The following is a 121896-nucleotide window of genomic DNA, read 5'->3' as shown; positions in this document are numbered from 1 at the left end:
GAGAGGATTTTCCAAGTGAGCTTCTTGCTTGCTCAAGTTTGCCCGGGGAAGCGGCGTGGGCAGTTTAAGAGTTCTGAATTATTCTGGGAAGCCGTTTTTTTTTTTTAACACAAAAACCACTTTTTGTAAGCGGTTCACTTGGCTTCTTAGCCCCAGTCACAATTTTCTTGATTCAACTTCGAAGGCGCCTTTTCTTTCCCGTCAAAATGTCAAGAGCGGCTAAAGCTGTGGCTTTCACGCCTTGGGAAAGAGCCTCAGTAGGAGCTGCAGCAGCTCTGAAGCTTTGAAGCCTGTCAGTTAAGTAGGTGTTTGCAAGTGCTTGAGAAAAAAGAGAACTCTCTAGTGCTTGGTCTAGGCAAGCAGGAGAGGTAGCAAGGGGAGTGCGTCCCGTTGAGCCATGCCCCTCCCAATGCACATAAGCAGCGTACGAGCCTAAGCGACAGTAACTTTTGCTTCAATGACCCCAGTCCTTTGCTGCCTCAGGTGAGAAGGAAACTCGTACTGTTGTTCACCATGCTGTGCCTCTGGCTTTATATGTTCTACTCTTGCTCAGACTCCTGTACGTCAGTGCGGGGCCTAGTGCTGCCAGGCACAGCAATCCGCTTGCCAGCAGAGTCCCAAGCCTCTATAACATCTGCTTTGGCTCCAGACGCTATAAACCCCAAGATACTGTTTGGGTTGACACAGGCTCCTTCAACTGTAGTCGAGGTTGAGAGACAGGAGGAAACAGGTCGGGTACTTGCTGATTCCGCCAATCCACTCTCTAGCTTCTTCAGTGGTTCTGCCAACAAGAAACTGCCGCAGGCAATCATCATAGGGGTGAAAAAGGGTGGCACCAGGGCGCTGCTGGAGTTCCTACGGGTGCACCCTGACGTGTGTGCAGTGGGTGCCGAACCCCACTTCTTTGACCGCAGCTACGACAAGGGGCTCACCTGGTACAGGTAACTCAGACTTCCAAACTTAAAGGGGGAGGAGGGCAGTAAGTAGAGTGGTATCGGATTGGGGTGGGAAAAGGGGGATTGACTTCCCAAGGGCAATGCTGACCCTTCTTTGCTCCAAACGGAACGATTGGGCTCGATAGGTGACCAGGGAGGTGCAGTTCTGGGTCGAAGAACACTGTTCAGACAGCGCTAACTGGAGATCTGTTGGAGGTGTGTTCTCCAGGAACACACTCCTCCCCCTTCCCTTCCCTCCCTCCTTATGCCAGAAAGAAACCTTTTAGTGTAGCTGATAACCCTCTGTATTTCTGTGTGGACCTTTCAAGAAGCCAGAGAAAGGTGTCTTGCTGGTAAATTGGTAGAGTGAGAATTTCAAACTGGGACAACGTTTAATAGAGCATTCTCTCCGCCTAGAGACACTTTTGCAGGAAAACTTTACCGAACGCTGCAGAGTTTGTCCCTTTTCACAATATTAATTTCAAACGTAAATCCATTAGAAAAAAAAAAGCCTTTAATTGAAGGAGAGAAGGAAGGATATTTCTGCAATCGCACAGTTGGAATGAGCAGCAAGCTCTCGGACTTGGAGCCTCATACATTTTATAGCTGGAGTAGTGGAGTAATTGTTCCAACTGTTCGTTAAAATCGTTATTCATGGCTGACGTGGGAGTTTCGGAGATCCCCCTGGAGTCTAATGGGATGTACCTGCCCCAGACCAGATTTCGGGATTCGTCCCTGGCTCAACAGATGCCTTGGAACCTGCAAAAGGCGTCTGTTTAATAATTTGGGTTTTGTTTTGTTTTAAGATAGTTCTTCTGACAGCCTTTGAGGGGGTTTTGAACCCGCTTTTCTTCAGCCGGGAATCCTGGGTGTTGTTTGGCTCTGACTGTCGGTGGACAGCTGCCACTTCTTGCAGTCTGGAGCTGACTGTTCGAAGCAGCTCAGAATATTCCTGTGTGGAGCTGTGCTGGTCTCTGTTGGAGAAATCGGCTCATTGCAGCCGAGGGCTCTTCACATAAGAAAAATGAATTTAATCCTCTGTGAGCTGCTTTGAATTAGTTCACAAAACCACGAAGCTGACGAATATAAACTCACTGGTAAGCAACTTATGAGCTTTCTTTTCTAAGCATTTTGTGGGAACTCAATAACTTCTTGGTTGTTGGTGGATTAAGAAACATGTTTGTCTGGGTGGTGCACAACCATTTTCAGGCTCCTGAGGCAGAAGAAACCTGGGTGAACTTTGCGTGATTTAGCCGACAGACAGCCTGGTTCACTTGAAATGACGCTTCCCTGTCTCGTCTCCCCGGTCCTCTCCTCCACTGGCTTCGCTGACCTGTGTTTCGGGGCTCCTGGAGTAGGTGCTAGATTAGTAGAGGAGTCCCAGATGGCTTAAGGATCCCACCAAACTGCACTCAGCCTTTTCGTGAGGACTTGATTTGCAGAATAAGGAGATGGATAGTGGGAGAAATGGAGCCATCGGTCTGACAACACGCAGATTCCACAACTTGAATCTTGTAACTTGAATTTCGCCACTCTGTCCAATTGCCTCGCCACCCTTCCATTCACCCTGATTCTAGCAGAAAAGAGGGCCCCATTTCTAGAGACTGCGTTGTCTGCTTCTCTGGTCGAATACTGCGCTGCATCCAAATTCTCCCACTGTGGCAACTTGCCCCCAGTTTTCACTTCTAGACACTTCCAGAAGCAAGAGAAAGGCGCAATTTAAACCCGTTGCCTCTCCGATCCTTTCCCCTATGACTCCTCTCTGTTTCTCTGAAGCCCTGTGAAGGCGGAGTGGGGGTGGGGGTTGGGTTCGGAGGAGAGGGAAAGATGAGAAAGAAAGGGTCATAAATGTAGAGATTTTGGGGCTGACCCTGAGGATTAAAACCCCCTTCTCCTGCTCTCCCGCTTTACCTCCCTCTCTTTGTTACTTTCATCTTTAAAACAAACAAACAATGTAGACACTATAAAATATTTGGGAGTCTATTTGCCAAGACAAACCCAGGGCCTATATGAACATAACTATGACACACTTTTCACATGAATAAAATCAGATCTAAATAAATGGAAAAATATCAGTTGCTCATGGTTAGGTCAAAGTAATATAATAAAAAAGACAATTTTACCTAAATTAATCTATCTATTCAGTGCCATACCAATCAAACTACCAAAAAATTATTTTACTGAGCTGGACAAAATAATAACAAAATTCATCTGGAAAAACAAGAGGTCTAGAATATCTAGGGTATTAATGAAAAGAAATGCTAGAGAAGGTGGCCTAGCCATACCAGATATTAAACTGTACTACAGAGCAGCAGTCATCAAAACTGCCTGGTACTGGTTAAGAAACAGGAGTGTGGATCAATGGAATAGGATAGGTACACAAGTAGGAGAAATCGACAAGTTTAGCAATAAACCCAAAGAGGCCAGCTTCTGGGCTAATAATTCACTATTTCACAAAAACTGTTGGGAAAATTGGAAAATGGTAGGGCAGAAACTGGGCATAGACCAATATCTTACGCCATATACCTAAATAACGTCAAAATGGGTTCATGCTTTAGGAGTAAAATCTGATACTATAAGTAATTTGGGAAAGCAAGGAATAGTTTACTTATCAGATTTATGGAAAAGTAGAGAATTCATGACCCAACAAGAGATAGAGAGCATTACAAAATGCAAAATGGATAATTTTGATTATGTCAAATTGAAATGTTTTTGTACAAAAAAAGCCAATGCAACAAAAATTAGGAGGGAAGCAGAAAACTGGGAGAAAATCTTTGCAACTTGTATCTGTGATAAAGGCCTCATTTCTAAAATATACAGAGAACTGAGCCAAATATATAGGAATACAAGCCATTCCCCAATTGAGAATTGGTCAAAGGATATGAATAGGCAGTTTTCAGAGGAAGAAATTAAAGCTATCTATAGGCATATGAAAAAATGCTCTGGATCACTACTGATTAGAGAAATGCAAATCAAAACAACTCTTAGATACCACATTTCTCCTGTCAGATTGGCTAAAATAACAAAGCAGGAAAATGATAAATGCTGGAAAGGATGTGGGGAAATTGGAACATTGTTACATTGTTGGTGGAGTTGTGAGCTGATCCAGCCATTCTGGAGAGCAATTTGGAACTATGCCCAAAGGGGTATAAAAATGTTCATACCCTTTGACCCAGAAATACCACTTCTAGGGTTGTATCCCAAAGAAATCACACAAGTGGGAAAAGGACCCATATGTAGAAGGATATTTATAGTGGCTCTTTTTGTGGTAGCCAAGAATTGGAAATCAAAGGGATGCCCATCAATTGGGGAATGGCTGAACAAGCTGTGGTATATGAAGGTAATGGAATACTATTGCACCATAAGAAATGGGGATGATACGGACTTCGTAACAACCTGGAAAAACCTACACAACATAATGCTGAGTGAGCGGAGCAGAGCCAGGAGAACATTGTACACAACCACAGATATATGGATTCCGTGAGGACCAACCCTGACATACTTCGCTCTTCTCAGCAATGTAGGGTGCAAGGACAACTCCAGGGGACTCATGATGGAGAATGCTATCTTCATCCAGAGAAAGAACTGTGAAGTTTAAATGCAGATTAAGGCGCACTTCATGCTTGCCTTTTTTCTTCTCTTTTGTTTTTGTTTTTGGGTTTTTTTTTTTTTTGTTCTGTCTCTTCTTTCTCATGATTCATTCCATTGGTCATAATTTATCTCCACAACTTGACTAGTGTGTAAATTAATTCAATGCGAAGTTATACATGGTAGTTATATGAGATTCCATGCCATCTTGGGGAGGGAGGGGGGAGGGAGGGGAGAAAATCTGAATCTCAAAATTATGTAGAACCATGTGTTGTAACCTAAAATTAAAAAAAATTAAAATTAAAAAAAACAAAAACAAACAAACAAACAAACAATTGTTGAATGTCTCCAGAGTTTCACGTTTCTTAAGGAAATAAGAGAAAAGAACCCTTCCAACAAACTTCCTCGGCAGCAATTGCTAGCCTTGTGTGGGATTAGCATTACTAGCCAGCCAAGAAGATTCTTTGAAATCTAAAGTTTAGATTTTGTGTGCGAGAATTAGCAGAACAGCGACCAAAAGCTTGGTAGTTCAGAGGTTTTAGAGACCACTGAAGGAATTCCCTGGATGAACATTCATGAAATTTCTAAAAGTGCGGTTGCAAAATTTGCCAGTCTGAGTAATTCCTTTGAGTCTGGTCTGAAAAATAATAAATAATTAATGTAATCATAGAAAGAAAGAAAAAAAACTTTCACCCATCTGTGCAGTCCTGAGCAAAATTTAATTCTGGTTTGCAAAAGATTTTTATTCAGAGCCACAAGTAATCATCTCATGTCTTTATTCACATTCTCTGAAACCTTAGTTTAATCCCTTGTCAAGAAGCATGCCCACCGGTATCTGTTTGTACAAGTATACGCTTGTGTGTTTGTAATTGTTGGTTTCTCTCATCAGCTACTTTTACCGGGTGGCTGGTAGTGGTCAACAATCTATCTGTTGGCCTACACCTCTTTCCTTTACCTTACTTCTCCAACCCTAGAATCTCACCGAATTTCCACCTCCCCAGCCCTAACCTGAAGTTAAACTCTTAGCCTTAGGAAATCACATCGGAAGTAAAGCTGCCAGCATCTTTTTATGGATTGTTAACTGTAATATATTGAAGTTTGGGTAAATACATAATCTGTTTGTATTCATGAAGATCTGATTCAGGAAGCAAAACTTTAGGGGAAGTCTGCCTCTCAACTTTTAGGGTAGAAATATGTACACATGCAAAGTTTTCAAACTTCAGCACGGCTCTCAAACTTTGTGTGAAAGGGGGGAAATGCTAGTACTGCTTCTTTGCTCCTTACTGGATAACCCCATCACAGCAATTTTACTTCTAACTGTTCAGTAAGTTCATCAGTTCAACAAACTTCATCTAACGATTGTTTTTTAGCCTTGAGAGTAATGCGTGGAAAGGCATACAAGAAAATTTTTTTTATTTATTTTAAGAAAATTTTAACATTCTTCTGAAACTACTACACAAAACTAATGAGTAATGTTATACCAAAAGCGAGTGAGACATGCCACAGAGTATAAGTTTTAAATGGAGAATTTATTAGCCGACGACCATTCGGGGTCTTTTACCCAAGTCAAAATGGCCCCGAGTTGGGGTGGATGAGTAGCTTAAATAGAAAATACAGGGTACAGTGGTGAATCATCTCTTGGAATTTTTACAGACCAGGTCACAAGGTGGTCCAGGGGCACAGGGACAGATCAAGGATTTTGACAGGTTATCGTTCAGTGGGATGATCTTATCTATTGACATTCCTTGGAGGAGTCACAGGGCCCCAGGGACATTTGCTATATGCTGAAGAGGTCTGAGTCTTTCTGGGGGTATTGTCAGAGGCTAGGGGTTTTCTCAGGGGTCTCCTTAGCAGTAACTGATTTTCCAGTACCACAGTAAAAATGCCAAAGTGGTGAGGAACACAAACTGCAGGGTGATTTCTGCTGAAAGTATAGCATTAGAAAAAAACAAATTGCTTTTTGCACTGTATTATTGAGCCCAAAATGTAAACGAAAATGGAACTTTTTCAATTCCAGACCTGCAGCCTTACTACATTTTCCACACAACTTTTAGTTGATTTTTAAAGTAAAAATTACACCTATGATAGTCTATTTTTGTTTGAGATCAATTGGCACTTGAATACACAAAAGTTTTTGTTGACTACATTCCTGTATTGTTATCTTTGCCCAGATTGCAGTGGGAAGATAACATCTTTTAAAGAAAAGTAAATAGTGCCCAATGGGAATAGGAATTTTGCTTATAGGCAAGCAATGATACCATTAGCCACTTCCAGCTGTTCCTTTGATAGTTGTAGTCTTAGGTTCTACCTCCTACCCTGATCCTTTTGCTTGAAGTTTTGCCACAGTTCTGAATCATCTAATTATATTTATAGAAACCCACCAGATTAAAGGAAATTAAAAAAATATATATGTACACGTGTGGGTTAACCAATTCAGAAAAGTCACTGTTTGAAAATGTTGTTATAAAAAGACATCAAAACTTAAAAAAAAGAGGGTGGGGGAAGGACGTCAATTTGATTAAAATGTGGAATAAATTATGGAAGGGGCAGTCTTTCCATGGCCAAAAAAAAAAAGCTAAGCCTTGATTTACATAACGTTTGTGGTGTGTGCGGTGAGTGACTAGAATAGCTAGGTAAGTAGATTTCATAGTTTATAACAATCGCAATTGTAGAACTAGAAAAGTAGAGGTGTGCATTGTGTTGAGTTTAATAATGGTTCCACATGTCATAATGCAGCACCATTAACTTAAACAAAGCTGATTAAGATGTTTGTTTGGAGGCTTCCCCCCTTTATTTGGCTTGGGTTTATGACCTTATCTGTTGGTACAGGACCATTGAAAAACAAACAAACAAACAAACAGAAAAACATAGTCCATCTGCCACAGAAGTAAAATTTCTTTTAGATTCCTCTGTATTTACTTACTAAGTTGATTATCTTCAGCTTTAAAAAGTAGCTAATTATGATGTCTTTTTTTGGAAATGCATTTTAATTTTCAAATACAATCATATACTCTGAGGAGTTTGACCTCTTTCAATAGCCTTTATAATGTGCAAATGTGGAGAAAGGAAGAATTCTCACATCATTCATTGAATATTTTAATCATTAATTAGATAAGTACATGTTGAATTGTTTTCAATTAACCACATAAAGTCCTTAGTACTTTTTCTTTGATCTTTCTTCTAGCCTTGAATCAGTTTAGCATTTTCTTTGTGACTTTCACAATTAGAATTTACATAATGGCATGTTTTAAGATAATAGCTTCTAATGAATGTTAATGATTTTGAGCGCTGTTTGAGAATCAAATTGTCCAAATATACTCTGAAAATTTTTGATACCACTCAGGACCATATTTCAATCTCCCTTCTTTCCTAATTTTTTAGCAGTTAAAAAAAAATAGTGAGGCTGAAGTTTTATAACAGTATGGGTGAAGTAATTGAAACCTGTTATTATTTCTATATGTTAAAAACTGGTTTTATTTTTTTAATAGTTCTCTATTTTTATGTGGTTGAAATAGTGGCTATTTCAACATGTTTATCTCTTCCTTTTATTCATTTTCTTTGAATAGGAATCTCTAGAATCTGTTTGCAACTAGAATGAGGATTAAATCACTCTTTAGTTTCATTTCTGTCCATAAAATGATTAAAATCAGACAAGTCATAAAATGACAAAATTTATTCCTCCAGCATAAAGACTGTGAAAGCACAGAAAATTTACATATAAGCATATTTGTATTTTCAATTTTCTCTTTTTAAGGTCAGGATGTGTATGTAAAGTTAAGATTAAGTGACCAATTTTTAAACTTCTTAGAATTAAATCAATCATCAGTTAATATCAATCTTGCCCTAAATTTAAAATCCACACTCAATATGCTCAGTAGAAAAACTTTAACTCTATAAGTAATATTTTAACAGATTTCTTTAAAATTAGTTTTTAAAGAGTAATATACAAAGAATTTCACCTGAAAATGTAATAGCTAAAAATTGCAAGCTGTCTTCTACATCTTAATATCATTACGCATTGATAAAACTGTTTTCCTTTTCTTCCTTGATGACTTCCAAAATCCAGTTTGCAAACTATCCTACTTTATACATTAAGGGAAATGCAAGATTTAATTTGAAGTAATTAGCACTTTACCAAGTTTGGAATTTAAACTAAGTATGCAACTCACTTCCCAGCTTCTGAGAGAAGACCAAAAAAACACTACATTTATTTATATGTAGCCATTTGAAATAAAAAGCAGTATGTGACAAAGCAGAAGAGCTGTCAAGATTTATTAGGAAGATAGGCTAGCATGTGTTGAACTTTGTTTTTCGTAAAATGATTGATCAATCTTTTATAAGTTCAGGGGGAAATAGTACATAAATTAATCTAATCATATATTTTCCTACATATAATTACTATATCCTTATTTTCTTACATATTTTTCATACATTTCCTACTTTGAATTAGACAACACTTAATAGCAACTTATTTGTTTTAGGAGAGGAAAATCCTGAAGTGCATGCTTTAAGTGATACATAGTAACTGCTGTGAAATCATAAGTTATTGTACAATACTTTAAAAATTGAATTCAAAGCCTACATTTATCTGAATACATTTTTAAAAGACATCTGTTCATATTTTTTTTCTGGAGTTCTTTGTTTTTTGAGGAGGGAGGTGAGGCAATGGGCTTAAGTGTCTGAGGCTGGATTTGAACTCAGGCTATCCTGGCTCCAGGGCCGGTGCTCTATTCACTGTGCCACCTAGCTGCCCCAAAATATGCATTAATCATTTTTTATGATTAGCTACACATGCATTTTTGTTGTTGTTTAGTCATTTTCAGGCATGTCTGATTCTTCATGAACCCATTTGGAGTTTTCTTGGCAAAGATACTAGAATGGTTTGCCATTTACTTCTCCAACTCATTTTACAGATGAGGAAATGAGGCAAACAGGGTTAAGTGACTTGCCCAGGGTCACACAGCTACTAAGTGTCTGAGGTCAGATTTGAACTCAGGTCTTCCTCACTCCAGGCCCAGAACTTTATCCTCTGCACCACCTAGCTGCCCTTCAAGAGTTCTTTCTATATAGTGAATGAGAAGATTCTCTCTGAAACTGTTTTTATCCTTAATAGCGGAAGTGGCATTTACTAAAAGTCTTGTAACCAAAATATCAGCAGCTGTGGATCACTTCAGTATATTAATTTTTTTTGTAGACTAGTTGTGTCTTTGCTTTACTAAGGGGAAGCTCAAATTAATATTCCCATTAGAGGTAGTATAATGCACTATTCTTCCATTCTGAAGAGAGAAAATATGCTTAAAGCAGATAAAATTGTAACAGAGGTAAAATATGGGGGGAGGCAGGTGAAATATTTGAGGATCCTGCTAAAACAAACTTCACAAAAGCATAATGCATGAATTTAAAAAATTAAATTTATTTTTGGATTCTCATAAAAACACATTTCTTGCTGATTCTTAAATTGCTTTTGCTTTTCAAAAGAAAGTTTACTTGGATTGGAGTAGGATAGGGGAGGCATTCCTACAATGTGAATCTGCATGTATTTCATTTTGGATTAGGGTGGAAAAGAAGGGCTAAGTTATGAGCATCAGTAAATATTGATGATTATATTTTAGGGAAATTTTCACCTTGTGAGGACTGGTCATAATAATAATACCAGGATAATAAAAATATACTTTATTGCATCCAAAACTTGGGTGGTTGCATGTCACTAAATAGATGATCAATAAATTCTATCATTTACTTTTCTTTACAGACTTTTCTTTTGTATTTGCCTCCTACTTAGAATAGCTATATTAATTTATTTTGCTGATATCTTAAATCTCTTTTTTGTAACTTGAGAGAAATAATAAATATGATGAATAGGCTATAAAAAGTTGCTTCAGTGTTTCTGAGTCAATAGTTTCAGCAGTATCACTATATTATTCAGGCTTATAAAAATAGGTTTATTATCTGGGACTGTATTTAGAGCTTGGTAACAATAAGTATTTTAAGAGATATAATCTCCCTTCTCTCATGGTGACTTTAAGCTGATAAAAATCTGTTATTGCCACAAACACTTTATTCTGATAAATTCTTCTCATTATTTTAATATCGTTTTGTTAGATCAAGCAACTTTAAAAAAGATTAACCTTTATCCTAAAATTGAATGTATGTCAAAGTGAGAAAAGTCTTTCTTGGTAAGGAGGCGTACTTTTTAAAAAGAAAATCAGTTGACTAACAGTTTGGTGGGCATGACCCATACTGAAACTTCATTGCTTCTAAAGGGTTTTTAAAAAATTATTATTTACCATCATTAAACTTGCGCAGAAACCTGATTATTATTATTAGTAACTCTTCCCCCCCCCGTGTGTGTGTGTGTGTGTGTGTGTGCGTGTGTGTGTGTGTATGTAAAACAACTAAGAAATGTATTATATAGGATAAGGACTCGGGAAAACAACATAGGAAAGAGTAGACAAAAGAATAAATAAGGAGGTGAATTAGAAGATTTCTCTCACACATAGAGAACATGACATGCTTTCATGTGTTGGAGAAAACACCTTTTTTATTTTCCTACTCACAAAGTTCTAGATGCAAAAGTATCCAGCATGGTTCAAAACAATGCCCATACATGTTCATTTTTAGTAGCTCTTGAATATATTCAGGTTTCAATAGACCTGAATCATAATAATGTGGAGTTGTGAAGGAAATGGTTTCCCAAGTTAGACTGGGACCTTGTAATCAGTCAGCAACATCCTTGTATTTGAATGAAATTATTTCATTCAATCTGGGGAGAGTTGAGCAGTTCAGACAGATGGCTAAGATTATTTCTCTTTGGGGAATGGGGGACTGTCTTAGTTTTTGACTCTGTTCCAAGAATGTTATGATATGACTAACACATGAACTCCACACTTTTCTTAAAGGTACTACATTGTTTGCCATGATCAGATTTCACAGCCTCACCTGTTAAGCTAAACTTTCCAAAGTTACCATGACTTGGGACTGATTTACTTGAGTTCTGGTATTATTTAGAGTGATATTTTCTTTTTGATATCAACAGTTTGGTTGTCTCCTTGTTCTTATTGTTTTTCCATCAGAGTAGCTGTTTATTCTATTATTTTAAGAAGAAACTCACCTCCTAGTTGTATTTATCACTTTATTTCGTAAATTTTCACTTAACCAATAACTTGTTTGATTTTTCAGAACTTCAAATTTGGTGTTTAGAATTTTTTTCTTTGCTGCTTTTTAAATTGCATGCCAAATTCATTATCTGTTCTTTCTATCTTTTGTGGATGAAGGAATGTAGACATACAAAATTTCCCTTAAAGATTGTTTTGGCTACATCTAAAAAAATTGGTATCTTGTCTCATTGTTGTCATTTTCTTTAAAGAAATTAGTTTTGTTTCTATGATATGTTCTTTGACTTATGAATTGTTTAGAATTAAATTAGTTTCTAATTGATTTTTTATCCTAAAGGCCCCTTATTGAATGTAATTTTTATTCCTTTGTTGTCAGTAAAGGATGTGTATAGTAGTTCTCTGTATTTGTCTGTAACATTTTATGCCCTAGTAAATGGTTATTTTTGTAAAGGCGCCATATTCAGTGGAGGAATTTTTATATCCTTTCTCTTCCAGGCCCAATAAGTCAGCCTCACAAGAGTAACCAGGAGGCCACAGAGAAGCATGATGGTGTAAAGCAAAATCATATACATGCTTCCCCTCTATGGTAAAAAGATTACCCACTGGCCTCAAGTCCTTGTTCAGCACTCCTCAGTCCTCACGTAAGTCAGCTCTGCTACTGGCAGCTCCTGCTTCAGCTTCGGCTGTGGCTGTGGCTGTAGCTGTACCAGCCTCTGGCTCCAACAGAAGCTGTTTTTAACCATCCGGCTTCTGCGGGGGTGTAAGGTACGCCGGGAAAGCACAGGTTCTTTCGATCAACTTAAGCAAGGGAAGCAAGGTGAAGGGGCCGACAAGCTTACTCCAGTCCAACATACAAACAGCATTTAATTCAGGGGAAAAAGCCAAACTAGTCAAGGGCACTTGTTGACTAAGTGCTAAGGAGCCCATTTTTGGTTACCAACACAGAGCTGTTGCTGGGAGCATTGGTAGCAGTTTAGGGGCAGAGTGGAGTACCTGAGGTCAAGCCCCAAGATGGAGCTCAGAAAACAACAGCACAAAAAAAAAACCCCTGAAAACATCATGACTCACACCCCTGGACTAGAGCCAGAAATAGCTGCTTAAAAAAAAAAACGAGTAAGTAAAATAGAAAGAACCAAACCAAAGATAGTTACTATGGTGATAGAGATTTGCATTCAAATTCAGAAGACAGTGAAGTCAAAACAGCAATTTCTTTTTCAAAGAAAAATGTAAAATGGTCACAAGCCCAAGAAGAGTTCTTGGGAGAGCTTTAAAAGGACTTTAAAAATCAAATAAGAGAGGTTGAGGAAAAATTAGGAGGGAAAAACGAGTAAAGCAAGAAAACCAAGAAAATTATCAAAATAAAGTCAACCAATTGAAAGAAAAGATCTAAAAGCTTGTGGAAGAAAACAATTCCTTAACAATTAGCATTGTGTAAGGGCAAGCTAATGACTTCATAAGACACTGAGAAATAATAAAACAAAAAAGAAAGAAAAAATAAAAAAGAATTGGAAACATCTCAGAAAAACAACTGACCTAGAAAACAGAGAAGAGACAGTATAAGAATTGTTGGATTACCTGAAAGTAATGATCATAAAAATTAGTCTAGACACTACACTTCAAGAAATTATTAAGGAAAAAAAAATTATTAAGGAAAATTGCCCTGAAGTTTTAGAATTAGAGGGCAAAATAGAAATTGAAAAAAAAAATCCACCGATTACTACCTGAAAGACATCCCAAGATGAAAACTCAACTTCATTTTGAAACTTCCAGGTCAAGGAAAAAATAGTACAAGCAACTAGAAAGAAACAATTTAATTACTGTGGAGCTACAGTCAGGATAACACAAGATTTAGAAGCTTTTCATTAAAAGACCAAAGAGAATGGAACATGATATTCTGAAGAGCAAAGGAGCTTGGTTTCCAATCAAGAATAACCTACCCAGCGAAGCTGACTGTAATCTGGCATGGAAAAATGGATGTTTAACAAATTAAAGGATTTTTGGTATTTATGAAGAAAAGACCAGTATTGAATGAAAAATTTTACCTACAAGAATTGGGAGAAACATTAAAAGATAACGATGAAAGACCAATGATAAGGGATTAAATAAGGTTTTGCTTTTTTCTTTTGCAATTTTTACAATACTTTTTACAGTTTGCTGTTTACTTATATGGTAAAATATTATCTGTAACTCTTAAGAATATTACCATTATGTAAAAACAATAAGTAAGTGAAAAGATCTTTCCCACCCATTGAACAGGCTTCAGCTGGGGCTCCATATGGGGCCAACCAATGGAGGTCATGGTCTTCTTTGAGGTCATGAATTTTGCCTTAATGCTACACATTATTAGGGTAGTTTGAAAGAGCATTCATAGATAGAAGGCTTGTGGTTGAGTCAAGTATGATGGGATGATCCTAAAAAATAAAATTGGGTAGGGAGAGATAAAATAGAGCAATTATCTCATATAATTGAGGCATGAATGCTCCAGTGGAGGGCAGGAGGGGTTGGATGGCTGGTAGTAATAGACCCTTATTTTCATAGGCATATACATCTAGAAGAGTTTGAAGTCTTCTTAACTTACAGAGAAATAGGAGTCCCTTAATGGAAGAACTCTTAGAAGGGGGTTCAGGTTAAGAAATAAGAGGACAAGGGGATAAGACAAGAGAAAGAATCATAAAAAGGTGTGCAGATCAAGAAATAGGAAGGTAAAGGGAAAGGATTAGGGAAGGATTCTTACAAGGGTGGGGATTAAGAATCGAGTGGTCAGAAGTAAGTTACACAATTGAGGAGGAATAGAGTAAAAAAGAGGGAGAGATGGATAAACAGTGAGGGAAAATGTAATGGAGGAAAATGCACAAATAATAATTATAACTTTGAAAATGAATGGGATGAATTCACCCATAAAATGGAAATGGATAGCAGAATAGATTAAAAATCAGAATCTGAAAATAATAGTATTTACAAGAAACACATTTTAAAATGAGAGGTACACATAAAGTAAAAATAAAAGGCTGGAGTAGAATTTTTAAAAAGGTGGGGTGGCAATCATGATCTCAGATGAAGTTAAATCTAGAATAGATTTAATTAAGAGAGATAAACAGGGAAACTACATTATGAGAAAAGATATCATAAATAGTGAAGTAATATCTATAGTAAACCTATATGCACAAAATGCCATAGTATTGAAAGTTTTAAAGGAAAAACTAAATGAGTTACAGGTGGAAATAGATAGTAACACTATAACAGTGAGGTACTTCAACCTTCCCCTCTCAGAACTAGATAAATCTAACAGCAAAAAAATAAGAAAGAAGTCAAGGAGATAAACAGAATATTAGCTAAGCTAAATATAAGAGAACTGAGAACTAAAGGGGACCAGAAAAGAATATGCCTTTTCTCAGTGGTACATGATATCTTACAAAAACGATCATATATTAGGGCATACAAATTTTACAGTTAAATGCAAAAAAGCAGAAATATTAAATGCGTCCTTTTCAGATCATAATGCAATAAATTTTATTTAGTAAGGGACCATAAAAACCCAGATTCAAAATTAATTGGAAACTAAATAACTTAAATTTAAAGCATAAATGGATTAAAGAGCAAGTCATAGAAACAATAAATCATTTTATTAAAGAGAACGATAATGAGACAACATGCCAAAACCTATGGGATACAGTAAAGCCAGTGATAAGAGGACAATTTATATCTCTAAATACTTACATTAATAAAATACAAAACAGTAGACCAATGAATTGGGTATGCAATTAAAAAAAACTAGGAAAAGAACAAATTAAAAATCCTCAATTAAACACTAAGTTGGAAATCGTAAGAACTTAAAGGTGAGATTAATAAAATTGAATATAAGAAAACCATTGAATTAATAAATAAAACTAGGTATTTCTTTTATTAACAATAAAACCAATAAAATAGACAAATAATTGGTTAATATGATTTAAAAAGAGAAAGAAGAAAACCAAATTACTACTATCAAAAATGAAAAGGGTGAATACACCACCAGTGAAGATAAAATTAAAGCAATTATTAGGAGTTATTTTGCCCAATTATATGCCAATAAATTTAGCAATTAAGTGAAATGGAAGAATACTTACACAAATACAAACTGCCCAGATTAACAGAGGACATAGAATATCTAAATAAACCTATATTAGGAAAAAGAATTGAATAGGCCATAAATGAGCTCCCTAAGAAAAAAGCATCAAGACCAGATGGATTTACAAGTGAATTCTACCAAACATTTAAAGATCAACTAATTCTAATATTAAATAAATTATTTGGAATAACAGGCAAAGAAGGAGTCCTACCAAACTTCTTTTATGAAACAAATATGGTGCTAATATCTAAACAAGGAAGAGCAAAAACAGAGAAGAAAATTATAGACCAATTTCACTAATGAATATGTGTGCAAAAATGCTAAACAAAATACTAGCTAGGAGGCTACAGCAATATGTCACAAAGATTATTGTAACCAAGTGGGATTTATATCAAGAATGCAGGGCTGGTTTAACAGATTGCATCAATAACAAAAGTAACAAAATCGCATGATTGTTTCAATAGATGCAGAAAAAGTTTTTGACAAAATACAATACTCATTCCTATTAAAAACATCTGAAAGGATAGGTATAAATGGATAAAAAGCATCTAAAACCATCAGCAAGCATTATTTGTAATGGGGAGAAGCTGGAAGCCTTCCCAATAAGATCAAGAGTGAAATAAAGACGCCCATTATCACTAATACTATTCAATATTTTATTAGAAATTCTAACAATAACAATAAAAGAAGAAAAAGAAATTGAAGGAATTAAAATGGGCAATGAGAAAATAAAACTATCTCTTTTGTAGATGATATGATGATATACTTGGAAAATCCTAGATATTCAACTAAAAAGTTAGCTGAAACAATTAACAATTTTAGCAAAATAACAGGATATAAAACAAACCTACATAAATCATCAACATTTTTATGTATGCCAACAAAACCCTGCAAGAAGAGATAGTAAGAGATGCCCCATTTAAAATAACCACAGACAGCATAAAATATTTGAGAGTATACTTGCCAAGACAAACCCAGGAACTACGTGAACCGAACTATAAAACACCTTTTATACAAATAAAGTCAGACTTAATTACTTGGAGAAATGTTAATTGTTCATGGATAAGCAGAGCCAATATAATAAAAATGACAATTCTACCATAGCTAATCTACTTATTCAGTGTCATCCCAATTAAATTAACAAAAAATTATTTCATAGCTCTAGAAAAATATTAACAAAATTCACTTGGGAGAACAAAAGGTCAAGAATATCAAAGGAATTAATGGGAAAACTGTAATAGAAGAAGGTTTAGCAGTACCAGATCTTAAATTAAATTGAAAGGCATTAATTATCAAAACTATCTGGTATTGACTAAGAAACAGAAAGGTGGATCAGTGGAAGAGAGTAGACATACAATACACAGTAGTAAATGATTCTAGTAACTTTGTGTTTGACAAATGTAAATATTTAAATTTGGGGGATAAAGAAATCACTATTTGGTAAAAACAAAATCATTGGGAAAAGTGGAAAGCAGTCTGGCAGAAATTGGGTATAGACCAATATCTTACACCATTTACCAAGAAAAGGTCAAAATAAATACCTGACCTAGATATAAAGGGAGATAGCATAAGTACATTAGAAGAACATGAAACATATGATCTATCAGACTTATGGATAGCAGAAGAATTTGTGAATAAACAAAAGAGAGATAGCACTGTGACATGTAAAATGGATAATTTTTTTTATTATATTGAATTAAAAAGTATGAGTAAAAGCAATGTAGCCAAGATGAGAAGGAATGCAGAAAATCATGTGTATGTGTGGGGGGAAGATTTATACACACTTTCTCAGAAAATAGTCTCATATCTCAAATATACTGGGAACTCTGTCAAACTTATAAGAATGTGAGTTGTTTCCCTATTGGTAAGTGGTCAAAGGATATTTGGAAGAAAAAAATCAAATCCATATATAGTTTTGTGAGAAAATGCTCTAAATCATTATTGATTAGAGAAATGAAAATTAAAACAACTTTAAGGTATCATCTCACACCTATCAGATTGGCTAAAATGATAGAAGGGGAAATGATGAATGTTGGAGCAGATGTGGAAAGATTGGGACACATATACTATTGCTGGAACTGTGAACTGATTCAATCATTTTGGAGAGCAATCTGGAATTATGCCCAAAGAGTTATAAAATTGTGTATACCCTTTGCTGTAGCAGTACCACTATTATGTGTGTTTCCCAAAGTGATCAGCAAAAAAGGAAAAGAACCTATATGTTCTAAAATATTTATGACAGTTCTCTTTGTGGTGGCAAAGAACTGCAAAGCAAGGGAATGCCCATCAATTGGGGAATGACTACTGTGCTGTAAGAAAAGATGAGCAGGTTGATTTTAGAAAAAACATGGAAAGACTTGCATGAAATAAAGCAGTGAAATGAGCAGAACCAAGAGAACATTTTATACAGTAATAGCAATATTGTTCAAAGAGTGACTGTGAATGACTAAGTTATTCTGAATATTATAAATACTCAAATCAACTGGAAAGTACCTATGAAGGAAGATGCTATCCACCTCCAGAGGAGGGAAAAAAACTGCTATGGTTTTATATATGTGTGTGTCAAATGGTAGCCTTCTCTAATGTGGGGAGGAGAGAGAGGAAGAGATACAGTTTGGAAGTTAAATTGTAAAAAAAAAAAAGTGAATTTAACTTAATTTTTAAAAAAATTAATGATCAGCTTTTGAAATCCAGCTTTGAACTACATCCAAAATACCTATAGATTGGTGCCAATTAACTTTTATTTTTTCAACTTTTTTCTGGATTTCATAAGGGATCAAGAAATAGGAAAGTATAACTTATACAACAAATCACAGAAACAAAGGATTATGTTAGTCTGTGCAAACATTTTATTATTTGTGCATCTTTGGCTGAGTGATGACCTTGTCAGCTCTGGATTTAGATGTCTAGGCACAGATATTTGCTTCCTACTTTCACCCATACTGAAAATTCTTCACAATTAAAGAATCACAGAATTGGAGATTTGGAAGGTTTGTTTGTCAGTGGCCATCCTATACATGAAAGGAATACTTACTACAAAAAACAAAGTAGTTGTCCTGCCTCTAAATGAAGACCTCCAAGGAAGGGTATCTCTACTCCACTAAAAACTCTAACTCTCAACATTACTTCAAGACAACCCATTTCATTTTAAATTTTACTGTGATTACTGTGTAGTGTTTGAAAGAAGTTAGAAACTGTGTTTAGCATGGCTAGGCTCTAGGTATCCGAAATGGTAAAAGAAGGGCAGCTAGGTGGTGCAGTGAGTAGAGCACTGGCCCTGGAGTCAGGAGGACCTGAGTTCAAATCCAACCTCAGACGCTTAACACATGTATTAGCTGTGTGACCTTGGGCAAGTCACTTAACTCTAATTGCCCTGCCTTCTCCCCTCAAAAAAAAAATGGTAAAAGAAAACATTAACCGGGGATGAGAAAATTGGATTGAAGGTGGTATAATACAGGTTTAATGGATTTCCCTGGGCAGAAAAATAATAGTAGCAGGTCACATTCATTTGTTGTATGATAGGTTATAAAAACACACCATTTCTCATTTTAAAATGACCATAATAATCTGGTGTTTGACAAAACCAAAAATTTAAGTTTTGGGGACAAGAACTCACTATTTGATAAAAACTGCTGGGACAACTAGAAAACAGACCAACATCTCACACTGCATACCAAGATAAAGTAAAAATTGGTACATGATTTAGACATAAAGGGTGATGCCATAAGCAAATTAGGAGAGGAAGAAATAGTTTTACCTGTCAGATCTATGGATATGGAAAGAATTTACGATCAAACAAGAGGTAGCATTATGGAATGTAGAATAAATAACCTTGATTACATTAAATTAAAAAGATTTTGCATAGACAATGCCAATGCACCCAAGATTAGAAGGAAAGCAGAAAACTGGGGAAAAATTTATAGCGAGTGTCTCTGACGAAGGCCTTATTTCTCAAATATGTAGAGAACTGAATCAAATCTATAGGAATACAAAGCATTCCCCAATTGATGAATGATCAAATACAGGTAGTTTTCACAGGAAAAATCATTTATCTATACCCATACGAAAAAATTCTCTTAATAATTATTGATTAAAGAAATACAAATTAAAACTTCGAGATACCACCTGTCAAATTGGTTAATATGACAGAAAAGGAAAATGACAAATATTGGAGAAGATGTGGGAAAATTGGGACACTAATGCACTATTGGTGGAGTTGTGAACTGATCCAACTATTCTGGAGAGCAATTTGGTACTATGCCCAAAAGGCTATAAAACTATTCATACCTTTTGACCCAGCAGTATCACTAATAGATCTTTATCCCAAAAAGACCTAAAAAAATAAAAAAAGGAAAGGGACCTTTATGCACAAGAAGATTTATAGCAGCTTTTTTGTTGGTGGCAAAGAATTGGAAATTGAAGGGATGTCCATCAATTGGGGAATGACTAACAAGTTGTGGTATGTGATTGTGATGGAATATTATTGCGCTATAAGAGTATGCTTTCAGAAAAACTTGGAAAGACTTACATGAACTGATACAAAGTAAAGTGAGCAGAAGTGTGCGTAGTAACAGCAATATTGTATGATGATCCATTATGAATGACTTAGCTATTCTCAGCAATACGATTGATCTAAGACAGTTTTGAAGAACTCATGACAAAAAATGTTACCCACCTACAGAGAAAGAACTGATGGAGTCTGAATGCAGATCAAAGCATACATTTTTAAATTTTATTTTTCTTGGTGGGGAGGTTGGTCTGTGTTTTCTTTCACACGACTAATATATGTTTTGCATGACTGCACATGTATAAACTATATCAAATTGTTTGCTTTCTCAATGAGGGGGGAGGGGGAGAGAAAGAGGCCGATAATTTGGAACTTAAAACAAAAAAACCAAATGTTGATAATCTCTACATGTAATTGGAAAAAATAAAATATTTAAAGTGGGAAAGAAAGAGAAAGAAAGAAAGAAGGAAGGAAAGAAAGAAAAAAGAAAGAAAGAGAAAGAAGGAAAAGAAAAGAAGGAAGGAAGGAAGGAAAGAATGAAGGAAGGAAATAAAGGTCAAGATAGACTCTTTTTCTTAGCATAGTGGTGACAGGAACCTTGAGCCAAGGTCTCTTGCCATAGCAGTGGCAGGAAGCTTGGGTTTTTTTCCCTCTTCCTATCAAAATGAGGGCAGGGAACTGTTTACTTTTACATTTGTATCCCCAGAACCTAGCACAAACTCCTAATAAGTGTTGTTCATTTTATTTTGTCTGTAAAACAAGAATAATAGCTCTCTTATCTGTCTCATCAGGGGCTAATGTAAAAATCACACAAATAATATTAATTGACATTCTACTTATCCAGTTATTTAGGCTCATATGTTTAGAACTAAAAAGGTTATTTAGCCCAATTCCCCTATTTTATAGGTGAGGAATGGAGATTCAGAGAAGTTAAGTGACTTGCCTAAGGTTATAGAAGTGGCAGAGCCAAGATTTGAAACCAGGTCTTCCTATTTTCAAATTCAACATTTTGCATGTCATAATCTAGGCAACCTGCATTAACTTTTAAAACACAACTTTAGTAACCATTAATAAAAATAAATAAATCAGCATACGTGTCATGGTTATCTCACCAGGCTGATTATACATGCTTTGGTTATCATCCTCATATCCCTCTGACCACAACCTTACTACACTTGAACAAAAAACAGTAATTTATTGCTTCTATTATTGAGAAAACTGCATAGGATTATTTAACAGATATTTCACCTTAGATGTTTACTATTTAGATCTAGGCATGTCAACAAACAGCATGGCTTGGAATGTAGCATACTCTTAGCAGTAGTCATCTTTTCCTCAAAGACATTGAGGAAATCTGCTGAGCAACCACTACCTGACCAAAGACATCCTTGCCTCTTGAACTTATGATGTAGCCATAAAGAAATATCCATCTCAGGATAGCTATTCATTTACCCATACTCAGAGAAAGAAAGATAAAGCAGGAAAGGCAGCTGAGGACATCAGTCCAACCTCAAGCTCACCTAAACAAGCACATGTTCTCACTGAGGTAGCCATAAAAGCTAGAAATATCTATCACAGGATGGCTCCTCATTTACCTGTGCACAAAAAAAGAATTGTAAAACAGAAAAAGCATCCTGGGACTTGAGGCCCAATCTCAAGCTCACCTAGGCAAATACATGTTCTCACTATCATTGTGCTAGGGTTAGAAGGAATGGAAACTCCCTCTTTCCCTTGCTTTTGCTGGAAATCCAAGAGAGAATACATACACACACACACACACACACACACACACACACACACACACACACACACAGAATCCTTTATATTTGTTCTTAAAAACTACTGAGGGGGCATCTCTTAATCTATCAGTCCTCAATATTTTCTTTCTTTCTTTCTTTCTTTTTTTTTGCAAGGGGGAAGGCAGGGCAATTGGGGTTAAGTGACTTGCCGATGTCACACAGCTAGTAAGTGTGTCAAGTGTCTGAAGCCAGATTTGAACTCAGGTTCTCCTGACTCCAGGGCTGGTGCTCTGCTCACTGTGCCACCTAGCTGCCCCAATCCTCAATATTTTTGACAGCCCCCATTCACAGAACTAGAACTCAAACGGTTTAGGGTAAATTCTTTGTCCCATTATCTATGTTAAACAAGCAATGAGGATACGCTTGGTGAAGTTATGAGAAGTGAACAGACAAAAATGTTATTTTATAGCCAAACGTAGCTTTACAATCACACAGTTGACTAAAATGAGTATCACAGCTTGGTACAGTGAAGAGTTGTTCTATACTTAGAGAAACTGAGTTCAAATCCCATCCATGGCATTTGATACTCATGTGGCCTTGGGAAATCATTTTACTTCCTTGGGCCTCAGTTAGCCCATCTGTAAAATAAAAGACTTAGATTAAATGACTTTTAAGCTCCCTTTGAACTCTGAATCTGTGATCCTGTGATATTTTTTTCTTTCTTTTTAAAATTTTTTAATAATAATGATAATAAATGTTTATTGATACATTAAGAAGTAAAATATACATAATATTTCTAATAATAGTTTTTATTCTAACATCATACAAACTTTTAGTGGAAAAATTAGCTGGAAACAGCAGCCTTCAAATTTTTCATATTAATCATGTTTTTCATATACTTCAAATTTATACTGAATGCCTTTTTCTTCTTGGACATCAGTAAGAACACCTGGATACTCTGGGAGAAGTTTATATCTCTTTAGATCAATTTCTGGAAAAAACGTGTCACTCTCAAATTCTTGCAAAATTCTTGTCACAAACAGTCGATCACGACCACGTTTGTTCATCGCTTCCTTATAAACAGAGCTGCCTCCAACGACCCAAATCATGGCCACTTTATTTGCTAGTTCTGGGAGTTCAAGAAGGTCTAATCCAGACTTTTGGCGAGATAATGAGCTCCAGGAGGAGGTTCCTTCAATTCTCTGCTGAGAACTACATCACTCCTGTCTTTTAAAGGTCGACTCTTCTCAGGAATGGAGAACCAGGTCTTCTTCCCCATTATCAACAAATTTTGTTTACCTTCTACTGAAGGCATTGTAGTCATTTTCTGGAAGTGCTCGAAATCATTCCCGTTCTTGCCTATGCCCATGTTCTGGGACACAGCGACGATGCAGTTGATCGTAGGGACCATTTCTGCAAGCAGTAGGTTTCTAGAAGGTCGGCGGAGCAGCTGCTGCCTCCCGGGCACCTAGAGAAGAGGCAAGGTGTCGGTGCGGAGCGCTGATAGGGGCAGACAGGCGCGGGCTTTTCTCCTTAATTTATTTTTTTATTTTTGTTTTGCAGCATTTAGTTTCACAAGTTTTTGAGTTCCAAATTTTCTCTCCCACCCTTCCCTTCTGCCTCCTGCCCCAAGACAGCATGGAATTCAATATGTGTTCTGCATATACCTTCAGTAGTGGTAATCAGGGTGGGGCTTTTTGCTGTTCTTCTCTTCATTGCCTTTAATGATTCTGGCCTTTGTTTGAATGGGGCTGGTAAAGTGGGCTCTTGTCTTGGAATGTTTCTCAGCACTAAGACAATTGGGAGTCATTGACTGGAAACCCTGCACACCGTGGTACTAGGGATTGACTAACTTTCCCACACCCTAAATGGGGCTTTTCACTGTTCTTTGTTTGAGTGCTTCTCAACACTGAGGTAATCAACTGCTCCAGGGTCCTGAGAGGGGTATATAAGATTTGAGGATGGTGTTTGATTTTCGGGGATACACTCATTGAAAGAGTATGGGTGATGAGACTCTGGGCAAGCCATTGAACCCACCCTCCTGGCTTGTACCCAGACAGATGTTGGTGCTTCTCTGGTAACTATGAATTGTGATTTGAATCAGACAAGGTCTGCTGTTGATGTTTGTAATTTCTGTTTGTATTTGCCCTGAAGTTCAGGGGGCTGATCTTTCCCCCTGAACTGAGTGAATGACATATACATGTTTGATTAAAGTGAGATTGTTAACACCTTAAAGTTGCTTTCCTTAGCAAAGCAGATCAAAGAACCCGTGCTGGCAGCTCTTCTGTGGGCTGGTTGTTGTCGGTCTTATACAGCCACAGTAGCTGCTAGCCACATCATTGTTTCACCTTCGAATTAAACTTATTTACCCAATAGTCCAGTTGCAAAGAATTATGACCAATGGAATGACTCATGAGAAAGCAGAAACAAAACCAAAAAAGAAGGTGTAAGAAATGGGAGGAGGAGTTTTGTTTCCACAGAACTAAAGGTGTGCTTCCCCACCCTCCCCCACCCCAGCTTTAGCAGAGACCAGGCCTCAAGGTCAGTCAGGTGGGAGGTCAGAGGCTTCTAAGCATGTGCATACTTTTTGAGAAGGCAGTCTGGGGAATTAGAGAGGCCAAACCCACTTGAACCAGTTCAAGCTTATCTAGGGTCTGGTCCTGGGCAAGAATCCAGGCCTAATGTGCATATGTTAAAGAGGGAAAGTAGGGGAAGTAAAAGAATATAGTTTAATCCTAAACTAAGACAAGGAAAATCTAATTAACTTCACTTTTGCTTCTGTATCCTTATTATCCTATTTATATAAACTGTATAACCTAGGAAAACTATGTAAAAAACAAAGATTGTAAACTAACCATGACTCTAGCAGGAGTGGAGGGAATGGTTACCCCTGCTCCTGCAGCTGTATCAGTGTGTGAGTGTTCCCTCAAGCACTACACCCGCTCTCCCGGGGAGCGTAATAAAATGCCTTCCTCTGCCCACTCTGGTACTGAATTCTTTGGGTGTGAATGGGCAAATCACATGGATTTTCCTAAGGTCAAGTGAAGGGAAGCAACAGGCAGCGGAAGCTCACCAGGCTTTCTCCTGGATCTTGTCTTGGGGTGTCCTGTGATCCCCACTGCGGTGTTAAGAGGGCTACCACTCTGGATTCCCTTGGGGAACCCTGTGGTCTGCACAGCCTTCTTAAGGGGACATCACGTGGGACTTCTGGCCCTGTCTCGGGAGCCTTGTGATCTTACTGCCATCCTAAGGGGCCATCACTTGGGTCTTCCTTAGGGTCTGACCCCTAGGAGGCCCTGTGATCCCCACAGATTAAGGGATGGCTACCACTTGGTCTTCCTCTGGGAGTCCTGTGGTCTGTACAGCCTTCCCTAGGGATTATCACAGGGTTCTTCTTCAGGACTTTGGCCCTGCCTAGGAAGTCCAGTGATTGCCAAAACCACGTTTCTCACAAAGGCAAACAGTTGGCCTCAATCTGCATTCAGACTCCATAGTCCTTTCTCTGAATTTGGATAGCTCTTTCCATCATGAGTCTTTTGGAACTATCTTTGAACCTTGTGTTGCTTAGAAGAGTCAAGTCTACCAAACTTAGTCATCAAAGATACTGTGTGTCTGTAATTGTTGTGTGGGATGAAAGACCCTCACCAATTAAAAGTTAACAAGGAGCCATCTCAGGGTGGGAAGAGAAATAAATTTTACTCAGTTCTCTAGAATTGGGTGTCCTCTGCTAGCACAGAGCAGAACCAGCAAAGGAGGCACTTTACAAGGGGCAAAGCACCAATAATTATACCTAACACAAGAGAATTTCCACCCACCTCTGACCCTTCTCACCATTAGCTGGGAGGCAGGGTTACAATCTGAGCACAAAAGCTAGACAAAGAACCGGGAAATCGAGGCACAGAAACTCCAATTCCCATTCCCTTAGTTAGTGATTACAACTGAGGTGACATCTATAAATCTAAAAAAGGAGAATAGGATAAGGGGAGGGGGAGACCCTCTCCATTCTTCTACAGTACTTTTACAGTAAAGGAAAGCAGGTCACAGTGACCCTATCCTTACTGAGCAAATCTTTAAACCAGAACCAGAAGAAAGAACAAAAAGTTTCAGGGTAAACTTTCCCAGAATCAGACTCTCATGGCCTCAGAATTTTTCCACTTCCCTATTTCTTGATCTTTAAACATTTCTCAGTATAGATATAGATATATATTTATACATATCTTCCCTGTGAAGTCTTCACATTTTATTTACCTCACACATTGTGTGTAATGTTCTCCTGGTTCTCCCCTCACTCAGCATCAGATCATGTAGGTCTTTCCAGGTTATTATGAAGTCCATTTGTTCCCCATTTCTTATAGCACAATAGTATTCCAATACACTCATCTACCAGAACTTGTTTAACCATTCCCCAGTTGATGGACATCCCCTTGATTTCCAATTCTCTGCCCCCACAAAAAGAGCTGCTACAAATATTTTTTGTACATACGAGTCCCTTTTCCACTTCTTTGCTCTCTTTGAGATATAGCCCTAGAAGCAGGATTGGTAGGTCAAAGGGTATGCATAGTTTTATAGCCCTTTGGGCACAGTTCCAAATTGCTCTTCAGAATGGCTGAATCAGTTCACAACTCCACCAACAATATAACTGTGTTCCAATTTTCCCACATCCTCTCCAGCATTTATGATTTTCTTGTTTCATCATGTTGGCCAATCTGACAGGAGAGATGTGGTGCCTTAGAGTTGTTTTGATTTGCATTTCTCTAATCAACAGTGATTTAGAGCATTTTTTCATATGACTATAGATAGCTTTAATTTCTTCCTCTGAAAACTGCCTGTCCATATCCTTTGACCATTTCTTCTTTGGGGAAGGATTTGTATTCCCATAAATTTGACTCAGTTCCCTCTAAAATATGAGGCCTTTGCCAGAGATACTAGTTGTAAAAACTCTTTCCCAATTTTCTGCTTCCCTCCTAATCTTTGTTGCATTGGCTTTGTTTATACAAAACTTTTCAATTTAACATAATCAAAATTATCCATTTTGCATTTTGTAACACTCTCTCTATCTCTTGTTTGGTCATAAATCCTTCCCTTCTCCATTAATCTGACAGGAAACTATTCCTTGCTCTCCCGAATTGCTTATAGAATTAGCCTTTATACCTAGATCATGGACCCATTTTGACTTTATTATGGTACATGGTGTCAGATATTGGTCTATGAATCCTGTGATATTCTTAACAATCTATTTTTTTTTTTGCAGGGGGGAAGGCAGGGCAATTGGGGTTAAGTGACTTGCTCAAGGTCACACAGCTAGTATATGCATCAAGTGTCTGAGGCCAGATTTGAACTCAGGTACTTCTGACTCCAGGGCTGGTGCTCTACTCACTGTACCACCTAGCTGCCCCCAACAGTCTATTTTTTTCCATATGAATTTTTGACTATGTCTAAGTCTATGAAGTTTTGCATCAAATTGCTAAGATAGTGTAATTAATCATTCAACAATAATATAGAATATTTAGAATCCTTTATCCTGATAATTTTATTAAAGTAATTTATCACACCCATTGATTTTTATTGCTTACTTTCTGGGCTAACTAGTGGGAAATTAATATACACAGATATTTTAGTATTTTGTTGTCTATTCATATTCATTTTAATGCCTAAATATGAGTGTAAAAATATATTAAATTTGAGTAGGAATAATGGTTTAATTCAGTTTAATGCCCTAATGTCATAATTTGACATTAGCATGATAAATTTCAATCACCTTTTCATTTTGAAATATATTTAGATTTTTCCAGAAGAAATGTGGTTTTTTGAGCAGTGTTTTTGTTATATTCTGTATTTAATCCATTAGTAACTCTTCATTTTATTGGAAATTTAGGCCATACTTATTAATAATAAAAACATTAGAATAGAAATCAGAAACTTAGAAAATTTTCTGATTTGAAATTTCTAATGAGAAAAATTAGAATAGAAATTTGCTAATAATAAAAATATTATTGACCCAAATTTAACAGATCCATTCCAAAATTTCTCTGTCTTGTATAATATCAGTAGCCATATAGGGTTTTTTTTTTAACTTGGACATCTTGATAAAAGATGGAAACTTTGAATAGGGATTACCTTGGCTCCCTTCTGTTTTCCCTTCCTTTTTTCTCCCCCACTGTTTCTATGAAAAAACCTTCTGAAACTTTTAGTGGTTTTATTTGTACAGGGTCCTGAGAGGTCTTGTGTTTTGTTACTAACATTTTATCTTGATTTGAGAAGCATGACTTGCTTTAAATACTTATATTTAAAGATTTGCTTGAATTGGATTTTCTTTCTTTTTTTTTTTTTGGAAGGGGGAAGGCAGGGCAATTGTGGTTAAGTGACTTGCCCAATGTCACACAGCTAGTAAGTGTCAAATGTCTAAGGCCAAATTTGAACTCAGGTCCTCCCAACTCCAGGGCTGATGCTTTACTCACTGAGCCACCTAGCTGCCCCTGAATTGGATTTTCAAAGCCATTTCTCAACTATCCATCTGCTTTTTTGGAAACTTCTGAATTTTGCTGGATAGATAATTCTGGATTTATGTCCCATATCTCCATTATATATAAGGATAAGGTACAGTTCTACTACCATCTCAATTAACCAAAGAAGTATAATGGTAATTTAAATTTGAAGATCTTTCCCATCCATTAATAGGCCCATGTGACCTGCTTATGTCACAGGAAGCCTAAGTCACATGTGGTGGGAGGAGCTTACTGAATGAGAGGAATAGGAAGCATGGAGCAGGAAATGCTCAGAGCAATTAGAGGTGAGGGAGAGAGCAGATGTGTGCTGGCTGTGCTGTGAGTGATTGTTGGTAGCAAGGCCCCAGAAGGGGGTGGGAAGGTTATGGGATGGCTTGGATCCCTGCTGTGATGGTGTGTTTTAGGTTCTTTGCTGTTATTATAAAGTGGACTTACTGGTTTTGGAATTTGCTTGCTGGGTCAGACTTTTTGAGATCTGGTTTTTTGGTGTCTGAATAAATGGTTTACTTCTTCTACCTTCTATATGGAAAGTCTCTTATATTTTGCAATACAGAACTACATAAGCATATTTACAATTATCATCTATTATGATTATCGCCTTGCTAATACAAGAAGGCACAGACAACTCAAGCAAATCAGTCACCAGAATAAACTAGTTTTTAAGGAAATTTTGTGCAACTTCATCACAGTGTGGGGATCCTAATCAATTTTAAAAAATAATGTAGCTTTTGACAATAAGATGAAAAAGAGATGTCACAAGGAAAAGTCTTAGCTTGTAATTGACTAAGAATTAGATATAACTTTAGGAGTGTGTGTGTGTGTGTGTGTGTGTGTGTGTGTGTGTGTGTGTAGGTGTAGGCGTAGGTGTAGGGTAGCTAGGTGGCACAGTGGATAGAGTACTGGGCCTAGAGTCAGGAAGACTTATCTTCCTGGGTTCAAATCTGGTCCCAGACACTTATTAGCTGTGTAACCCTGGGCAACTCACTCAACCCTGTTTGCCTCAGTTTCCTCATCTGTAAAATGAGCCATAGAAGGAAATGACAAACCACTAAAGTATCTTTGCCAAGACAACCCCAAATGGGGTCATGAAGAGTTGGACATGACTGAAAATAACTAAACAACAAATATGAGAAGAGTAGCAAGTTGAGTGGCAGAGGATTCCAAGTGCAGGAACACTTTGAGAAGACATACCTTTGCACTTGTCCTTGAGATAATCAAGAGGTAGTGAGTGATGTCAGAAAGAACATTATCTTCCCCTCCAATCCCCCTCCCTCATTGGAGGGAGAGGTTAGAGATATTAGAAGGAGAGATATTGAAGAAATTTGACCAGTAAGAGATAACACATCTAGCTGGTAGCAGAAAGAAACACTGAAGACAAATTGCAAAGATGGATACAAAAAGAGAGCCACCCAAAAGAAGCAGCCTGAAAGAGCTAATGTAGAGGTGTCACCTATGACTCTTGGAGTCAGAAGAGGTCCCCTAAAGGGAATCTAATGAAGACTCTACAAAAAGAGAAAAGAATATCCAGTAATTCAAACCTGTGAAGTAGGATCTACTCATGTGCTTCACTAGCATTTTACAATAAATTAGAGCCCACTCACCAAAGGGCCTTGTGTATACTGGGCTTTGTGAGGGAAAGAATTTGATGTCAAATATTCTTACTATACCTGCTTAGTACATTCTCTTTGCTAAAAATTAATTAAAGCTACTTATTATAAATAGGAAGCACAATAAGATGAATAGAAATCAAAATAATCCAATATCCTATTACCCTGTATATTGGCAAAAGTGACAAAAATATGATAAGAGTCAATGCTGGAGGAGTTGAGGTATAATAGGAACACTAATACATTGTTGGTGGAGCTATGAAATGGTACAACTATTTTGGAAAATAATTTGAAATTATGCAAATAAATTGAATAAAATGCCCATACTCTTTGAACCAGAGACTCCATTACTACCCTCACCCCCAGAAGCAATTAATAAAAAGTCCCTATTTATTCCAAAATATTTATAGGAATACTTTTTGTGATAACTAAAAATTGGAAAGAAAGCAGATGCCCAGCAATTGGGGAATGGCTAAAGAAGTTGTGGTACATGAATCTAATGGAATATTGCTGTGCTTTAAGAAATATGTACAATGCTTCTAGGGCTGTATCCCAAAGAGATCACAGAAGTGGAAAAGGGACCCATATGTACAAAAATATTTATAGCAGCTCTTTGTGTGGTGGCAAAGAATTAGAAATCAAGGGGATGCCCACCAACTGGAGAATGGCTAAACAACTTGTGGTATATGAATGTAATGGAATACTATTTTGCTATAAGAAATGGAGAACAGATGGACTTCATAATAACCTGGAAAGACCTAAATGATCTGATGCTGAATGAGGGGGGGGAGAACCAGGAAAACATTATACACAATTACAGACACACAGTATCTGTGATGACTAACTGTGATAGATTTGGCTCTTCTCAGCAATACAAGGTTCTAAGACAGCTCCAAAAGACTCATGATGGGAAAAAACTATCCTCATCTATAGAAATAATTATGGATTCTGAATGCAGATTAAGGGAAACTATTTGCTCTCTTTTTTCTTGTTTTTTGGTTTTGTTTCTCCTTTCTCAGGGTTCATTCCATTGCTTATGATTCTTCTTTACAACTGGACTATTATGTAAATAAGTTTAATGTGAAGGTATATGTAGAACCTATAGCAGATTACATGCTGTCTTGCGGGGGAGGAGGGAGGAAAAGGTGGGGGAGAAAATTTGGGGACCTCAAAAACTTGTGGAAGTGAGTGTTGTAAACTAAAAATAAAAAAGAAATAAAAAATATGCACAATGATATATGTAAGCCTTCTCAGCAACATCAGGTGTGAAACAAGAATCCTCACTGTCACCAGTATTATTTAGTATTGTATTGGAAATCCTAGCAATAGCAGTAAGAGAAGAAACAGAAATTGAAGGAATACAAATAGGCAATGAGGTGATAAAAGTATCTCTTTTTGAAAACAATATGATGCTATTCTTGAAAAATCCCAAAAACTCAACTAAAAAGTTAGTTGAAATAATAATTTTAGCAAGGTAGCAGGATATAAACTAAATCTACATAAATCATCCTTATTCTTACCCATCACAATCACAACTCTACAAGAAGAGATAATTAAAAGGACCCCATTTAAAATAACGCTAGACAGTATAAACTACCTGGGAATACAACTGCCAAGACAAACCTAGGAACCATATAAACAAAGTTATAAAAAATTTATACAAATAAAATGAGATTTAAATAATTGCAGAAGTATTAATTGTTCATGGGTAGGTAAGATCAATATGACAATTTTACTCAAACTAATTTATATATTCATTGCCATCCCAATTAAATTACTGAGCAATTATTTTATAGAATTATGAAAAATAATTTAAAAATTCATTTGGAAAAACTAAAAGTCAAGAATATCAAAGGAAATAATGAAAAAAAAATGTAAAGGAATGAGGTTTAGCAGCACCAGACCTTAAAATATATTACAATATATTACAGTAAGTATCAAAATTATCTGGTAATGACTAGCAAATTGAAAGGTAGATCAATGGAATAGATCCTTGAATTCAACAAGAGTTAAGACTTAAGATTTTGGGATAAGAATTCATTATATGGTAAAAATTGTTGGGAAAACTAAAAAGCAGTAAGGTAGAAAATGGGCATGGACCAATATCTTACACAATTTAACAAGATAAGGTCAAAATGGATACATGACCTAGATGTAAGAAGAGATTTTACAAGAAAATTAGAAGACTATGGAACATATTACTTATCAAATATATGGATAGGTGAACAATTTATTGGCATATAGTTAGGCAAAATAACTCCTAAATATTATTTTAATTTTCTCTTCATTTGGTGGTGACTTCATCTTTTTTCATTTTTGATACCGGTAATTCAGTTTTCTTTCTTTTTTTAAATCAAATTAACCAAAAGTTTATCTATTTTATTGTTTTTTTTTATAAAACCAGTTCTTAGTTTTATTTATTACTTCAATAGTTTTCTTAATTTCAATTTTATTAATCCCCTTTCATTTTCAAAATGTCTAATTTGGTATTTAATTGGGGATTTTTAATTTGTTCTTTTTCTAGTTTTTTTAGTTGCTTGCCCAATTCATTGATCTCCTGTTTCTCTATTTTATTCATTTAAGCATTTAGAGTTATAAAATTTCCCCTAAGAACTGCTCTTATTGCATCCCATATGTTTTGGTATATTGTCTCATTATTGTCATTCTCTTGGGTGAAGTTATTGATTGTTTCTATGATTTGTTGTTTGACCCACTTGTTCTTTAGGATTAGATTACTTAGTTTCCAATTAAATTTTAGTCTATGTTTCTCTGGCCCTTTATAACATGTAATTTTTATTGCATCATGACTATTTCTGGCTCTCTGCATTAGATTGTGAGGTTTTTATGCCCTAAGATACACTTAGTTTTTTTGTGTAGGTGCCATGTACTGCTAAGAAAATGGTATATTCCTTTCTATTTCCATTTAATTTTCTCCAGAGATCTACCATATCCAACTTTTCTAAAATTCTATTCACCTCCTTAACTTCTTTCTTGTTTGCTTTGAGGTTGGATTCATCAAGTTCAGAGAGGGGGAGGTTGAGGTCCACCTCTAGAATAGTTTTGCTGTCTATATCTTCCTAAAACTCCCTTAATTTCTCCTCTAAGAATCTGGATGCTACACTTGGTGCATATATGTTTAGTAATATTACTTCATTGTCTATGGTACCTTTTAGCAGGATGTAGTTTCCTTCCTTACCTCTTTAAATTAGATCTATTTTTGCTTCTGCTTTGTCTGAGATCAGGAATGCTACCCCTGCTTGTATTTTTTTACTTCAGCTGAAGTATAATATACTCTGCTCCAGCCTTTTACCTTCATTCTGTATGAATCCTTCTGCTTCAAATTTGTTTCTTGTAAACAATATATTGTAGGATTATGATTTTTAATCCACTCTGCTATCTGCTTCTGTTTTACAGAAGAGTTCATCCCATTCCCATTCACAGTTATGATTACTCCTTGTGCCTTTCTCTCCGTCCAATTTTCCCCTCTGCTTATGCTTTTCCCCCTCCTTTCTTCCTGTCCTTCCTCATCAGAGTTTTGCCTTTGACCATTAATCTGTCCTCCTTTCATCAGACCCCTTTCTTTTCTTTCCCTTTTCCCCTACTACTTCTTCCCTCTCTTCTAACCACCCTATCCCTTTTCTTTCCACTTTCTTTTCCTACTTCCTATAGGGTAAGTTAGATTTCTATACCTAACTGAGTTTGCTATTCCCTCTTTGAGCCAAATCTGATGAGAGGAAGTTTCAAATAATTCTCATCTCCCTCCCTTCTTTCCCTCTACTGTAATGTTTTTGTGCCTCTTCATGTGATGTAATTTACCCTTGTCTGCCTCTTCCTTTCCTCTTCTCCCAGTACAATCCTTTTTCATCACTTAATTGGATTATTTATCATCACATCAAAGTCAACTTAAACCACCCCTCTGTCTATGTATTTCCCTTCTAAATGTCATAATAAAGACACACTTCTCAAGTTACAAGTATCAGCTTCCAGGAGCTGAGATGGCAGAGTAAGGAGTAAGTCACTCTCACCATCCTGTACTGACATCTGAAAGCCCAGAAAATATCATCCCTGGAAAAACTTTGGAACAGCTGAGCCAGCAGAAAGATGGGGTACAGCAGTCTTGTAGACCAGGAAGCTTGGGGGATTAACAGGAAAGGCCCCTCTCACTCTTGGGGAGGAAACGCAGTACAGGACAGGAAGTATCCCAGCAAGCCAGTGGCAAGCCCCACCTCAGCAAACCAGGGGGAGATCCTAAGCCCCAGGGTGATGGAGCAGGCAAGCACCAACACCATGCCCCTCAAGTGCCTCAGCACTGGCAGAGGAACCAGTAGACACCAGCTCTGAAAACCACCACATGCACTGGTGTTCTCCAGCAGCTAAATCTCCTGGCATTTCAGCACAACTCCAGGAATCTGGAGCATAGCTCCAGGAGGCACAGCTCCAGGCTGACAAAAATCCTCCAGCAGCCAAACATTCCAGTGCTTTAAAGAAGCCCAAGTGACCAGGCATCTCTCAGTGGCCAGACTCCCCACCCTCACCCCAAGAGTTCCAGGGTTGCTGACCCCAGCTCAGCACCAGCTAAGCTGCCAGACCACTACAACCTCCAGCTGCCAGCACGTGAAGCCCCAGCACACAAAGCCAGTGACCAGGTCCTGGGCACCTAGCACAAGAAGCTTGGGTCAATGCCCCCTATGCTCCAGCAGGAGACTTAATTTTAAAAGCCAGGAAATAGGCAAACACCATGAGCAAAAAGCAGAAATGGATAATGACCATAGATTCTTATTATAGAGATAGGGAAGATTAAGGCAAAAATTCAGAAGAGGACAACAGTGTCAATATGCCCACATCCAAAACTTCAAAGGGGAATATGAACTAGTTTCAAGTCCAAAAAGGCTTCTTGGAAGAGCTCAAGAAGGATTTGGGAAAATAAATGAGAGATATGCAAGAGAGAGTCAGTAGCTTGGAAAAGGAAGGACAAAAATTGATGGTAGAGCTCATTTTATGAAAAAGCTAATAAACCTTTGGTTAATTTTGGCTAATTTGATTTAAAAAAAGAAGAAAACCAAATTACCAGCATCAAAAATGAAAAGGGTAAATTCACCACCCATGAAGAGGAAATCAAAACAAATAGGAGCTATTTGCCCAACTATATGCCAATACATTTGACAATCTTAGTGAAATGGATGAAGAATTACAAAAATACAAATTGCCCACAGTAACAGAAGAAGAAATAAAATACTTAAATAACCCCATTTCAGAAAAATAAATTGAGCAAGCCATCAGTGAAATCCCTAAGAAAAAACCTCCAGGACCAGATGGATTTGCAAGTGAATTCTATTAAACATTTAAAGAACAATTAATTCAATACTGTAAACACTATTTGGGAAAATAGGCAGAGTCCTCCAAAATTCTTTTTATGATTCAAATATGGTGCTGATATCTGAACCAGGAAGAGCCAAAACCAAGAAAGAAGATTATAGACCAATTTCCCTAATGAATATAGATGCAGAAATTTTAAATAAAATATTAGCAAAGAGATTATAGAAACTTATCTTGAGGATTATACACTATGACCAGGTGGGATTTATACCAGGTATGCAGGGCTGGTTCAATATTAGGAAAACTATCAGAATAATTGACTATATCATCAGCATACCCTTTGATTTAGCAATACCACTTTTAGGTCTGTATCCCAAAGAGATCATAAAAATGGGAAAAGGACCCACATATACAAAAATATTTATAGCAGCTCTTTTTTGTGGTGGCAAAGAATTGGAAATTGAGGGGATGCTCATCAATTGAGGAATGGCTGAACAAGTTGTGATATATGAAGATAATGGAATACTATTGTGCTATAAGAAATGATGAACAGGTATACTTCAGAAAAACCAGGAAAGACTTATAGGAACCGATGCTGAGTGAAATGAGCAGAAGCAGGAGACCATTGTCCGCAGTAATAGCCACATTGTGGGATGACTGACTTTGATAGGCTTAGCTCTTCTCAGCAATGCAAGGATCTAAGAGAGCTCCAAAAGACTGATGATAGAAAGTGCTGTCCACATCCAGAGAAAGAATTTTGGAGTTTGAATTCAGATGGAAGAATACTATTTATTCTCCTTTTCTTTTGTGGTTTTGTTTTGTTTCTTATTTCTTGTGGTTCCTCCCATTGGTTCTGGTAGTTTTGGTGTAGAGTGTGTTCAGGGAGGACTGGTACCTCTGGTGTGATGGCTGCCAAGCCCTTTTCAGGGCTGCTTTCCACCTTTGGTGTCCACCTGTTCCACCCAACTCTTACCTGTGGTTCCAAGAAGCTGTGGCATGCACAGTGGCCACACCCCAGTAAACTGTTTCTGCAGATGGGCTGAACTAGGTTGAGGGTAACCAAGGGGTCTCAAACTGATTGGTGAGTTAGGGGGGGTGTCTACCCCAAGCATGTGAAAACTTCACCTGGTTCAATGGGTAGATGAGAACGATTTGTTCCAATGGCTGTGAAGGCAGCTGAAGCAGGCGCTGTGGAGTGCTTAGAGCTTGGTTAGACATCAAAGACGCCAAGGTCATCCACTGCACCTTGAGCAATCACCAGTTGTCTTGATTCTGTCCTGCCACTGGTCTGTGGTGACTCTGGAGGATAGAGTAAGGCCAATTACTTTGTGCAACTCTGCCTCACTTAAATCCAATATATGCATGAATCAAAAGACATCACCCATATCATTTTACCACTATACTTCAAAGTCCTGTGGTGACAGGCAAGTGACAAAGTAGCAGGTGTGGATACACTGGGAGAGATGGTTACAATCCTGCACACAGGCAGCCCAGGCCATAGGGTCATTTCTCACTGAAAGCAGCAGTGGGATTTGGCAGCTCCCTGGGTGTCTGAGCAGCCTTTTAAGGATCGCAATATTCACCTCCTGGTGTGAGGGAGGGGCTAGAAAAGGTGCCCTAAAAATTGTCCACTTACCCAACCCTGGCCTGATTACCAGGGCAGGTAGGAAATCCTTCTCTGTGGTCAAAACACAAAGAAATGTACAAAAACATCTGCAAAGACTATTCCACTCACCATTGGCACATGGAATGTGCGCATACTTATAGACAGCACAAAATCCAGTAGACTGAAAAGCAGAACAGCTCTTGTTCTCAGTAGGTATCACATCCAAATAGCAGCCCTGAGTGAAACAAGGCTGTCAAATGAAGGCCAGCTTACTGAAGTCAGAGCAGGATACACGTTTTTCTGGAGTGACCACAGTGAAGGGGAGTGCTGTGAAGCTGATGTAGGTTTTGCAATCAAAACTAATCTAATCAACAAGCTTGTATGCCTGCTAAAAGGAGTGAATGACAGACTTATGGCAATGCAATTGCCACTTGCAGGAAAATGTCATGCCACCATCATCAGTGCCTATGCTTCCACCATGATGAACCTTGATGAGGTCAAAGAAAAATTTTATGAAGACCTGGTGACACTTATCATCAATGTGCCAACAGAGGGCAAGCTTATAATTCTGGATGACTTTAATGCTAGAGTAGGCTCAGGCTACCAGACTTGGCAGGGAATCCTAGGGAGGAATGGAATTGGAAACAGCAACAGCAATAGTGACTTACTACTGAAGACTTATGCATCTCATGACCTTCTCATCACCAACACTGTTTTCCATTTACCTAAATACAATAAAACTTAATTGACATGCCTTTAAAGCAAACATTGGCATTTGATAGACTATGTGATTGTAAGGAGAAGAGACAGATAGGATGTGGGAGTGATGAAGGCAACATGTGGTGCAAAGTGCAAGACTGGTCATAGACTTATCCTTTCCAAGCTAAATATTCGCATTCAGCAAAAGTGGCACCCCCAAGGCAAAATGACTACCAGAAGAATTAAGGTTAACAAATTAGAGCTCTTCTCTAAGCGGGAACAATGTGTTGCTGACTTGAAGGAAAATTGAGCCAGCACACAGTTGGCAACAGTGGAGCAGAAAAGGAGCGGGAAGCTTTCAGGGATTTGGTGTAGAGCATTTGCTCATCTGGGTCAGAACACTCGCAAACACCAAGACTGGTTTGATGAAAATGACGGGGAAATTCAGAAGCTGCTAAATGAAAAACAGGAACTCCACAGGGTTTACCAGCAGGATAGCTCATCCATCTCTAAGAAGGCAGCATTTAATTCCATCAAAAGTACAAGCAAAGCTTAGAGAGATGCAGGATTCTTGGCTCAGTAAGAAGGCAGATGAAATTCAGTTTAATCCAAAGTGCTTTTATGATGCCCTGAAGGCTATTTATGGGCCAAAGACCTATGGTGCATCTCAACTACTCAGTGCTGACAGAGTCACATTGATTAGTGATGAGGACATGATCCTGGACAGATGGGCTGAACACTTCCATAGTGTTTTCAACAGACCATCATCAATCAATATGGAATCCATTGACTGTTTACCTTAAGTCAAAGTCAGTCCCTCCCTAGCTGAAGCTCCCACTGAAGAAGAGGTTTTGAATGCCATTGGCTCCTCTCATGTGGCAAAGCACCTGGTGATGATTTTCTTCCAGCTGAGATTTATAAGGTAGGAGGTCAATTGCTCATACAAAAGGTGACTTTCCAAGTTATATGGCAAAAGGAGGTTATCCCCCAGGAGTTCAAGGATGCCTCCATTGTGCATCTGTATAAAGGTAAAGGAGATAGATTTCCTGTGACAATCACAGGGGGGGTCTCTCTGTTAATCATTGCTGGCAAGATTCTAGGCAGAGTCCTCCTTAATAGGCTAATCCTTCACCTGGAAGATGGTTGTCTACCTGAGAGCCAGTGTGGCTTTAGAAAGGGCCGAGGAACAGTCAATATGGTATTTGCTGCCTGACGACTCCAGGAGAAATGCCAGGAGAAGAACAAAGGACTGTATATAACATTTGGAGATCTGACCAAGGCTTTTAATACTGTTAGTTATGAGGGCTTATGGAAAATTATGTCAAAATTTGGTTGCCTAGAAAAGTTCATCAGCATTGTACATCAATTTCATGACAGCATGCTTGTCCAGGTTCTAGATAATGGACAATGCTCTCGTGCCTTCCCAGTCACCAACGGAGTGAAACAAGGCTGTGTGCTTGCTTGCATGGTTTTTACCATGATGTTTTCAGTCATGTTGTCAAATGCTTTCATTGAGGATGAACACAGCATCAAGGTCAGCTACCACACTGATTGTAGATTCTTCAACTTGAAAAGGTTACAAGCCAAGACCAAAGTGGAAGGAGTGTTGGTGCATCATTTTCTGTTTGCAGATGATTGTGTACTCAACGAAGCCTCTGAAGTTGAGACACAACAAAATATGGATCAATTCTCTGCTGCTTGTGCTAATTTTGGTCTAAATTAACACCAAGAAAACACAGGTGCTCCATCAGCCAGCACCACGCCATCCATATGGGGAACCACCAATTACAGCAAATGGAGAAGTTTCGAATGCTGTGGATAAGTTCACTTACCTTGGTAGTATACTTTTCAGGGATGTACACATTGATAATGAGGTTGATTCATGCAATCCCAGAGCTAGGTCAGTGTTTGGGAGGCTCTGAAGGAAAGTATAAGATAGAAGAGGTATTAGACTGATTACCAAACTGAAGGTCTATAGAACTGTGTTATATGCCTGTGAAACCTGGACAGTCTACCAGTGCCATGCCAGGGAACTGAATCACTTCCATTTGAATTGTCTTAGGAAGATTCTGAAGATCACCTGGCAGGATAAGGTACCAGACACTGAGGTCCTTACTCAAACTAAACTGCCAAGCATTCAAATTCTGCTTCAGAGAGTTGTTTGAATGCTAAACACACACTTGCCAAAGACTATTTTATGGAGAACTTACACAGGGCAAGCATTCACATGGTGGTCAGAAGAAGTGATACAAGGACACTCTCAAGGTCTCTCTCAAGAACTTTGGAATTGATTGTGTGATATGGGAGACGTGTTCCCACATCAGAGAAGGTGCTGTGCTCTATGAGCAAAGCAGAATTGAAACAGCTCAAAGGAAATGCAGGATGCACAAGTTTGGAGTATCCACCTCAAATGTTCACATGGACTATTTGTGCCCCATCTGTGGTAGAGCATTGAGCTTGTATTGGCCTAATCAGCCACAGTCAGACATATTGAATCTTGCCTCAAGCATAGTGTTGTCATTTTGTTCCTGTTTGAGAATGAAGGATGAGATCCCATTAGTTCTAATCCTTCTTTACATCATGACTAATGTGAAAATGTTTAATATGAATGTATAAGTAGAGCCTATATCAGATTGCACACCATCTTGGGGAGGGAAGAGGAGAGGGAGGTAGAGAAAATTTAAAACTCAAAATTTTATGAAAATGAATGTTGAAAACAAAAAATAAATAAATTATTTTTAAAAAGAGTTACAAGTATCATCTTCCCATGTAGGAATATAAAGAGTTTGCCCTTATTGAATGACATGTTTTTTTTTTCTTTTCTCTTTACCTCTTTATGCCTCTCTTAAGTTTTATATTTGAAGATCAAATTTTCTGTTGAGCTCTGGTCTTTTCATCAGGAAGGTTTGGAAGTCCTCTATTTCATTGAAATTCAAGGGACTCCTCCCTTGAAAATTTATGCTCAATTTTTCTGGGTAGTTGATCCTTGGTTTTAATCCAAGCCCTCTGTTTTATAGAATATCATTCCAAGCCCTCTGATCTTTTAATGTAGAAGCTGCAAGGTCCTGCATAATTCTGACTATGGTTCCACAATATTTAAATTGTTTCTTTCTGGCTTCTTGCAGTATTTTCACTTTGACCTGATAATTCTGGAATTTGGCTACCATATTCCTTTCCATTTTCAATTTGGGATCTCTTTCAGTGATCAGTGGGTTCTTTCAGTGACTGTTTTACCTTCTGGTTCTAGAACCTCAAGTCAGTTTTCCTTGATGATTTCTTGAAAGATGCTATTCAGGCTCTTTTTGTGATGATGGCTTTCAGGTAGACCAGTAATTCCTAAACTATCTCTCCTGGATCTATTTTCTAGGTAAGTTCTTTTTACAATGAGGTAGTTTACATTTTCTTCTATTTTTTTAATTCTTTTGATTTTGTTTGACTGATTCTTGATGTCTCATTGAGTCATTAGTTTCCACTTGCCCATTTCTAATTTTTAATGAATTGTTTTCTTCAGTTAGATTTTGTACCTCCTTTTCCATTTGGCTCATTTTACTTTTTAAGGAGTTCTCTTAAGTGAATTTTTGTGCTTCATTTTCCATTTGGTGAATTCTACTTTTTAAGAAGTTGTTTTCTTCAGTGTACTTTTTTCCCATTTGGCCAATTTTGTTTTTGAAGGATTTTTTTCCTACAGTCAATCTTTGTCCTTCCTTTTCCAAGCTGTTGACTCTCTCTTACATACCTCTCATTTCTTTTCCCAATTTTTCTTCTACCTTTCTTATTTGAGTTTTAAAATCATTCTTGAGCTCTTCCAAGAAGGCTTTTTGGGCTTGAGAACAGTTCATATTCCACTTTGAGATTTTGGATATGGGTATATTGAGAAGGAGGTTTTGATGCTGGAGGTTACCTGCCTGCTCAGAATTGCACTGAAGCACAAGGAGTTTAAGTACTATGATCCTTTCTCATACTTCTTTTTAATTTATATTTTATTTATTTTTTGTTACATTTTGAATTGTGAGTTCTCTCCCTCCTAACCCTGCATTAGAGAAGACCAACATTTGATAGATAGCTAGATAGAGATATGTGGAACCACATTATGCATACTTCTGTCCATCAGTTCTTTATCAATTTACCAGGTATCACAAAATTCTCTGAAGGTAGACCACATGTTCCTTCATAGGTCCTTTGTAATTGATTTGAATATTTATAATACTCTGAACAACTTAGTCCTTCACAGCTACTCTTCAAATAATATAGCCATTACTATATATAATGTTCTCTTGGTTCTGCTTATTTCACTCTGTGGTTTTTTTTTTTTTTTGGTATTCATTTAGTATTTAATTTTTCCCCAGTTACATGTAAAAAACAATTTTTAACATTCAGTTTTCAAACGTTGAGTTCCAAATTCTCACCCTTCCTCCCTCTCCCCTGCCATTGAGAGGCAAGCAATTCTATACAGGCAAACAATTCCATCCAGGTTATATATGTGTAGTCATGAAAAACATGTCTGTAATAGTCATGTAATGAAAGAAAACATAGACAAAAATAAAACTCCAGAAAAATAAAAAGTGGGAAAAAAAAACAAAAAACACTTCAATCTGTGTTCAGACACCATCAGTTCTTTCTCTCGGGATGGACAGCATTTTTCTTCCTAAGTCCTTCAGAGTTGTCATGAATCATTGTATTGCTGAGAATAGCTAAGTCATTCATAGCTCATCATTGTACAATATTGCTGTTACTTTGCATTGACTCATATAAGTCTTTCTAGGTTTTTTCTGAGAGCATCCTGTTCATTATTTCTTATAGTATGGTAGTGTTCCAACATAATTACATACCACAACTTGTTCAACTATTCCCCAACTGATGTGCATCCCTTCAATTTCTAATTATTTTCTGCTGGAAAAGAGCTGCTTTAAATATTTTTGTACATATAAGTCCTTTTCTTTTTTTGATTTTTAACCTTTTTTGGGATACAAACCTAGTAGTGGTATTGCTATGTCAAAGGGTGTGCATGGTTTTATAGCATAGTTCCAAATTTCTCTATACAAGGGTTTAATCAACTCACAACTCAGACAACAGTATATTAATATCTCATTTTTGCCACATCCCCTCCAACATTTGCCATTTATCTTTTCTGTGCTATTATCTAATCTAATATGTATGAGTTAGTACCTCAGAATAGTTTTAACTTGCATTTCTCCAATCAATTGTGAGTCAGAATATTTTTTTCATCTGGCTATAAACAGCTTTAATTAGTTTATCTGAAAACTGATTATATCTTTTGATCATTTACTAAGTGAGGAATGCCACTTATTTTTATAAATTTGACACAGTTCTCTGTGTGTTAGAGAAATGAGGACTTTATCAGAGATACTTGCTTCAAAATATTTTTTCACAGTTACTATTGCTAACTGTATTTCCCTCCACCCTATTCCCCCTACCCCTGTTTATTCTATTCTCTTTCACCTTTCATCCTGTCCATCTTTGTACTGACAATTAAGTTGGGACTTTCTTACTGTTTTAAAATGATAAATTAATTAATCTCTTTGATTGAGTCTTACTAGGTGTTAAACCCCAGACCCAAACCCCTAATTACTAGGTGCTAAGCCTATGTGGGTGTGAAGCCCTCAGGGTCTTAAGGGGAGTTGCTAAGACCAGAGCCAATAGTAAGCGCCTAAGTTCTGGACGCTCAGATGACATTTGATGAAGGTCAAAGACTGTATAAAAAGAGAGAACAGAGCTATTTGCTAGAGGCTCTCACTCCTGGAGGTGCGGGACTCTGGGCAACTGCTCTAAAAGCCTCCCAGCTCACCCAGATGTTGATGGTAACTATGAATTGTATTTGGTCTGTTTATAATGTATGTTTGTAATTTGTTTGTATTTGCTCTGAAGTGTAGGGTGCAGGCTTTTTCCCCTGAAGTAAGTGAATGATATTTATGTATTGTACTGAAATAAGATTGTTAACCCCCTAACATTACTTTCCTTAGTAAAGCAGATCAAAAGAACCTGTGCTGGCAGCATTCTTGTTGTCAGGCTCATGTTGATCTTTCATTCCCACAGCAGCTGCTAGCCAAATTGTTGCAACACTCCTCAAAAGTGTTTTGCTTCTAATTACCTCTTCCCTCAAACTGCCTTCCCTTCTATCACCCCACCTTCTTGTATCCCATTCCCCTTCTATTTTCCTGTAGGGCAAGACAGATTTGTATACTTCATTACTTGTGTATCTTATTACCCAGTTACATGAAAACAATTTTTAACATTCATTTTTAAAACTCTGAGTTCCAAATTCTCTCCCTTCCTCCCTCCCCCCCTCCCCCCACCATTGAGAATGCAAGCAATTCAATATAGTTTATACATGTGTAGTCATGCAAAACACTTACATAATAGTCATGCTGTGAAAGACTAACTATATGTTCCTCTATCCTATCCTGCCCCCCCCATTTATTCTTTTGTCTCCTTTCACCCTCTGCCTCCTTAAATGTGTTTGCTTCTAATTACCCCTTCCCCCAGTCTGCCCACCCTTCTATCACACCTCCACCATCCTCTTCTTCCATACTTTCCTGTAGGGTAAGATAGATTTCCATACCCAATTTAGTGTGTATGTTATTCTCTCCTTAAGTCAATTCCAATGAAAATAAAGTTGACTTATTCTCTCTCACCTCCTCCTCTTCCCCTCCAGTGTAAAAGCTTTTTTTTTGTCTCTTTTATTTGAGATAATTTACCACATTCTATGTCTTCCTTTCTCCTTCTCTCAGTTCCTTCCTCTCTTACCCCTTAATTTTATTTTTTTGATATCATCCCTTCATATTCAACTCATCCTTTGCTCTCTTTCTCTCTCACTCACTCTCACTCTCTGTGTATGTATGTGTGTGTGTGTATATATTCCCATCAGTTACCTTAATAATGCGAAAGGTCTCATAGTTACAAATATCATCTTTTCATGTAGGAATATAAACAATTCAACTTTAATAAGTCTCTCATGATTTCTCTTTCCTGTTTACCTTTTCATGCTTCTCTTGTGTCTTCTTTTTGAAAGTCAAATTTTCAATTCAGTTCTGGTCTTTTCATCAATAATACATGAAATTCCTCTATGTCATTGAATGTTAATTTTTCCCTCATGGATAACCCTCTGTTTGGCTGGGTAGGTGATTCTTGGTTTTAATCCTAGCTCTTTTGACCTCCAGAATAATATCATATTCCAAGCCCTACAATCCCTCAATGTAGAAGCTGTTTAATCTTATGTTATCCTGATTGTGGTTCCATGATATTGGAATATTTTTCTTTCTGGCTGCTTGCAATATTTTCTTTTTGACCTTGGAACTCAGGAATTTGTCTACAGTATTCCTAGGAGTTTGCCTTTTGGGATCTCTTTCGGGGGTGAGAGGTAGATTCTTTCAATTTCTATTTTATTCTGTGGTTCTAGAATATCAGGCGGTTTTCCTTATTAATTTCTTGAAAGATGGTATCTAGGCCCTTTTTTTGATCATGGTCTTCAATTAGTTCAATAATTTTTAAATTCTCTCCCCTGCACCTATTTTCCAGGTCAGTTGTTTTTCCAATGAGATATTTCACATTGTCTTCTATTTCTTTTATTAATTTGGTTTTGTTTTATAATTTCTTGATTTCTCATAGAATCATTAGCTTCAATTTCCTCCATTCTAATTTTTAAGGAATTGTTTTCTTCAGTGACCTTTTGGATGTCCTTTTCCATTTGGCCAATTCTGCTTTTTAAGGCATTCTTCTCCTCTTTGGCTTTTTGGACTTCTTTTGTCATTTGGTCTAGTCCATTTTGATGGTGTTATTTTCTTCAGCATTGTTTGGGTCTTCTTTACAAAGCTGGTGACTCATTTTTCATGATTTTCTTGCATCGTTTTCATTTGTCTTCCCAATTTTTCCTCTACTTCTCTTACTTGATTTTCAAAATCCTTTTTTGAGCTCTTCCTTGGCCTGAGACCAATTCATATTTTTCTTGGAGGCTTTGGATATAGGAGCTTTGACTTTATTGTCTTCTTCTGAGTATGTTTTGATCTTCCTTCTCACCAAAGTTAGTTTCTATAGTTTGAGGTTTTTTTCTGTTATTTGCTCATTTTTACTTGACTTTTTAATTCTATGTTAAGGTAGGGCTCTGCTTCCAGTGTGAAGGGCATACTGTCCTAAGTTTCAGGGATTTTGTGCAGCTGTTTTCAAAGATACTTCTAGGGATCTATAAGTTTTCAGTTTTCCAGCATGGTATGATCTAAGGAGAAGTGTTTACTCCTCTCCTGGCCTGTATTTTGGTCTGTGAATAACCACAAGCACTCTTTTCTGCCCTGCAAATGTGAGGAGGGTTCCCTCTCCACTGCTGTCACAAGCTCTGCTATGTCCATGCTCCTCCTCACCCTGGGACTGCCACTCAGGACTGTGACCAAGTGTTTCAACAATTGGGCTAGCAGCTGCTGTGGTGTAAAACCAACAACAACTAGCTCACTGAAAACTGCAATCCCAGGTTCTTTTGATCTGTTTTACTATGGAAAGGAACATTAAGGGGTTAACATTCTCAATTTAATCCAGCATACAAATATCATTCACTTAGTTCAGGGGAAAAAGCCAGCACCCTGAACTTCAGAGCAAATACAAACAAATTACAAACATCAACAGACCAAATACAATTCATAGTTACCAAGAAAACCATCAACATCTGAGTTCAGCTGGAAGGCCCTTACAGTGGTTGCCCAGAGTCCTGTGCCTCCAGGAGTGAGAGGCTTAAGCAAATAGCTCTGTTCTACCTTTTTATACAGTTTCAGACATCATCAAATGTCATCTGAGCAACCAGAATTTAGGCTCCTATGATTGGCTCTGGTGTTAGCACCTCCCTTCATTGGCCCCACCTGGAGCCCCACCTTAGTTACCAATTCACACCCACATAGGCTTAGCATCTAATAGATAGGGTTTTGGGCCAGAGGCTTATCACCTAGTAAGACTCAATCAAAGACACTGAATTAATCAAAGGAAACAAAGGCCAAACTCTTCAAGGATCCCCAATACACCAAGATCCAAGTATGGGCAAAGCAATAGAGTCCTGTCTCAGTGCCAGCAAAGAGACCCCTGTAATCTCCTTTTGACAAGTTGTTCAATCCCCTTATTGACTGTGGGCTGAGAGATCCAGAAACAGCTGCTGCCACTGCTGATTCAGTCACTCTCACAGCCTGCTCCTGGTTTGCCAGAGCCGATGTTATGCTGGGGCCAGTACTGGACTGTGCTCCTCTCTCACCCAGGTCTGACAGACCTTTCTTACTGACCTTCTAAGTTACCTTTAGTGTTTGTGGGTTTAGAAGTCTGGAAACTGCCTTAGCTGCCAGTGATTCAGTCTCCTGATGCCGGGGGATTTGCTCCAGATTTGCTGGGGCCCAGTCTGTGCTGGTAGGGCCTGGGCTGGGCTGTGCTCTTCTCTCAGCCTGGTGCAACAGACCTTTCCTGTCAACCTTCCAGGTTGTCTTGGGCTGGAAATTTATTTCACTCTCTATTTTTTGGGTTCTGCTGCTCTAGAAATTGTTTAGAGTAATTTTTTACAGGTACTTGGAGGGGTTTGGTGAAAAACTCAGGTAAGTCCCTGCTTTTACTCCATCATCTTGGCTCCCCCACTCCGCATTATTTTTTACAATTCTTTCCATGTTTTTTTTTCTAAAATCAACGTGCTCATTTATTTCTTACAGCACAGTAGTATTACATCACAATCATATACCCCAATTTGTTTAGCTGTTTTCCAATTGATGGCCATTCCCTTATTTCCAGTTCTTTGCTACCATAAAAATTGCTGTTATAAATATTTTAGATCATATAGGTTCTTTTCCTTTTTCACTAACTACCTTAGGAAATAGACATAATACAGTTCTTCCACATTGCAGGAATTAGGGGCATAGCATCCCCACAATACCCATAAAAGTTTTTGAACCTCCTTTTGTACCAGAGAAGAAGTCTGGATTTTTTCTTTTTCTTTTATAGGGTGTTTACTACTTTATTGTAAAATTTGGGTTGATATTGTATAATACCACACATATATTTTATGTATTTCTGAGGTTTTAAACTTTTTCTGTGTCAGCTGTTAGCCTTCATGTATTATCTGCAGCTTCCACAAAACTCCCCCCAAATTCCCAATTAATTTCTTATGCCAATGCTAGATATAATGAAACCCGTGATGGGGTAAATTTCACTGTGGAAGAGATAACTTCAATGATATTGCTGGGTCAATTGCTGGGTATATATGGCTTTATAAACTATTTCGGCATAATTCCAAATTGCCTTCCCAAATGGTTGGATCAGTTCACAATTCCACCAACAGTGTCACAATTAATGTCCCAATTTTTTCACATCTTCTCTAACACTTGTCATTTTCCTCTTTTATCATTTTAGTCAATCTGATAGGTGTGAGATGGTACCTCAAAGTTTTTTTTTAATTTGCATTTCTCTAATCAATAATTATTTTAGACCATTTTTACATTACTGTAAATATACCTTTCATTTTTTTCCTCCCAAAAGCTGCCCATTCATATTATTTTACCGCTTATCAATTGGAGAATGACTCACATCCTTTTAAAATTGAACCCTTTCTCTGTATATTTGAAAAACCAGGGCCTTTATCTGAGAAACTGGCTATAAAATTTCCCCCCTGTTTTCTGCTTTCCCTCTAATCTTGGCTATATTTTTATTTGTATCAAAAACAATTTAATTTAATGTAATCTAAGTCATCCATTTTACATCTCACAATACTCTGTATCTCTTATCTATAAATCTGATAGGTAGTATGTTCCAAGTTCTTCTAATTTACTTGTGATATCTCCCTTTATGTCTGGGTCATGTATGCATTTTGACCATGTCTTGCTAAATGATGTAATATATTACTTATACCTAAGTTTCTGCCAAACTGCTTTCTAATTTCCCCACAATTTTTTTTTTACAAAATAATAAGTTTTTGTCTGAAAATCTTATATCTTTGCATTTATTAAACATGAGAGCACTATAATAATTTACTATGGTGTATTGTATACCTACTCTATTCCACTGATCAACCATTCTATTTGTTAGCCAGTACCAGATAGCTTTGACAATTACCACCTTATAATACAGTTTAAGATCTGGTGTTGCTAGACCTCCTTCCTTTACATTTTCTTACATTAATTCCCTTGCTATTTTTGGCCTATTGTCTTTTTAAATGAATTTTATTATTTTTTTCTATCTCAATAAACTAATTCTTGGTTGTTTAATTGGGGTGGCACTGAATAAGTAAATTAGTTTAAACAGAATTGTCTTTTTTATTATGTTGGCTCTGCCCACCCATGAACAATGAATTTAAATTATTTAAACCTGACTTTATTTGTATCAAAAGTGTTTTATAATTATGTTCATGTAGTTTCTGGGTTTGTCTTAGCAGGTATATTCCCTGGTATTTTATGCTGTCTATGGTTATTTTAAATGAGATATCTCTTACTATCTCTTCTTGCAGGGTTTTGTTGGTGATATATAGAAATGCTGATGATTTATTTGTATGGGTTTATTTTTACATCCTACTACTTTGCCAATATAATTGTTTTAGCTAATTTTTTTAGTTGAATCTCTAGGATTTTTTAAGTATGCCATTATATCATTTGAAAAAAGAGATGGTTTTATTTTCTCATTGCCCATTCTAAGTCCATCAATTTCTTTTTCTTCTCTTATTGCTATTGCCAGCATTTCTTTTTTTTAAATAAATTTATTTTTTATTTTTAGTTTACAACACTCGGTTCCACAAATTTTTGGGTTCCAGATTTCTCTACCTCCTTCTCCTCCCTCCTTCCCCTCAAGATAGCATGTAATCCAATGTAGGTCCCACGTATACCTTCACACTGAACTTATTTACATAATAGTCCAGTTGTAAAGAAGAATTATAACCAATGGAATGAATCATGAGAAAGAAGAAACAAAACCAAATAAGTAGGAAAAAAAGAGCAAATAATTTGCCTCAATCTGAATTCAGACTGCATAATTCTTTCTATGGATGTGCATAGCTTTTTCCATCATGAGTGTTCTGGAGCTGTCTTTGAACCTCGCAAAATTAGTCTATCAAAATTAGTCCTTACAGATACCATGTGTCTGTAATCATGTATAATCATCTTCTGATTCTGCTCCTCTCATTCAGCATCAGTTCATAAAAATCTTTCCACATTGAAATGAAGTCTGTCTGCTCCTCATTTCTTATAGCACAATAGTATTTCATTATATTCATACACCACAATTTGTTTAGCCATCCCCCAATTGATGGGCATCCCCTTGATTTCCAATTCTTTGCCACCACAAAAAGAGCTGCTATAAATATTTTTGTATATATGAGTCTTTTTCCCACTTGTATGATCTCTTTGGAATACATCCCTAGAGGTGGTATTGCTGGGTCAAAGGCTATACACAGTTTTAAAACCCTTTGGGCATAGTTTCCAAATTGCTCTCCAGAATGGCTGAATCAGTTGACAACTCCACCAATGATGTAACAATGCTCCAATTTTCCCACATCCTCTCCAGCATTTATCATTTTCCTGTTTTGTCATGTTGGTCAATCTGACAGGAGAGACGTGGTATCTAAGAGTTGTTTTGATTTGCATTTCTCTAATCGGTAGTGATTTGGAGCATTTTTTCATATGCTTATAGATAGCTTTAATTTCTTCCTCTGAAAACTTCCTGTTCATATCCTTTGACCATTTCTCAATTGGGGAATGATTTGTATTCCTATAAATTTGACTCAGTTCCCTGTATACTTTAGAGATAGCGTTTATCAGTTCTGGTCTTTTCATCAAGAGTACTTGAAAATCCTCTATTTCACTGAAAATTCATTTCTTGCCCTGAAGTATTATGCTCATTTTTGCTGGTTAGGTGATTCTTGGTTTTAATCCTTTCTCCTTTGGCCTCTGAAATATCATATTCCAAGCCCTCTGGTCCCTTAATGTAAAAGCTGCTATATTTTGTGTTATACTGATTGTGTTTCCACAATACTAGAATTGTTTCTTTCTGGCTGCTTGCAATATTTTCTCCTTGACCTGGGAACTCTGGAATTGAATGACAATATTCCTAGTAGTTTTCTTTTGGGGATCTTTTTTCAGGAGGCAATTGGTGGATTCTTTCAATTTCTATTTTACCCTCTGGCTCTAGAATATCAGGGCAGTTCTCCTTGATAATTTCTTAAAAAATGATGTCTAGGCTCTTTTTTTGATAATGGCTTTCAGGTAATCCAATAATTTTTTAAATGATCTCTCCTGGATCTATTTTCCAGGTCAGGGGTTTTTCCAATGAGATATTTCACGATGTCTTCTGTTGTTTCATTCTTTTGGTTCTGTTTTATTATTTCTTGATTTCTCATAAAGTCATCCGCTTCCATTTACTCCATTCTAATTTTTAAGAAATTATTTTCTTCACTGATCTTTTGGACCTCTTTTTCCATTTGGACAATTTTGCTTTTTAAGGCGTTCTTCTCCTCATTAGCCTTTTGAAACTCTTTTTGCCATTTTGTTTTAGTCTATTTTTAAGGTGTTATTTTCTTCAGTATTTTTGAGTCTCCTTTAACAAGCTGTTGACTCATTTTTAATGATTTTCTTGCATCACTCTCATTTCTCTTCCCATTTTTTTCTTCTACTTCTCCTACCTGATTTTCCAAATCCTTTTTGAGCTCTTCCTTGGCCTGAGACCAATTCATATTTTTCTTGGAAGTTTTAGATTAGGATCTTTGACTTTGTTGTCTTCTGGCTGTATGTTTGGATCTTCTTTGCCACCAAAGTAAGATTCTATCATCTGAGGTTTTTTACACTGCCTGCTAATTTCCCCAGCCAATTACTTGACTTTTTAGCTCTTTGCCAAGGTAGAACTCTGCTTCCAGAGCTCTGTCCCAAGCTAGAGGGGTTTTGTGTTGCTGTTTTCAGAGCTACTTCTTGGCACCTGTAAATTTTCAGTTCTTCTGAGGTGGCATGATCCAATGAGAGGTGTTTACTCTTCTCCTGCCCTGTGCTCTGTTCTGTGAGTGACCTCAAGCACTCTTCTCTGCTGCCTAACTACCAGGGGGACTTCCTCTCCACAGCCAGCACAAGTTCTGCCACACCAGTGCTCCTTCTCACCCCAGGACTGCCAACCAGGACTGCAACCCAGATCCAAGCAGGGCAAAGCAAGAGAGTCCTGCCTCAGCACCAGCAAAAAGATCCCTGCACTCCCACTCTGATCAGCAGCTTGGTTCCCCCCACTATCTAGGGTCCTGTGGTCCTGGAGCTCTGGAAGCAGCTGCCTCTGCTGCAGCCACCTCTGCTGCCCTGGGGCTGGGGCCAGACTACACCCTTCTCTCACCCAGGTCCAAAAGAGTTTTCCCACTGACCTGCAAGTTGTCTTTGGTGTTTGCGGTTTGAGAAGTCTAGAAATCACCACAACTCAGTGATTCAGGGCCCTGAGGCCTGCTCCACCTGGTGTTCTCCAGCCTGGTCTGTCTTGCTGCAGCCCATGCTGGGCTGTATTCTGTTCCCAACACGGTGTGATAGTCCCTTTCCAGCGACCATATAGGCCATCTTGGGCTGGAGACTTGTTTCACTCTGTTATTTCATGGGTTCTATAGCTGTAGAATTTGTTTAAGGTCATTTTTACAGGTGTTTAGAGAGAATTTGGGGAAAGCTCAAGGAAATCCCTCTTTTCACACCACCGTCTTGGCTCAGTCCCCCTGCTATAACCATATTTTTCTTTTGTAAAAGGAGTTTTGTAGAAGTCCTATTTAATAGTGGAATTAGTTGACCATTAAGTGTTTGGTAGAATTCACTTGTAAATCCATCTAGTCCTGATGATTTTTTCTTAGGAAGCTTATTTATGGGCTGATCAATTTCTAAAATAGGTTTATTTAGATATCTTATGTCCTCTTCTGGGCAGTTTATATTTTTATAAGTATTTTTCCATTTCACTTAAATTGTTGCATTTATTGGAATAAAATTGGGCAAAATAACTCCTAATAATTACTTTAATTCATCTTCATTAGTGGTGTATTACCCTTCTCGTTTTTGATACTAGTGATTTAAGAAAATCATATTAACCAATGACTTATCAATTTTATTGCTTTTTTCATAAAACCAACTCTTAATTTTATTTATTAATTCAATGGTTTTCTTACATTCAATTTTATTAATGGTACCTTTACTTTTTACAATTTCAAATTTGGTGTTTAATTTTGTTGTTGTTTAGTTGTGTCAGTTGTGTCTGTCTATTCATGAGCCCATTTGGGTTTTTCTTGGCAAAGATACTGGAATAGCTTGTCATTTCCTTCTGTAGTTCATTTGACAGATGAGGAAACTGAGACAAATAAGGTTAAATGACTTGCCTTAGGTCACACAGCTAGTAAGTATCTGAGGATAAATTTGAACTCACAGGTAGGAGTCATCCTGACTCTAGAGTCAGTGCCTAGGCCTGGAACTACACCACTTATTTGCCCTTATGTTTAACTGAGGATTTTTAATTTGTTTTCTTTCTAGTTTTTCTTAATTATACACCCAATTCATGGATCTGCTCTTTCTCTGTTTTTTTGATGTTTTTTTTAAAGATATAAATTTTCCTCTTATTACCACTTTTGCTACACTCCATAAATTTTGGTGTGTTGTCTCATTATTATCATTCTTTTTAATAAAATTGTTGTTTCTGTGATTAATTCTTTTACCCACTCATTCTTTAAAATTATATTATTTAGTATGTATTCAGTTTTCTCCAGATATCGATCATATCTAGCTTATCGAAGATTCTGTTCATCTCCTTGACTTTTTTCTTCTTTATTTTTTGGTTATATGAATCTTGTTCTGAGAGAAGGAAGTTGAAGTCCCTACTATTATAGTTTTGCTATGTATTTCCACCTATAATTCATTCACCTTTTCCCTCATAAATCTGGATGCTATAGAATTTAGTCCACATATGTTTGGTGTTGATATTACTTCATTATGTATGGTAACTTTTTAACATAATGTATTTTTCCTGTTTATGTCTTTTTTTACAATAGTTGAAGCATAATAAATTCTATTCTAGCCCTTTATTTTTACTCTATGTGTGTCTCTCATTTTCAAATGTGTTTCTTGTAAACAACTTATTGTAGAGTTCTAGAGTTTGATCCATTTCAATTTTATGGGTGAGTTCATTCCATTCACATTCAAAGTTATAATTACTAGTTTTGTATTTCCCTCTATCCTATTTTCCACATTATTGCCCCCCCCATGTATACACAATATGTTATTCCTTCTTAACCCAGTTCCAATGAGAATTAAGTTCCCTACACTGCCCACCCTCCACCCAATCCTCCGTTCCACTGTAAAAAATTCTTCCACTCACAAACCTTTTTTATGAGATAATTTCTATTTTACCTCTCCCTACCCAATTTTATTTTTTAGGATAATAAATTATAATCAATTCAAACCCAAGCCCTCTATGAATACTCTTTCTAACTACCATAATAGTAATAAAATTCTTGAGAGCTGCAAATACCATTTTCCCATATGAGACAGTAAACAGTAAATCCCTTATGATCACACTTTCATATGTACCTTCTTATGTTTCTCCTGATTCTTGTATTTGAAAGTCACATTTTCTATTCAGTTCTGGTCTTTTCCTCAAGAATGTCTGAAAGTCCTTTAATTCATTAAATATCCATTTTTCCCCTTGCAATCTGCTTTGCTGGGTAGGTTATTCTTGTTTGCAAACCCAGCTTGCATTATTCTTATTTTTCCCTAATTTTTTTTCTCTGCCTCTCTTATTTGATTTTTAAAGTCCTTTTTAAGCTCTTCCAAGAACTCTTTTTGGATTTGTGACCTTTTTAAATTTTTCTTTGAAGTTTTACAAGTAAGTCTTTTGACTTCATTGTCTTTTTCTGAGTTTGAACCTGTTCTTCTGTATCACCAAAATAACTATCTGTGGTCAGATTGTTTTTCTGTTGTTTACTCATTTTTATGGCCTATTTCTTGGCTGTTAACTTTGCGTTAGGGTCAGGATCTGCTTCTTGGGCATTGGTGTTGTTTTTGGAGTGTTGTTTTCAGAGCTCAATCTGGGAATCTTTAACCTTTTAGTTCTTTCAATGTGCTATGTCACTTCCCTTCTCACATATACTTTGATTTGTGAATAACCTCAAGTACTTCTTTCCACCCTGGGTGCCAAGATAAGGGTCCCTACACTGCTGACACAGCAAATACTCATTCCCTACCATCACAGAAATGTACCACCAACCTGCAGCTAGAAGAATCAGTTTGTCTCTCTGCCATGGAATTAAAACCAGAGACTCTGCTCTCCTGAGAGTGACCACAACCAGTCCTTTCCATCCAGGAACATGGAACTGGGCCCCTGTCCCTCTGTGACTGCATTCACCAGATTGTGCTTGACCTTTCTCACTAATAGCCCCAGGCTGAGGCTCCTTCCTGTCAACAGGCCTGGGCACTTTTTCAGTGCCAGCAGGGGGCCCCCACAATCTTCTCCTGATCAGCCACCCCCAACTCCCAAACATCCCAAAGCCTTGGCCATCACTGACAGCTGCCCCCAAAGCTTGCTATTTGTTGATCCAATATGTCTGTACTTTGCTCTCAGTCAGACCATTAGTCTGGTAGATCAGATCTTTCCTAATGTCCTCCTAAATTGTCTTTGAATGGATGACTGCTTTATCATGATTTTTTATTATTTATGCTGCTCTAAAATTCAATTTGAGGTGTTGTTTTAGCTTATTTGAAGGGGAATTTTGGAGAGTCAGGTAATTTTCTACCTTACTTAGTCATTTTCCCACAATCCTCCTCTTATTCTTCTCATAAAATTTATTGCACCTCTGCTTATTTCATCTTTGTAAGTGATTTTTGGAAATCTTTAAACAGTCTGTATTTTTTCTTAATGTTTTTGTGTTGGAATTTATGCTAGGTACATGCATATATCTTGATTTCCTTCTTATTTGGGGGTTTTGTGGATGATTTTGACTTGTACTTCATAAGTTGTTTTAGCCAATTCCCAGAAATTTTCTTTAATGGATTCATTATTATTTCATATCCCTTATACTAAATTGTTTTTTCTTGTTTTAAGCAACACACAATTGAAGTAATCCAGAGATTGTTTGATGTATCATGATCTATACTCCAGGGTTGTCACTTAAGTTTTGTAATAGGTTGGATAATTTCCACTCACTGTGTATTATATTTTTTGCAACATTATTTTCCACTGGAGTAAGTCTATTGATTGCATTTACGAATTTTTCTGAGTTTTTTTATATTTTATTATTCATGTTGATTGTTTTCTTTATTATAACTTCTCTTAAAAATGGCTTTTAGTCTCAGTTTCCTCATGGAATGTTTACTTTCTTCAAAATCTTTGTATACAGTCTAGTAGTTCCCTCTCACTTTTACTTTTTTTTTTAAAAATTTATGCACTTGAGAACATCTTTTAAGATGTCTTGCATATTTTATTTTTCATTCTCCATTGATTCTGGGTACTTCAGCCAATTCAGTTGTCGTATAGTATTTGAGAATTATGCCATTACTCTTTGTTTTGTCATTTTAAATTTTGGATTGTGTGTGGTTTTTTTAAAGTTATTTTCCCCTTTCCTTTGTGTTTCTTTTTATTTTTTTCCCATGAGGTAGTGGGATGAAAAGCCTTCATCCTTTTAAACCTTTCATTCCAACATTTTTGCTCAATTTGGCAACATAATTTTTTCATATGCTTTGCAGTGTGAATAGTTAAACCAGTCTCTTTTCATACTTCTGTGGATTTCACTGACAAGACTTTATAGGAGAAGACTCAGAGAGACATGACACTTTTTGAAGGGTTAATCATGTAGAGAAGGAATTACACATGTTTTATTTAACTCTTGAGGACAAAACCAGTCAGTCAATAAACATTTGTTAAGTGCCTACCATATGCTATCACAGCCCTGGGGGTAGAAAGATTGTCCCTGTAGTCAAAGAACTCACTATCTAATGGAGGAGACAATAAGCAAACAACTATGTACAAACATATATACAAGATAAATTTGAAACAATCAATGGAGGAGAGTCACTACATTTAAAAGGAATCCAGAGAGGTTTCCTGTAGAAGGTAGAATTTTAGTTGGGACTTGAAGGAATCCAGGAAACAGACAATTGGTAGAAGTTGCAAAGAAGTAAATTTAGGCTTGATGTTGGGAAAAACCTCCTAACAATGAGTTGTCCAAAAGTGGAATGGGCTGCCTCAAGAAGTGGAACTCCTTGGAGGTCTTCAAGCAGAGACTAGATCCATTATGTCACAGTGAATATTCAGACATTCAGCACTGAATTGGATAATTTGTCCCCAGGTATTTTAGTATAATACTTTCCTACCATTACTATATTTATACTCATAATGTAGTATAGCCATAAATTGGTACTTATTTGAATAACTGAGGGCAGTAAAGTCCCTTCATTCTTCAGTAACATCAGTTGCAACTTTTTTTTGGATATTAATCTCTAGCATCTACCTCTTTTTCTCCTCAAATGACATGATATGCTTCTATCATGAATTAGTTGTCTTTATCTGCATGGTGTTTGTTATGCTGATTATGTGATGGATACCATATGCATCTTTACCTGTTGTACCTGAAGTTTTGTGGAATAACTCATAAAGGTTTCTGATATATTCTTCTTGTAGTAAATATATAGTGGTTTTGTTTATACCATTGTGACATCTATGCACATATATTTTTCTACACACTGTCATCAAGGTGAATTCATTTTATCAGTGTTTATCATGGTAAAGCCAACTGAATGTAGGGTAACATACTTCTAGCTAGAAGAAAGGACAGTTTAGATATTTCACTCTTTATTACTTTCTATTTCTATAGAAAGCATAGAAAAATGCCTGGAAAGTATTTTAAAGATGATTCAGTGCAATATCCTTATTTTACAGATGTAGAAATAGGCTTATAGAAATTAAGTAACTTGTCTAACATCATAGAAAAAATTGATTGGCAGGGCAGTAATCCCACTTCTGGGTTCTTTTCAAAACCACTGTATTACACTGCTTTTTGGGTGTTTTATGTTCTCTGAAATGGAGGAAATATTGAGAAAGTATAAGTAAGAAAATAAATTCCTAGCTTGACTTGGTAGATCTCTATCAGATTATTTCTCTCATTATCTACAAGATGCCTATAGATTTATATCAAGTAAAGATGGTTTTTATGTGTTTAAAAACCACCTTTTCCTGCTTGAAATCCCTAAAAGCTATATTTAACTGCTCAGAAAAATAGGGAAGAAATGATATATAATGGGTACTTTTTCTTGACTTCTTTTGTATTAGAGACAATTTTCATTACAAAAATGAGAATACAGTAGAACAATCTAATCACAGGAAGAGAGATATCATACATGACAGTGGCATGAATCTTTGAAATCCAGCCCTGAGACAATCTCATAGGGTCCCTAAAAATCTGTCATACTACTTTTCATATTCTTAAACCTTAACTGTGAAAAAGGAGTTTGGACTCTGGAAATTTTAGCACACATTTTTTTCTTACCTGTGTATCATTTGTTTGTTTTCAGAGACCTGATGCCAAGATCCTCAGATGGACAAATCACAATGGAGAAAATCCCCAGTTACTTCATCATCAAAGAGGCTCCTGCTCGCCTCTCAGCTATGTCCAAGGATACCAAGCTCATTGTTGTGGTCCGAGACCCAGTGACCAGAGCCATCTCAGACTATACTCAGACGCTCTCCAAATGCCCTGATATCCCCACTTTTGAAAGTTTAACTTTCAAAAACAGAACTACAGGTCTCATTGACACATCCTGGAGTGCCATACAGATTGGTATCTATGCCAAGCACTTAGAGAACTGGCTCCTCTACTTCCCTATCAACCAAATACTGTTTGTGAGTGGGGAGAGGCTGATTAATGACCCAGCTGAAGAACTTGGAAGGGTCCAGGACTTCCTGGGCCTTGAAAAGGTCATCACAAAAAACAACTTTTATTTTAACAAGACCAAGGGCTTCCCCTGCCTGAAAACTTCTGAGGGCAGCAGCAGATCCCACTGCCTTGGTAAAAACAAAGGTAGAACACATCCCAACATCAGCCAGGAGGTTGTCAAGAGACTCCCTGAATTTTACAGGCCTTTTAACATGAAGTTCTACCAGATGACTGGACATGACTTTGGCTGGGATTGAACAAAAAAAGTGCTATCTAGATAACCATGTGAAGCAGGGGCATATATACATGTAAAATGTATAGATATCTATTTTATAACAATTTATTTTCAATTCATCAGTAATCAATTTACTAAATTATCTAGTCACATTTTTTAGAGAGTTAACATCAGAGCCTATTAACATTACAACACCTTTAACTCAAATATTTTGTTTTTCTTCTCACAATTGCTCCATTTTCTAATCATACTATTTAAAAAGAATAGAAGAAAAGCACAAGTTTTGTATTTTTGTGTTACTACGGTTAGTAAACCTTTGCCAACTTTTAAGTCTGCCACATGCTTTTTTGAAGAGACTTCCATATCTCTTCCCTCCTAAAGGGTTATATATTATCAGAGATATGCTTTAGAATGATTGGGAATTTAATTCCTCATGCTGCTAATCTTTCAAATAATGTAAGGCCATTTCAAATAGTACTAAATAGCTTATTCTTAAACGGGCTCTGGAGACTCTGCTCAGCCCCAAATCACTTGGTTTTCTGGGAATCAGTACTAGAAGATTATATCCTCTTCAGGGATATCAGCACCCCTTTGAAACTTGAATTCTGATATTTGATTCCTTTTGGTTTTGACTTTGAAGGATAGTCCCATACTTTGTTACCTCATACCTAATTTTCCTCCTCTATTCTACCCTCTCACATATCAGGATGATTTTCTGACTTGGAATTCTACATATATTTTAGCTTCCTCTTCTCTCTTTTACTTACATGAAATGCTTGGTATCTGGTACAAATATTCAGTGAAACTGAACTTTTCCTCATTTGAGAAAAAGCATTGGCATTTCATCTTCAGGAAGGTAGTGCTCTGTTTTAAGAAACCAAAGAACTCTATAGAATGGCGGCAAGAACCTCCAACAGAAAACTGGCATTCGTAGGTAGATATAATTTGAAATGTTTAGGTGCCAGTTTAACTTCTCCCTGGTCTTCAGTAAAAGACCTACAACATACAGAAAGCCTGTACTAAGTGGTGAAGACAAGGGTGGAAGGGTGTAGTGGGATGGGGACAAAAGAGATTGAAGTTAAACTTATATGTTAAAGAAACTGATGGGGATAAAAGAACCTTCTCAGGCTTCTCCCTTCTACATTGTAAGTTTTCCACCCTTGTTCATCTAGCCCAGTCAGAGAAATCTATCTAGAAAAATGAGTGAAATTTAGAAATAGTAAGGGCTTCTTTAGGGGTAGCTTGGGAAATCTTGTCCCATACTTACTTGCAATCACTTCTGCAAGATATGAGTCCTAATGTGCAATATTTTCATACAGAAAATTTATCAAGATCTTGATGGGAGAACCCATGTTGTTGACAAGGTAGAATTTTCAGAATTCTCATCAGCCTAACCTATTTAGGGAGTAATTGTTGCTTATTTAATTAGAATAGGTCCTCTGTACTCTGTCTCACAGACACATAGTTAATATATTTGTCTTCTATCTTAATCAAAATGATTAAATCATGCAGTAATTATGTTTTAAATCATTAAACATATTTATAAAAGAATCTGTGGAAACTTTATTTAAAAAAGCTAGTTTAGTGTTTATGGCTTGCATTTACAAAATAAACTCTATAATGTTAAGTAATGATGTTCATGTTCTACTGTAGTGTAATGAAGAACCAACTGAAAGAAAACTAGATCCTGGTTTTAGGGGTGTTGGTTTTAGTTTGTTTTGTTTTGTTTTAGTTTTGTGATGTGTTAATAATTTGACATATATTTAGCCATATGTGACTTAGCACAGATTTCAGCAACCTATCTTTGCTAGCAAAACCTATATTAGGGCATTGTTTTGGAGCAGGGTAACCAAATTGCATCTTCCTCTTAGTATTGATATTAATGATGAAGTTTCTTTACTGGTTTCTAGACAGCTATTTTAAGACAATCACAGCATGTCTGGGTTGCTTTGTTTACATTCCTATGTTTACATGCAGATTAAGGTGCTAATTAGTCTGAAATAAGGCATTAATTGGTCTAAAATATTCCTTTCTAAATAAAAGGCTCATTTTAAATAAAACTGGCAACTTTAGATGGTTATTGAGGTTCATGAGATTCAGTGAACTTAGTTTACTTTAGTAGAAAGTAAAAATCAACAACACAATCATATGCCCTACCCAGCCATCTCTCTTCCTCTGTCTCTTGTACATTAAGCAATATTACCTATCCCAAGCTGTAGAAGCTCAGAAAAAAATGTAGAATGGTACTAGACAAAGAACGGTAGTAAAAAAAAAACCACACACACACACACACAAAACCACACAAGAAGCCTGGAATAATATGTGAAAAGTAGCTTTTCATACAATCCTAAACCTGGAAGTGGGCTTAGAAGTCATCCAATTAAATTCCCTCATCTTATAGCTGAGGAAACAGAGTAAGGGGGGTGATTTGCCTGAAATCATGCAGCGAACTTTAATGGAAGATTGGGTAGAAGCTCTTTTTGTGAATTTGATTTTTGTTTGGTTTTCCTTTTTTTTTAATTTCACCATATTTTCTCTCAAATTCTTGCTGTTCTTTGTCTTAAAGATAAAGACAAAACAGGTATTATTTTTGTCAAGCTAGGGGTGGGGGAGGGTGGTTTCCAGGCAGAAGGAAGGTCATTCTGTCATTAACACTGAAATGTATTTAGATTCTATTTAGGGCCAAGCCCTGAATCTAAAGAATAGCCATTGCTATATTAAATACTGCACTGTGTAATGTGAATAGGCAAAATACTGTATGCAGCTCTTCACAGGAGCTTCATAGGAGGATTTTTTTTACTTAGACAAATCACTTGTTTTATAGTAAAAGCATCACCATTTGAAAGTTATTGTTATAGAATTTGAATCCATGTATCTTCATACTGGAGAAGCAATGCAATATTTGGAATTCAACCTTGGGTTTTTTTTCTTCATATGTAAGGTGACCAGACTAACTTCTTAGCTACTAGTAAACATCTACATCTGTGCTCCAGAATTGTTCAGTATTTTGACAACTCTATCTTGGTGCAATTTATATTTCTTTCCATTTTAAGTATTTACTGAATTATTCTTAATCCTCTTATTTCTATGTCAATCATCATTTTTAAATACCCAGAAGTTTGTTCCAGATCTTTCATTCCATTTCCTCTGAATTATTAGATTATATGATAGTCGACTTGGTAAGCAATAACTATTAAAATGCCAGTAGTTGCTCAATATATGTACTATTGATGATTTGATGATAATGATCAAGTTTAAGTCTTCCTGGTTTGACTTTGTATGTCAGCCATTTTGGGTGATAGAAATTGATTACTATTTACTCTATATAGCAAAACAAAATTTCAAGTCTTACTTAAACATATTTTAGAAAGGAGAAAATTAAAGACTGATTAAGGCAAAAGGCTGGTCCTAATAAATATTTGAGATATATTTGAAAGTCATTGTTCAGTCCTTTCATTTCCTTGAGAGATGTGCTCATGAAATTTAGAGATGTGTTTTTTCATTTTGCAATATTAATTTATGACTGAGTTTCATTCAGTCAGCTATACAGAAATACTGAGCAAATAGCAATCAGTCCTTTGTAACATAGTACATTAACTAGCTAATTTGTATCACAAAATGTAAATCAAGTATTTTGTGGTATGAACACTACAAACTAATTTTATATAGAAACATGTTTTCTCTAGGGAAATGCAAGTCTGATGATTCATACCATTTCTTTCTATGGACAAATAAAGTATATTTGCCAACTTGTGGATAGTTTCATCTTTAAAAATAAAATTGTCATATTTAAAAAGGTAAGGCCATCACATTTCATGCTCATTTAACTACTGAACCAAATATGAATATCATACTGAATAGCCAAAATGAACCTTTCAAAATTGAAGAAATCTAATCCTAAAAGTGTATGTTTGTGTATATGTGTGTATACACACACACACACACACACACACACACACACACACACACACACACATATATGTAGTCATTAAATTAACAAGTATTTCATTAGCGTTAGGAGGGATACAAAACAATATAAAATACAGGATGTGTCCTCAAGAAGATTGGAATCTCTTTGAGGAAAAAATAAACACTTGATATAATCAAGTATTAAATTAAGTACAAGGGAGAAGTCCTGATGAGAGACATTGCTATGAACTGTATTCCAGTTAGGTGAAGCTTCTTGGACAAAATGAGACTTAGACCAGGTCCTAAAAATATATATATATACCACTTATGCAAATAGAAAAGAGGGAAAATGCCATTATGAACTGAAGGGACTGCATCCTGTTTGCAAAGTCATGAAGAGTAGACTGATCATCCCGTTTGCAGAGGATAGTGGAAACCTGTCTAAGTGGAGAAGAAGAAGTGAGTTGGAAAATAATGGAAAAAGTTGAATAGGTAGGTTATAGACAGAATATAGAGGAATGAAGTGTTAGGCATCCTTTTGAGATTTGAGTTTACAAATCCAGTGAAAGACATGACATTTGGGTAGCTGCCATGACTGTTCCTTGATGTATGAAAGAAACCATAGGCTCTCCTCAGACTCTAATAGCTGACATGATCTAAGAAATCTATAGATCTCAGAATCTATATAAAGATATAACTTTTCAAAAAGAAATAGTATTTACTCTCTCTAGTTAATCATTACAATTTTTGTAGTTGAGTCAAAATTCAGTTTACTACAAACAAAACAGTTTTATTTGTATTATAGATTTCTATTGAGATACATATTTGATTTAACCACTCAAAACCAGATGCTCAAAATTTCTTCCCTGACTCTAAGCCTAAAGTATTACTCCCTCTCCCTTACAAAGGCCTTGATTAATTCAAAGAAGTATACAAGCCAAATTTGTACTGAGTTTTAATTTTTTGTTTCAAGTACTTGCACTCAGTGAAGACACCATAGCAAAATGGAGTGTGTGGTAGGAAGAATATCCTAACCCATTTCATGCATGTTAGGCTATTTTTCTCAAAAGGTATTAAGACAATCCTTAGCTAACACTGGGGACTGAAGGTTCAGGCTATTGACATCACCTCAGTATCTTCATGGGCAATCTTGGCTGGCAGATCACAACGAATAACCACAGGAGAGAGTAAAAGAGTTAGAATGGATCTTTGAGGCAGCAGATTATTACAGATAATTCATGTTCCTGGTCTCAACAAAGGAAGTCTGTATAAAAAGCTCACAGACCTTTGACAATGTTTGCTAGAGAGACAAACATGGAATATACATCTAGTGGAGCCTGAAAACAAAGGTGGGGGGGGGGAAGTCACACCTAAGTAGGGGTTGACGTCTCTCCCTACTCTCTGAACATAAGACTTATCTCCCTATCATTTCTCTTTCTTTCTCCCATAAACACACCCCTGTGATCCAACATCTTTGAACCTTTTGTTTGTACCTCCTCAATGTTTTCATGACAGATGTGTTAGAATCTAAAGTTCTGTGAGGGCAAGGGCAATCTTGTTCAATCAGCATGGCTCTTGGCAGTACATATACTAAAATTGGAATGATACAGAGAAGATTAGCATGGCCCCTGTGCAAGGATGACACTCAAATTTGTGAAGTGTTCCATATTTTTGAGCCCTACGCTGGAACCACAGATAAAGAGTTTGATGAACTGTGCTTTGAATTTGGTCTGGAGCTTGATGAAATCACTTCTGAAAAGGAGATTATAAGTAAAGAACAAGGAGATGAAAGGGAAGAGAGTGCCTCAGACTGTCATTCTCTACAAAACTGTCATCCTTACTAACAGATATGATCTCCTTCTTTCTGGAAGGATTGGTTTGAAGGTTCCAGGTTTTTAAAGAGAGGACAAAATCTCCTAAGATACAAATGGATAAAATCTAATAATGGACAGACCCAGAAGCTGATTATGACAGAAGAGACTGCCAATGTCTGTCCTTATGCTGTAGCAACAGTTCTTCAGAACTATGATAGCTTCATTCATAAGCAGAAATTACATCAGAACATCTGTAGAAAAAAGCCTTGGTCTCTATTGGTACTCATGATCTGGATATTGTTCCAGGACCATTTACATATACAGCTAGACCTCTTTTAGATATTAAATTCAAGGCACTAAATCAGATGAAGGAGCGTACAACTTGTGAACCAATGGATTTATATAAAACTGACAACCACCTGAAAAATAGAATCCCAGAGATTGCAATGATTGACATGGAGCACATATGCAAAGGATAAAGACAGAAGAGAGCAACCACTTCTGACATGTTTCTTTATAAGCAACTCTTCAATTCTTACCATTTTCTTTGCATGCTAAATATATCCAGAGACCTCCTAAACTCCCACTCCCCATTCCCACCTAAATCCTACATAGTACTAAGTTTAAAACACATACTGGAGAATTGCAACTAAAACTATAATGCCTTGTAAGATGTGAAGGTGGGGATGGTCTCTTAACAAAGATTAATAATCTCTGTTGTGGACAGAGACATATTTCCACAAGGTCTGAACTCCTCCTTGGCATATTTTTTGGATTATTGTTTATTTTCTTCTTGTCTTAATTTCTCCCAGTGACTCAAATGGTCTTTAGACCTGTGGGCCATTTTCCTACAACCAATCTATATAGGGCAGAGAGGTAATCCCACCTTTTGCTAATCTCAGACAATACAGGATGATAGAAGGAAAATAGTGAGACAGAAAAGTGAATACTAGAATTAGTCCAACACTTCAAGAATTAGACTTAATGAGAAGCCACAGACTTTAGAGAATAAGAGTTTAATTACAAATGTAGGCATGCCAACGTATGGCACTAACATTAGTGCTGATAAGGATTCTGCTCCCATCACCCCAACTGGTCAGAATCACTGGCATACCAAAGGATCATTGACATGACACTTCTCACATTTGACTAGACATTTGACTAGACCACACTGTGTTCATGAATAAATCAACTGGCTTCAAACTCATCATCTTTAAAATGATGAGAAAGAATTTTAGGACAAAGAACATATGCTGGATGAATTCAAAGTATTTGACAGCATTATGCTTTACCAAAGAACACTTCCATAGAATAGATACAGAATCTTTCATATGATATGGAACAGGAATTCTGAACCTGGAGGGTCTTAAAGTTGGATGTGGGTGGGGGGGGAAGAATCACATTTTTATTTCAATGTAATTTATTTCCTTTATAATTCTACACATTTTATTTTATGCATTTAAAAGTTATTCTGAAAAAGGGTCTATGACACAGAAAATTGAAGAATTTCCTTGAAGACATCTATTATTACTCAAGAAAGTGAATGAAGAGAACCTATTGCCCAAAATTCAACATATATTCACATAGAGCTTATCCAATGATATGCATACTTGGAAGAGAAGGAAAATGAATTGGGTCCAGAGATGAATGGGAAGAGGAGAATGCTTTTTGGAAGCAGCAAAACTTTAAAAAAAATTTTTCTATTTCTTTCATATGTCAGCATTTATTCTTTAAGTTCAAGAACAGGTTATGAAGGGGTCAGGGTGGGGGCCTAGGGGAGAGGGAAGAAGTGAGGAGATGGGAAGACAAGAGCCTCTCATCTGTGTCTGCTCTAGACAGGGCTGGTCCTGATTTCTGAGCCTTGATCCAGGACACACAAGGAAGCATATGATAAGATGAAGTTCCAGGGGGTACAGGTTTAGAAAAACATTGAGGGGTGGGGTGGCCAGTTACACATCCAACCAGAGGTGGGGGCTGGGATTCTCCACTTCTTTTTAGGAATTGAAGCATAATGATAAGTTCCATCCCACTTATTTCCGCTCTCATAAAACATTTTTGTAGTTAAAAGGTCTTTGTGCTAAAGAATTCTTTCATTGCCTCTCTAACTTCTTGTACTTTCCTTCTAGTTTCTTTGAATATGCATCCAATTTGTAAGCTGCTTGTTCAAGAGCTGCTACTTGCTCCTCAGTTAAACTGATCTGATCCAGATAAGACTGAAGTGCTGCATATTTCTGGTTTAAGTCCTTTAGGTTTCTACTTATGTTTACTGCAATATCTTTCATTTCTAGATATTTCAAGCTTTCAGTTTGTTCATATTTCCCAGAAGTTTATAGTCTTCACTGGCGGCTTTCAGGTATTTGGCCATTTTGGAGAACATGTCCTGGCATAGCTCCTTGATGTCTGCCTCAGTGGGTTGGCCTCCTTGGCTGTCTCCACCATGGCATCTTCTAGGCTGGGAAAGGGAGAAAGGAGAAAGGATAGGGGGAAGGATGGGCATGGGGGAGGAGGGAGAGAGGAGGAGGAGAAGGAGGAGAAGTGAGGGGGAAGGGGAGGGGGAGGGAGAGGAGGAGAGAAAAGGGGAGAAAAGGGTCAATAGCAAAACTTTTTAACTGACCCTAAGCTTTTCATGAAGCTTTGGGGGTGGGGAAGAGGGGACAGAAGCTGGGTCTTGATATTGCACACAGGCTTGTAATGGTAATTAGGGTGGGACTTTTTTGTTGTCTTCTCTTTTGGAATGCTGAAGTAATGGAGCACCTTTGATGAGTCTTGCATTTCAAATGTACTGGCAAGGAGAATGGGACTTTTCACTGTTCTTTGTTTGAGTGCTTCTCAGCACCGAGGTAATCAAGTGCCCCAAGGGTCCTGAGATGTGTATATAAGATCTGAGGATAGCATTTGACTTTTGGGGGTACACTCATTGAAAGAGTGTTGGTGACAAGACTCTAGGCAACAGCCCCCTCCCTTTGATAACCCAGATGTTGGTGCTTCTCTGGTAACTGTGATTTGATCAGATAAGGTCTTGTCTGTTGATTTGTTTATAATGATTGTAAGAAATGGGAGGAGGAGTTTTGTTTCCACAGAACTAAAAGTGTGCTTCCCTGCCCTCCCCCACCCCAGCTTTAGCAGAGACCAGGCCTCAAGGTCGGTCAGGTGAGAGGTCAGAGGCTTGTACGCATGTGCATACTTTTTGAGAAGGCAGTCTGGGGAATTAGAGAGGCCAAACCCACTTGAACCTGTTCAAGCTTATCTAGGGTCTGGTCTTGGTCAAGAATCCAGGCCTACTGATTTGCGTAATTTGCATATGTTAAAGAGGGAAAGTAGGGGAAGTGAAAGAATATAGTTTAATCCTAAACTAAGACAAGGAAAATCTAATTAACTTCACTTTTGCTTCTGTATCCTTATTATCCTATTTATATAAACTATATAACCTAGGAAAACTATGTAAAAAACAAAGATTGTAAACTAACCATGACTCTAGCAGGAGCAGAGGGAATGGTTACCCCTGCTCCTGCAACTGTTTCAGTGTGAGTGTTCCCGCGAGCACTACACCCGCTCTCCTGGGGAGCGTAATAAAATGCCTTCCTCTGCCCACTCTGGTCCTGAATTCTTTGGGTGTGAATGGGCAAATCACATGGATTTTCCTAAGGTCAAGTGAAGGGAAGCAACAGGCAGCGGAAGCTCGCCAGGCTTACTCCTGGATCTTGTCTTGGGGTGTCCTGTGATCCCCACTGCGGTGTTAAGAGGGCTACCACTCTGGATTCCCTTGGGGAACCCTGTGGTCTGCATGGCCTTCTTAAGGGGACATCACATGGGACTTCCGGCCCTGTCTCGGGAGCCTTGTGATCTTACTGCCGTCCTAAGGGGGCCATCACTTGGGTCTTCCTTAGGGTCTGACCCCTAGGAGGCCCTGTGATCCCCACAGATTAAGGATGGCTACCACTTGGTCTTCTTCTGGGAGTCCTGTGGTCTGTACAGCCTTCCCTAGGGATTATCACAGGGTTCTTCTTCAGGACTTTGGCCCTGCCTAGGAAGTCCAGTGATCGCCAAAACCATGTTTCTCACAATTTGGGGGCTCGTCGTGGGATTCTGAAGACCCCAGGAAGGGTGAGTAAGATAGGGCAGAGGGAAGAGCGCTCCCGCTCACTGTTAGAGCGGTCCCACTGTCTTAAGCTGAAAATCCCCTGGAGGCTCTGAAGGACCCGAGACCTTGTTTGAACAAGAAGAGTGTGCAGAGGAACGCAAAGGGAACGGCTGGAGACTGCGCAAGTCAGGTCACCTGAGCAAGGTAGGAACAAACGGGTAGTAGTACTGCCTTGTCAAGTCTGGGGGTTCTAGGTTGAGAAGTAAGGTTTGCCTAGAACGGGAAATAAGAGCTCTAAGAAAAGGTACCTGGGGAGGATGGAAAGGATCCTCCTAACATTCCTCCTCCCGTTAGGAAGAATGTTGGCTAGCTGGGAAGACAATAAGTCGACCCAGGGAAAGTACAACTAAGTGGGGAGAATGGATTTCTCCTAGTGCTTGGAAGAAAAGCACTCGTGGGTCGACCCAAGGAAAAGTGATTTGGTTTAATATTGGAAGTGAGTCTGAATTCAAATTCTAAATTGTTCAAGTGAAATGTCTGTCTAATGTTTTGTCTGTGCCTTTTTGTTCTATGTTCAGGTAAAAATGTTTAACTCTAGGAGACCTTTGGTATTAAAATAGTTAGATAAGGAATCAGCTGAAACTGCCAGTCGGCAGGGCTGGGGGCTCTGAATTAAGGGTTGGTTAGATTCTAGAGGAAAAATCTGTGTATTTTGTATTGAGTTAGCCTATCTAACATCAGGCAAGTGTTTAAACTGTAGAGGAGAAGTAAAGGGGTCTGTATGAAAAATTGGAAGACCACTTTAAAGAGGCTCAGTGGTCTGCTTAGAATGTGATTAAAAATTGTTGGTCATTTTTAAGTTTTAAGGTAAAAAGAAAGCAGCTGGGAAAAAGGAAAGCTGGGTGAGTATGTAATTTATTTATTTGAAATTTGGGTCAAGATTGAGGAAAGAAAGATTGAAATTGGAAATCTGGAGAGTAAAGTTTCAGTAAAGATTGGGAAAATAAGAGAGATAGAAGGTAGAGATAAAAGGGGGGGTTGTAGAATGGCGGCTTGAGACCACCTGGTATTCAGTCCACGTGCTCCTCTTGGCCACCCCCTCCCCCCTACTCCATCTTAGAAGACTGGGTGCCCTCAAGGGGCTGCCTGGCCCCACCTAGGGAGGAGCCCTTAGAAAACTGAAAGGGATTTTTCCCTTTTATCAGAAGTAGCAGGCTGAAGGGGAAACTGAGAAATATTTTAGCTTGGTATAAAGAATGAGTGGGGGAATATGCAAGCCCATGTGGTCCTTAAGAGTCCAAAAAGTTTTTTTTTTCTTTTTTTTAAGAGAAGTGCCCCACCTCTTCCCCCTCAAATCCTTAGAATCCTTAGGCATTTTGTTAATTGCCAGTATGCATAATGTAATACAAGGAAAATTAGGAACCCCTGAGTAACCCCTAGCTACTGACAAGCCCCCCCAGAAAGAATGGATTCAGATATCTTTGGTATTTAGCAAACCCCTGGGACTCCATGGCTCCTTCCTGAAATGTCAATAGATAGGACCATCCCACTGAGAGATAACTTGATAGACCCTTCCTGGGAGATATCCCTGGGACTCTGTGACTCCACCAAGGAATGTAAATGAGATTATCCCACTAGTACAATAACCTGACTGAATCTTTTGATCAGCCAGGACCTTTGTTCCTCTTCCCCCCTACTCTGTACCCCCATATCCTGTATAAGCCAAGCCATCACCCCAACACATTGGCCATTGATTTGTGGTGCCGTACCCCGATGGCCGCCGGCTAATAAATTCTCCACTTAAAACTTATACTCTGTGGTGTGTCTCGCTCTCTTCTGGTACAACATAAGATGAATTTTGTAGAAAGCAGGGTGCCAAATTCAAAACTGGATGGTTCTTAAAGCAAATAATGATATGAAATAATTTTCTTTTTTATATAAGTTTGGCCAGGCAAATATTCCTAATACTAGGCAGAATTAATGTCCATACTCAACCTCCTGTTTATGGGCAAAGAAAAGGGTATGATTAGAAAGGCAGCCATGGAGGGATGAGAAAGGAGACACCCTCCAGGACCAGGAGTGGTAGCTGTGGATAGAAAATTCCCAAATGAAGATCCAAGCTGGGATAACAATATTAAAGAACATCATAGGAATATGCAGGATCTTAGACAATTAGTAATAGAAGGGATAAGGGAAGCTGTGCCAAAATCACAGAATATAAGGCTTTTGAAATCAGGAAAAATAATAAAAAAATGAATCTCCTTCTCAGCTCCTAGAAAGAATTAGGAGATATTCAGGATCCTGTTAATGAGGTGAAATCAAAATGAAGGTCGTTAGTGAACCATTGGTTTCTGGGGGTGCTCAAGACGCCAAGGTGCCCACACGCCGAAGGAATTCGGCTTGGGCCTTCCTGGCCAAGGGAGGCGATGGGGTTTGTTGGAGGTTCACCATGACAGGTTGTCTTAGGTGGTCCCACCCCTTTGTGACGCCTGTTAGGCGGGCCAGATTTAGTCTGGGCTGAGCTAGATTGAATCTGAGCACCTTCAAGGAGGCAAGATGGAGATTATATACACAAAGATTGTAGGAGGCATTGAGGGGTGGTCTGGGGTCACTAGAGGAGGGCTTTAGGAAAGATCTTGGGGAGGAGTCTAAGGAGGATCAGATGAGGTCAGACTCCAGCAACCAAAAGAATGGAATTAAGGGTTGGAAGTAGCTGAAGGCATGGATATTGATAGTATCCAGGGTGGGAAGTAGCTGGACAATAAAGAGCAAGGCTAGGTAGAGATTTGGGCCTAATGATAATGTAAGGCTTGTGGCCTTAGGGGAAGGCCAGATCTAGCTGGAGGATTCAAGGACAGTTCACGGGGGCTCCAGAGACTGTATTCCAGATTGAAGGGGGTTCCCAGAGACTGTGCCCTCATCACTGTGGCCCAAGAGATGCTAAAAGTAAACTTTGTCACTAGGGTATGGCCAGATATAAATAAGAAATTGAGAGAGATGGAGTGAGAAATCAATAGGCGAATTATTGAGAGAGGCTCAGAAAGTATATGTAAGGCGGGAGGATGAAAGACAGAAACAGAAAGCTCAGGTCGTGGCCAATACTATGAGGGAAATTATGAGGAAGCAAGAAGGAAGAGGTGATCATAAACAATCCTTAAGGGAGAATCTCAAAGGGCACAGGGCTTCAGGATATAGGAGAGATGTGGGTAAATGGGCAGGTAGGACAGTCTGTTACTATTGTAATAAAGGATGTTTTTAGAGAGAGTGTCCTGACTTAAGAAAGGAAGAACAGGGAGCTCCCCTCCTCACTTTTGAGGAAGAAGACTATAGGGGTCTGGGGTTCTTTCTCTCTAGACCCAGCTGAGAACCCCTAGTAAACCTAAAGTTTGGGGATCATAAAGAAGACATAATATTCTTGGTAGACAGGGACAGAGAGAACTTCCCTTTGTACACTACCCATTGGGGTAAAAATTGGGAGAAAAATCCTAAAGGTTATGGGAGTTAAGGGTGAGGATGGGCCCCTATCTATTGGAAGGGTCAACAGGTTTTTGCTCAATATTTATATATATCAGAAGTAATAGGACCAACAATTCCTATAGGTGGTGACCTGGAAATGCAATTGATGTCATCTGAAATTTATTGTTTCTGTATTTCTAAAATTCTCTTAGATTGTGAAGTTTGAGAAGAGCTTTGTGATTTTAATCCGAGTTTAATATATGTGAATTGGGTGCTTTTAAAGGATGTGATGAAAATTTGATAATTCTAAACTGTCATATTTGGTTTAGAAATGTATTTACCTAGACTGAAATGGGTACTTCAAATTTTACATACATCATAATGTTTAGGGCATTATTACATTATGTTAGGGCCACATTAGGTTAAGAAGTTGGACAGATGCTATAACCTAAGAAATTATAACTTCCAAGCTTTGTCTGGAAGTTCAATTGAAATTGTTTTTGCTATAAATCAAGTATTTATACAAAGGCCTTGTTGGGTCCGCCTGTCAATTCAGGATACATTGTGAACGGTTAAAAATGTGGTTTTATAAACTTTCTTACAATGCTAAGAGCATTGGGCCTTAGAAATGAAAATGTTACCACTAGCGATTAAAATAATTTCTCTTGTAGTCTAGAGGTTAGATTAAGAATTGTACTTAGTTAAGAAATTGTTAAGTGGACCAAGGATTTCTAGATATTCAATCTTGTGTAAAGTTTTCAGGGTAGGGGGATTCCTATGGACAAAGGGTATGTAATGTATAGAAACTAGGTGTTCTCCCCATTACAACACCTTTTTGGCTAAAGAATTTTGTGATATCTGGAAATTGTGTAATAACAAAGAATTGAGTTGTTATAATACTTTGAAAAATACAGGGGTGTGATTTTCAAGCCTGTATCATCTAAAGATATTTATGTATGTTAATCTGGAGGTTTATGGACTAATTGGTGATGGCACTTTGGGAATTTGAATTAATTCCAATGTTTAAAGGCTATTTTGCTTTAAGAAGGAGACACATCTCATTTTAGAGCTGTCCAAATAATTGTTCTTATAATTTTTAGAAGGCCTGCTGAATTTCTACCTGTAAGCTAATTGGTTGCAGTTCAAACCTATTGAGACTGGGTGCTGATTAAATCCTGGAAAGAAACTAAGCTTCAGCCCATCTGGGAGGGACCGTTCCAGGTACTTCTCACTACAGAGACCGCTATACGAACTGCTGAGAAAGGGTGGACTCATTACACCAAGGTAAAAGGACCTGTGGGGGAATCCCAAGACTGGACTATTAAGGACAATTCTGATCCCTTGAAGATTATTCTACACCAGAAGGGAGAGGGACACCAGGAGAGAATGGACTAATAACCGTTGTATTAATGTTGTTTCCATTATCTTGTTAATCATTCAGTATATACCAGCTTCAATGAAGGATGGAGGGATTATTCCACTAGTTGAAAATTAGGAATAGTGGGGATAACAGGGAGTGGCATTTTTTTTCCTTCCATCAGAATAAGGCGGGAGGCATAAGGAAAAGAAGTCATTGCCAGAACTTTTAATGTAACCAATTGTTGGATCTGTGGGGGTCTACAACAATTTGAAAATTGGCCCTGGGTACCTGTACCTCTGAGTCTGGCCTGGATCCTTAGTAATTGGTCTCTTCCATACCAGACCTAATGACCTCTTGTGGTATAAGGCTTATGAGTAAGGGTAATATAGGTCCCAATTTCTGGCACTCAGTAGCTATAGCAAGGTGTCAAGCAGAAAGAAAAACTAGTGGAATACTCCTGGATCCTTATAGACAGTGGGGATGGGATAATGGTTTTTGTTTTGGACATTTTGATACTTTTTGAAGTAAAAGTAACAAAACAAGTAGCCCCCAGGTAGAAAAGTGTGAGTGGAGAAGGACAGAGTAGCTGTGGAGGTGCCAATATTGAAGGAATGGAACCCGGTCTTACCAAGGAGGGCCCTTGGGGTTCCAAGATAAGCAATATTATCCCTTTCTTTGGAATGCTTCCTTTTTAGCAGGACAAGAAGGGAACAAATTGGGAATACAGCTATATGATGATCTAATGCCCCCAAGTGAGAGGTTCAAGCGGGGGATAGATACTTCCCTAACAGTCACCAGGGATGCCAATGGGTGGGGAGATGAGTGGCCCCCACAAAGAATTGTTCAAAATCTGTGGTAGAGATTATCACCAACCAGACTGCCAAGGCATTGAACCTACTGGCTGATCAGGCCACCCAAACCAGAGAGGCTGTACTGCAACATAGATTGGTTCTTAATTATTTGCTAGCAGAAGAGGGAGGTGTTTGTGGGAAACTCAACCTCTCTAGTTATTGCATAAAAATAGATGATAATGGACGGGCTGTAAAAGAAATTACTAATAGTATCAGGAAACTAGCACATGTCCCAGTTCAGGCATGGACCAGTCCATTCGATCCTTCTTGGTTTGATTGGTTCAAGGGTTCCTAGTGGAAACAAATTATTGGAGTCTTCTTGCTAGCATTATGTGTTCTATTCTTGTTACCTCTATGTTTACCCTGTATTATACAATTGGTTACCAAAACTGCCATTCAGGGTATGGGGACGGTATATTTTAATGAAGGAGGGAGGATAAAAATGTTGATTGTAAAAACAGATGATGGGAAAGATGATGAAGAATGTGAATTAATGTTAAAACAAATTGAGAATAGGAGTGAGCAAGAAGTGTGGGAGCAAAAATCCGAAAAGGGGGGAAGAAGTTTTATGAGATAATATTATTGAATCATCCCATAGACTAAGGATGGGATATAAAGTTATATTGTATCTTTGTGGGATAGGGTCCTTAGATGTTTTAAAGTGATGTAAGAGCAATTAGGTATTGATACAAATAGTGTAATTAATCCCTGGAACTAAATCAGAGACATTTTCAGTTTAGGGAAAGGAATTTCAAAGTAAGTCTCTTTAGGTAGAGAGAAGTTGTAGAATAGTTATGTATTGATGGAAAAAGTTAAATGTGGATTTGAATTCATTCCATCATCTAAAACATAAAGAGAAAAATTATATGGTTCAATTCTTTCAGATCAGGTATAATTAGAGAAGAATAGAGAAATAGAGGAGAAACTGATGATTTTATGAAAAAGGGAGGAAATGCTTGCAAGCTATTTAGAGCTAGCTTTAAGGATGTTCCTGAAGCAATGTGACTTTATAGTCACCAATTATTGGAACTTGTCATTCAAAGACTTAACGGGACTGTTAACTGACTGTTTTTCTGAGTCTAACTCCAGGTGTGAGTATCAAGGAAGGCTGACCCAAGATGGCAGCAGCCCTGTGGGAGGGCAGGCATGAGCTGCAGGTATGATTTCTTGGCAAAGTTGAGGGGGCAACTGTTCAGCATGTGCTGAGGTGGGACCGTCTTGACCTGATGCCTCAACTGAAACCTGGCAGACCAGGCCTGGCTCAATGCAGCTTGCAGTTTGACACAGCCTCTGCCTGGAGTTGACAGGAAGCTGGGGAAAATATGGTCCCCTTACTCTAAGTCCCTACTCTCTTGGTGGCAAATTTCTATAATAAGAAGGTTTTGTAAATCTATTAAAATAATTGATTATGGAACATCTTAGATTACTCTAGGACTGGGACTAGTGTTAAGTTAGGTTTTTTTCTTGGAAATGGTATGGAGACAATTAGGTCAAGGGCTTGTGAGGATATTTTGTTATTTGGTTAATATCATGCTTGTCTAGAGCTTTGTTACAGTTAATAAGGTTAAAAGAAGAATGGCTTGTGGTCTATTTCGTACATGCCATCAAAGAAACATGGCATGACTAAAAGTTTTATATATGTACTGTTAAGAATTGGTTATCTACTGTATTTATGTATGTGCTGGAGTTGGCTGTTAATTCCTTAATGAAATATCGTCCTCCTAGTGAGGAAATTAATATTGAGCCATGTTTCTTAAACATGGCAATTGGCCAAAGTTCCAATTTTGAATTTGTAAAAATGATCAGGGTATAAGGATTAGAAAATTGTGCCAAGGTGACTTTTGTAGGAGAATGGAAAGAAAGCTGGTTCCTACAAGAAGGCAAGAAGAAGATGCTGGAGATGGCTGGAACAAATACCAAGGACCAGAAGACTTCACTGATGTTCCCTGCCAGACAGCTTATGGGAAGAGACTTTTGAATCTTAAAGGGACAATTGCATTATCGTTTTCTTTTGGGTCTCTGTATCTGTATTTACAAAGGGGACTGCCCCCTTTGATTTTTCAATGCGTCGATCAATCCTTCCCATATTTAAGGGGGTGATGATTAAGGGAAAAAATTCAGATGAGAAAGAGAGTAAGGGAATATTAAAAATGTGGAAACAAAAATTTGAATAAAAGAAGAGGGGGAAGTTGTAAGAAATGGGAGGAGAAGTTTTGTTTCCACAGAACTAAAAGTGTGCTTCCCTGCCCTCCCCCACCCCAGCTTTAGCAGAGACCAGGCCTCAAGGTCGGTCAGGTGAGAGGTCAGAGGCTTGTACGCATGTGCATACTTTTTGAGAAGGCAGTCTGGGGAATTAGAGAGGCCAAACCCACTTGAACCTGTTCAAGCTTATCTAGGGTCTGGTCTTGGTCAAGAATCCAGGCCTACTGATTTGCGTAATTTGCATATGTTAAAGAGGGAAAGTAGGGGAAGTGAAAGAATATAGTTTAATCCTAAACTAAGACAAGGAAAATCTAATTAACTTCACTTTTGCTTCTGTATCCTTATTATCCTATTTATATAAACTATATAACCTAGGAAAACTATGTAAAAAACAAAGATTGTAAACTAACCATGACTCTAGCAGGAGCAGAGGGAATGGTTACCCCTGCTCCTGCAACTGTTTCAGTGTGAGTGTTCCCGCGAGCACTACACCCGCTCTCCTGGGGAGCGTAATAAAATGCCTTCCTCTGCCCACTCTGGTCCTGAATTCTTTGGGTGTGAATGGGCAAATCACATGGATTTTCCTAAGGTCAAGTGAAGGGAAGCAACAGGCAGCGGAAGCTCGCCAGGCTTACTCCTGGATCTTGTCTTGGGGTGTCCTGTGATCCCCACTGCGGTGTTAAGAGGGCTACCACTCTGGATTCCCTTGGGGAACCCTGTGGTCTGCATGGCCTTCTTAAGGGGACATCACATGGGACTTCCGGCCCTGTCTCGGGAGCCTTGTGATCTTACTGCCGTCCTAAGGGGGCCATCACTTGGGTCTTCCTTAGGGTCTGACCCCTAGGAGGCCCTGTGATCCCCACAGATTAAGGATGGCTACCACTTGGTCTTCTTCTGGGAGTCCTGTGGTCTGTACAGCCTTCCCTAGGGATTATCACAGGGTTCTTCTTCAGGACTTTGGCCCTGCCTAGGAAGTCCAGTGATCGCCAAAACCATGTTTCTCACAATGATGTTTGTAATTTCTGTTTGTATTTTCCCTGAAGTTCAGGGGAACAATCTTTTCCCCCTGAACTAAGTGAATGATATATGTATGTTTAATTAAAGTGAGATTGTTAACCCCTTAAAGTTGCTTTCCTTAGAAAAGCAGATTAAAGAGACTGGGGGGCAGAGCCAAGATGGCCACATGAAAACAGCATCTCACAGGAGCTCTCACACAAATTCTGCCAGACAACTCTAAAAAGCGAATCTGAGCAGATTTGAGAGAATTAGAAGCCACTAGTAGACTGAATGTGGCAAATTTCCAAGCCAAGAGAGTCCTCAGGGTTGACAGGACGGATCTGTAGGCTGGGAGAGCACCCAGCATGCAGAGCTGCACCAGACCACACCAAAGCGAAGGAGCTGTGGAACTCAGCCAGCCGTCCAGGCTGGGAGAACACTGGGCACTTGAAACTGGTGGTGACCCCCGGGCCTCCCAGCCCAGGACAGGAGTCTGTTGGAGCTACAGGAGGAAGCAGCGCAGCACCTGAGGCTGAGAGAACAACTACCCTGGAGGCTTGCAGGCAACAGTCTAAAGGTTTGAAACTTGCCGTATTGAACTTTTGGGAGCCCTAATGGCTAGCTAAAATGCCTCTCATCCCTCCCTCCCTAACCCAGATAATACTCCCTCAGGGAAACTCCTGAAACAGAGGAGCCAAAAGTGGGGCTTCATTGCCTTTGAGCTTGAGAAGTAGGGGAGAGGGCCCTTCTTGTGGTGGTGGAAAGAGACTAGTGCAGGACAGGAGGTGTTCCAGCGGGTCCCACCTCAGCAGAACAGTGGGAGTTCCCAAGCCTCAGGGGGGTGGAGCCAGCAATCATCAATGCCAGTGTAGAGGGGGAGAAGAAACCCAGGGACACAGGGATCCCAAACCAAAGTTCCCAGGGCGAGGCCGCCTGGAATGTATTCATAGACACAAGCATTCTTTAAGTCAAGGAGGCAAAGATTTATTACGCTTTTTCAGCGGGCAAGAGTTCTTAGGGAACCTGCCACCATAAAGAGGTGCAGGGGGAATCTTTATAGAGGGTTAAAAGGCAAAACACGTCAGTTTGATGTTTGGGGGTGGGATTAGGGAGTGGCTTAGGGCATGTTCAGGGAGTGGTTAGTTCTTAAAGGAACATGCACATTTAGTATCTATTGCACAGGTGTATTACACAGAGTTCTCTAGGAAATAGCCCATGGGGGGGGGTTACTAGGGGTGTGGTCTTCACTGTGAAACGTCACTGAGTTCACTGTTGGTCAGGGCTAAAGGGAATAGTTTCTCATCTAGTGTCTTGTTAGACAAAATACTATCTCTAAGATACATGTTAGAAAGGTCAGTGAATAGTAGATACTGTTATGACTTAGACAATTATCAGCATCCAGAAATCAATCTATAGTTGCACATAGCTGCTTATGAAGCAAGAAGCAGAGTTAAGTTGGAGCAGGCTGCCCTTTAGCTAAAGAGAGACAGCCTGAGAGAGAATATGTTTTGAGAACTAGATGTGTTTATGGGAACTGGATCTGTTTAGGCACCTAAGCAGAGACTGTTATAATTTAGGGTCCAAGCACAAGCACCTCATCACCAGAACCCCAGAGGCACCTTCACACAGCCAGGGGAAATGGCAGACATCAGAGCAGAAAAAGGCTGTACCACAGCACTAAGGGAAGATGAGACTTCCAGCAACTAGACCATCCCTTTCCCACACCTCACGAAACCAGAAGCCATAACACACAAAGCCTACACTACACTCACAATTTCCAAAACAAGAAGCCTGGGACAGAGCCCCCTGAGCCCCAGAAGCAGAAATCCACTTTAAAGCCAAGAAAAAGTTAACCAACATGAAGAACTCTAGAAAATCATGGACAATCGATTCTTTTTATGGAGACAGGGAAGATCAAAATGCCAATTCAGAAGAGGACAGCATTGACACTATACCCACATCTGAAACCTCAAAAAAGAATGTAAACTGGTCTCAAGCCCAAAAAGCATTCTTGGAAGAGCTCAAAGAGGATTTTAAAAACCAAATTAGAGAGGTAAAAGAAAAAATGGAAAAAAAATTCACTGATGAGAACAAATCTTTAAAAAGTAAAATTGGTGAAATGGCTAAGGAAATTCAGAATCTAGTTAGAGAAAATGATGCCATGAAAAATAAAACTAACCAAAGGAAAAGGAGGCTCAGAAGCAAAATGAAGACAACAATTCATTAAAAATTAGAATTGAGCAAGTAGAAGCTGATGACTCTATGAGGCATCAAGAGTCAGTCAAACAAAATCTAAAGAATGCAAAAATAGAAGAAAACATGAAATATCTGATTGTAAAAACAACTGACCTGGAAAATAGACCCAAGAGAGACAATCTAAGAGCTATCGATCTACTGGAAAGTCATGAAGAAAAAAAGAGCCTACACAGTATCTTTCAAGAAATCATCAAGGATAATGCCCCAAGGTCCTAGAACCAGAGGGCAAAATAGTCATTGAAAGAATCCACCGATCACCCCCTGAAAGTGATCCCAAACTGAAAACTCCAAGGAATATTGTAGCTAAATTCCAGAAATATCAGGTCAAGGAGAAAATACTGCAAGAGGCAGAAAGCAACAATTCAAATATCATGGAACTACAGTAAGGATCATGCAAGATCTTGCAGCTTCTACATTAAAAGACAGGAGAAACTGGAATATGATATACTGAAAGGCAAAGGAGCTTGGACTACAAGCAAGTATCAACTACCCAGCAAAACAGCATAATTTTTCAGGCAAGGAGCTAGTCATTCAATGAAATAAGAGAATTCCAGATCTTCCTGATGAAAAGGCCAGAGCTCAAAGGAAATTGGATCTTCAAATGCAAAACTCAAGAGAGACATAAAAAGGTAAACAGGGGAAAACCTTGTTAATCAATAAGAGAAAATTGTTTATATCCATATATATGATTTCATTGTTTTATATGTGTTATATATCTGTCAGTCTTGAGAATAGTACAGTTATTATGACAATAGAAAGGGATATATATATATAGACTGAGGGTGTCAGTATAAAATAACTGACATAATGATAAAAAACATAGTTAAGAGGTGTAAAAGGATGGTTCTGGGAGAAGAGGTAAAGAGGTTGTAGAAAAGGTTAAATTACATCACATAAAGAGGCACAAAAACATAGTATATTAGAGGGAAAGAAGGGAGGGAGAAGAGGAGTATTTGAGCTTTTCTCTCATTGGATTTGGTTCAAGAAGGGAATAACAAACTCTGATAAGTATAGAAATCAAACTTCTCCTACAGGCAGTAGCAGGGGAAAGGAGAAAGAAGGGAGGTGGTGGTCAGAAGGGAGGGAAGAAGTAGCAAGGGGAAAAGGGTAATATAAAGGAGGGGAATCAATAGGGAGGGTAAACTGAGGCAGGCAGGGGTCAAAAGCAAAACTCTTTTGAGGAGTGGAAAGGAGAAGGGAGAAATAAAAGCATAAATGGGGGGAAATTGGATGGAGACACTGATAGTGATCATAACTGTGAATGTTAAAAACTGAAATCCCACAATATGTTGTTTACAAGAAACACATTTGAAACAGGGGGATACACATATGGTAAAGGCAAAAGGCTGGGGTAGAATATTTTGTGCTTCAGCTACAATAAAAATAGCAGGGATAGCAATGCTAATCTCAGACAAAGCAAAAGCAAAGGTAGATCTAATTAAAAGAGATAAGGAACAACACTATATCCTGCAAAAAGGCACCATCGACAATGAAGCAATGTCATTACTTAACATGTATACACCAAGTGTTATAGCACGCAGATTCTTAGAGGAGAAATTAAGGGAGTTACAGGAAGAAACAGACAGCAAAACTATACTAGCAGGGCACTTCAACCTCCCCCTCTCTGAACTTGATAAATCTAACCTCAAAATAAACAAGAAAGAAGTTAAAGAGGTGAATGGAATTTTAGAAAAGGCAGATAGGATAGACCTCTGGAGAAAACTAAATGGGAATAAAAAGGAATATACTTTTTTTCTCAGGGGTACATTGCACATACTAAAAAACTGACCATGTAGTAGGGAATAAAAATCTGACATACATCAATACATCTTTTTCAGATAATAAAGCAATAAAATTGTTTGTAATAGAGGACCATGGAAAGATAAATTAAAAATTAATTAGAAACTAAGTAATTTAATCCTAAAGAATGAGTAGGTCAAAAAACAAATGATAGAAACAATTACTAACTTCATTCAAAAGAATGACAATAATGAGACAACATACCAAAACTTATGGAATGCAGCAAAACCTGTTCTTAGGGGAAATTTTATATCTCTAAATGCTTACATGAATAAAATAGACAAAAAAGAGATCAATGAATTGGGCATGCAACTGAAAAAGCTAGAAAAAGAACAAATTGAAAATCCCCAATTAAAAACCAAATTAGAAATACTGAAAACCAAAGGAGAGATTAATAAAATTGAAATCAAGAAAACTATTGAACTAAATAAAACTAAGAGCTGGTTTTATGAAAAAAAAACCCAATAAAATTGATAACCCTTTGGTCAGTTTGATTAAAAAAAAAGAAAGAAGAAAACCAAATTACCAGTATCAAAAATGTAAAGGGTGAATTCACCTCCAAAGAAGAGGAAATTAAAACAATAATTATGAATTGTTTTGCCCAATTGTATGGCCATAAATTTGACAATCTTAGGGAAATGGAGGAATATTTACAAAAATATAAATTGCCCAGGTTAACAGAAGAGGAAGTAAAATACGTAAATAACCTCATCTCAGAAAAAGAAATTGAGCAAGCCATCAATGAACTCCCTAGGGAAAAAGCTCCAAGGCCAGATGGTTTTACATGTGAATTCTATCAAACATTTAAAGAACAATTGATTCCCATACTTAATAGAGTATTTGGGAAAATAGGTGAAGGAATCCTACCAAATTGTTTTTGTGACACAAATATGGTACTAATACCTAAACCAGGAAGAGTCAAAACAGAGAAAGAAAACTATAGACCAATTCCCCTAATGAATATTGATGCAAAAATTTTAAATAAAATGTTAGCAAAAAGATTGCAGCAACTTATCAGGAGAATAATACACTATGACCAGGTAGAATTTATTCCAGGAATGCAAGGCTGGTTCAACATTAGCAAAACTATCAGCATAATTGATCATATCAACAACAAAACTAGCAGAAATTGTATGATTATCTCAATAGATGCAGAAAAAGCTTTTGACAAAATACAACATCCATTCCTACTAAAAACACTAGACAGCATAGGAATAAATGGAGCCTTCCTTAAAATTTTACATAGCATCTACCTAAAACCATCAGCAACATTATATGTAATAGGGATAAGCTAAATCCATTCCCAATAAGATCAGGAGTAAAAGAAGGATGTCTATTATCACCTCTATTATTCAATTTGATACTAGAAATGTTAGCTGTAGCAATATGAGAAGAAAAAGAAATTGAAGGAATTGGAATTGGCAAAAAGAAGCTAAATTATCACTTTTTGCAGATGATGATTTACTTAGAAAATCCTAGAGAATCAAGTAAAAAACTATTTGAAATAATAAACAACATTAGCAAATTTGCACAATATAAAATAAACCCACATAAATCCTTGGCATTTCTGTACATTACTAACAAAGCCCAGTAGCAAGAAATAGAAAGAGAAATTCCATTTAAAGTTACTGTAGACACTATAAAATATTTGGAAGTCTACTTGCCAAGACAAACTCAGGGCCTATATGAACACAATTACAAAACACTTTTCACACAAATAAAATCAGATCTAAATAAATGGAAAAACATTAGTTGCTTGGGGTTAGGCTGAGCTAATGTAATAAAAATGACAATTTTACCTAAATTAATGTACTTATTCAGTGCTATACCAATCAAACTACCAAAATATTGTTTTACAGAGCTGGATAATACAACAACAAAATTCATCTGGAAGAACAAAAGGTCCAGAATATGAAGGGAATTATTGAAAAGAAATGCTAGGGAAGGTGGCACAACCATACCAGATATTAAACTGTACTATAAAGCAGCAGTCATGAAAACTACTTGGTAATGGCTAAGAAAGAGAGTCATGAATCAGTGAAATAGGTTAGGTGCACATGATGCAGTAGTCATCAACTATAGTAATCTACCAAAGAAGCCAAAGAATCCAGCTTCTGGGCTAAGGAGTCACTATTTCACAGAAACTGCTGGGAATATTGGAAAATAGTATGGCAGAAACTGAGTATAAACCAATCTCTTACACTGTATACCAAAATAAAGTCAAAGTGGGTTCATGATTTAGGAATAAAGGCTGATACTATAAGGAATTTGAGAGAGCAAGGAACAGTTTACCTGTCAGATTTATTGGAAAGGGAAGAATTCATGACCCAACAAGAGACACAGAGCATTATAAAATGCGAAATAGATAATTTTGATTATGTTAAATTGAAAAGTTTTTGTATAAAAAAAGCCAATGCAACAAAGATTAGGAGGGAAGCAGAAAATTGGGAGAAAATATTTACAACTAATGTGTTTGCCAAAGGCCTCATCTCTAAAATATACAGGGAACTGAGCCAAATTTATAGGAATAGAAGTCATTCCCCAATTGAGAAATGTTTAAAGGATATGACCAGGGAGTTCAGAGGAAGAAATTAACGATACCTATTGGCATATGAAAAAATGCTCTAAATCACTACTGATTAGAGAAATGCAAATCTAAAGAACTCTGAGGTACCACATATCTCCTATCAGATTGGCTAAAATGACAAAACAGGAAAATGATAAATGCTGGAGAGAATGTGGGAAAATTGGAACACTGTTACATTGCTGGTGGAGTTGTGAACTGATCCAGCCATTCTGGAGAGCAATTTGGAACTATGGCCAAAGGGCTATAAAAATGTGCATACCCTTTGACCCAGCAATACCACTTCTAGGGCTGTGTCCCAAGAAGATCACACAAGAAGGAAAAGGGCCCATATGTACAAAAATATTTGTAGTGGCTCTTTTTGTAGTAGCAACGAATTGGAAATCAAGGGGATGCCCATCAATTGGGGAGTGGCTGAACAAGTTGTGTTATACGAATGTAATGGAATACTATTGTGCTATAAGAAATGGGGAAGATACAGAATTCATAATAGCCTGGAAAAACCTACACAATATAATGCTGAGTGAGTGGAGCAGAACTAGGAGAACATTATACACAACCACAGATATATATGGATTCTGTGATGACGAACCTTGATAGACCTCACTCTTCTCAGCAATACAAGGTTCAAAGACAACTCCAAAGGACTCATGAGGGAGAGAGCTCTCTACACCCAGAGAAAGAATTATGGAGACTGAATGCAGATTGAGGCAAACTGTTTGCTCTCCTTTTTTTTCCTTTTGTTTTCGTCTCTTTTGTTTTTGTTTGTTTTTGTTTCTTCTTTCTCGTGATTCATTCCATTGGTCATAATTCTTCTTTACAACTTGACTATTGTGTAAATAAGTTCAATGCAAAGTTATATGTAGAAGATATATTGGATTCCATGTCATCTTGGAGAGAGAGGGGAGTAGGGGGGAAGGAAATCTGGAACTCAAAATCATGTGAAACTGAGTGTTGTGAGCTAAAAATAAAAAAATCTTAATTAATAAAAAAACTCTTAGGTAGCACATCTCTCCTGTCAGATTGGCTAAAATGACAAAACAGGACAGTGATAAATGCTGGAGAGGTTGTGGGAAAATTGGAATATTGTTACATTGTTGGTGGAGTTGCGAACAGATTCGGCCATTCTTGAGAGCAATTTGTAAGTATGCTCAAAGGGCTATAAAAATGTGCATACCCTTTGACCCAGCAATACCACTTCTAGGAATGTGTCCCAAAGAGATCTCAGTAGGGGGAAAGGGACCCGCATGTACAAAAATATTTATAGCAGCTCTTTTTGTAGTAGCAAAGAATTGTAAATCAAAGGGATGCCCATCAATTGTGGAATGGCTAAACAAGTTGTGGTATATGAATGTAATGGAATACTATTGTGCTATAAGAAACGTGGACGATATGGATTTCATAATAACCTGGAAAGAACTACATGATATGATGCTGAATGAAAGGAGCAGAACCAGGAGAATATTGTACACAACCACAGACATATTGATTCTGTGGTGACTAACTCTGATAGACTTGGCTCTTCTCATCAATACAAGGTTCAATGACAGCTCCAAATGACTGATGATGGAAAGAGCTATCTACATCCAGAGAAAGAACTATGGAGTCTGATTGCAGATTGAGGCAAACTATCTGCTCTCTCTTTTTTTTATCTTGTCTGTTTTGGTTTTCTTTCTTCTTTCTCATGATTCACTCACTCCATTGATCATGGTTCTTCCTTACGACTTGACTATTGTGTAAATGTGTTTAATGTGAATGTATATGTAGAACGCATATTGGATTCCAGGACATCTTGTGGGGAGTGGGGAATGGAGGGAGGGGAAGGAAATTTGGAACTCAAAAACTTGTGGAACTGAGTGTTGTAAACTAAAAATAAAAAAAAAAAACTCTAAAAAATTAAAAAAAGAAAAAGATAAGCAGATCAAAGAACCTGTGCTAGAAGCCATCTCTGTGTGTGGACCTGGCACTCAGCGGCACAGGAATTGTGATCTGCTTCATTTGCAACCTAAGCCAGGTTCCTCCTTAGGTATGATAGTGGCTCCTCACTCTTTTTTGTGAATAATGATTTATTTTTTCCCACAATTACATATCAAGAAAATTTTTAGAATTAATTTTTACAAGATTTTGAGTTCCACATATTTTCCCTTCCTCCTCACCTCCCATCTTCTGAAAACGGTAGGCAGTTTTATATAGATTATACATAGGCTATCATGTAAAACATTTCCATATTCATCACAGTTGTAGAAGAAGAAACTAATTAAAAGTGAAAGAAAACCATAAGAAAGAATAAAGTAAATGAAAAATAAATGCTTCAATCTGCATTCAATTGCATCCAACAGTTCTTTATTTAGATATTGATAGCATTTTCCTTTGTAAGTCCTTTGTACTTGTCTTGGATCACTGTGCTGCTGAGAGAAGCTGGTCATCACAGGATGTTCCTGATACTGTGTACAATTCCCCCCCCCCCCCCGCTTCTGTTCATTTCACTTTGTATCAGTTTGTACAATTCTTTCCAATTTTTCTGAAATCTGCCTGCTCATCACTTCTTATTGTATAATAGTACTCCATCATATGCATATACCACAGCTTGTTCAGCCATTCCCCAACTGATGGGCATTCCCTCAGTTTCCACTATTTTGCCACCACAAATATGGCTTCTAAAAATATTTTTGCACATGTAAGTTTTTTTCCATTTTTTATGATCTCTTTGGGATCAAAGGGTATGCACAGTTTGGTTGCCTTTGGCAATAGTACCAAATTGTTCTCCAGAATGGTTGGATCAGTTCACAACTCCACCAATAGTGCATTAGACTCCCAATTTTCCCACATCCTCTCCAACATTAATAATTTTCATTTTTGTGTCATATGTGTATCACCAATTCAATATTTACAGTGCCAAAAGTGTCTATGAATATTCTGGTGTAGTTCTGAATCACAAAATATAACAGACTCTCTATATAGAAGACAGAACCAAAACATTTATTCAGACACCAGAAAGCCAAATTCCAACACCAGTAAGCTGAATCTATCATAGCAACAAAGAAGCTAATACACATTATCACTGCAGGGAGCAACACCATCCCAAAGCCTTCCCCCCTGCTGGGGCCTTCCCACAAACAAACATTCACAATCCTAGCTGTCTCTGCTTTCCTGAGCCCCACTGCTCTAACTGCTCTGACCTCACTTCCTCTCAGTTCAGCTTCACTCTTCCTGCTTCACCTGTTCAGCAAGCTACTCCCACATGTGACTTAGGCTTCCATGTGATTTAAGCAGGGGGAATATTTTCAAATTAAGCAAAAAGCACATTAACAATACATCATATTAGCCAATCTGATAGGTGTGAGGTGGTACCTAAGAGTTGTTTTTATTTGCATTTCTCTACTCAAAAGTGATTTGGAGCACTTCTTCATATGTCTACAAATAGCTTTGATTTCTTTATTTGAAAACTGCCAGTTCATATCCTTTGACCATTTATCAATTGGGGAATGGCTTGTATTGTTATAAATTTGACTCAGTTCTCTATGTATTTGGATAATGAGGCCTTTATCAGAGACACTTTCTGTAAAGATTGTTTCTGTGCTTTCTGCTTTCCTTCTAATGTTGGTTGCATTGGTTTTGTTTATGTAAAAGTTTTTTAATTTAATAGAATCAAAATTATCTGTTTTACATTTCATAATGTTCTCTCTCTCTAGTTTAGTCATGAACCTATAACTCACTTAACTTCTCCTTTAAGAATTTGGATGCTATACCACTTGGTGCCTATATGTTTAGTATTGATATTACTTTATTGTGTATCATACTTTTTAGCATGATTTAGTTTCCTTCCTTATCTCTTCTTGTTAGATCTGTTTTTCCTTTTGATTATTTGTTGGAGATCAGGATTGTTACTCTTCTTTTTTTGTTTTACTTCAGCTGAAGCATAATAGATTCTGCTCCAGCCCCTTACCTTTATTCTGTTTGTGTTTCTCTGCTTTGGGTGTGTTTCTTGTAAACAACATATTGTAGGATTCTGGTTTTTGATCCACTCCGATATCCAATTCATTTTTAATGGGAGATTTCATCCCATTCACATTCATAGTTATGATTACTGTGTATTTCCCTCCACCCTATTTTTCCTCCTGTTTGTCCTCTCTCTCTTTGCACCCTTTCCCTCCTCAACAGTGTTTTGCTTATATCTATCACCTCCCCTGGTCTGCCTTAACTTCTATCAGTTCCTCCCACCCCACTATCTTTACTTAATTTCCTCCGTTCCTACTTCCCTATCAGGTAAAATATATTTCTCTATTCAACTGATTGTGTATATTATTGGCATTTTGAGCCAATGCTGATTGGAGTAAAGGCAAGCAATGGGTGCCCCCCACTATAATAGGTCTTTCTCACCTTTTCATGTAAAATAATTTACCCCATTCTACCTCTCCCTTACTTCTGCACCCAGTGTGCTTCTCTTTCTCATCCCTTAATTTTTTATGTCATTCCCTTAAATTGACTTTATACCCATACCCTCTATGTATGTCCCTTTTAGTTGCATTATTAGTGGTACAATTTTTAAGAATTACATGCATCATCTTCCCATGTAGGGATGTAAATAAGTCAGCTCTATTAAATTGCTTATGTTTTCTTTTCCCTTTTCATCTTTTTATGCTTTTCTTGGGTATTGATATTAAAGATCAGTTTTTTTTTTGGTTCAAAATCCTGCTCTTCTCTTTATAAAAGCTTGAAATCCTTCTATCTCATTGAATGGCTTTTTTTTCTCCTTGGAGTATTATGCTTAATTTCAATGGGTAAGTGATTCTTGGTTGTAGTCCTAGCTCTTTTGGCCTCTGGAATATCATGTTCCATGACTTTTGATCATTTAATGTTGCAGTTGCTAAGTCCTGTATGATACTGATTGTGGCTCCCCAATATTTGAATTGTATCTTTCTGACCACTTGCTGTATTTTTTTTCTTTGATCTAATAGTTCTGAAATTTGGTTATAATGTTCCTTGGAACTTTTATTTTGGGATCTCTTTCCTGAGGGGATTGATGGATTCTTTTTTTTAAAATTTATTTTTTATTTTTAGTTTACAGCACTCAGTTCCACAAGTTTTTGAGTTCCAAATTTTCTTCCCTTCCTTCCATCCTCCTTCCCCCCAACAAGACAGCATGCACTATGATATAGCTTCTACTTATACCTTCACCTTAAACTTATTTTCACAATAGTCAGGTTGTAAAGAAGAATTATAACCAATAGAATGCATCATGAGAAAGAAGAAACAAAACCAAAAAAGAGAAAAAAGATAGAGAGCAAATAGTTTGCCTCAATCTGCATTCAGACCTCATAGTTCTTTTTCTGGATGTGGACAGCTCTTTCTATCATGAGTCCTTTGGAGCCATCTTAGAACTTTGCATTGATGAGAGGACCCAAGTTTATCACAGTTAGTCATCACAGATACCATGTGTCTGTAATTATGTATAATGATCTGGTTCTGCTCCCCTCACTCAGCATCAGATCATGTAAGTCTTTCCAGGTTATTATGGAGTCTGTCTGCTCCTCATTTCTCATAGCACGATAGAATTCCATTACATTAATATACCATAACTTGTTAAGTCATTCCCTAATAGATCGGCATCCCTTTGATTTCTAATTTTTTGCCACCACAGAAAGACCTGCTATAAATATTTTTGTATGTATGAGTCTTTTTCCCATTTGTATGATCTCTTTCCCACTTTGTATGATCTCTCTTTGCCCACTTGGATCATGTACAGCCTTAAAAGTGGTATTTCTGGGTCAAAAGGTATGGCCATTTTTATAGCCCTTTGGGCATAGTTCCAAACTGCTCTCCAGAATGATTGGATCAGTTCACAAGTCCACAAACAATTCATTAGTGTTCCAATTTTCCCACATCTTCTCCAACATTTGTCATTTTCCTGTTTTGTCACGTTAGCCAATCTGATAGGTGTGATGTGGTACATAAGAGTTGTTTTGATTTGCATTTCTCTAATCAATAGTGATTTAGAGCATTTTTTCATATGCCTATAGATAGCTTTAATTTCTTCCTCTGAAAATTGCCTGTCCATGTCCTTAGACCATTTATCAATTGGGGAATGGCTTGTATTCTTATAAATTTGACTCAGTTCTCTATATATTTTAGAAATGAAGCCTTTGTCAGAGACAGTTATAAAACTTCTTTCCCAGTTTTCTGCTTCCCTCCTAATCTTGGTTGCATTGGCTTTGTTTGTGCAAGAGCTTTTTAATTTAATGTAATTAAAATTATCCATTTCGCATTTCATAATGTTCTCTATTTCTTGTTTGGTTATAAATTCCTCCATTCTCCATAAATCTGACAAATAAACTATTCCTTGGTCCCCTAATTTGTTTATAGTATCAGCCTTTATACCTAGATCGTGCACTCATTTGGACTTTATTCTGGTATACAGTGTCAGACGTTGGTCTATGACCAATTTCTGCCGTACTATTTTCTAGTTTTCCCAGCAGTTTCTGTCAAACAGTGAATTCTTATCCCAGAATTGGGTTTATCAAACTATAGATAAACTATAGAAACTATAGATTGCTATAATCATTGACTACTATGCTTTGTGTACCTAACCTATCCTGCTGATTTCTCTGTTGTCTAGAGTACCAAGTGGTTTTGATGATTGCTCATGAGTTCTTTCTGGGCTTGAGATGACTTCCCATTTTTCTTTGGGGTTTTGCCCATAGGTGTTTTGACACTGTTGTCCTCTTCTCAGTTTATGTCTTGGTCTTCCCAGTCACCATAATAACTTTCTATGGTCAGATTCTTTTTTGTTGCTTTGTGCTCATTGTTTTTCCTTTCTTTTAAATTTGAGTTCTTCTCCCAGGGTGGAAGGGGGCTCTGTCTCAGACTTCTCATGCCAGTGGCTGTAGGCCCTGGCTGTTTACCTGGTTCTTCACTGACGTTGGTGAGACCCACAGGGGACCCTTGTGTCTGGTGCTGCTCTGAGAGGGTGTGGTGGAGGAGGCTGGCTAGCACTGTTGGAGGCAGTCTGGAAGCTTACCTCATGCTGAACTGGAGTCTTAGTGGTGGTGTCTGGCATGTGCTGAGGCAGGTGGGGTTTTTCCCTGGGGCTACACAGAAGCACAGGGCAGTCTGGCCTCTGAAGGCTGTCTGTTTGCCTGGCTATGTTAAGGCCAATGGTGGGGTCCTGGTGTTGGTGCTTGCCAGCTCAACCACACTGGGAATCAGGATATCCCACTGGTTTGCTCTGATGTAGCTTGCTGCTGGCTTGCTTGGATGCTTCCTGTCCTGGAATACACTCCCCTCTTGTCAGAGTGAGACAGATTTCTCATCAATCTTCCAAGTTTCTTGGGCTAAAAGATTGTTTCACCCCATCTTTTTGCTGGTTCTGCTATTCCAGGATTTGTTTGGGGGCATTATTTTATGGATGTTTGGAAGTGCATATGGGAGAGTTACAGTGATTTACTGCTTACTCTGCCATATTGGCTCCTGGTGGGACTGCTTCTTTTGAATGAGAACTAAGTCCAATGTCTGCCCTGAAGCACACTTCCCTTGTTCTTTAATCTGGATATTGGAAGCCATGGTGAACAGAAGACAAGAGACTGGCTGTGTACTCTAGACAATCCACATGGTGGAGAAAATCCTGGCCACAGTCCTACCTGTGGGATTTTGAGTAACTTTTGATTCTGCAGGGATTCAATACTCACATGTATAATGATGGGTTTGTTGAAGATTGCTACATAGTAGTACCTTTAGGAATCCATTGAATATAGTAATTGGTAAGGACAATGTTCTTCAACACCCAGAAAGGAGAGTGGTTGATATTGCTTTTATGTTTCCCTTAGGGATGTGAGGTAGGCAGGTTCTCAACAACTGCACAATTTTTTCAAAAACTGGTCTTGTTGAAGGAGCACTGTCTCAAGAGTCCAGAGTACTTCAGCTTCTTTATTCATAAAATGGAGAGGTAGATGAACTAAATGGCCTCTGAAGTCTTTATGGCTCTAAATCCATGCTCCTATGATTTCATAATACCCCATGAAACCATATATATGAATAATACATACGTACACACGCATACATCTATATGCACATGTCACAGGAGGATGGGATGGGCATGTGCTATCAGCAATCAAGATGACTCCTTGAGCGGGGGATAAAGGTACAAGATTTGCTCTGTTGCCTCTCAAAGGGTCTTGCTATTTGGAATCATGCTGTCCATTGTTAGTGCCTTGATCTCGACCATAAAATGTTCAATCAAAGTAGTTTGTATTGACCCTCCCACCTGCTTTTGGGAGTGTCTGAGAGAATTCACCAGAGCAGGCATGCAATCAGTAAATCTTTGTCCTTTAGGAGAAATTCTAAGGTTATAATTTTCTGGAAGGGAAAGATTCTGGCCTTATTACAAGCTTTTCTCATAGGGTTAGTCAGGGTTTGATGTTCTAAAAATACTGCTGAAATAATCAGCGACTGCACTTTCAAAATTAGGTTGCCAACTTGGGTTTAAGAAGGATGCAAGGAGAAATGAAGCAAAAGATTTTGATTCTTTTAATACTTTATAGCCATATTTACATAGACCTTCAAGATTACTTTATTAAGTACCTACTTTGTATCACTCTCAGTCCCTAATAGGAGACTCTGGCCAAAGCTTAGATAAGACAGAACTTCTGCTTTCATGGAGATTTCCAGAATATAGGAAAAAAACCCAGAGGCTCCTACAAATTTGGCTGTACCCCTCTCCACCACCTGTCACCCTAGTTTCTGAGAGAATACTTAATAATACATTATTGTTTGTGTTGAGTTCCAACTGCTGGAGACCCTACTGAAGGCAAATGCCCTGGGATAGAATCCTGGCTGTTATACTTTACTCCTTTTTCCTATGTTTAACTTTGAGTGAGTCATTCACCTCTCTGAACTTCAGTTTCCCCATCTGTAAAAGGAAGTATAAATAGCTTGCCCTTCAGATTCCTTCCAACTCTTAAGTCTATGATCCCAATGGTTGAGGAAAAATTTGATCTTGAGCAGAAAAAAAATTGGCCCTATGAATGGTTATTCTGGTCATATGGGTGAGAAGTTATTATTTTCCTGCTATCCTTGGTCTCTCCATGAGACAATTCCATACTGACCGAGGCTTGTTATGCCTCTTCAAACTCTATATCTTATGGAGCACTGGAAAGTAAGTGGGACATATCCTACTACATTGGGAGCTGGGTGCATAATTTCTAATTTTCTTCCATCAGCTATAGATAGGAACTCTCTTTTCTGTGCTGTGTTTTGAATCAACACCCTGAAGACATCTTCAGGAGCTGAAGTGCACATAACTGCATGTATCATTGACGAATGAATGCCCAAAGGATGAACAATAGACATTCTAAGGACCCAGGTTTTAGAGTCCATTAGATAATTAAATCTATTAGATAGGTCTGGATGAATTTAGACTTGCACAGTCATCAACAAAGAGAGCTCTCCCTCAGCATGAGATTTCCAAGAATGAGTGGACTAACTCCCCTAGGGAAATGTTTTTTAGAAATCTGGCTTGATTTGTATTTGATTGTGTGAAGTAGGCAGAAGGAGGACAGCTCTTGTGCTATTTTCTCTATAAAGCCTTTCTTGATCACTCTTCTTAATCAAGTTATCTTGTATTTACTGATTTGGACGACTACTCCTGGGTCTTATCTCATTGGTCTTCAAGGTGTCTGCCTCAGATGGCAGCAATGACATGAGCTGTGCCTCTAAGGTCTTCATAATGCTTAGAGAAAATGTCTTGATGGAAGTCCTACATTCTTCCTGGCCACATCACTCCTTCCCACGTACATCTCTAAGAATGTGAAGTACTGGTCAATTTTTTCAAATCTTGGGGATATTCAGAACATTCTACTCATGTCATTTGAAGATAGCCAGTCTAAGTAGTGTTTGTCAGGGATTCAATCGAGGGACATAGAACCCATCTGTGGGGAGTCATCTTCTACCACTGAGACTCTTTTTCCTTTGACTACTATTAGAGGAAGCCCCCTTTAGGATTGCTCCTGTGGATCTATAGGTTTGGGGGAAAGAGTTACTACATACTCAAAGGGTCTAAATTCCCCCAACTACCAGGGGAATGAACTCACAGGTCTGTTGACATAATCTCAGCATACTCAGCATAGTCTCAGCATAGTCAATTCAAGACTTCACTTCAGTGATGCAGATTGTAACTTATCCATGCTTGACTGACCTATGCAATTTTGTCCTTGTTCTACCCAAAGCTCACCACAATTTGCTGGAGGCCTTTCAGTACCAATGAAGTACCCTACTATCCTGTCTTATCTTGGGTTGTACAATGACTTGATGTCATTTACTTTTGTAAAAAATCTCTCCCCAACTGATAAATGGTCAAATGATATGAACAGGCAGTTTTCAGAGGAAGAAATTAAGGCTATCTATAATCATATAAAAATGCTCTCAATCACAACTAGAGAAATGCAAATCAAAACAACTCTTAGGTACCGCATCACACCTATCAGATTGGCTAACATGACAAAACAGGAAAATTATAAATACTGGAGAAGATTGGAACACTAATTCTTTGTTGGTGGAGTTGTGAACTGATCCAGCCATTCTGGATAGCAATTTGGTACTATGCCCAAAGAGCTATAAAAATGTTCATACCCTTTGACCCAGCAATACCACTTCTAGGGCTGTATCCCAAAGAGATCACACAAGTGGGAAAGGGACAAAAATATTCATAGCTGCTCTTTTCGTGCTGGCAAAGAATTGGAAATCAAGGGGATGCCCATTAACTGGGGAATGGCTAAACAAGTTGTGGTATATTAATGTAATGGAATTCTATTGTGTTATAAGAAATGAGGAGCAGACAGACTTCATAAATAACCTGGAAAGACTTACATAATCTGATGCCGAGTGAGGGAAGCAGAACCAGAACATTATATACAATTATAGACACATGGTATCTGTGATGACTAACTTTATAGACTTGGCTCTTCTCAGCAATGCAAGATTTTAAGACAGCTCCAAAAGACCCATGATGGAAAAAGCTATCTACAGCCAGAGGAAGAATTATGGAGTCTGAATGCAGATTGAGGCAAACTATTTGCTCGCTCCCTTTTTTTCTTTTTTTAAAATTTAAAAAAAATTTTGGTTTTGTTTCTTCTTTCTCGTGGTTCATTCCATTGGTTATAATTCTTCTTTACAACTTGACTATTGTGTAAATAAGTTTAATGTGAAGGTATATGTATAACCTATAGCTGATTACATGCCATCTGGGGGGAAGGAGGGGAGAGGAAAGGGGGGAAGAGAAAATTGGTACTCAAAAACTTGTGGAAATGAGTGTTGTACAATAAAAATAAAAATATATTAAAAAAGGCAAGACAAAAAAATCTCTCCTTAGTTATATCTTGCAGCCTGCTCACAACAATCATGCATGTGTTTCCCCATTAATTAGTCTAAGAGTCACTTTTAGTCCTTTGTAGATAAGGTATTCCATATCTCAGTTATCATATAGCAACATGAGTAAACCGTTAGCATTGAAAAGATGTCACCAGGCATTGTGGCACATACCTAGAGTCCCTAACTACTGGAGAAGCTGAGGCTGGTGGATTGTTTGAGCTCAGGAGTTCTGAGTTGAAGTTGGCTAAGTCTGGTGACAAAGCCTCAAGAGTGAGGGGCCAGGGACTTCCAGGAGCCAAGATGGTGGAGTAAGCAGTAAATCACTGTAGCTCTCTCTTATTCACCTCCAAACAACCAAACAATCATAAAATAGATCCCCACAACAAATTCTGGAAAAGTAGAGTCAGTGGAAAGATGGGGTCAAGTGGTCTTTTAGCCTGGGAGACTTGGAGGATTGGCAAGAAAGGTCCATCTCACTCAGGTAAAAGGGGAGTGTTTTCCAGGACAGCAAGAATCCCCAGCAAGCCAGCACCAAGTCCCACCTCAACAACCCAGTGGGAGATTCTGAACCCATTTTGGAGCAGGTAAACACCAACACTGGGAACAACACCAGGACCTCCTCTCCCCAATGCCTTAGCATAGCCAGGGAAACAGGCAGACTCCAGTTCAGAGAACCACCATATGCTTCAGCACAGCCCCAGATAGGCAGGTATCCTCCAGTGGCTGGACCTCCACGTGCTTCAGCAGAGCTCATGGTGGACAGGCAAGTTCTCATAGACAGAACACTGAATGCTTCAGTGCAGCCCAGGGCAAAAAGGCATCCTCCAGGGTACAGACCTCCATGTGCTTCAGTGTAGCCCCAGGGAAATGCAGAAACACCCAATCTGCCTCAGCATGTCAGACACCACCACCAGGACTCCAAGTCAGCATCAGGTAAGCTGCCAGACCCCTACAGCCTCCAGCAGTGCCAGCCACCCCTCACTCCCCCCGCCCTGAACTGTCAACACAGTCTCAGATATAAGGGTCCCTTGTGGGCCTCAGGGCAACATCAGTGCAGCACCAGGTAAATAGCCAGGGCCTACAACCACTGGCACAAGATGCCTGAGACAGAGCAACTTCCACCCTGAGAGCAGAGATCAAATTTAAAAGAAAGGAGAAAGGCCCCTAAAAAGATGAGAAAAAAACAACAAAAAAAGAATCTGACCATAGAAAGTTATTATGGTGACAGGGAAGACCAAGACACACAACAATGTCAAAACACCTATAGCGAAATCTCAAAGAAAAATGAGAAGTCATCTCAAGCCCAGAAAGAACTCATGGAAGGGCTCAAAAAGGAGCTTAGAAATTATATAAGAAAAAGTTTTTGCACACACACACACACACACACACACACACACACACACACACAAATACAATGCAACCAAGATTAGAGGAGGAGCAGAAAGCTGGGAAACAATTTTTACAACCAGGGCAGCTGGGTGGCGCAGTGAGTAGAGCACTGGCCCTGGAGTCAGGAGGACCTGAGTTCAAATCCGACCTCAGACACTTGACACATGTACTAGCTGTGTGACCTTGGGCAAGTCACTTAACCCCAATTGCCCTGCCAAAAAGCAACAAAAAAAACCAAATAGTTTTTACAACCAGTGTCTCTGATAAAGGCTTCATTTCTAAAATATATAGAGTACCAAATCAAATTCATAAGAATACAAGTCATTCCCCAATTGATAAATGGTCAAGTGATATGAACAGGCTAGTTTTCAAATGAAGAAATTAAAGCCATCTATTGTCATATGAAAAAATGCTCTAAATCACTACTGATTAGAGAAATGCAAATCAAAACAACTTTTATATACCACTTCACAGCTATCAGATTGGGTAACATGACAAAACAGGAAAATATAAATGTCGGACAATGATCCAACCATTCTGCAGAGCAATTTGGAACTATGTCCAAAGGGCAACCAAACTGCATACACTTTGACCCAGCAATACTACTTCTAGGGCTGTATCCCACAGAGATCATAAAAACGGGAAAAGGACCCACATGTACAAAAATATTTGTAGCATCTCTTTTTTTGGTGGCCAAGAACTGGAAATTGAGGGGATGCCCATCAGTTAGGGAATGGCTGAACAAGTTGTTGTATATGATTATGATGGAATACTATTGTTCCATGAGAAATGATGGACTTCAGAAAAACCTGGAAAGACTCATATGAATTGATGCTGAGTGAAATTAGCAAAACCAGGAGAACATCATACACAGTAATAGCAATATTGTGCGATGACTAACTTTGATAGACTTACCTCTTAGCAATTCAAGAATCTAAGACAACTCCAAAAGATTCATGATGGAAAATATTATCCACATCCAGAAAAAGAATTATGGAGTCTGAATGCAGATCAAAGCACACTATTTGCTCTCTCTTTTTTTGTTGTTTCTTCTTTCTCATGGTTCCTCCCATGGGTTCTAATTCTTCTTTACAGTATGACTAATGTGAAAACACATTTAATACATATGAATGTATATAGAGGGCCTATAGCAGACTGCATGCCACCTTGGGGTGGGGGAAGTAGAAGAAGGAGGAGAAAATTTGGAACTCAAAATCTTATGGGATAGAATGTTGAAAACTACAAATCAATTAATTAATTAATATTTTTTAAGAAAAGAAATATCAGAGGTAGAAGAAAAATGGGGAAAAGAGATTAGGGTGATGCAAGAGAATTATGAAAAAAGACTCAACAGTCTGGAAAACTGCTTAAAAAGTAGAACTGCACAAAGGGAAAAGATACAAAAATCCACTGAAGAAAACAACTCCTTAAAGAGTACAATTGGCTAGGGGTGAGGGGGTGAGGAAGAGACAAGATGGTGGAGTAAAAGGAGGGATTTGCTTGAGCTCTCCCCCAAATCTCTCAAAATACCTGTAAAAATGACTCTAAACAAATTGTAGAGCAGCAAATCCCACAAAATGACAGAGTGAAATAAATTTCCCACCCAAGAACACCTAGAAGGTCAACAGGAAGACTCTATTATACCAGTCTGAGAGAGAAGGCCAGTCTTTCACAAAACAGGCCAACACAGACCAGCACCAGCAAACCTGGAGTAGGCCTCAGGGGACTGAATCACTGGCTGCTGTGGTGGTTTCCAGATTTCTCAACCCGCAAATGCCAAAGACAACTTAGAAGGTCAGTAGGAAAGGTCTGTTAGACCTGGGTGAGAGAAAAGCAAAGTTGGGCCCCAGCCACAGTGTGTTGGTGGAGGTGGTGGTGGCAGCAGCAGCAGCAGCTGCTTCTGGAGCTCTCAGCCCACAGATGGTGGAGGGAATCAAGTGGCTGGTCAGAGGGAGATTGCAGGGATCTCTTTGCTGGCACTGAGGCAGGATTCTCTTGCTTTGCCCATGCTTCGATCTGGGTCGCAGTTTTGGGTGCAGTCCTGGGGCAAGGAGGAGTGCTGGTGTGGTAGAGCTCATGGTGGCAGTGGAGCAGGAATCCTCCTCACAGTTCCAAGGCAGAAAAGAATGCTTGTGGTCACTTACAGGCCAGAGCACAGGCCAGGAGAGGAATAAACACCTCTCCTTTGATCATAGAACTGAAAATTTACAGGTCCCTAGGAGTATCTCTGAAAACAGCTGCACAAAACCCTGAAATTAGTGACAGGGCACCCTCCACACTGGAAGCAGAGCCCTACTTTAACAAAGAGTTAAAAAGTCAAGTAATTGGCTGGGAAAATAAGAAAACAGTGGGGAAAAAAATCAGACTATAGAATTTTTCTTTGGTGACAAAGAAGATCAAAACATACAACCAGAAGAAGACAACAAAGTCAAAGCCTCCAAGAAAAATATGAATTGTTCACAGGCCATGGAAGAGCTCAAAAAGCATTTTGAAAATGAAGTAAGAGAAGTAGAGGAAAAATTGGGAAGAGAAATGAGAATAATGCAGGAAAATTATGAAAAAATGAGTCAATAACTTGGTAACGGAAACCCAGAAAATGCTGAAGAAAATAACGCCTTGATAGACTGAACCAGCTGGCAAAAGAGGTCCAAAAAGCCAACAGGGAGAATAATGCCTTAAAAAGCAGAATTGGCCAAATGGAAAAGGAGATCCAAAAGCTCTCTGAAGAAAATAATTCCTTAAAAATTAGAATGGAGCAAATGGAAGCTAATGACTTTATGAGAAATCCAGAAACTATGAGACAAAACCAAAAGAATGAAAAAATAGAAGATAATGTGCAATATCTCTTTGGAAAAACAACTGACCTGGAAAATAGATCCAGGAGAGAGAATTTAAAAATTATTGGACTACCTGAAAGCCATGATCTAAAAAAGAGCCTAGACATCATCTTTCAAGAAATTATAAAGGAAAATTGGCCTGATATTCTAGAAGCAGAGGGTAAAATAGAAATTGAAAGAATCCACTGATCACCTCCTGAAACAGATTCAAAAAGGAAAACTCCTCTGAATATTATAGCCAAATTCCAGAGTTCCCAGGTCAAGAAGAAAATATTGCAAACAGCCAGAAAGAAACAGTTCAAGTATTGTGGAAACACAATCTGGATAACACAAGATTTAGCAGCTTCTATATTAGTCGATCAGAGGGGTTGGAACATAATATCCCAAAGGTCAAAGGAGCTAGGATTAAAACCAAGAATCACTTACCCAGCAAAGCTGACTATAATACCATATTGCCAATGTGATACCCACAGTGACTGCTATGAATATGCAGGCAAATTCCAAGTTTTTGAATTGCAAGAGTCTCTTCATTGAAGATGAAACCAAAACATTTATTCCAACACCAGAAAGCCAAATCCATCATAGTAACAATGAAATCTATACACATTATCAATGCAGGGTGCACCACCATCCCCAAACCTTCCCTACGGTAAGGCCTTCTCACAAACTCCCTTAAGCAAAATCACTCCCTCTTTCACCCACACTATCTGCTCTGCTCTCTCTCTCCCTGCATCCTCTTTCTCCAAGTTCCAACCCTCTCCATCTCTCTCCCAGTTCTGACTCACTCCAACTTCCTGCTCCACCTGTTCAGCAAACTCCTCCCACCATAGGCTCCATGTGGCTCAGACTCATGTGACTCAGGCAGGTTATATAGTCCTATCAATGGATGGGAAAGATCTTCCCATTTCTATGAAAAATACATTAACAATACAAATACTTCAGGGGGGAAAATGGACATTCAATGAAATAGACAACTTTTAAGCATTCTTGATGAAAAGACTTGAGAGATGAACAGAAAATTTGATTTTCAAATACAAGAGAATGCTTCAAGAGAAGCATGGAAAGGTAGACATGAAAAAGAAATCATAAGAGACTTATTAAAGTTGAAATGTTTGCATTCCTACATGAAAAATGATATTTGTAACTCATGAGATTTTTCTCACTATTAGGGTAGTTGGAGAGAATATATAGGGTGAGTTGAATATGAAAGGATGATATCTAAAAAATCAAATTCAGGGGTGAGAGATGAATGTACTGGGAGAAGGAGAAAGAAAGAGGTAGAACAGAGGCAAGAAAAAGCTTTTACATTGGAAGGGAAGAGCGTGGTGAGAGACAGTGAGTGAATCTTACACTCAATGCATTTAGCCTAAGGAGGGAATGACATATCCACTCAATTGGGTTTGGAAATCTATTTTACCCTACAGGAAAGTATGGGTGAGGGGCATAAGAGGGGGGAATGATATAAGGGAGGGAAAATGAGAATAGGGGTAATCAGAAGCAAACACTTTTGAGGAGGGACAGGGTCAAAGGAAAGAACAGAATAAATGGGGAGTGGGATGGAAAGAAATATAGTCAGTCTTCCACAACATGACTATTATGGAAGTGTTTTGCATGATTACACATGTATAACCTATATCGAATTGCTTGCCTTCTCAATGAGGTTGGGTGGGAAGGGAGAACAGGAGGGAATGTGGAACTAAAAGTTTTAAAAACAAATGTTAAAAGTTGTTTTTACATGCAACTGACAAATAAGATATACAGGCAATGGGGTACAGAAATCTATTTTGCCCTACAAGAAAATAGAAGGGAAGAGGATAAGGCAGGGAGATGATAGAAGGGAGAGCAGATTGGGGAGAGAGGTAATCAGAATGCACACTGTCTTGGGGTGGGGGAAGGGGAGAGATGGGGAGAAAATTTGGAACTTAAAATCTTGTGGAAGTGAATTTTGAAAACTAAAAATAAATAAATAAGCTATAAAAAGGGTGCAATTGGCCAGATGGAAAAGAATATACAAAAGCTAATTGACAAAAACAAAACCTTAAAAGTTCGAATTGGACAAATGGAAGCTAATGACTCTATGAGACATTATTAATCAATCAAATAGATTCAAAAGAATGAAAAAATAGAAGAAAATGTAAAATACATCATGAGAAAAACAACAGGAAAAAATAGATCCAGGACAGACAATATCAGAATCATTGGACTAACTGAAAGCCATCATCAAAAGGAGGACCTAGACAGCACCTTTCAAGAAATTATCAAGAAAAACTGCCCTTGATGTTCTAGAACCAGAGGACAAAATAGGCATTGAAAGAATTCACTGATCACCTCAGGAAAGAGATCCCAAAATAAAAACTCCAAGGAAGATTATAGCCAAATTATAGAACTATCAGGCCAAGGAAAAAAATACAGCAAGTGGTCAGAAAGAAACAATTCAAATATGAGGGAACCACAATCAGGATTACACAGGACTTAGCAGCTGCAACATCAAAGGATCAGAGGTCATAGAATATGATATTCCAGAAAGCAAAGGAGGAAGGACTTACAATGGCTTAGCAGTGAAAAGTCTATTTATGCTACATTATGAATTAGTACAACTTAGCCACTTTGTGTGTGATCTTTCTGGGGTCCTTTCTGATAAATTTGTTGGAGTACATATAGGACACCTAGGTTCCTCTATGGACTTTTCGCATCACCATTTTAAATGGATAAATAGATAAGTAGAATTGGACAATTTTAGAGTTAGAAGGAGCCTTAGAAATGATGTTGTTCAAAGCCAAGTTTACAGATAAAGACAAGGATGCCAGAAGAACTTGGGTATTCACCTTATGGTTACACACACAGTGGCAGAGCTGGGACTAGAAACTTGGTCTTGCCACCTGGTCCCATGCACTTTTTACTTACTAGACCATACTATTTCTCATCATTATTACCATCATGGAATGCAAGAGCATTTGTTAAGCATTTACCCTGTGATCAGTGTTATTGAGACAAAGCCAGACAATCCCTGCTCTTAGAGAGTTCACATTCTATTTGGGGGACAATATAGGACGAATGGAATGGCCTGATGGTGCTTAGGGTATATCAGTAGAACTCACGGCAAAGCCCAGATCCTTAGTGTATATTTTTGGGAAAGGGAAGTCCTGGTGGGAATCTAGATGAGTGGAGCCATTAGAAGTTCCCACATCTTTCAGTGAGTTCTTTCCATCACCCCATTTCTGTACTTATTACAATGATGAGCTCTTTGCTATGTTGCTTCTAGTATCTGTTTAATGCTTTCTTACATTTATTATGTAAATAAGAATTATTTTCTACTGGGGACCCTCTGATGATGAGTAAGAATGGCCCCTCTGAATAAAGACTGCCACACTCTTGATACTGATAACATTTATCCCCAGTGTGGATTCTCTGAAATTACAAAAGGCTGGTATAATATCAATTAAGTTGGATGTCTTTGATTAATAATCAATTTAATTAATAATCAATTAAGTTGGGTATCTTTGATTGAGTCTTACTAGGTGTTAAACCCCAGGCCCAAACCCCTATCTACTAGGCACTAAGTCTATTTGGGTGTGAAGCCCTCAGGGTCCTAAGGGGAGTTGCTAAGGCCAGAGCCAATAGTAGGAGCCTGAGTTCTGGTCACTCAGATGACCTTTGATGATGGCTAAAGAGTGTATAAAAAGAGAGAACAGAGCTATTTCCTTGGGGCTCTCACTCTTGGAGGTGTGTTGATGTGAAGACTCCGTGCAGCTGTAGTTAAGAGCCCTCCAGCTTGTAAACCTGGATGTTGGGACTTTGTTAAACCCTGGTAACTAACTATGGGTTGAGAATTGAATCAGACAAGGTTTGTCTGTTGATGTTTGTAATTTGTTTGTATTTGCTCTGAAGTTCAGGGTGCTGGCTTTTTTCCCTTGAACTAAGTGAATGATATTTGTATGTTGGATTGATTATAAGATTGTTAACCCCTTAACATTGCTTTCCTTAGTAAGGCAGATCAAAAGAACCTGTGCTGGCAGCATGTTTGTTGTTGGGCTTATGTTGGTTTTTCACCCCCACAGCAGCAGCTAGCCAAATTGTTGCAACAGCTGGTGCTCCCACTAAAACCTTTCCTCCATTCTTCACATTTACGGTCTCTCTCTGGTGTAGAGTCTCCAATGTTTAATAAGATTTGAGATTCTCCTAAAGGAAGTGCAAGAAGAATGATGATACATTTCTGACAAAATACCTATATTATTCCAGAATGGTTTTACTCCCATTTTCTCAGGTTTATTTAAAATTTGGGACACTGGGAACAATAGGGGGCAAAGACCAGAAGCTAGCAGGCTTCACGTCTTGCCTCCTTAGAAATGCTTGTCTTAGACAGTGAACTTGAGTAATTATCAGGAAGCAAATTCAGGTTTTCTTGTTTTTGTTTTTTTTTTAGAGGTGCCCCACATACCAGCTGTCTTGATACCTATAGCAATATGTATTTACCATTCCACAGCCCATATACCAAATGACGTATAGATAGTATATAAAGGGACTGAGAGAATACCAGTAATATTTGTGACTATAGTAAAAGATATCATACAAGATTAAATAGATGCATTTCTGGGCATTTTGGGTCCATTTAAAAAAAGGATGTTAGTTCCTCTGTCCTGCAAATAAGCTGGCTTTTGAGTCCTTCTGGTAAACATTGAGATGCAGAGAGAGAGCAGCAATGCCTTTCAGGCAGTGCATATATTTAGCTATGTAGAGAACGAATATAGTTGGTATGGATAACCTTAAGGCAAAGTCTTGGCATCTCAATATAGCTTGATCATCTTTTTTCTTACTTAAAACCTCCTTAATGAGAATGACTTAAAAGCTTGCTCCCCCTATTTCATATACTTTAAAATTACACTAATTATTTTTCTCAGAACTAATTCAATTCAGTTTTCATTGATTCATTGATGCTTATAGTTCACTAATAGTTCAAAGCTCTAAATCGCTCAGTGTCTTTTTGAATTATTTTCTCCAATTCCATTGTTTCTATTATTTACTATTGAAATTTGTACCTTATTAACTTAAGAATGTAATTCTTTACTGTTGACCTTAGTTACTGGGTGTATTCTTGGGGTTTTTCCATTAACTAATAATAGCTCTGGTCTGATTTGTCATCTTACCAACCATGGGGGAAACATCTCTGTACCAAATTCTTACACCACAACAAAGTAGAAAGCTGTTCTCCCTTCCCAAACCAGCCCTGAAAAACACCGCCCCACTTATTCTGATCTTTTGTCATCCATTTGGGTAACAAGTAAAAGAAACTAGCTCTTTCAGACAGGATCCTTTCTTCTAGAGTCTCTTAACAGAAGACATGGTTTCAAATTCTAATATTCACCATTCTTTGATAATATGTGGGGCTCCTGCTCTGTAATCAACATGTATCATTTTCTTATAAAGGGTTTCTTACCTCTGTGGAATCTGAAGAAAATTAAATATATTTGGACTTGCTAATAACCACATCTACCTCACAGGGTTATTGTGAGGACAAAATGAGATAATTGTAAAAAGTGCTTAGCACAGTATCTGGCACAAAGTAGGTGCTATATAAGTAACTAAAGCCAACAGTTCTCTAATCTCTTCACCACTGGGGGGAAAGGTTTGAGTGGGAGGAGGGCAGAGTCCTGCACCCAAGTCTGAAGCTCCTTAGCTTGGTTCTAGCATTGCTCTAGCATTAACATCTCTAAGAATTGTTCCTTTGTGTGCATCTCTGGCCTCAGCTGTTGATGGCAAAGGTTCCCGAGTTGGCCTCACAAGGTTCAAGTGTCTCCTGGTTTTAGAACTGCCTGGAGTTCTGAAGAGTTTTCTGGGACCCAAGAAGTACCATCATCCACCACTCTGTCAGAAGTCCCTTCTGCTCATCTGGACAGTGAAGGCTCTAGTGATTTTGCATTAGAATTTCTTCCATTCACCTGTGGTCCGTGGATGGGATATAATCCTTTTGAATCATTCTTTAGGTGTATTCCCAAGAGAAATGAATTCTCCATTTACTCAGAGCAGTATGAAGGACACAAATGAAGAGAAAAATAAATACATTTTAACCAGACAGTAACAGTATCAAAATGACCGTGTAAGAGAACAGATCTCAGTTTCCTTTTGGAAGAAACCCTCGTGCTCCACATCTCAAGGTGAGTACCATGAGATAATGGCAGGGGTCCTCGGTATAGTATTGGGTCTATGCTGCTAGGAAGGTGTATTGGAGCAAGGAAGAAAATTTATTTTGGAACTGCAAAGATTAAGGGTAGAAAAGCAAAGTTAAAAGGAAAGCTTGCTCTCCGTTGCCCCTAAAGATGTTTGCATTGTTTCCTTTTTGGACAAATTTTAGGATTTGTGGCAGCATCAGACTGGGGCCAGGGTATTAGGGCACCTATGATCTGGCTCTTATTTAATCTAACACTTCTCTGTCAATGAGTACGTAACTCAACTAGGCGCAGCAAATGATTCCAGGCAGGGAGCAAGGGGGCAAAGCAACAGGATGAATTGTACGGAAGGTAGTTTAAGGCCAGGAAGCTCTTCATAGAGAGAAAAGTCTTGATGCCGTGCGGAAAAGCTCTCTGAAATGAGGGCCAGAGACCGGCCATATGGATAGAAGAGAGGCAGGGAAGCGCCGTCCGGGTGGGGAGCAGGAAGGTCACCCCCCCGCTCTCCAAGAGGAGACTGCGAAGCTCTGGAAGAGCTCCGTAATGCCCTGGTTGTTGTCCTTCGTATGCTAGAGTCAAGTTTCAGTACCCACCTCCAGTCCTGGAAGGCAGGCAGTAGACTCGGATTCGAGAGCGGCACACCACAAGACAGGAAGACATAGGGAACCCACCGACCAATAGCATGGAAGCCTGTAGCTTAAGGTCACGGTGAACTAGAAAACCCCTCTTTATACTTGCACTTTGTTAACTTCGTAGGGTTCCTAGGGGCTTCTTAGGCTTCAGAGATGTCTGCCTCACCCTACCATGGCATGGATCTTGCAGCCTGTCGACGACAGTGGAAAGAAGCAGCTTCCTAGACGCTTGGTCTCCTGCATGAAAATGTAAGCTCTTAAGGGACCGAAAAGGCTTCATTTTTGTCTATATCCTAAGCGTATAGCACTGTGACATAGTGCTTAATAAATTGCTTATTGACTGAGGGAAGCTGAAAGATCAGGGACGAAAAAAGACACGCTCCCTCCCCTTTCCCATAGTGCTATTGTGCTCAGTAACACATGCTTCCCGAGTTTCGGCCAAAGTTGATTTTTAAAATATTTTCAATGCTGAAGTTTTGACTTACTCCCCCGCCTATTACCTCCGGGCAGTGGTGTGTGCCCAAGTCAGCTCAGATCAAGGTCTCGCTTGTTAAATTTTCAATGTGAGCATTTACACCTCAGAAATCTGCAAACTACAAATGAGGGCTTGATTTATCGTTTTGTCTAGGCTTAAAAGTGGTGGAGAAAATTTTAATGCATATTAAACTTAAAAGTGTGTCGTGGGTGGATGGACTTGTCTTCTCACTGACCCCCCCCCCCCACCTCCCGCCCTAAATTGGCTGTTAAACATTTTGCCAGATCCTCCAGGATCAGAATAAATTCTTGTTTGGCTTTCAACGTTCTTGGTAACTTGGTTCCTTCCTACCTTTCCAGTCTTCTTACACTTGACTCTTCTCCAGGCACTTCAGGTTCCAGCCAGCACTGGCCCTCTTGCAATTCTTCCAACATGACATTCCATCTACAGGCTTCATGACTAGACAATGTAGTTCCCCTCACACCTAGAATCCAGAATGTTCTACTGCCTTCACATCTGCTTCTTGGTTTGCATGTCCTTTGAAACTCAGCTCAAATCCCACCTACTCCACCTCACTTCCACCACCCTCTGAGCTAATGCCCTGTGAGACTTCTTCCCATTTACTCTGTATATATCTTGTATGTACCTAATTGTATACTTGTCATCTCCACCCCCACCCACCTCCACCCACCCCCTTAGAATGTAAGCTCCAGGAAGGCAGATTTTATTTTTGCTTTTCATTGTATCCCTAGCACTTACTAGTGTCTTGAACAAGTACTTAATGCTTGTTGACATAATCTCCCTGTGAATATTGCAGCTTTATCCATTATTTTAAGGGTGACATGCCCATACTTCAAAACTGGGGTTAGGTGCCAAAACAAGGTTGGAACTCTGAAACTGTCATGCTATATTGATAGATTTAATATCTCCACCACTCAAAGATGGAAGTTACTATAAGCCTTCTGAAGCTATGTGATTCTTGTCAGTGTTACCACAAATTCTCCATAAGGGATATGATGCAAGAGACTGAAAGTTCTCTAGCACTTTTCCCCCTCATTCCCCTGCAACTGGACCTGTGATTTTCAATGGTATAAGAACAATGCAGGTCCACAGCCACTCTGACATCATACAGCCTTAGACAGTTGCCTGGAAACAATGAAAATGTTAAGTGCACAGGGTGTAGCAGCCTGGTGTTGTTCAGTTGTGCCTGACTCTTCATGACCTCATGGACTATACAGTTTGTGGGGTTTTGTTGGCAAACATACTGGAGTGGTTTTCCATTTCCTTTTCCATTGGAGTAAGGCAAACAAAGGATAAGTGACTTGCCCAAGGTCACACAGCTAGTGTCTGAGGTTGGATTTGAACTCAGGTCTTCCTCACTCCAGGTCCGGAGCAATATCCACTGAGCCATCTAGCTGCCTCTTAGCAGCTGGCAGGACAAAACTGAGGCTTTCTTGTGTGGAAAGGCATCTCTCTACTATGGTCATGCTGATTCTCCCTTTCAATCACCAATGTAAATATACAATTCTAGCTTTCCCCATCTTGCCTTTCCTTTTCTCTGAAAGACCCCATAATCCCTATCTTTTCCCATCAGAGAGGTCTTCAGTAATTTGTGTTCTTTTATGCTACATACGTACTTTATGCTACTTCTGGCACTAGTCACTCTTAATAATGTGTTGTTGTCTGCTTATATACTTTATATATGCCTTTATACTGAACCTCGCATAATGTGGATTTCAAAATTTTATAATTTGTAACCATGTGGCATCAAGAGAATATTAACTTTACACTTCAAAGAGCTTTTGTGGAAGTACGCAGTCTGGGATAACTGAAAGCAGTATTTCCCCATGTAATCAGCACAACCTCCTTATCCTCCTCCTGCTCAATTTTGGGCCTAGCCCACTGATCATTGGAAGTTCTTCAAGGTACATACAGACTGATTATTCAACTAGTCCCAACCAGCTCTCTGCTTCTGCATAAGATGCATTTTTTGCTTACTTTTTAGGGATATGGATGGTTAGACTCTGTCATGACCATGGATTTCATCAAGAAAGTTCAGAAACTTTGGTACAATTAAGACAATGTCATGTGGGAAGAGAATACAGAGAACCTTAGTAATAGTGAACTTTTTCATGCGGACAGTATCTTTCATAATAGTGGCAGACACTATTTTTTGGTATCAACTAACAGGGGACTTCAGAACTAACATATTTCTTTTTTACCGCCCCCCATATTTCTTGAATGATTTTTATGTGCACCTAGAAGGAAAAAAACAAACTTTAGAACCCGTAAGACTGCATTTTGCTCTGAGTTAAATATTTTATTCAAATCAGTAAAAAATGGAGGATCTTATATTCTCTACACAGCTCAGCTTTTTGTGTGAAAGTCATCATGTTGGTTCAAAGCCATTCTGACTAGAGAAGTTTCTGAAATGTTTTCATTTTCTGAAATGAAACCCTATAGGTCTTGTGAAGCTTGAATTCAACTCTGATATTGCAGGTACTGTATATATAAAAGAACATTGTGGAGACATGTCTTCATGAAACTTCAAAATAAAGAGGACTAAATCAATATGCTAAAACTTCCACTAAAGCCCTACTCTAATGCTTCAATAAAGGGTGGCAGTGACTCTTGGTTCCTAAGGTTCTGACAATAAAATGCAAGCTCTGTCTTGTCTTTATCATAAAAGGGTTTTGAGTGTACTATCCATTGTCTGGAGTCCAACCAGATCAACTTTAGAGAGGCTTAGCCACCAGGTGATTTTTTTTTTCTTTTTGTAATAGCAACTTAGGTTTCAAGGTAAAATCCAAGGAAAAAAATCCTAAGAAGCAGAATAGCAGGGAGAGATGAAGAATGTGATAGAAGAAAGAAAGAAAGGCTACACAACACTATGAGCTGAGTAGTAAGTATTATTTAGGTTCTTTGCAAAGACTGGAAAGATGGATGCTCTGAAGAAGCAAGTGCCAGCACTCCAATAAGTGATAATGAGGTTCCACAGGAAGATCATCCAGTGAAGGTAAGAAGGGGAAAAAAGGTGAATACCAACAGTTTGTAACTTGAGTGCCAAGGCAGTTATTTGTCCACTTAACACTAATAATAGTGAGATCTACTGTTTCAAGTAAATGGGATATGAGATGAGCATTTCCCAAGATTTGTGATTCATGAGGACAAATAGCAGTGTTAGAAGGAAGTTACAGCAGAAAGCATTGCTAAGGATTATTAAGGTACGGATCATGAAAGTGTAGATGTTAGGAGCAGATATGATATCATCTACTACTAACTAATGCCAGAAGCTTTGGAAGTAAAAGTAGATTTGGAAAGAGAGTTGGCGGTGTCTGAAAACAGGATTTGAGTTCTTTGGATCACAGCTTAAAATACAGGAATCATAAATTTAGAGTTAGAAGAGCCCTGATAGTCCATCTAGTCTAACCTACCTTATTTCGTAAATAAGGATACTGAAGTGGAGACTAGACCAAGGTCATACAGGTAATAAGGGGAACACAGATTCAAACCAAGATTTTCCTACTTCGAATACAACACTTTCCATCATACCATGCTGCCTCTTTGATGGACTCTTAGGCAGTGCCTGATGTAATGAATAAGGTCTGGTAATAAAAAAAGGGTATTTTGTTGTTTTTTTTTTCACCTAGCATCTTACAATTTCAATCAAGGAGGCTGTAAGCTGAAAAAAAGAATGAGAAAAGGACAAAACTTCCTACAACTATCCACCAAACCAGATAGCACAGAGGATAGTATCTACTACACAGAAAGGATAGAAATACACAGTAATTAATAGGAGACAAAAATCTATAAAATACCCTAGAAATAAAATCCATTTCTTTGGCAAAACAAATTCCACGGCACAAAGTACAGGTAATAGGCAAACTAGAGAAATTTTACTCCATTAGATATCCCTGAGATTTTGTGGAACAGAACTCACGACTGGAACATAGTTCTAAAGGGATGTAACTTATTGAAAAGATAACTAGATAAAGGAAGGTGACATGGAAATATTATATTAAGGATGTATACTCGTGAGAAAAAATCCAGGAATCATATTGGGGAAGTATAAATGGAAAAGCATTTGGCTGAAGATCAGCAGAGTGAAAACCAGAAGCAATAGTTATAGGAGTATACTATAGGGCACCAGGACAGATGAAAGAAATAGATAAGCCTTCTAGAAACAATCATAAGTCTGTTACAGACACATGATTAAGTAGCAAGAGAGGGTATCTCTGCTAGAGTTCTCTCTGCCAAAAACAAAGCAGCTAATGATTTCTGGGTCATCTTAATGATATTTTCATCCTTTGAAAATGGAATAAGGTATGGCGAACTGCTGTTCTTGAACTAATTCTGGCCAATGAAAAGTAATTGGTCTTGAAATAGAAATGATAACAACCAGCATTTACACAATACTTCAAAGACTGCATAATGCTGTGTGTTACCTTATTTGATCCTCACATGAACAATCTTGTGAGGCAGGCACTATCATTTTCTCTACTTTTTTCCAGTGAGAAAAATGAGGTTGAAAAGTTAAGTGACCTGCCCAGGATCACATGGCTAGTACCTGAGGTAAGATTTGAACCTGAGTCTTCATGACTCCAAATCTAACACTTGCCGACTGCATCACCTAGCTGCTTACAATAAAAAAACAAAAACATGGGATTTTTTTTAGAGTGGTCACTTCTCCTATTATTAGAATCTGTGATAGTTAGTAAAGTTGGGCAACACCTGGCAGATACCCTAGATTCTGAGAGAGCAGCTTTCAGAAGATTCAGGAAAAAGATGTATAAGATTTTAAGGGCCTAAAAGCCATCAGGGTGAATTAACCCAGGATGGATGGGAGGCTCTCTCAGTAATGAAATTCTGAAAATAGAAAATATTCCTATGAGAAAGGAAAAAGGGACACTGTCTGGAGAGACAATTATGGAGACATAGAAAATTCATTAATCAATTTTGATTTAAATTAGGACCTATAGTAATTGAAGATAAATACAATACCATAGCACAGCCCTTTAAGAATGGTATCAGGACTGCTAATGCTCAGAATGTGCTAAGGTTGGCAAAGGATGCTAATGAAAACAAAGGGTTGTGGGTTTTTTGTTGTTGTTGTTTACAGGATGGCTTGGCTCTTTGCTGTAATACTGTGGTTTAATCATTGACATTGACATGGGCTAAATGGCTCTGGAATACAATTACTGCTGCACTGAATTGGAATTACTGGTTCTAGGATTTGGTTCTTTGGTGCCTAATAAATGTTATACTTCCTCTGCCTTCTACCCTAGAGAGTTTTTCATACTTTGCGATTCTGAACCATATAGGCATGTTCATGGTCATCCTCCAGGTCATGAATCTTGCTTTACTGATATAAGTATGGAGAAAAGAAAAAGTTAAATGAAGATTAGTGGGATAATGAACTTAAGGAAAAGGGAGATACTGAATATTCACTGTACCTCTGTTTTCTTTGGAAAAATAAAAAGTTTGGACTAGAAATGACATAACAAAATTAGTTAATAAGGAGCTCCAGACATTTGCTGGAGTTCCCTAAGGCAAAAGCAGAGAAACTTTATTACTTCTTGACTTGTTAGTCCTCCAAAAGCTGGAGGAATCATTAAAGGGAAATTCTATTCTGTTGTATTTTGTATTGTATTATATTGTATTGCATTGTGTTTTGTTCTATTCTGTTCTGTTCTATACCATTGTGGCACTACTTTGTATTTAATAATTTCATATCTTAGAACTTCATTCATCTGTCCTATTGAATTGGATGGATAATTGCGAAGATTTCACAGGGTATGTCTAATGGAGAGGTTTTAGGATTTGGCCTTGTAATTTTGGAAAGCATGCCCTTCCCCCCCTCTCTCTCAGATGTTAGAAGATAATGAACTTCCTGTGAGCTATCTGTTCTCTGCTCCAGGAAGGTCTCTCCTCCCCCCCAACCCATTTCTTCTCCTAGACTTTCAGATGCCACCCTGGAAGTTGAGTTCTGATAGGGAAAAACTGAAAGGACCGGATCAACCTTGGTCCTCTGTAGTTTTTGCGCCTAGACTGTAAGCCCAACTCCCAGCCAATGGTGAGAAGGGACAGAGGTGGGTGGGAATCTTTTCATTAAAGAGTATAAATTAGGGCAGGTTCCCTTTTACTTCGCCTCCTCCATTATGGAGATGTGCCCAAATCTTGCAAGGTTTGTAAAATAAATTTACTTTGTTTCTCCTAAGGATGTCTCTCCTATTATTTAAAAATTCTGTCCCATACATAGTGAACCTTAAAATAAGGCAATAACTGAGCTTAGATGGTAATTTGTCAGTATGATATTATTAATCCCACCAACGTATAACTTCCATTTCTTACCTCTTGCTGAGATAGAAATTATGGGAACTCTACGAAATGACCACTCATCTGGATGTACTCTGACATGTGCCCTATATTTTGGGAAAATAGATTTCCTTCCTTTTCAGAGGTATGGGAGATCCTCAAGAATGAAATTCTTAAGCTACATAGGGAAAGGAAAAGTGGGACTTGTCTGAGTGTGGATACAGAGAATTCATCCGACAATTCAGATTTTTTAAAAACAGTTTTTAAAAAATGCAGCCAGGTATGGGTGGCATATAGCTGTAATCACTACTGAGGAGACCTAAGGCTAATGGATCTTCTGAGCTGGGGAAATCTCAGGTATGGAGAACTGAGCTGCAGCGAACTAAAGTGATCAGTGTTCAAACCAAATCTGGCACCAATACAGTAGCCCACTCTGGAGTGGGGAGCCACCAGGATGATTAAGGAGGGTCAAACTGGCCTAGGTTGGAAATAGAGCAAGTCAAACATCTCCTGACCTTCCTAAGAGGGATCAGACCATAAGCATTCCCTGTATAACCAGACTGAGTGAAGAAGGAAAAAGGGAAGAAAGTGAGAGAGGGAGGAATGAATGAAAGAGGAAGGGAGGAAGGGAGGGAAGAAGGAAGAAAGGAATGAAGGAAGGAAGATCTAAATAATTGAAGATGAATATGTGATCAGGGCACAGTCTTGCAGGAACTGTGTCAGACCCTCCCCAACTCCTTTTCAGAGGGGAGGGGGGAACTAGTCTATTATATACAAATTCAAACTTTTTCTATGATTCATTAGTTTTGCTGGGGTTTTTTTCTTGTTTAAATTTATTTGTTATAAGAGACAATTCTCTGGAAGGGGCAGTCAGAGAAATAAGATCAAAATCTAGGTGATGTAAATGCAAAAGATGACAATAACATCTATTTTCAAAAGAACAATTTCAGGAATTCTAACACTCAGAAAGAGCTGAGTCTGGTAAGGGAAGCTAAAAACAAAAAAAAAGTTGTTTAGGGTTTTTAAAATTTATATTGGGAGAAAAAGGATGACCAAATGGAATGGGACCTCTGCTTGGGGTGGATGGGATAAATGGCAACAGAGAGAAAACAGAGCTTTCCAATTCTTATTTTGCATCTGTTTTCTCAGCCAAGATGGTCTTTAACCTGGATTTAACAGAACAAAAATGACTAATAGGGGGTTGATACCTAAGATAAGAAAAGGAAGAGTAAGAAAAAGGTTTTCTTCGATGAATTAAAGTCATCTGGCCCTGATGAATTACATCCTCAGGTCCTGAGAGAATTGGGAGATGTGACTGCTGAGCCATTATCTGTGATAAAGAGCTTGGGAAACAGAAGATATACCATAAGATGGGAAAGGGGCAAATGTGTCCATTGTCAAACAAAGGAAAGAAGCCAGAATCTGCAAACTAAAGGTCAGTAATCTTGAATCCCTCAAGTCCCAGGGAGATCATCTGAGAGAGAACTGGCAAACACAGAAAGAGAAGGAGTGATTTCATGAACAAGCCATACCAGACTAATCTCATTTCCTTTCTTGACAAGATTAATATTAAACTAGCAGATAAGGGGAATGCTGTAAATATCATTTACTTAGATTGTATCAAAATTATTGGTAAAAAATCTCCTACTAGTCATGTGAAGATGTTGGAGAGATGTAGATCTAGATGGATGGCCATACTCAGAGTATTTATAAATGGTTCAACATTAACATGACAGGACACCTCAGGTAGAATGTGCTAGGGATTTGACCTTGGCTGTCTGCTGTTTGACATTTAAATCAATAAAGCATAAATGGCATACTCATTAACTTTGCTGACCTAAAGCAAGGAGGGATAGTTAACATTAATAAAGTGGATGACAAAATTGGTATCCAAAAAGATCTTGATAGGCTAAAACAGGGGTCTTCAAACTCCAGCCTGTTTTTGTAAAACTGGAGCTAAGAATAGTTTTAAAATTTTAAATATAATCAACTTTATTCAATAAAAACCATTTTTAGCTCCCTGCTTACAGCTAAGCTACAGCATTGGACTGAATCTAGTATGATGAAACTCAATAGGGGATTAAAAAGCTGCAAAGAGGTCAATTTTTATTTGTGTCAGGAAAAATTTCCTAACAACTAAAGCTTACCAGAAGTGGAATAGGCTACCTATAGAGTGGTGTGGTCCCCCTCCTTGAAAGTCTTTAAGCAGAGTATAGATGATTACTCATCAGATATGCTATAACAGGGGTTCCTTTCATGTACAAAAGTCCCTTTCAATTCTCAGATTCTGTGGTACTCTAAATTGAAACCTAAGTGGTATAAAACTGACTTAATTGCTAGAAAAATTACAGATTTGTCTGTATATATCTATTATCTCTCCCTCCCATTCCCCCTACCTCCACTGAACAAAAAAGAAAAGGAAAACTCTCTTAACAGATTTGCATAGTCCAGTACAAGAAATTTCTGCATTGGCCATGTCCAAACATGTATACATAGACAATATTATTAAAGAGATTTATGAACATCTAGAAAAGGAAGTATCAATCACCAAGAGCCAACAGAGCTTCATCAAAAAGAGACCATGCTTGACTAACCTCATTGTCTTTTTTTGATAGGTCTGCCAGACTGGGAAGATCCAGAGAACATCCAGGCTTTAACAAAGACTTTGGCAAAAGACTCTCATACTATCATTGTGGAAAGGATGGAAAGATGTAGGTTAGGTGGTAATATATTTAGGGCAATGAAGAACTCACTGATTGACAAGATGGAAAGTTAAGTCATTGATGGTTCATCGTGAACTTGGTCTTCAGGGCAAGGCTCTGAGAATCACTGCTGTCCCCAGCTGCTTATATGCCTATCAGATTTGTATATGATTAACCTGGTAGAGACAACTAACAGATAAATAACATAATGGACAAGAATCAGATTCCCCAACAATTATTAATATGCTATAACAGTGGTTTGAATGTAAGAGAGATAAACCTTAAAAAAAGACTTAAATATAAAATGGAGGTATGACTAGATCACAGTTTATGAAAATGCCTGGGGAGTTTAAATGCAGTTTAACTGCAAAGATCAATGTAAGTCCACAGTGTAACAAAGCAGTCCCTAAAACATGATTTTAAGCTGTACTGATATAGTATCCAGAATTTGAGATGATAGTTTCACTATATTCTGCCATAGTCAGAACTACATCTGGAATATTATGTCCAATTCTAGGTGTCCCATTGTAGGAGGGACCTTGATAAGCTGGGGATGGATTAAGAGGAGTACAGTCTAGTTAATTAGGGGCTTCATTCCATTTGAGGATCGGATGAAGGATTTGGTACTGTTTATCCATGGCATAGAAGTCTTAGGGGTGATACATAAGTCATCAAGTATTTGAAGGGCTTTATAGAAGAGGAATTAGATTTGTTTTGGCTAGTCCTAAAGAGTAGTCCTAGGAGAAATGGATGGAAGGTTTAGACTTGACACAAAGAGAATTTCTTAATACAGCTGTCCAAAAGTAAAATGGGAGTCCACAGGAGGTACTGAGTTAACTATCACTAGAAGTTTTCAAACAGAATCTGGATGAGCAATTATTGAGGATACTGTAGAGGAAATTCTTGGTTGAGTGTGTGATTGTCTCATATGCTTTCTGTTTGCCCCTGCAAACTCTTACTATTCTGTGATTCTGGAACAGGAAAAGAGTATTTTATAGCATTAATTTTTATAACATTTAATAGAGTAATTTTTTTGTGAAGATTTTCCTTCCTAATTATGGCTGACAGATGGAGTAAAAATGGCTGTTAGATTAAAATGGGTGTTACTTGGAAATACCTGTTCCCTTGCTGAGCTGGAAGATACAACCCCAACTTCTAATTGCCACCCACTAGACTCTACTGAGGAGAATGCGGGTCCAGGGATGCCTGATCCTTAGCCTAAGTCAGCTTTTCCCAATGATGAGGACAAGGAGCACCCTGTGCTATTGACCTACTACTAATAGACCATTAGTGTGAAAATCATCAAGATAAGCACTGATTTTGACAGGTTTAACCAGAAGCTTATCTCATTTGTGCAATGTATACCTGAGATGTAGGTGATGTTAGACAGACTTAGGGCTGAAAGATACTTCAGAATAAAAGAAAAATCATGTTTATTATATCTAGTTCCATTGTTACCTTGACATACACACTACTGAGTGAACCCAAAAAAAGGGCTGCTCACTCTTAAAATCTTATAGACCACATGCATATGCAATACATCATTAAAACCAAGAATATGTACTTTTTCTAAGAGCAAACTACAAATGATTCTATTTTTCTTCTTACTTTTACTGATTTTGTATACATCTAACCTAAGGCCTAACAACCCTATGTTCCCAAGTCCCTTAGTGTTCCTAATTTAAGCAGAACCACTTCTGCCACTCACAAGCAATTACTGAGGGATTAGAGAGACACCCATTTCCTTTTTTAACCCCAAAATAATCCTAGAGCATAGATAAATTCTTCACAGATGGGAAGCTTGTGATTTTACATTTTTTTTTTAATCCTTACTTTCCGAGATTGCAGACTGGCTGATTATTTGGTCTTATTAGTAATAATGGATATTGTCTTATGCAGCCATGCCTTAAAAAATTAGCCTGTATGTATTCCCTGAACACATAATAAGTGGCAGCAACTAATATTGAAGATGGTAGGAAGGGAGCAGAAGCCAGCTTAAAAATTCATTGTGGATAATCCATACAGTGAATAATAGATACTTTCATTTAACAAACATTTATTAAATTCCTACCATGTGCTCAGCACCGTACTAGGCACTATAGGATACAAAAGTAAAAGATAATGTCCCCTGCCCGAAAGGAGCTTACAATCTAGCTGTAAGACAACACATACAAAGTGAGTAGATAGTACTAGCTAGCTCTTAATCATTTAGGAAGCACAAGATAATAAAATATAAACCATGAGTGATCAGTGTAAATAATGTGAGATTAGTTATGGGAAGCTGAGAGTAGGTGATTTGAGTTCCATCTTAAAATAAGCAATGGACATGGGATGATTTTAGGCTAGAGCAATTCTTAAGCAAGGAAAAGAGGATGAACAAAATATTAATAAAATAGGCAAATGAACATATAGAAAATGGTTTAAAAAGTCTGAACTAGCTAGAAGCAAAGAGTAACAAGAGATGAGATTAGCTACTTCTGAACAGCAAACTGATGGAGGACCTGGTGGACAGGCTAAGTTTAAATTGAATCTAATGAATAAGGAATCACCATAGTTCTTGAGGGAAAAGATGCCATGAAAGTAATGTTTAATGTATGCAGATTACATCGGAGGAGGTATATAAGAGCTGGGGAAAGCAACCAAGTGACTTAAAGTAATTCATGTATCTGATAATGGGTCAGTTTGATGGGAAGAGTGACTGTGGAAATGTAGACTAAGGTCTGATACATATTGCCAAATAAGAATCTAAGTACCTGGTATTGGAGAAGAAGAGTTCAAAAGAATTACAAGGTTGAGTTATTAGTAGATTTAGAGGATAATGATACTGTACAGGGTAATGGGGAAATTGAGGTGATGCCTTTTTGGTAACAGGGAGAAGAAAGGGAGAGGAACAGTGATCACCCATTTTTCTTTCCAATATATCAAATTTCAGGTGTTCATGTTAGGTTTAAACCCCTTGAGTCTGTGCAACAGGCAACTGGAAAAGAAATACTGGAAGGAGATGATATCCCTGAAGAAATGGATATAGAGGGAAAAGAACAGAAGCTTAAAAATTAAGCCCTGATAACCAGAGTTCAAAGGTTGGGGGAAAGAGAAGTTAGTGAGAAAGACCCACAAAAAAGGTGGAATATGTTAGAAGAACCATGGGAATATAGTCACAGAAGAAATTTTAAGGAAAAGGCAGTCACATTTATTAAATGAACTTGTGGTAAAGAAATACGAAAACTGGAAAGAGACCTTTTGATTTGGTCAGGGCATTGATAATCATTTTTAATGCCTACACCTACATGGTGAGAACAGAAGCAAAGTTGTAGTTTAAAGACAGTAAGAAAATAGAAAGAGGAATATTTAACTCATTTGAGAAGGCAAAAAAGGTAGCAAAGAAATAAGGTTATTACCAATTTGAGAAACTAGGAGGCAACTAGGTGGCACAGCAGAAAGAGTGCTGGGGCTGGAGTCAGTAAGGACTTGTTTTCGAATCTGGCCTCAGACACTGGCTATGTGACACTTAACTCCTGTCCAGCTTCTTCAACTGTAAAATGGGGATAATAAGAGCACCTACCTCCCACAGCTGTTGCGAGGATCAAATAAGATATTTGTAAAGCACGTAGCACAGTAGGTGAGATATACAAGGCATTTATAAATGCTGATTTCCTTCAGTCCAGGAAGGGTAGAAGGGAAATAGGATTGTAGTTGGAAGAAGTATCTATCTGGATTAAGAGAAGGTTCTTCATATTTCACCCAGTGGATGAGCTAGAACTTTCGTCCATCCTCTTTCTTCATTTCTTACACTGTTCATTCACTCTGTTCAACATATCTCACTTCCCCTTAACTGAGAGGAACATTAGATACTTTAAGGTAATTGCTTTATTTATGCAGTTACTCTCCTAAACTCCCACAGTATTTTATGCTCTGCGTATTTCCTCTTAATGGAGAAATACAAAATAATAAAATTTGTTTTTTTCACGCCATCTCCACAAAGACCCAAGACTTAGCCTAAAAGTAAAGCAAAGAAATGTAATTTTTGTTGGGTGGCAAGGCACTTAACCTTTGTGGATCTCAGATTCCTCACTTGTAAAATGAGTAATCCATTCCTAACAGCTTCAAAATATTATGATTTTAATATATTGTTGTAAGAAAAAAACAAGTGATTTTGGAAAAGCAGTTGTACCTCATGAGTGTTGGTGGTTGAATGGGGAAGTAGGAGAATTAACTTTAAACTAAAAAAGGGAGGGAAAAAACTGCTTAAGTTCTTTTACAAACCAAAACACCAAAAGAGAGCAGCAATTTTAACACAGAAAGAATAATTCACAGGAAGCAAAATTTAAGCATGGTCTCAAGAGCAAAGTCAACTAGAGACCCTAATGAAAGATTTTGTGGCCTGAGACCTATGCCTGGACTATGGTTCTAGAATGCCTTACTTGAAAAAGAACAGAAGAGATTAAAAGGGGGAAGAGCAGCATTAAATATGAAGAGGATACACTTGTATGAGGATCTCTAGAAACCAGAGTGGGAAAACTTGAGAGCATCTGGGTGAAGATCAGGAGAGGAAGAAACAGCAGTAATCCTGTCATGCCTATACCACCTGGACAGGAGGAGGAGAGATAGATAAGGAGCTCAAGAAAGAGAACATGGGAACATAATAACGTGATTCAGGATTCTGATTTTCTACATATCTGCTGGAGTTCTCTTACTGCCTAAATAGGGAGAGGGAGGAAGGACACAGAGAAACTGGGACACCACTATTTTGGACCTCATTCTTATCAACAAAGAAACAATAAGAAGCATTTTAGAATTTATGACAGCGAAGAAGATAGCCAAGAAGTTTAAAATGCACTCTATATTTTGGCAGATTTTGAAAGGTTCAAAGAAAGAACAGGAAGAATTCCGTGGCCCAAGTTCCACAGGGTAAACCCAAAAAGGATGGGAAGGTCTCAAAGAAACTCTGAAGACAGACAGACAGACAGACACACACACACAATAATTTCAAGGAGTAAAGTGAGTCTAAAGAGGCAATGTGGATTAGCTTTGGTAGAAAACAGGATGAATAAACAACATGGCATGATGCTAAAAAGTATAGTGTCTGGAGGACTAAAGCTCATAATAAGCTACTAGCTAAGTAGGAAACAAAATATTTTCTAGGCTTTACTGGAGTATCAAAGAAGGAATAGGCCTAGTCTTGGAGTGGATTAGATGATGATGAAAAGGAATGGAAAGGATAAATTCATTAATTCTTATTTTGCTTCTATTTTTTTCTGCCAAGGTGAATAAAGGATGAATGTCTAATTTGACATTCTAATTAAGAATACATTAAGAAAGCTCTTAGTTGTTCTGACTTCAAGTCATCTGTTTCAAATAACTACACATAGAAGATAACTAGAAAAAACTGCCCGATAGGGGTGATCAGTCACTGTTAGTAATCAGTCAAAGATCATGATACTTATCTTCAAATATCCGAAGGGCTGTTAGGTACAAGAGTCATTAGACATTTTCTGCTTGATCTTAGTGTGAAGAACTATGTCAATGGTCAGAACCTATAGATTTAGGTTTGTAACAAGAAAAAACTTCCCACCAATTAAACCTATCTAAAAGTGGAGTGCCTGTCTGAGGAGGTAGATTATTCACTAGTGGATATCAAGTATAGATTGTATGATCACTTCTTGGGAATGTTTTAAAAAGCACTATTAGTCAAGTATGGATTGAAGATGGCCCCTGGGTCTTTTCCAACTCTGAGATCCCACAACTATAACTGTTAACATTTTAGAATGTAAGCTCCATGAAGGCAAGTACTGTTTTTAAACATTTTTTTAATCTCTCCTAGAACCTAGTAAAGAGGTCTCCTCACAGAAGGCACATAAATTAATGTTTGTTGA

General features: G+C 38.0%; 1 protein-coding gene, 1 non-coding gene and 1 pseudogene across 2 annotated transcripts; 2 read left to right on the top strand and 1 right to left on the bottom strand.

Moving 5' to 3' along the window:
• Positions 1 to 206: 206 nt before the first annotated feature.
• HS3ST3B1 (heparan sulfate-glucosamine 3-sulfotransferase 3B1) lies at positions 207 to 58861 on the top strand. Its single transcript, XM_036755823.1, has 3 exons — positions 207 to 257; positions 484 to 941; positions 58243 to 58861. Exons 1-3 carry the CDS (start codon positions 207 to 209, stop codon positions 58859 to 58861), a joined length of 1128 nt encoding a protein of 375 aa, XP_036611718.1.
• LOC118847814 lies at positions 22829 to 23418 on the bottom strand (annotated as a pseudogene).
• A 5458-nt stretch (positions 58862 to 64319) lies between the features above and the next one.
• LOC118849250 lies at positions 64320 to 64421 on the top strand. Its single transcript, XR_005010303.1, has one exon. It is a non-coding gene; the product is annotated as a U6 spliceosomal RNA (small nuclear RNA).
• The last annotated feature ends 57475 nt before the right edge of the window (positions 64422 to 121896 follow it).

This window comes from Trichosurus vulpecula, chromosome 4, assembly GCF_011100635.1.
Source record: "Trichosurus vulpecula isolate mTriVul1 chromosome 4, mTriVul1.pri, whole genome shotgun sequence".
In the NCBI taxonomy this organism is placed as follows: Eukaryota; Metazoa; Chordata; class Mammalia; order Diprotodontia; family Phalangeridae; genus Trichosurus; species Trichosurus vulpecula.
Note: the sequence above shows the minus strand (reverse complement) of the source record. Positions and strands in the feature narration are given on the sequence as shown.

Excerpts from the sequence above, each read along its gene's own strand:
- HS3ST3B1 (XM_036755823.1), top strand. The coding sequence starts at position 207 with ATGTCAAGAGCGGCTAAAGCTGTGGCTTTCACGCCTTGGGAAAGAGCC. Across the intron at positions 258-483 it reads CGCCTTGGGAAAGAGCCTCA|GTGAGAAGGAAACTCGTACT; the intron begins GTAGGAGCTGCA and ends TTGCTGCCTCAG. Across the intron at positions 942-58,242 it reads AAGGGGCTCACCTGGTACAG|AGACCTGATGCCAAGATCCT; the intron begins GTAACTCAGACT and ends GTTTGTTTTCAG.